The sequence below is a fragment of the Saimiri boliviensis genome, chromosome 15 (genome assembly GCF_048565385.1).
Source record: "Saimiri boliviensis isolate mSaiBol1 chromosome 15, mSaiBol1.pri, whole genome shotgun sequence".
NCBI lineage: Eukaryota > Metazoa > Chordata > Mammalia > Primates > Cebidae > Saimiri > Saimiri boliviensis.
In genome coordinates this window covers 67,908,544-68,052,722 of record NC_133463.1, presented here as the reverse complement: position 1 = coordinate 68,052,722, position 144,179 = coordinate 67,908,544, and the positions used below count along the sequence as shown (strand labels likewise).

At 36.8% G+C, this 144,179-nt stretch overlaps 1 protein-coding gene across 1 annotated transcript; it reads right to left on the bottom strand.

Annotated features, from left to right (window-relative positions):
- Positions 1-47,843: 47,843 nt before the first annotated feature.
- On the bottom strand, positions 47,844-104,821 carry COLEC10 (collectin subfamily member 10). Its single transcript, XM_003933107.3, has 6 exons — positions 103,662-104,821; positions 84,338-84,409; positions 82,886-82,957; positions 71,913-71,966; positions 70,213-70,308; positions 47,844-68,356 (listed from the first exon to the last, which is right to left on the bottom strand). Exons 1-6 carry the CDS (start codon positions 103,807-103,809, stop codon positions 67,965-67,967), a joined length of 834 nt encoding a protein of 277 aa, XP_003933156.1. The 5' UTR covers positions 103,810-104,821; the 3' UTR covers positions 47,844-67,964.
- Positions 104,822-144,179: the final 39,358 nt, after the last annotated feature.

Below are 144,179 nucleotides of genomic sequence, written 5' to 3'. Positions count from 1 at the left end.
CACTGGGTCTGTACTCTGAATTCATTTCCATCAGTTTTAAATAACAGCCTCTTTAACAGTCTTCTGTTGCTTAAAAAAGTCATATGCTAATATAGGCATTGTATTATTTTATGTTAATGTAGAAAACCTACACATTTATGTTGTTTAGAGGGAGGAGGTTTATCTTGACAAATAAAGGAAAGATTTTGAAGTGACTGGCAAAAAGTGGGAGCACTTTGTATATTGGGGCTAAAGCTACACCATCAGTATTTCAAAGTCACAGCTCCTTGATTGGAAAACTGGTGTGGCTGGATTGAGAAATCAGTGAGGAGTTCCAGGGAGGGAAGATGAGTTGCATAGCGTGTGTGCATTGTGGTTCTCTTAATCCTTCTCTCTTTCTTGCTTTCTTTCTCTCTCTCTCTGCCTCTCTGTCAACAAATGCAAGGGGACTCTGTTCTTTGGCATTAATTACTTTGTAGCCTGAAGCATGAGATTTGATCATTCATATCTTACCTTGGATCAGGAAATACATTCTTATTAGTTAAAATTTATCGAAATTAAAAGAAATGGTAAAATATCATTATGATCTGTAGTTTTGGCCATTACATACTGAATTTTACCAATTGGGTAACTGCCACTGGAAAATCTCTCCTTCCTTATAAAACTTATTCAATCCCTGTTTTCTGTCTAGCTAAGACTCTTTCATAAATAAGGCAATCTGCAGTACGAATGACCCTAAGTGATGGATAACTTAGACAGTTCATCTCCTAAAGTTTTTGTTTTTTCTTTTTAACGTAATGGAAGCTCTCTTCTCTCTTTTAGTAGACGTTAGTCATGCTCCTGCCTGGAGGTAAAAGGTAGGCTAAATGGCCATTCAGAAATCTCATAGTTTTGTAATTTTCTGACAATAAGTTTAAACCAAATTTACCCATAAACATATTTTTTACTGTCTGTATTCAATTTGTCAAAAAAACTAACTAGATCTAATTTGATCTTGTCTTTAATTTAAAAAACAGCATGAGTACTTTATCATGTACCTCTTTATGACTTAATTTAGAAAAATAAGTCAATATTTTAAAAATGGTAGAGGAAACAGAGCAGCTTCTAAAGATTTCTCTCACTGAAGGGTATGATAAAAATGACAGGCAGGCTTTGGACTGGGGAGCGTGACAGGTGCTTGCAAACTGAGAAGAGACTGGGTCCTACTTGGGCTATATTTGGCAAATAGGAGTTTGGAGGACAAAATGGAGCTTAGACACTAGAGCCAGGTGAACAGTTCTCAGCTGGCCCCAGATGGAAGAGGAAGTGTATCCAGGTGGGTAGTCAGGAATCAGGAGGCTACAGACACCCAAGGGCAAAGTAACATGAGGACTCCAAGGTTGAGAGGCAGCCATAAACTGAGAATGCCACTGGGAGGGAAAGGCAGAGCTAGCCAGCCAACCAGAAACTCGGCAAGCTGTGTGAACACGGGTGCCAGTAACAAAAGACCTCGATAACAGGGACCCAACCCTGTTCATGATGCAGTCGTAAAGGCATGAGCTGAAGAATCTGACCTCAATTCCCTCCCCCATCCTGCTCTGTGACCCAGAGCAGGTTTCTATGGCTCAGCTTCTAGCCCAGGCCCTAGTGCCTGGCACAGAGAAAAAAAATAAATGAATCACCATGAAGCTCATTTTCTTACATGCAGAGTAGGGATTTTACCCACCTCACAGGGTTTCCGTAAGGATCACAATGAATGTAGCAAAGTTATCTGGAAATACCTAACATGCCTTGTAACAAGTGCTCCATAAATAATACTTTCCTTTTCTCCTTATTCACTTTCAGCTGGGGCAGGGAATGAAGAGAACAGGTGAAAGGGTGTGGCTCATGTACTTTGAAAGGGAAGTGAGAAGCAGGAAAGAGGGTTCACGCTAACCCAGGGATTCGGCAATCACCAGGGGGATGTGACCTATTTAAATTTTAGGGATCTCTTAGAAGCAGCTTCGAGCTAGAAATTCCTGTTGGGATCAGGATTGTGCCATATTTTTGATTTTGAAATAAAATAACTTACTGTTTTGAAAAATGCTTGTCAGTTTCTATTTGTGATCTCTTGACCTTCTTTTCATTGTTGATAGAGTTTCTCCTAGGAGGAGATGGAACACTGGTGGGAAGTCTATACACATGTGTGATAGCAAGTATGGAGAGAGAGAAGAATCATCTTAAAGCTGTGTTGGCAAACCAGGAATACTGTTTTTACCTAAATAATGTGTTATTTGGGGCGGGATGTCAAGGGTGAGGGTGGGTGCTTGATGAAAATAACTTTCCTCTACAAAAATTAAATTATGGGATGGGTGCCATGGCACCTGTAATCCCAGCACTTTGGGAGGCTGAGGTGGGTGAATCACGAGGTTGGGAGTTCGAGACCAGCCTGGCCAACATGGTTAAACCCCATCTGTACTAAAAATACAAAAAATTATTGGGGTATGGTGGCACACGCCTATAATTCCAGCTTCTCAGGAGGCTGAGGCAGGAGAATCGCTTGAACCTGGAAGACAGAGGTGGCTGTGAGCCAAGATCATGCCACTGCACTCGAGCCTGGGCAACAGGAGTGAAACTCCATTTCAAAAAAAAAAAAATTGACGCATACATTCCTGTGGTTTTAAGCTTCAGTGATTGCACATCCCCTCCTTGTCACACCAGTGATCTAAGAATAAAATCTAAACTCCTTAATATGACAGAAAAACTTTCCATATCTAACCCGTGACTTCTGCTTTGGGTTAGATATGGAAAGCTTTATCAGGTCTTCTCCATTCTTCACACACTAGACTGGAGCCAAAGTAAATGGGGGTTCTAATTGTGTCCCACATTCTCTCAACCTTTGTAAACGGCATGCACCCTGTCTGTCATGTTTTTCTCCATGCACCTTATTTACCCTCAAACTCCTACTTATATTTTACATCCAAGTTTGGAAGTCACTTCTTCCAGGAAGTCTCCCCTGAGTCTGCTATGACTGACTCAAGTGCCCTCCTTGCCATGTACTTCTGTAGTACCCTGTGCTTATTTATAAATATGCAGCAAGAAATTACATTTTGCATTAGTTACCTATGTACTCATTTTTATTTCACAGAAAATTCTGGATGTGTGAGAGACAAGAGCTTTCTAGTCAACCTTGTATCCCAAGCACTTAAAAGATAATAGCTATTTAATAAATAGTTGTTAAGTAAATGAAAGAACAAACTGACTTTAGATGGGATAAAACATGCCCAGACAAATCAACAAAAAAATGATTGAAAGCAATTTTGGTGCTAACAAAGCAATAAAGCATATACCGGAGCAACAGTAACTTCCAAATAAAAATGATTTGAATTTGCACAGAATGTTAAGGAAAGCCTTTGTTCAGTAGCAGTGTATCATTATAAAATCAGACTTCTGTGGCATGTACTTATATGTGTGTATGCTTCCATATGCACCTATTGGAATTAGGAAAAAATGACTAAAATTATTCAGAATGAGAGAAGTCTTCATGAAGCTTAAATGCAATAATATAATGAAACATCAGCATTGTTACTGGGATACAATAAGCAGTCAATAGATGGTAGGTAATTATATCATTGCTGTTATGATTTATTTCAGTAGAAAGCTCAGTTTCCTGACTCCTGTACTGCCCATCCATTTCATTTATATTCTGCTGTTGTGTATATGAAGTGACAACATGACCAAAGAAAATGTCAGAACTCTTCTGTCCAAATTTATCTCCATTCATTCATGACCCATTTGGAAGCTAAGAGCGTGGAATTCTGTTGGGCTATTGAAAAACCGTTTTCCATTGTTACCGGAAGAAGCTGCACACCTGACACTGTGATTGCTTGAGAAAGCAAAAGAATAGATCTGCCACATGGATGGTACCGTGCATTGCATTTGAAACCCTCACAACTTTTCTCAGGCTTTAAACTGCTACCCTCCCACTTTTTTTTTTCTAACATATTTCTGTATCTACCCTGCCTCCCATCCCAGTGCTTGAGACTTTCTTCCTGAAGGCCCCTTATTTCATGCAAGCTCTGTATTTCACCCCAGGCCAACTTCCCAGACATAACACTTTCTCAGAAAATCTCTTCCTTTGCACCTCGGATTTCACCCTTTCCTAGTTATTTTTCCATCAGGGTCTAAATTTGCCTAAGTCTCTCCTGTCTTCGAAAATAAAAGCAGGCAGGGCACAGTGGCTCATGCCTGCAATCCCAGTACTTTGGGAGGCTGAGGTGAGCAGATTGCTTGAGCCCAGAAGTTTGAGACCAGTCTGGGAAATAGGACGAGACCCTGTCTCCATAAAAAAGGTGGGGTGCACCTATTGTCTCAGCTACTTGGGAGGCTGAGGTGGGAGAATCACCTGAGCCCTGGGGAGGTCAAGGCTGCAGTGAGCCATGATTGCACCACTGCTCTCCAGCCTAGGCAACAGAGAGAGACCCTGTCTAAAAAACAAAATAAAGCAAAAATAAGCAAACAAAAAACACCAATCTCTCTCTCGTCATGCTGTCTCTTTCTAGCTATTAACATTTTTTCTTTAAATTGCTGCAAACTTCCAGAAAAAGAGCTTTGTATTTCCGGTTGTCATCTATTTCAGTCTGCCTTCCTGTCCTGCTATTCCACTCCACAGCTCCTTTTAAGGTTTATAATCACTAAATCTAACCATTAAAAAAAAGGATGAATCTGGAAACCATCATTCTCAGCAAACTGACACAAGAACAGAAAGCCAAACACCGTATGTTCTCACTCATAGGTGGGTGTTGAACAACGAGAACATGTGGACTCAGGGAGAGAAGCATCACACAGTGGGGGCAGTTGTGGCGGGTAGGGGAGAGACAGCGGGGGTTGGGGAGGGAAGGGAGAGTGGGGAGGGATAACATGAGGAGAAATGCCAGATACGGTATGCACCTAAAGTCAAATAAATAAATTAAAGAAAATAAAAAATAATTTAAAAAAAGAATAATTATAAATCAATGGACTTAGGGTAATCACGTTACCCTCCTTAGCACAGATGGGCCTAAAAAAAAAAAAGTTCACTATATTCTACCTCTGCATCATTTAATTTATTTCCATGACTCCCTACTCTCCTATCTTTTTGGCTGCTCCTTTTTAGCATTCCTTGAATTTTGGTGTTCCATGGTTTTATTCTTAAGCCTCAACTTTTTTTTCAGTCTATATACTCTTTAGGAGAGCTCATTTGCACAATTCTGACATCCTCTGCCATGCATGCAGATAGTTTCCCAATTTATATTTCCAGCTGAGCCTGTTTCCTGAACGCCTATATCCCTACTAAATGTATCTGTTTGGATGGTCATGGACATCTCAAACTCAAAATATCCAAAATCAACTTCATGTTTTCTCATAATTTACTCCTTTCCCTGTATTAGGTAGCTTGGTGGATGACACAATGATGGACTCAGTAGATCAAGTTAGAAACCCGGCTCTTTTAATGGAAACTGTATTCACTAAGACTCTATAATATGTCAGTTGTAGATTTTAGAATTATAAAGGAATAGTCGTTTCTCAGAAGCTGGAATTCCAGCTGGGGAGACGTGCTGATTAGCCCCATCTAATCCGTGTTAGGATATGACTGAATTTGTCTCTTTACCATGTCTCAGTTAGTTATCTCCTCTGCAATCCTATTCGGTGACCTAGTTTTAGATAAGCTCTTCACCATCTGCCATCTTTACCCTATAGAAAAACTTAATCACTGTTTTTTCCCTTCTATCAATATTTATCCTTCTGATGTATTACTCTTTCTGCTCTTAGTGGGAAGTATGTAGTACTCTCTTCCCTTGATATACCCCCTTACTCTTTCTCAGACTCTGAGATCTTAATGATTTCAGATCCTCATTTACATAGGAAACTCATACCCTGTTCACTGAACCTTGCTCAGAAAGGATTTGAGTCTGCTGTAATCTCCTGTGGTTTGATTCATATTGGTGACATCCTCCATAGTCAGTGTTTTCCCTTCAACTCAATTGGTTGTTGGTCCCATCTTGGACCCATCTTTTCATTTTATTCTTTTCTGAGGGATATATCCCATGATCTGGATAATGAAATTTACTTCTGTTGACCCCATTTCCAAGGAACCACATTATCCTTTGCTGTCATCATGTCCAGATTTCAGGACCAAGTTTTGAGGGGAAAATAATCCTATGAGAGTCAAATCTAGATAAATTGTGTTGTGAAATTATGATAAAGTTCATATACCTGCAGAAACTTTATGATTCCAGGATAGACTCTTCACTGTGGCAGATGCCTTTGATACCCACATCACTGTGCTTTGGTTTATTTCTATACCAGCAACAGTTGCTGGGAGAAGCTCTCTGCCAGTTCAGACTCCCTACCTTGTTCTGATATCCTTTGACATCTTGTCCCAGGGCCTTCTGCTAACCCTGAGAGGTGTTCTCAGCCTGCATAAACTCCTCCCCATAAACATGAAGGAGGGAATTCTCATGGACTCAACCCTCAACCATCAAGATCTTGCTTCTGATCCAGAAACAAGGTAAATTCTCCAGCCTCCTGTCTTGCAGGTTCTTAAGGGGACAGAGCAAAAACTAGCCTATTCATCCACAGCGGTAATTTCGAAATACACTTACGTTGATTTTTTTCTTCTTCACCATCTCATTTTCCCTCCTCCTTCCCTTCTGCTTCTCGAGATTACTACCAAATAAAACAATGCTTTGATACCTTTGTTCAAGGCTCTTTACTTGCGGGAAATTGAAATGAAGACATTTATACATTTAAGATCAGTAATGGATCTGCATGATTAACAATGCTATACATCTAAGCAACATTTTGTTTAGTTATCTGTTTTTGGACTTAGGAACCTCTTAGGCTCCAGATGTATAATAACAATAATGGTGACTAATAATTTTATATCTGAAAGATCAGAGTAGTATGGATTCAAATCATAAGCAGTTTTAGTACCTTATTTTAGTCATTTACCAAGAGATTTCCATGAGTCTTTTGCTTAGTGGGTTTTTTTAACTGAAATATTTAACCTGAAAAAGCCACTTTTTGAGGTTAGAGTTAATGTATACTATTAAATTGACCTGATAGTATTGTTGCCCACTAAATAACTACCACAAAAAATTAAATGCAGAAACACTAGTACAAGTGGAAATCATCTTACCAATACTACATTTAATTAGAGTTTTAAATATATTTCAAAAGGATTTTTTGGAAGTGAAATGAATATACCCAGGGACCAAGGACCAGGGACCAGACTGCACAGTATTCAGGACCCTATCAGTTCTAGGAAAAATAATGGCAATTGGCCTGAAGCCAGTTTTCGTACCCTGTCTTGTCCTCACGTAATCCTTTTTTTCAACATGGCAAAGAGGGAGAGCTTTCTGAAACACAGAACCAATCAAATCACTCTGCTGCTTTTAGACTTGCAATGGCTGGCTTCTCATTCCCATAGGATGAAGTCTACTTAACATAACTTGCGATATTCTTTATAGCTATTCCATGTACACCCCAACAGCCTCCTCTTTTACCTAATCCCCACCATTATTTTTACTCTATCCTCAAACCAGGAAACACTTTCCTAAGTCTTTAGATATGCCATGCTCTCCTGTTCTTAAGCCTTCGTTCGTATCAGCTCTACCATCTGCCTTGCTAATAGTCTTCCTTTTTCTTCATTTGGTTTATCTTAGCTAAGGTTGTTATATTCTCTTAAATTACTTTGCTCAGCCCCAAAGACTGGATCTTCATTTGCCTTCTAACAACACCCATTAGCTTCTTTCTTGCAATTAATTAGCTTTTACCCTTTGTGTAATAGGCTGAATAATGGCCCCCAAAGATATCCAGGCATTAACTTCTGGGACCTGTGAATGTTACCCTTGTATGGCAAAAGAGACTTTGCAGATATAAGTAAATTAAGGACCTTGAGGTGAGAAGATTAAACTGGATTATCCAAGTGGGTCCTAAATGCAATCATAAGCATTCATATACAAGAAAGACAGGGGAGGTTTGACACATAAAGAAGGCAAGGTGACCACTGAAATGCAATCCAACACGCTGACTCTGAAGACAAGGTTTATAAGCCAAGCAATGCAAGCTTTGCAGCTCTAGAAGCTGGGAAAGTCAAGGAAACATGCCCCACTAGATCCTACAGAGGGAGCTTGACCCTGCCTATATATTGATTTTGCTCAGTGAAACTTATCTTGGTCTTCTGACTTCCAGAACTGTGAGAAAAGTAATGAGTGTGTTGTAAACCACTAAGTTTGTGATGATTTATTACAGTAACCAAAGGAAACTAGTTACTGTAACCAAATCATCACTCAAACCACTTATGACCCAGTCATTTGGGTTCCACAAGAGATTTTTCTTGAACACTCCTGGCCTCTTGCCCCATACTTATTACTTTGAGTTTGGTGCATGGGTAGATGCTATTTCCTCCCATAACACCCTTCACTTACCCCTATCCCTAAGCACATCCCTGCCTCATTACCTGGGTCATCAGTTTTGTAGGGACTGGGTCCACCTTTGTCTTATTCATTTTGGCATCCTTAACATTTTGCCTAGGGAATGATATTATAATGAATTGTGTGAAATTACATTTACTAAGCTACTATGACTTGAATGTGTCCTCCAAAGTTTATATGTTGAAAACTTAATTCCAAATACAAAAGTGTTGTTGAGAGATGTGTGATGGTTAATACTGAGTGTAAACATGACTGAAGGATGTAATATTGATCCTAAGGGTGTTGCCAAAGGAGATTAACATTTGAGTCAGTGGGCTGGGGAAGGCAGACTCACTCTTAATCAGGTGGGAACCATTGAATCAGCTGCCAGGGAATATAAAGAGGGCAGGAAAAGCTTGAAGTGATGAGATGGGTCTAGCCTCCCAGCCTGCGTCTTTCTCCCATGCTGGCTAGATGCTTCCTGCTCTCTAACATCAGACTCCAAATTCTTCAGTTTTGGGACTTGGACTGGCTCTTCTTGCTCGTCAGCTTGCAGACAGCCTATTGTGGGACCTTGTGATCATATAAGTTAATCCTCTAGGAGAATCTTGGCTAATACAAGGTTTGACCTTTAAGAGGTACTTAGGCCATGAGAGTTCTGCCTGCATGAATGAATTGATGCCATTTCTCTGAGAATGGGTTAGTTTTTGAGAGAGTGGGTTCCAGATAAAAGGATGAGTTTGGACCTCTTCCCTCCTCCTCTCTCTCACTAGCAATATGATGCCTTTTGCCAAGCCTGACACAGCAAGAAGACTTTCTTCGGGCAGACCCTTGGATCTTGGATTTCCCAGCCTCCAGAACCATGAGCCAAATAAAAATCTATTGTTTATAAATTATCCAGTCTCAGGTATTGAATTTTAGCAGCACAAAAGGGACCAAGACATAAATCATCAGTCATTTTATAATGTTAAACCTAACAGTTCTCAATAAAGGTGCATAGAGTATACACATCTAAGGAGAATAGTATTTTATATGTCAGGGATTTGTCTTGAACCCAATTTTCACTTTTTGCAGTTCCCTAATCAGGAACAGATCATATGTATGAGGAGGTTCCACTGCTAGAAGCCATTTTTCCTGCAACTTCTTGCCCTGTGAACAAAATAGCCACACCTGGAATGTGAACCAAAAGGAAGTAGGAGTATGGATCACATCCTATAGAGTATTTTTCTAGAATTATTTCAATCCTCCCAATGGCCTTGCAAGTAGATACTATTTTTATTCTCATTTTATAGATCAGGGAATCGAGACACAGAGGTTTAAGTAGCTTGCTCAGGGTTGAGTTTCTGGCTAGCGGTAGTGATGAGATTCAAGCTCATTATGACTCCAAACCCCATCCTCCATTACCTTTGAAAAGCACCAGTCTTGGTAGATGCATTAGTAGCACGACGTAACATGAAAAACTAGTGTGTGTGTGTGTGTGTGTGTGTGTGTCTGTGTGTCTATGTCATGATGGAAGTCTCTGAGGTATAGCATGTTAGCTAGGGAGGGTCAGGGTTTGAAATCCATGAAAGAATTTCCTAGAGCAGCTGAACACAGAGAGCCTCACTTTTTATGAAAAGGACATGGTTCTGCTGGTAACTATTTATCCTGCAAAGTAGTAAGTTATGTTTTCTGGAAGCATAAGAGCTGAAACATACTGTGAGAACACTGACATTTTACAAGAACTGTACGTTTAAGCAGTTCATGAAGGTCATGCAAAACAAGAAGCAGAGTGAGTCTGTTTTAAAATAAAATAACTGTATACCAAGCCTGTTTGGGTTACTGATACATTATTAAGATAGAACTAACACAGTTAAATTATTATTCTGTCATTGTAAATAATATTTTAGATCTTGTTTGTATTGCAATTTCCTAAAATCCATTACTTGGACAAATCAAACACATTTTAGTGAAAATATGATAGGTGAGTTTTGAATAATAAAGTTAGCAACTGTTATCTCTCCCTTCCTTGAAACTTAAATGCACTAATTGAAAACTCAGGGTTTTTGTTATAATTAGTGCTATTGACATAGTCTTTTGAGATAGCATGCGTGATGCTGATACATTTCTTATTGTAAACATTTTAAGATATAAATTTCTAAGATATTTTATTCTGTTGTATTTAGTTGAGCTTGAAAATACCGAGAGACCAAGTTTACATAGTAAATGAAAGATGCCAAAGGTAAGGGAATAGGCTGTATCTTATCTCACATGGCATGCTTTATCATGGAGTAGTATCCCTTTGATTATTGAGGGAAGCACTAATATTCGGGCTTTCATTGCAATGCTCACTTGCAATTTCCTTTCTTATCGTTCCAAAAATGAGACAGATGGTGAGGGGCACTTAGGATCCACCTTTCCCATAACACTGTGCAAGTTAAGTGGAACTTTTGATTCAATTTAGTCAAAAGTGGTACTTATCGTAAGCCAGCTATTTACAGGGCACATTGATAATCACTGCAAATAACTAAAGCTGCTGATAGATTACTACAATTTAACCTGTTCTTCTAGAGTGCATCAAAAGTAGAAAGGGTGAACATTTATACCTGGTGGTTGGGATTGCAAGTGGAGCTTAGTCAGAGGAGTCCATGCTCATGGAATCATTAGAATGAGTGAATTGGCAAACATTTATTGCATAGCCATTCTGTGTCTTTCTCTAAACACAAGCTCCAGATAATTAATTCAGTGGAATTCAACATATAATTATAGAGCTCCTGTCACGGACCAGGAATAAAGCCTCAGGTCATCTCAATTTCCAGTGTTGGATATTTTTTCTTTTACACTCTCTTCTCTCTTTTCTCCACCTTCCTCTGTGCCTAGGAAGTTGGTCTGTAAGTGCCACATAAAAGACTCCTTTCCTTTCTGGCTTTGTGTGTGATTGTTGATCCCCAGCAGGAGACTGAAATGGGGAATACACTGAGGTCAGGATATTTATTACTGACTTCTTCCCTGGGAGGTTGCTGCAAGCTGTCTGATCCCCCTGAGCAAATTTTACTGCTTCTTTTAGGTAGCCCTCTCTATACTGTTTCCAAATTCCAGTATCTTCTCCCTCCTTTATCCACTTTAGGCATTAGGGTTGACCTATTACGGTTAGCCCTGAGATACTGCAGTTTTCTTTGTGGTTTCTCTTACCCTGCCAACACCTTGTAAATGGTGCCTTTGTTAATCTGTCCTTAAATGTTGCCACGTGTGTGCCATCTGACATCCTACTGACATCCTACTGACATCCAAATTGTACAATTCCTAAACTACGAGGTGAAGTGGAGCTTTCTGCTTACCCACAATAAACATTTGCTTAGTTAAGCCTTGTTAAATAAGTTTAGCCCAAAGCTGCCTCATTTCATATTTTAAGTTTAGCCTGATGTTTTCTCCGTACATAGTAAATTGAAACCTAACTGGATGTATAAATGAACTATCTACTCTGGTGCCAGTCACCAAATTTTGGGAAATTAAAGGTGGTCAACTTTTAAAATTGTGTTCAAAAAAGTCAACTGCCAGGCTGTAACCGATCTGGTACCTCACTTCCATTTTCTGTACATCACTTTCTCTTTTTTGTTCATATATCTTCTTCCACCATGTGGCTACATACACTGAAGTCTCTGTGAGCCTACTCCAGCCCAGGAGGCTGCCTGATTCGTGTATTGTTCTTTGCTCAATTAAGCTCTATTAAATTTAATTTCTTTGAGATTTTCTTTTAACAGCCTCTGTAGTTTGGAGGTTAATTTGCAGTGTAGCTGTACTTAATATAGCCATAACCCAGTTGAAACAGTGTATAAAGATTTTAAAAATACAAATCTAAAGGATTAGAAGAAGCCACACCAAGCTGTACAGATTTCTCTAAAGTAAAATAATACATTTTGGAAGAGTGAAGTCTATAAATAGGCTACTTGAAGAATGATCAGAATTTGATATACTTGGATGCAGAAGAAAGAATCTACAACAGAGATGACCTTCCTCAATAGGTCTTTGAAGAGTTAGGACTTAGACACTAGGTATTAGGAGATGTTCCTCCTGACCCCTCTAAAGGGGTTCTGCTCTATATGCTGAAGGGTCCCCCACACATATGCCTTGATAAACATCCAGGAAACATTTTTTTTGTCTTCAGTCGCTATTGTTTACCTTTAAAGGAAGAATTGAAGTTTATTAGAATATAAAGCAGACAAAAAAAATGGAGAAATTAAACATTTGCCAGAAGTTTGATCTAAGTCCGTTTAATTCAGATGGAGGTTTGCACAACTTACAAACCTCTAAAGCAAAAATACTGGCTTTTGAATTACCTTAGACATAGTTTATTATTATTATTTTTTTGCTTTGTTTGAAACATGCAGTTCAGACATTTAGGTGAAGTGAAGGCTCAGTAAACATTTAATGAATGAATAAGCAAGTTAACAAAGTATAAAAACACAGATTTTTATTTGACTACAGGTTTAATTTTTAGGTAAATGTACTAGAATTTATTCAAATAAATTAGAGATGTCCATAAAGTAATCACCTTGTGGTAAGCATGGGAAATAAACCAAGACAATGCTGCCAGTGTTCAAACTGTCTTTCATATACCTCTTTCAGAGCCAGCCACGTATTCCTTAGAGAATGGCACAACTTAATCCTCTAAAAAAAGATTTAATTTCATTGATACTGTTAAATATCATACAGTGTCATTTTTGTATGTATGGTGAGTGATCAAACTATATATATATATATATATATATATATATATATATAGACACACACATATAATGTGTATGTATACTATGTATATATATATATATATAGACACACACATGTAATGTGTATGTATACTATGTACTATATATATATATATAGACACACACATATAATGTGTATGTATACTATGTACAATATATATGTATAACATACAGATTTTAAACAAATGTACAAATGTAAGTTTAAAGTAATGATAGCTGTTTTTCCTGATAAGACTTAAATATACTTGGAAGTAGTCAAATTCCAAATATATAAATTCTAGAAATTTTCTGAGCAACGCCAACCTTGAAAAAAATTAGTATATAGCTTCCCCAGGTGATTACTCTAAAGGATAACAATCTTTCAGATTTTTAATTTCTAGTATGTTTGTTGAATAAGTGATACTGTGGCACTTGGTAAGCATTCAGTACCAATGAGTTGAATGAAATGAAAGAAATTTGTCCACAGGCTAGAGCTTAAAATCCATGAGAGAGGAATTTTGGTCTTGTTAACCTCTAGTTTCAATACTGCCTGGCATGGCACCTTTCCAAAAATAGGTGTTCAGGTAAGAACAGCTTGTAAACCAAAAATAAACTTCTAAGCCCCACAACTAACTGAATGGACCTCCCTCTCAGCCAAGAGAATTCCAAAGAAACCTGAAGAACTAGTTCAGTCCACGGCAGGAAGAGCGGGTCGGACGTTCTTCATTATACCCCCCCCTTTTGGAGTTTAGACACAACCGGCCACCACTGACATTAAAATAGAGATCTTAAGCCTGACAACATAGACTATTTGGAGCAATAACATATCAAATTTCAATATGACCCTAGTATAGCATCACATGACAGATAGCGGGCCTTGAAGGAAATTGAAGTATTTTGCCCCAAAATGTATTCCTCTGACATATTTTGAAATGCCCTGCAAAGCTGTGTCTTACGGGGGAAATTTATATTCTGTTGAGAATCTCTTCCCTTTCCAGGTCTTTTTCTGAAGAGGGAAGTGGAGACTCTAGCACCAGTTAAAGGTCTGAGTAAGAAACATTTGCCGTCTACTGCCTCTAAGCGTGACCACTTATGAGACTTCATCTATGTAATAAGAATCTTGGTCTCCACAACTTCTTATCTTAACCCAGACACTCCACTGATTCTATGTTTTTACATAATAACTCAAGTCTTTCAACCAATTTCCAATCAGAAAATCTTTCAATCTGCCTATGACCTGGACCCCCATCTCCACCCCACCCCCTCTTTGGGTTGTTCTGTCTTTCTGGTATACATTGGACTGTACCAATGTATACCACACATGTATTAGTTAATGTCTCCCTAAAACATATAAAACCAAGCCATAACCCAATAATCATGGGCACATGTTCCTGAGAAGGACCTCCTGAGACTGTGTTACAGGTCATAATCCTTAACCTTGGCAAAATAAATCTCTAAATTGATTGAGCCTTGTCTCAGATACTTTTATATAATCAATCAAAAATTGCCACATTTTGGATTAAATAAGAAAATTTATACCAAAGAGTTTTGCAGAATGTCTATGAACTCATTGTATATTAGTTAGGGTATTTTATTAGGGTCTTTATATGGGCATTAACTTTAATTAAAGATGGCAGTTTGCCTGGCTAAATGTTAGGCAGAGATCAGAAATATGTAATAAAAGTATTGGGAAGGTAAAATGAAAATTTCATCAATATAAAACTGGTCAATATAATTTGAGAAGTTCTCTGTTAAAACAGAATAGACCTGAGTTCAAGAATAAAATCAATATTGTCCTTACATCAGAATCATTTCATTTGCATGTTACTGTTTACATGAGCCACGTTTTTTCAGCTAAGAATACTTTTAATAACCAAGTTAACTCCTTAACTTGATTGGAAATCTAGGCTTGGAAATTAGATAGAAAAAACCTTCCTAGTTTCATCTCAGTTTTCTAGACCATGACCTTTACAACTTTATTTAAATATTGAACAAACATGAAATATGGTATCAAAAACAAATTAATTTGATTGGATGTCTGTGCTTAAATCGTTCAGCACATTTCCAGCTCTCAGCCAAATGCGTACAGGGAGAAGAGGAACAGAAAAGAAAAGACATCTTCTCCAGCTTGAAGTTTTAGCATGGGAGCAAGGAGGAATGAGACTAGTGTGTGTGCTCTTGAGCCTGTAGATGGACTCAAACCCTGCCTTGGCCAGTTCTTCACTTTCAGGCTAGTTCCATCATCAATAGGAGAGTGATGTTAGCCACTTTATCAACCTGTTATCAGAATTGGCCTGCAATCTATGCCAAGAACTCGCTACACTTGGTAGTCATATCACAAAATTATAGTGAAATCAATTTAAAGTTTTAAACTCAGGAATGCATCAAAGTACATCCATTATACTGTTTGAGGGAAGGAACACATCTTTATACACCCAGAGCCAGGTACAAGACTATACATATTGGATGTGTGTTAAATGTAGTAAGATAAAAAGAAAGACTTCAACTGTTTTCTGTGAATACAAAGTAAGTATCCTACCACTTTTCATGTACTGTATGTGTAGCCATCTCTTAGCAATTCTTACTTGGAATGTAATGGCATTTGACATGGACCCAAGATCCAGGAATCCTCCCATAGCTGGCTGTTACTTCCATGGGTTTAAGAAAGGGATATTCTTGGAAAAAAAATCATTCTGTTTATTTTTAAAAGACTTACTGCCAAATCCCAGTAGAGTCTTCTTACCATACCATGCCGTGAGAAAGCGTTTAACATGGACTCTAGTCAGCAGGACAGCTGTTCTTCTTGGCCCCATTTCTCCAGGTCTACACCCTAAACTCAACTTCCCATTTTAACACTATGTGGTGAGTAAAACAGATTCCCTCCAAAAAGAAAGGAGAACATTTATGTATTTATACTTCTTGTACTAATAATCCAATAATACGGCCTGAATTGTTCTTGGACTTGATCCCTGCAAAGCAATAAATCTCTTTAGTGGAGTAGAAGGGTATAGATGAGCCCTGGAAACCACTCTTTCCTCACAATTGTCCCCATGAATCCTACCTGCACCAGTCCCACTGCGGTTTTCACTTTCATTTAAATACATACGGGTTTATCAGTTCCAACTCGGTTCTTGCTAACATCATCATCTTAAAACAGTTATTCATTATCTCTGAATATGAATTTGTTTATCTGAGAATGGAGATCTCTCTCTTACTTCAAGATTGTTCTGGGGGCAGGAAAGAAAAGATGATAGAAGAAATTTCTGAAAATTGGCCAGTACTCAAAAAGTGTTAATTCTCCTAATAAAGCTTTTTTCAGATTCATTTGCTTTTACTCTCTATCGGTCACCTAAATCTTAAGAAAACTTTGACATAAACAAAATCCAGGGGGTAATGGAGAAATATAGGAAAAACAAAAGACAAAAGAAGATAATATGCGAAATGAGTATCTATCCCAGTGAAGGAGTATTGCCAGCCTGTCCAGCAATTCTCATCTTCTTCTAGAAAATGATCTTTCTCCCACAGTTAATGGTCTAAAGATGAGTAAAGAAATCCAAAGTGTCACCAATTACTGTTTGATGTTTGTTGATTGGTCTAGGTATAAGCCCTTCAGTTAAACTGACCAAATTAGAAAGCTTATCCTTGATTTTTTAATTTGGAAAAAGAGATGTCAGGGTAGTCATTTTCTTGTGATTACTCTAAAAGACTGAAGATGGAGTTGATACATTCTATGTTTCCTGTTGGTTAGAAAATCTTTCCTAAGAAAATGAAGACAACATGTAGGAGAAGAACTGTAGTATGTTCTGGAGACAATGGAGTTTGAATTCCAAATTGAACCCTGGGGAGTGTTTGCTATTTTTGTGGTTACAAATCTTCAAATTAAATATCTATTTTTCAGCTTAACCAATTTCTCATTGACTTGCTGTAGTTTTCAATTCGAAATAAACTTGACTTAGGAAAGCCTTAAAAAATTAAGAATCCATAAGCCCTCACTCCGGGGACAACAGAAGACCCTAGGATCCTGAAGTTGGGGCTGACTGAAGAGTGGCTGTTGTCCTTATCTGGCTCTAAGTGGAACTAAATTGGAGGGATTGAAGTCAGGGGCAAAGGAGAAGTTGGGAACTAAGAGGTCATACAAAGGAAGCTTCTAACCCTTATAAGCCAGTCCTAGAGTAAGCAACAAAAATACACACACACACACACACACACACACACACACAGGACTCAAAAGCCACAGACTTCAACTACATATAACCAAATGGAGCAAACACGGTAGGAAGGGCAGTTAAGAGTCAGTATCTATCATCCCAGTGCTGATGTTCGGGTACTGATACCCAGATGAAAGTGCCCAAAGGATGGCTGTGAGTCCACTTGCAGAAGGGAACGATGCTGTCCAATGGGTGGTATGAAGTGGTTAGAATGTTTTGCCACCCAGGATAAGTTCAATACGAGAGTATTCAAATGACAGTGTTTTAATTCTCTGTTTACATCATCTCTTGGTCCAATGTAGACACTTTCCGTTTATGGATAAGGCTCCCAAATAATAATAAAAAAAAAGTCTAGTGAAGTTATATTCCGACTTTTAGAACACTAGGCACATAAAAATCCAAATTTATGAGACCATGTTGTTTCAACACTGAAGGATTCCTTGTTCTATAAAAGATTTACCACAGTGTTTCTTTAATCTAAATGGTAACCGTCTTTCAATATAACTAAATATGAGTCAATCTGTAAGATTTCAAGACACATCTGTACATGAAGAAAGACAAACCAATAGGCACAAATAAAATGTCCAAATATTTAATATCACAAAGTTTAGCTTGTTATAGATGATATATAAAAGTTCAAAGGTTGCACATAAACCCATCTCATTTCAAATGTGTCATATTTACTTTATTTAATGGTTCTCAGATGTTCTCTATATGTTTATTTATTCATGCCTACAATCAAGCCTTCCTTTGTAGGCTTTTTGTTAGAGGGTCTTTACAACTCAACATCCAAGGTCATAAATTCACTAATACCATATCAAGAGCTAGTATATGGAAAATAATAACCATCATCTCTTAGATGAGTCTTTTATAATACAAAGCACTTTACCATATTTTATATTATATGAGCCTTATAGCAATTCTTTGAAGCAGGTATTATTACAGACTTTGTAAGGATGATAAAATTGTGGCTGGGGCATTAAATGACTTGCCGAAGATTATACATGGCAATAGAACATGGGAGAGCCAAGCTCCATATCCTATTCTTGTGAATATTTTGCTTTCCAGTACAATACAGCTGCTTCAGAGAAAAACACCTTATCTGTCCTTGAATGAGCTGTCTATCTTATAAATGACAGCAACAAATTTCTCTAAGGCAGTTTCCTGTTTTCCAAGCATGATACTGCATAATTGGCCCAGGATTGAACTTAAAAATTGTTCAGAAATCAAAGCCCAAAATGCATTTAGGCAGTTTCTCAATTACTTGGCACCAAACTTTTTTTGGGTCTGATACTGCTGTCAGATAACTGACAGACATATCCCAATTTCTATCTGGTAAATTAACTACTGCTATTTGTCTGTGTTAAACAGATTTAGAAAAATATGTTTATTCTAAAACCAGCTAAAGCATATACTAAAGTGGAGTAAAACTTTCAGCTGTTAATTTTGCATAAGTCAGGGAAGAATTTTTAAAAATTGAAGCTGTATTTAAAAACTCGGATATTTTAATGAATATATAATTTTGTGAGTCTGAAAAATATATAATCATTATTTTTATAGTGGTATGTTTGCTTTATTGATCAAATCCCAGGCTAAAAGTCCATTAGAGACTAAGGATAATCACATAGCATAATGAGATTTTTTTCCATTTATGGATAGATTTTGGAGAACAAAATATATGCAGTCTTGTTAGAAATAAAACATTTTTTTCTAGATTAATAAAAAATATTATGGAAAGATAGATGTGCTTATAATGTCAAGCAAAAAAAATTGGGAGGTAGAAAAATAATTGACTAGCTAGGTTGTTTAATAAATAATGCATTCAAAAAAGTATCTCTAATCAACCAATTCCATCACATCACTCTTCTTGCCCAACTAGGAAGTTTTATTATGTATTAAAACACAGTCATATCATGGAATAAGTATTATTCCACTTAACATTTTCTCTTTAAAAGGAAGCACTCAGTTAGTTCACACTGGAATATTTTAAGGGGATAGAGCATTCAGCTGTCATTATCCATCTCTAAAATTTATTATAACTCAATCCTATTAATGTTGGTGACATCCAGAGAGTCCCTAAGTGGTATGTCCAAGCTTCAGCTAATTTGAATCTATGGAAAGCTAAAGGTTTGTCTGAATTATCTTGTTGCAGTAGCTGTTTTCATCTTAAAATCATTATCTTGAGTCAAATTATATATGCAGAAGACATTTGATTCATTACTTCATTTAAAATGTATTTACAGGACCATATTATAGAAAAAAATGTAATGTATCAAAAAGCCCTCTTGAAATGACTGCTTGTTTTGCTTAATTTATAGTGTTGCAATATGCAGCCAGTTTTTTAAATAAATGCCACATTAGCAGGATAATTATTTACATCTTCATTTTATAGTAGGAAACTCTAAGCCTTTCACGTATTGTGGCAGGCACTATGTCACATAATTAAGTAAATTAAACATTATAACTGTGCATATTGAAAGTATAGGTAGTTGTAACAATTTCTTCACAGACATTTGGCTCATCTATATGGCCTTAGGGAGGGTGTCTCTGAAATGTAACCAACCAACTTTGGCACTTGATCTGGACTTGGCATGAAATTTGTGTGGGTTGGTTCCAAATGTTATCAAAGTTGCCTAGCTACTGCATTTCAGTAGAGGAGAAACTGAGAATTTTGACAGCATTTGGCCACACAGCAAATTACCAAGGGCTCTCTTGATAGCACAGAGGGTAGGGGTAGAAGTTTTCCATTTTCAACTAACATATCTCTTTTGACTAAGACTGACTCTGGGACAAATGCTAAGGCAAATAGTTCTCCTCCATTACTCCCAATTCACATCAGTATTTAGTAGCATTCAGGCTAAAGTATGGACCAGGAGTGAATTAAAAAAAATCAGTGAACATGGGTAGATCACTTGAGGTCAGAAGTTTGAGGCCAGTTGACTAACATGGTAAAACCCAGTTTCTCTAAAAATGCAAAATTAGTGGGGTGTGGTGGTGCAGGCCTGTAATCGCAGCTACTTGGGAGGCTGAGGCAGGATGATCGCTTGAACTCAGGAAGCAGAGGTTGCAGTGAGCCGAGATCACACCATTGCACTCTGCCTGAGTGACAGAGCACAGAGGACTATGATAAAGGGTATGGAAAGCCTGACCTGAGGAAACGGTGATGGTGAGGAAAACTTCCTCAAGGAGGAGGTTATTGACCTGAACAGAAAGAGTGTGTTGGCACAGTAAAGAGAAAGAGCTTTGTAGGCAGGAGCCACTGCCTGTATGAGAATTCAAGAAAAGGAGCATATTATCCTCAGGGCCTCCAGAAACCTTAATAGGGCTGAAAAGAAAATGTATTAGTCTGTTCTTACACTGCTAATAAAGACACACCCGAGGCTGGGTAATTTATAAAGGAAAGAGGTTTAATGTACTCACAGTTTCACATGGCTGGGGAGGCCTCACAATCACAGTGGAAGGCAAAGCAGCAGCAAAGCCATGCCTTACTTGGTGGCTGGCAAGGAAGTATGTGCAGGGGAACTCCCATTTATAAAACCTTCGGATCTCGTGAGACTTATTCACTACCATGAGAACAGTATGGGGGAAACCACCCCCATGATTCAAGTATCTCCACCTGGCCCTGGCCTTGACACGTGGGGATTATTACAATTGAAGGTGAGATGTGGTGGAGACACAGCTTAACCATATCAGAAGACAATTGTAGAAAAGGAGCAAACAGTAATGTCAATTAAATCAAAATCTTAAAAGAAATACTAGGAATTTTTGACTTTATCCTAAAGATAAGAGGATGTTTTTAAAGCTATTTAGTAGAGAGCCTTTATAATCACAATGGTGGTTTTAAAGAGGTCCTATGGACAATTATCAGGAGAATGAATCACTGTTCACCTGAGAGAGGCAACATTAGATGCAGGAGGCCAGTTAGAAGGATATTTTCATTATATTGTGACAGACAGAGGATGATGGATACATGTATTTGGGTGTTGCCACTAGAAATGGAGAGAAGAAGATGGGTTCGAAGGAGATTTTAGAGGTAGAGTTGGCAGACTGAGTAACTGACTATGAGGTTTTAAAAGAAAGTAATAATATGAATGCATATACAGTCTCATGAATGTCCATGAGAAATGAATAAGGAGCAAGAATTCTTCCTTGGGAAAGCAAAATTTTAGGTGCTTGTGAGAAATTCCAATGAAAAGGCAGTCAGATCTATAGCTCTAGGGACTCAAACATGGGTTTGGACTGAAGACACTTACGGTAATAAAAAGTATGAGAATGTTAGTGATTACCTAGGAGGCGAATGAACAGAGAGTACTATACCAAGCTCCAAGGAACTCCTACATCCAATTGATATTTGGATGAGTGCCACCAGCAACAGAAACTAGTTTGATCAGAGAGAAAGAAGAAAAACATTAAAAAGCAGAGACATCAGGTAAGCCAGATGAAATGACTGGATCAAGAAAAAAAAATCTTGTCGGATGAGATAAAATAAAACAAGGACTTAAGAGTACACTTTAGTAATATTTACTTTTAAAATTATACTATTTAGTAATGTTTACATTGTTAGTCACTTGACAAGAACCATATTAGTAAATAATAGGAGTAGGTTAGGACAGGCAGGAGAGAAGTGAGGAATCACAGAGTGAAATTTTACCATAAAAAGGGAAAGAGTTGAGGTGGTAACTGAAAGAAGAGTTAGACTTGAAGGAAAATACATAAATATACATATATGCATAACATGTAAACAACAGATGCACATAACTGATGATGGGGAGGAGAGATAACTATTAATAAACATGATAGGTTCTTTAAAAGGTCATCAACATGATGGGAAAAATTTGGAGTTGATTTCAGGATTTTTGTTCTCAAGACGGAGACTTGAGGCTCTGTTCATTGATAGCATCTGTGTTTCTCTGAATTTGGGGAATTTCTTCAGGTCATCTGCTGAGAAGGAGGGAGGATAAAGAAAAATTAGAGGTTTGAAAATTGTAGAGGAAGAATTATTGTAAGGAGGATGTCTTAGTCCATTTGTGCTATTATACTCAAGACTAGCTAATTGCTAAAGAACAAAAATTCACTTTCTTGCAGTTCTGGAAGTTAAAAAGTCTAGTATAAGACCCTGCCATTTGGTGTCTGGTGAGAGCATTTTTGCTGCGTACTCATATGATGGAAGGGACAAACGTTCTGTCCTTCCATGGTGGAGGAGTGGGTTGGCAAAAAAGGACTAGACAGCTCGCTAAAGCTCCTTTTCTAAAGGCATTAATCCCATGCCTGAGAGCTCTGCTCCATGACCTAATTACCTCCTAAAGGCTCCACCTCTTCATACTATCACACTTATGATTAAGTTTCTACATATGATTTTGGGGGACACATTCAGACCATAGCAAAGGGGTAATGCACAATGACTGGGATTGTACTAGGGTAACATTAACTTCAGATCCATGCTTAGGGCTCAGTTGAGAGTGTTGAACATAAATTCAGAGTGGTATCAAATTGTCCAATAACAGGACTTTTCCTGGCAATACTCAACAACCCAGTGCCATTACAGAGGAGGTGGATAGCTGGATTCGTGACTGTTGGTTGGCCATTTGCCATGGAGGAACAACAAAAGGGAAACAGCAAGGGAGTTTTGGATACTGACCAAAATTCTTGGTGGAACTGTAGGGCTGGAACCTTAAGTGTGACAAAGCTTCACTGAGTCTTTTGTAGTCTTTAATGGGCCAGATCCACTCTGTGTTTCATGGTGAGAAGACTTCCTCTGTAGAGAGATACCAAGTAGCTCTTACTGGCTTGTACCCAGTATCTTAGCTGACTCCTCTTTCCTTTTGTAATGGCTTTCCTTGCTAAGGTGATAGCATAGACTCCAGTAGTGGACTTTGTAGAAAGAAGAGGTACCATACCTTTATATCTTTTTCTGTTCTTTCTTCATTTAGCCTTGAGCTTCTTGTGTGGCTCAATATTAACTTGTTTCTTAAGATAACATGTTTCCTAGAAGGTTGTTCCATATACAGACGAATTGCTATACTGTAGACTTACGGGTGCATCAGGTCTTTCTGATAAAAATTCTGTAAGCAAAATCTGATTTCCTACATATGACTTCCTGTGTACTCACCAACCAGGAGAATCAGCACTTCCCTCATGTGGCCAGCTTTTCCCAACCAAATCTAAACAGTCACTAGAAGCAGACACCAATCCCAAGCAAATGTGATGGTGGAAGCCATTATTATATACTTATTTTTTAAAACTTGAGCTTTTTCTGTTTTCAAGACTTGTGTTCTTTACCTTAAGTGAGCTCTGGTTTGCATAGGCTCTTGCTGATTTATGGCTTGAGGCTGATTGGCTCATCCAGATCTGTGGTGGTATTACACTTGTGTTTAGAGCTGTTGCTTAGTTGACTTTACTGGTTCATTTATGGGTGAAATAATAGAATATAAGTGGGGAAGGAATCGCTCCCCTTCTTTCTCCCTCCAAAATAATGCCTTCAAATCTCTTTTTAAGATCATTTATAAAGAGGATACAGAGAGGGGAATGTTGCATAGGTAAGTGAGTAAATGAATCACTTTTGGTGTTTGAAGAAATTTTAGCTTATGATGATTCTACCAATACTTGCTAAACTCATGGCTTAAACAAGAAAACTTTAAACCTATTACTTTCGAGACTTAAACAAGAAAATGCATGATATTTCAATGTACTATCTCTGTAGGGAGATTTACTTACTGTTCTAATAAGTATAATTTATTCTAATAGAAAATGCACAATTTCTCATTACTAAGCTCATAAGAAGCTCATGAGCTTTTTCTATTGTCTAGATAAGAGGAAGAGTCTTGACCAAGAATGGCAGAGAGGAAAAATAGCCAATATTTTTCCTCTCTTACTCTCAGAATATTTTTTAGCTCTTTACTCTAAGAATATTTTTTTTTGTCTATTCAAAGTCTCTGTCTCAGTTTCATAATCCATGTTATTTAGCAATTTTAATTACCCACATTACGAAGCATATGAAACGTATGCAGCATAAAACTCCTTTCTAATGGAAGAATTCCAGCTAAGAAATGTAGAAAGAATGGTCAAATTAGAGAAATCAGAATTTTATAATTTCTAATCAGGTAGAAGAGGGGTCTTTAAGGCTCACGTTTGATTTTTCCAGCTCCCCAGAGTCTGTGCTTCTTGCAGAATCTTAGAACCAGTAAGAATTTCGGCTCTGTAGCAGGTACTAATTTAACACTTTAGACATGGCTCTAGTAACTACAAACAGGCATGTGTGCAGGGCACTCGGCCTCTGCCTTCATAGAACTTATGTTCTTTTGGTGGAACATACCACAAATAGTACAGACACAATAAGCAAATGCTTATAAGTTGTAAAAATGACAGAGTGATCAGGGTAGAGTGATCAGGAAAGGCATCTCTGAGGTGACATTTAAACCATGTAATAACAGGGAGAAAGTTTGGTAGGAGAGAGAAGGTATTTCTATGGAGCTCTGGGAAGAGCCTTGCCTTGTTCACAGAATTTATGTGAATAAAGCCAGCAGCACATCAATAGAGAGACGGAAAATGAACCTGAAATGACAGGCAAAGAAACGCATGAAGGATATTACAGGCCCAAGTTGGAATAAATTTGAATTCTGTTCCAAAGGCAATAGAAAATCATTGCCAGGTATTGAAACAGGTGACACCCAATGTATATTTTAAGTATACAGACAGTCCTTAACTTACAATAGTTAGATTTACCATGGTTCAACTTACTAGTTTCAAGTTTACAATGGTGAAAAAGCAATAAACATCCAGAAGAAACTATACATTGAATACAATCATTCTTTTCTCACTTCCAGTAGAGTCTTCAATAAATAACATGAGATATTTAACACTTTATTATATAATTAGCTTTGTGATAGATGATTTTGTCCAACTGTAGGCTAACCTAAGTATTTTGAGGATGTTTATAGTAGACTAGGCTAAACTACAATGTTTGGTGGGCCAGGTGTGTTAAATTGACTTTTAACTTACATTTTCAACTTATGATGGGTTTATCAGAATATAACCCCATTGTAAGTTGAGGAACATTTGTACTTTTAACACTATGTGGATTTAAAATGGGCAAGAATGGAGGGTACATGGTTAGGAGGCTACTGATTTAGAAAAGGAACAATGGTCATTGTTCAAAGGTGATATGAGTGGGGACGGAGAGAAGGACACGAATTCCAGATTTATCCAAGATAAAATTAAGAGGTTCTTCATGGCAATTAGCACAAGGGAATGGAGAGGCGAAAGTGGGACTTTTGGCCTGGGCAGATGGAATGGCCATGCCATTTGCAGAGAAGCGAAGAGGACAGGAGGAGAAAGGAGGACTGGTTTGAGAAAAAAGAAAATTACTAGTTATTTTTGGACATGCTAAATTTGAGATGTCTGTGAGATAATCAAGTGTAGATATTCTATCCCAGTGAATGAATGTTATTTATTATTTATAGAAATCTTAATAACATTAGCAAATAAAATTCTTTTGCTTGGAGTATTTCCTTAGCAATTCTTCATTAAAGACCTAAGATAATCATTAGTGACTATAATTAGTGACTATTCAAAGATTTGCTTCTTCTATTTTGGGTATTTTATCACAAATGCAGATATTAAATAATATCAAAATTTATTAACTGGAAAAACCACAAAAATAGAAGAATATGAATATGAAACTCTTGAGTGGCCCAATTGAAATGAAGAGCTGACTTCCTTCAGTCAATAAAACAGTGCAAATTTGGGCTGGGTGCCGTGGCTCATGCCTGTAATTCCAGCACTTTGGGAGGCTGAGGCGGGAGGATCACTGAGGTCAGGAGTTTGAGACCAGCCTAGCCAACATAACAAACCCCATCTCTACTAAAAATAAAAAAAAAAATAGTGGGGCATGGTGACTCACTCCTGTAATTCCAGCCACTCAGGAGGCTGAGACATGAGAATTGCTTGAACCCAGGAGGCAGAGGTTGCAGTGAGCTGAGATCGTGCCACTGCACTGCAGCCTGGACAACAGAGTGTGACCTTGTCTCAAAAATAAATAAATAAATAAATAAATAAATAAATAAAAAGTGCAATTTTGAAAGCCAATGGTAAGCCACAGCTCACCAGTTTTTAATCTTAGTTACATAAAAGGGAAATATAACACACTTGGATTGAGTTTATGTGTTTCTTTAGGTTCCAGATTACTTTAGTAGCAACATTTTTGCAGAAGCAAATGGTAGCATAACTTTCCCTCATGTCCCGAAACATTTACTATAAATTAATATGAAAACAGATATTAATTCACACTGTGGCTTAAAAATATAGATACAAAGCCCCAAGGTGAACTAATTCAAAACTAGTGTTTCCTCAGTAACTATAAATTGCTTGTGCTCAACTGACATTTCTAGCATGACGAGGATAGAATGTGGTACTACAAGACTGAAATGACTACCGTAGGGATTGCCCCTGAGAACCGGATGATTTGAAGGATTACTTTTTTTTTTTTTTAATTGTTTAAGTAGTATAAGGCACTGAATTTTCTTGTTGCTTTTTCAAATAAAGAGGTAAGTAAAACTAAAACACAGTATTTAACTATATGTGTTACCTTGTAAGATCAAGCTTTTAGTTTGAGATATGGGTTAGTTCACATAATATATTCCCTGCCATTCCTAGCAGAGTGCTAAGCATATCTGAGGAACTCCTTATGTATTTTTTAGTTTGAACTTTCCTGGATCTGGTCATGTGTAAGTAAGTTGACCACCTGTTCCAACTTGTGCAGGATTGAGGTAGTTTTCAGGATATGAGATCTCATCATCTTTAAAACTGGTACATTCTTGGGTAAACCGGAATGAGCTGTTCACCCTATAGGTAAATTTGGTTTAATTATAGTCCTTTAGTAGGGGAAAGTATTGTCTTGACATATGGGTATTGCTGAAATTTTTAAGTTTCTCTAAACATCATATAATAAGTGAATCTATTAATTTTCAGATTAAAAAACTAATATTTAAAAATGTCTAATAGATTTTTGTGTCCTTTTTGAAGTATGTTTCAAGCCAGACTGTGTCTTTTCCTTTTTATATACTTGGTATCTCAGAATAATGTGCATAGTAGGTACTTTACACATATTGGTTTAACAGGATGGTGATTTGTCAAGAAAATACCAAAGAGCCATACTCATAATATAAGAGCTTCCTTTTCTTCTTATCAGGACTTTCATTCTTAAATTTACATGAAAATAAAAAATTTCTATAATATATGTTTTATAAAAGTATTTTGGGGAGAAAAATACGTGAGATATGTTTAGTTCCAAGACTGATACAGAAAGTCACAAAAGCCAAATGAAATAGCTTAGTAATAAAAGTATTTTCTTAATCAGAGTAGAGTGTGTATTGATATAATACAGGCTTATTTTAAGCTATTGTTTTCCTTTTTTATCTTTAATGAAATAGCTATTCATTAATATGTTTTTCAATGTTCAGCAGATGTTAACGTTACACATGTAGGTTTTTGTGAAACTAAAACTAAACATTTGGTTTCTGTTCCTTTTCATTAATTTATTTTTAAATAAACAAAACTAATCAGACCAGTTAGTCTACATTCTTGGTAAGGCATTACTTGTTTCTTGACACAAGGAAGTAAAAATACATAACATATATATAAAGAGTGTTGGACCAAGGCCATGTACTTTTCTGTTTGCATTGTCATTTGAGACCAAAGATTAGAAAACTCCCTCTCTCAGCTGGGCGCAGTGGCTCACACCTGTAATCTCAGCACTTTGGGAGGCCAAAGTGGGCAGATCACAAGGTCAGGAGATCGAGATCATCCTGGCTAACACAGTGAAACTCTGTCTACTAAAAGTATCCCCTCCTCCACAAAAAATTAGCTGGCATGAGTGGCATGTGTCTGTAGTCCCAGCTACTTGAGAGGCTGAGGCAGGAGAATCACTTGACTCCGGGAAGCAGAGGTTGTAGTGAGCAGAGATCGCACCACTGCACTCTGGCCTGGGCAACAGAGTGAGACTCCATCTCAGGAAAAAAAACACAAAAAAACAAAACAAAACACAACTCCCTCTTTCATTCTACAAATTCTTTTTCAGCCATGCTATTGATTCAATGAAGTAGATGCTAGTAACAAATCACAGGTAAATATTTAGTATACATTGGAAAGAGGAGCAATGCAGAAATGTTAGTGAGTCAACCTTTACATCATTTAAAGTTAGACTAGATTAAAGTAAGGCCGGGAGTGGTGGCTCATGCCTGTAATCCCAGCACTTTGGGAGTCCGAGGTGGAGAGATCATGAGGTCAGGAGTTCAAGACCAGCTTGACAAACATGGTGAAACCCCATCTTTACTAAAAAAAAAAAATACGAAAAGCAGGCATGGTGATGCCTGCCTGTAATCCCAGCTGCTCAGGAGGCTGAGGCAGGAGAATTGCTTGAACCTGGGAGTGGGAGGCATAGGTTTCAGTGAGTTGAGATGGGGCGATTGCACTCTAGCCTGAGCTACAGAGCAAGATTCCATTAAAAAAAAAAAAAGAATAAAATATGGAACACTAAGAGAAGATGCAAAAAAGAATTAAATATGAAACACTAAGAGAAGAGGCACATTATGCTGTGTGTGGGTAGAAAGGAAAGCTTTTGGTGCTGCTTAGACTTGTCTGAATAGTAGCTGGACCAACAAGGCAACTTTCTTACCATATCAATTACATCCTAAGTTTTAAGAAATTGAATAAGTTTAATATTAGCTGATATCCTCAGATTAATGGAAATATCTGTACCAATTATAAGTGCTTATTTAAAAACAAATGTATACTTTACAGTAATTGTTTATGCCTACATCCTGACATACACGCAAGTATACATCCTGTTTGCTTCCCCCTTTTAAAATTCATTTTATTTTATTTTTTAACTTTTAGTTTCAGAGATACATGTGCAGCTTTGTTAAACAGGAGAATTGCATGTTGCAGGGGTTTGGTGTACAGCTTATTTTGTCAGGCAGGTAATCAGAATAGTACTGGATAGGTAATTCTTCAATCCTCACCCTCTTCTCACCCTCCACCCTCAAGTTGGCCCTTGTGTCGATTGTTCCCTTCTTTATGTCCATGTGTACTCAATGTTTAGCTCTCACTTAAATTAAGTGACAACATGCAGTATTTGATTTTGTGTTCCTGTGTTAGTTCACTTAGGACAATGGTATCCGGCTCCATTCATATTGCTGCAAAAGACTTGATCTCATCCTTTTTTATGGCTGCATAGTGTTCCATGATGTATATGTATCATATTTTCTTTATCTAGGCTACCGTTGATGGAATTCCATGACTTTGATATAGTAAATAGTGCTGCTGTAATAAACATACATGTGCATGTGCCTTTATGGTAGGATGTTTTCTATTTCTTTGGATATATACCCAAAAATGGGATTGCTGGGTTGAAGGGAAATTCTATTTTATGCTATTTCAGAAATAGCCAAACTGCTTTCCACAGTTGCTCAACTAATTTATGTTCCCACTTTCAGTGTATAAGCATTCCCTTTTCTCTGCAACCCCACCAGCATCTGTTATTTTTGTATTTTTTAAAATAACAGCCATTCTGACTGGTGTGAGCTCATATTTCATTGTGGTTTTAATTTGCATTTCTCTAATGATTAGTGATGTTGAACATTTTCTCATATCCTTTTTGGCTACATATTATCTTCTTTTGAAAAGTATCTGTTCATGTCCTTGGCCCACTTTTTAATAGGGTTGTTTTTGCTTCTGAATTTGTTTAAGTTCCTTATAGATTTGGGATATTAGGCCTTTGTTAGATGCATAGTTTGCAAATATTTCTCCCATTCTGTAGATTATCTGTTTACTGTGTTGATAGTTTCTCTTGCTGGCAGAAACTCTTTAGTTTAATTAGGCCCCATTTGTCAATTTTTCTTTCTGTTGCAATAATTTTTGTATCTCTGTCAAGAAACCTTTCCCTGGTACTAAGTCCAGAATGGTATTCCCTATACTATCTTCAGAGTTCGTATAGTTTTAGGTTTTTAATTTAAGTCTTTAATCCATCTTGAATTGATTTTTATATGTGGCATAAAGAAGGGGTTCTATTTCAACCTTTTGCATATGGCTAGCCAGTTATTCCAGCACCATTTATTGAATAGGGAATTCTTTCCCCATTGCTTGTTTCTGTCAACTTTGTCAAATATAAGATGGTTGTAGTTGTGCAGCATTATTTTTGGGCTCTCTATTCTGTTCCAATAGTCTATGTTTCTGTTTTTGTACCAGTACCATGCAGTTCTGGTTACTGTAGCCTTGTAGTATAGTTTGAAGTAAGGTAGCATGATGCCTCCAGCTCTGTTCTTTTTGCTTCGGATTCCTTTGGCTATTCAGGCTTTTTTTTTTTTCCACATAAATTTTAAATTAGATTTTCTAATTCTGTGAAGAATCTCATTGGTAGTTTGACAGCAATTGCATTGAAACTACAAATTGCTTTGGGAAATGTGTCCATTTTAACAATACTGATACTTCATATTCATGAGAATGGAATGTTTTTCCACTTGCTTATATAATCTTTGATTTCTTTGAGAAGTGTTTTGTAATTCTTGTTGTAGCGATCTTTCGCTATGCTGTTTAGTTATATTCCTGATTTCTGATCTTTCACCACCTTATTTAGCTATACTCCTGATTTTTGTACATTCATTTTGTAATACTGAAACTTTGCTGAAGTTATTTATCAGATCGTGAAGATTTTGGGCAGAGACTATGGAGCTTTCTAGGTTTCTAATCATATTATTTGCAAACGAGGTAGTTTGACTTCCTTTCTTCCTATTTAAATGTCTTTAATTTCTTTCTCTTGCCTGATTGCCCTGGCCAGGAATTCCATTACTATATTGAAAAGGGATGGTGAATTCCTATTTAACATAGCATTGGAAGTGCTGGCCAGGGCACTTAGGCAAGAGAAAGAAATAAAGGGTATTAAAATAAGAAGAGGGGACGTCAAATTATTTTAATTTGCAGATAACATAATCCTATGTTTATAAAACCCTATGATCTCAGCCCAGAAGTTTGTTAAGCTGATAAGCAACTTCAGCAAAGTCTCAAGATTCAAAATCAGTGTGAAAAAATCACTATCATTTTTATACATCAACAACAGGCAAACAGAGAACCAAATCATGAATGAACTTCCATTCACAATTGCTACAAAGAGGATAAAATTCCTAAAAATAGAGTTAGCAAGGGAAGTGAAGGACCTTTTCAAGGACAGCTACAAACCACTACTCAAGGAAATCAGAGAGAACACAAACAAATGGAAAAACATTTCATGTTCATGGATAGGAAGAATCAATATTGTGAAAATGATAATACTGCCCAAAGTAATTTATAGATTGTTATTCCCATTAAACTATCATTGACATTCTTCACAGAATTTTTTTTAAACGACTTTGCACTTCATATGGAACAACAACAAAAAAAGAGCCTGTATAGCTAAGACAATCTTAAGCAAAAAGAACAAAGTTTGAGGTGGAGGTATCACACTACCTGCCTTCAAACTGTACTACAAGGCTACAGTATCCCAAACAGCATGGTACTGGCATGAAAACAGGCACATAGCCCAATGGAACAGAATAGAGAACTCAGAAATAAGACTGCACAGCTACAATCTGATCTTCAACAAATCTGACAAAAATAAGTGATGGGGGAAGGATTCCCTATTTAAAAAATGATGCTGGGAGAACAGGCTAGCCATATGCAGACAATTGAAACTGGACCCTTTCCTAACAGATTATATACAGATTAACTCAAAATGGGTTAAAAGACTTAAATGAAAACCCCAAAACATAAAAACCCTAGAAGAAAATCTAGGCAATACCATTCAGGACATAGGCATGGGCAATGATTTAATGATGAAAGTGCCAAAAGCAAAAATTGACAAATGGGACCTAATTTAACAAAAGGGTTTCTGCACAGCCAAAAACAAAACAAAACCTATCAATAATAAAAGTGAACAACCTACAGAATAAGGGAAAATTTTTGCAATGTATTTATCTGACAAAAGTCTATGATCCAGAGTCTACAGGGAAGTTAAGCAGATTTGCAAGAAAAAAAAATCAAACAGCCTCCTTAAAAAGTGGGCAAAGAGGAACCAATACTTCTCAAAAGAACACATTTGTGTTGCCAAGAAACATGAAAAGAAGCTCAACATCATTAATAATTAGAGATATGCAAATATGCAAATCAAAATCATAATGAGATACCATCTCACACCAGTCAGAATGGCTACTAAACAGTAAAAAAAAAACATGTTGGCGAGGTTATGTAGAAAATGGAACACCTATGCATTGCTGCTGAGAATGTAAATTAGTTCAATGATTGTAGAAAGCAGTATGGTAATTTCTAAAAGAACTCAAAACAGAGCTACCATTTGACCCAGCAATTCCATTATTGAGTATATACCCAAAGGAATATGATTCATTCTACCATAAAGACACATGCACACATATGTTCATCACAGCACAATTAACAATAGCAAAGACATGGAATCAACCTAAATGCCCGTTAATGGTAGACTGGATAAAGAAAATATAGTACAGATACACCACTGAATATTATACAACCATAAAAAGGAACAAGATCAAGTCCTCTGCAGGGACATGGATGGAGCTTGAAGCCATTATTTTTAGCAAACTAATGCAGGAAAAGGAAACCAAACACCACATATTCTCACTTATAAGTGGGAGCTGAATGATGAGAACACATGGACACATGGTGGGGGGACAACACACACTGGGGCCTGTGGCTGGGTGAGGGAGAACATCAGGAAGAATAGCTAATGGATGCTGGGCTTAATACCTAGGTGATGTGTTGATCTGTGCAGCAAACCACCATGGCATATGTTTATCTATGTAACAAACCTCTGCTTCCTGCATGTGTACCCCAGAACTTAAAATAAAAGTAGAAAAAAAAAAGAAAAGAAAAGGAGTGGTGAGAGGGCACATCTTTGTCTTGTTCCAGTTTTCAAGGGGAATGTTCTAGCTTTTGCCTTTCAGTATGATGCCCACATGGCTGTGGGTTTGTCACAGACGGCTTTTATTATTTTGAAGTCCATTCCTTAAATGACTGGTTTGTTGAGAGTTTTTATCATGAGGGGATGTTAACTTTTACTGAAAGCCCATACTGTGCCTGTTGAGATAATCATGTAGTTTTTGTTTTTAGTTCTGTTTATGTGATAAATCACATTTATTGATTTGCATATATTGAACCAACCTTGCATCCCAGAGATAGAGCCAACTTGATTGTGGTAAATTAGCTTTTTGATGTGCTGCTGGATTCAGTTTGCTGGTATTTTATTGAGGATTTTTGATCTACGTTCATCAAGGATTTTGGCCTTAAGTTTTTTGTTGTTGTTGTGTCTCTGCCAGGTTTTGGTATCAGGATGATGATGGTCTGACAGAATAAATTAAGGAGGAGTCCTTCCACCTCAATTTTTTGGAATACTTTCAATAGCAGTGGTACCAGCTCTTCTTTGTGTATCTGGGATAATTTACCTGTGAATTCTTTCTGGCCCCAGGCTTTTTATTGTTGACAGGGTTTGTCTTACTGATTCAATTTCAGAACTCATCATTGGTCTTCTGAGGAATTCAGTTCTTCCTTTTTCAGTCTTGGAAGGTTATATGTGTCCAGAAATCTATCTAGGAATCTAGAAGAAAATCTATTTATTCTAGATTTTTCTAACTTGTGGGCATAGAAGAATTTGTAGTTAGTCTCTGAGGGATTTTTGTATTTCTGTGGGGTCAGTGGTAGCATTTCCTTTGTCATTTTGGATTGTGTTTATTTGGATATTCTTCTTTTTTCATAACTAGTCTAGCTAGCAGTCTACTTTATTAATTTTTTCAAAACACCAATTCCTAGATTCATTGATTTTTAAAAATATTTTATTTTATTTAAATTCCAAGACACATGTGCAGAATGTGCAGGTTTGTTACCTAGGTATACATGTGCCATGGTGGTTTGCTGCACCTACCAACCTGTCATCTAGGTTTAAGCCTCATATGCAACCATTGTGGAAGACAGTGTGGCAATTCCTCAAGGATCTAGAACCAGAAATCACTTGACCCAGCAATCCCATTACTGGGTATATACCCAAAGGATTTTAAATCATTCTACTATAAAGACACATGCACACGTATGTTTACTGCAGCACTATTTATAATAGCAAAGACTTGGAACCAACCCAAATGCCCATGAATGATAGAATGGATAAAGAAAATGTGGCATATATACACCATGGAATACTATGTAGCCATAAAAAAGGATGAGTTCCTGTCCTTTGAGGGACAGGGACGAAGCTGGAAACCATAATTTTCATTGATGTTTTGTATGGTTTTTTGCATCTCAATTTCCTTCATTTCAGCTTCAGTTTTATTTCTTGTCTTTTGCTAGCTTTGGTTGTCCTCCTTTTAAAAGAACTCTGCATCTGGAGGACATTTATGCCTTAAGGTGTCTTGGGAATTATAATTAAATCAATAGAAATTTCTGTGGCAATCTGGATTGAGTTTAGAGAGGTTTTGATATATTGTGTCTGCTAAGGTAGTATTAGAAGAAGTCAATTCTGATAATGCTAAAAGAAAATGTATTAGTTTCTTATTGCTGCTGTCACATATTACAAAAAATTCAATGACATGAAACAACCCACATTTATTATTCTCTAGTTCTAAAGGTCATAAGTGGGTTTCTCTGGGCTAAAGCCAAGGTTTTGGCTGGATGGCACTCTTTCTGGAGGCTCTATCTAGGTGAAACTCCACAGTCTTGTCTCTTCTAGCCTCTAGAGCTCATGCATTTCCTGGCTAATGGCTCATTTCTCTATTTTTAAAGCCAGCAGCATAGTAACTCCTTCTAAATTCTGACCCTCTTATCTCTGTTTTATAAAGGCCTTTGTGATTACACTGTGCCCATTAGTATAATCCTGGATAGTCTCCTCATCTCAAGCTTCTAAACATAATCACATCTGCAGAGTCCTTTTTGCCATGTAAGCTAATATATTCCTATTCAAGGTTCTGGGGATTAGCACATGGATATCTTTGGAGCTATTACTTTGCCTACCAAAGAAAATATTGTCATTAAACAAAGTTAACATACAAACACTGAAACTGACAAATACAGGAAAAAGAAAACAGTGGATCATTTTCACTTCTAAATATAGATGTAAAAATCCTAAATAAAGCATATAATTAAACACATGCATATTTTAAAAATAATTTTACAAACTTGAAAAATTTTTACTATAAGGGAGCTTATTTATTAATCTTATTAAAATAAAACAAGGAATAAAAATCTATAGTTATCCTGCAGATCCTGGAAAGACATTTAATAATATTTATACATATTTATAAATCAGCTTGATTAAAGAGCATTAGTAAAATGGAAATATAGAAATAATCCCTGACTTTGATAAAAATGTATATATTAAACCAATGGCCACCATTCTAACATTGAACTACTAAAGGCAGTCTCATGGAAATTAATGGCAAAGACTGTCAATTTTCTCTCCTATTATTTAATACTTGTGGTAGACATTGTAATATGATGTAGATTTCCTTAGGGAATAAAAAACTTACTACCGTAGCTGCTGGGAGAGTTGCCAGTGCACAGTCTTCAGCTGTCAGTTGACTCCAGGGATCACCTGAGTTGAAGAGATTTGCCTTGCCACAAAAGAGAGCCATCTTTCATGATGATATCCGGTATCCAATTACTTTGAATAAATAAAATTACCATTTTTCTTAATTCTTTTAAAAGACAATTAGCTTTAAAGTAATAACATCAATATATCATGGGGTCTATAATATATGTAGGTATAAAATTTATGACATAATAGCACAAAGTATATGAGTCTGTGAAGTGAAATTATACTGTAAGGTTTTTACATTAGACGTGATGAGGTAAAATTTAAAGGAGAAAATTATGTTAAGGAAGTATATGACATTGCCCTTAGCAACTGCTAAAATGCAGCACAAAAAGGCAGAGCTAAAAGGGCTATAGAAGAGAAAGAATGGGATTCTTTCTATAAAACTACTGGGCTAAATAAAAAAAGGAAGGTAGAAGAGGAGAAAAAGTAATGTTAATAGGCAGTCTTATCAATAATTATATTTTAACTGAAAGTCAGAAATTGTCAGACTAGATAAAAAGAAAAGACCACTTTAATTATAACATCAGACAGACTGAAATAAAATGATGCCTAAAAATATACTATGTAAACGGTAAGCTTAGAAAGCTAATCTGTATAATAATACAAGACAAACTAGACTTTATAAGACAAGAGGTTACCAGTTCATTATTAAGCTGAAAGGGTTAATTCATGAAGAAGATAGAATAATTTTATATGTACGTACCTAGTAACAGAGTTCCAAAATCCATGAAGCATAAATTGACAAAAATAAAGGGAGAAATATGTAAAGTTACAGTCATAGAGAGATTTTCAATACTCTTTTCCCATGAATGATATAACAAATAGGCAAAAATCAATAAAGACATGGAAGACGTGAAAAGCCTTCTCTAACAACCTGACCTAATTGACACTTATGGGACACCAAACCCAACATTGCACATGGGAGATTTACCAAAATAGATATTATTCTTGGCCATGCAACAAGTCTCGTTAGATTTCAAATAATTGAAATATCACAGAATATGTTCTAGGAACATAACAGAATATGCTTTATAAATTCAACAGAATTAAATTAGAAGTCAATAAAAATAAGATGTTTAGAAAATTTCTACATTTTTGGATAAACTTTCAAGTAACACATGGATCAAGGAAGAAAACAAAGGGAAAAATATAAAGTATTTTGATTTATGACATACAATTTGTGGACTTTAACTAAATTAGTGCTTATTGTGAAATTTTTCACTTTAAATTCTTAATACTAGAAAATAAGAAAAAGCTAAATGTCTTAAACTTCAACTCCAAGAACTAAAAGAGACAAATTCAAATTAAATCAAAGAAGAAGAAAGGAAATAATATGAAAGCAGAAAGCAATGAATGAAAAACAGATGAGCAACGGAAAGAATCAATAAAGTTGGAAGCTGGTTCTTCAGAAAGCACTGATAAACCACTAGAAAGACTAATGAAAAACAAGAGAGATGAAATGTAAATGCCAGTATTAGGAAAGATGGACAGTGACTGCATATCCTCCAGATTAAGAAATAATAAAAAAGGGAATGCATTGCAAAATGTTTGGCATTAAATTTCAAAATTTAGATAAAATAAACATTTTTTGAAAAATATTACCTCAAAATTAATGCAAAAATAAACAGATAAGTTGAAGACTTATCCATAATAAAGATATTTAATAATAAATTTATCAGTAAAAACCCGCCTACAGAGAATGTTTTGGCCTATTTGATGGGAGAATTTGGTAAACCTGATGAAATCTCTATGGAAGAAGCAGAACTAATATTACAAAAATTCTTCCAGATAATAGAGGAGGAAGGGACACTGCCTAACTTGTTTTCTGAGGTCAGTAAAACCTTGACATGTAAACTTGACATGCAACATTGAAAGGAAGGAATTTCCTCAATCTGATGACAGATGATATTATACTAAATCATGAAATACTAAGTGCTTTCCCCTTAAAATGAGGATCAATTAAAGGATGTCTACTCTTGCCACTACGATTCAGCATTACTTTGGATCCCTAGCAAGACCGCTAAGGGGAGAAATAGGAATTAAAGATGTACAGATCAGAAAAGAAGGAATAAAACTTTTTATTCACAGATGATGCTTTGAACATAGAAAATCCTAAGGGATATTTACGATCTAAAAGGGACATATATCTCTACTACTACTAACTAAATTTAGCGAGGACACAAGACATAAAATCAAGATAAAATTAAAAGGTAAAGAGATGAATGTGGCCAAAGTTTTACACAACTGAAAATAAAGTAAAACAGACGGCATGTGTTTAAACCTGAGTTTATCAGGCATGGCAGGAAGTTGCAGGAGAGAGAGGCAGTGACCCAAGCCAGTGCACTTGATGTTCATGGACATATATTTTTTTTAAATAATAAATTAACATTTTTAAATAGAAGCATAAATTGAGTTGGATATTTGTTGGCGCTGCGATACTGCCCACTGTGAAACAAAGCTTTGACTAGTTTTTTTGTTTGTTTGTTTATTTTCTTCAGGGGGGAGGGGGGGCAAGTTTGGGTAGGAAAGAAAGCATAAATGAACGTGACCCTGAGGTGAAGAGGTATATGAACAGCCTTTACAATGTATAAAAAGAAAAAAAAAAAAAATAGAGCAAGTGAAACCAAAAATGATGTTCTTGGTGTTTTTCTATGATGTAGTCTTGTTAGCTTTTTTGTTACTGTAACAATGCTGATCTCGAACTGTACCAAAATACATGGAGACTAACAAACAGAACCACATGGAACTTTCAAACTGAAAAAAAAATTTGTCACAAAAACTTTGTTGTCATAGTTAAGTTGATTGTAGATGGTAATTGAATATACTCCTTTGAAAATATTTCATCAAGTATGTTTCCTGCTCATTGTGATACATTAAAAAAAATGAGCAAAAAAAAAATCAAGATAAAATCATTTTATATTTTTATATATCAATAATGAACAATTGTAAACTGTAACTTATAAAATTTATGTTTTACTATAAAATTTAAAAATTCAAAATATTTGCAGATAAATCTAAGAAATATGCCCGACTGTTATAATGTAAACTATGAAACACCATCAAAAAGTGAAAGTGTAAATAAACATATTAAGATGTCAATTCTTTTCAAAATGACTAATAAATGGATTCAATATAATCCCAGTCAAAATTCCAGCAAAGTTTTTTGTTGTTGTTGTTGTTGTTAAAACGACAATCTAATTTTAAATACATATGGAAATTAAAAGGACTTAAAATTGTTAAACTTTATAAAGAAAAATATAGTTGGAAGACATACACTAGCTGATTTTAAGACTTACTATGAAGCTACAGTAATTAAGATAGTGTGATAATGCTTTAAGGATGGACAAAGTGATAATGGAACAAAACAGAAAATCCAGAAATAGATCCACATACACATTTTATCTTCAACCAAAGTGCAAATGCAAATAATAAGGAAAAGCTTTTATAGAAGTAAGTGATGTTTGGAAAATTAGACACCCCATTAGGTAAAATGACTCCTAACTTCTACCTAACATCATTTTGAGATCGATCATAGTTCTAGATTTAAAGCGAAAACTATAAAGCTTTAAGGAGAAGACAGAAGAGACTATTATTACTGCCTTGTGATAGGCAGAAATTCCTTAGAACATCTAAAGCACTAATAATTCAAAAGATGATAAATCACATTTCATCAAAATTTTAAATTTTGGCTCTTCAAAGGCACTACTAAGAAAATTTAAGGAAAGTAAGGCATTGGGAGGAAATATTTGCATAACATATATCTGACAAGTGACGCATGCAGAATATGTAAAGAATTCCTAAAAATTAATAATAAAAATTTCAATTTCAAAACATGTGCTAAAGTTTTAAATGCTAATTTCACAAAAGACACAAAAATGGCCAAAAAGCACATGAAAAGATGTTTAACATTATCAGCCATTGAGGAAATGCAAATTAAAATGAAAAAAATAAATAACTCATATGCGTTAGAATGACTTAATTAAAATTATTGACAACCTTGAATATTAGCAAGGATGAACAGCAAGCTGGAACTCACATACATTACTGGTGGAAGTTTAAAATGGAACAAAGCACTTTAAACAATGTTTAGGATGTTTCTTATAAAGTAAAATATACTTTACAGATGTACTGCTCATGGCTTAGCAATCATGTGCTTAAGTATTTACCCAAGAGAAATGAAAACCTGTGTCTGTGAAACCTGTAAAAATGATCAGAGAAGGTTTTCTCATAACAGCCTCAAACTGAAAACAACCCAATTATCTATCAGAAGGTGAACGGATAAACAAACTGTGATACTACTTAGCATTGTAAACTATTGATACACATAACTAAATGGATGACTCTTCAAAAAATAATGCTGATCAAAAGAAGCAGGACAGAAGAATACATTCTGTGTGGTTTCATTTACATAAAGTACTAGAGCAGGCAAAACCAATCCATGGAGCTAGAACTCAAAACAAGGTTTTCCATGGGTTAGAGATATTGACTGGGGCATGAGGAAAGTTGCTGGATAAATAAAACTATATCTTGAAAAACATGGTAGATCCACAGATCGTACACTGGCCAAAGATCGTTGAACTGCATTCCTAAAATGCATATATTTTGATGTATATTAATTTAACCTCCATAAAAAAATAAAAATTGTAACACAAACTACACAGTATTATTCTAGTTTTATTTTAACAAAGTCACTTAATAAATAAGGCAATCACATAAGTGTCAAGTATTTAACAAGTTCTGGCTAGGAATTTGTTTTCCTCCTTCCTTTTCTCCCTTTCTTCCTTTTCTGTAGTCATATGAGGAGCTGTTAAAACTGTAAAAGTCATATTGCTTTTCATTTATTTTATGGTACCTATAGAATCAGGCTGTTTCTAGCTAGGTATGGTGGCTCACACCTGTAAAGTCAGCACTTTGGGAAGTCGAAGTGGCTGAATCATTTGAGGTCAGGAGATCAAGACTAGCCTGGCCAACATAACAAAACCCTGACTAATAATACAAAAATTAGCCAGCTGTGGTGATGCATGCCTGTAATACCAACTATTCGGGAGGCTGAGATAGAAGAATCGCTTGAACCTTGGAGGCGGAGGTTGCAGTAAATGAGATTGCCCCACTGCTCTCCAGCCTGAGTCACAGAGTGAAACTGTGTCTCAAAAAAAAAAAAAAAAAAAAAAAAAAGAAAGAAAGAAAGAAAGAAAGAAAGAAAGAAAAGAACTAGGCTGTTCACTTCTCTGTAAAATGTGAAAAAAATTGTATTTACCTAGTAGGGCATCTGTGAATATTAAATAAATTAACGAATGTAAAGCACATAGTTCCTGACACATATTTAGGACTCAATACATTTTTATCTGTATTATTATTGCCACTATTATTATTACATCCTCAGCACTCAAACTCTATGACAATGTAGATATTGCATCAAAATGAGTACATGTACACATATATTTATGTCCATATCTATGCACACATAACACACATAAAGATTTTAGTTAATATCTTTTGATACAGTTTTGATTTTCCTTTCATATAGTAGTTTCTTATATTTTTAACAAATAAAGAGACTTCACTGCTTCACCTATTCAGTTTTATTCCATTCAACTAATATTTGTTGTGTTGACTGTTATGCATTGGATACTTTTGTGTTTGTTGAGCATAAAGTGTCAAACGGTATTAATACTCCCTGCTCTTGTGGGGTTTCCAGCCTGCTAGAGAACACAGATATTAAACTAGAGATAACAAGTTAGATTAATGTTATGTTTGGGAAAACATTTGTTACTACAGGAAAGGTAACTGTCATCTATTAACTTAGGTTCTAGGCAATAATAAAGTTAATTATTTAATAATTCATTCTGATAATGGTTTCTCAGAGTATATAGCCTAACCACGTAAACTTTTGCACTTCTTGCCTTAGTTGTTTTAAAAATAGAGCCATTTGATCATTGGACTTTTTGTGATAATAAGATACCTAGTAGCTTGGAATAAAAGAATGAAGATTTTGAAACCCGTTATTCACAAAATCCGAATGTACGGAGTTAATGAAGAAAACACAGGCATAAATTTGCCATCATTTAAAAATGCACTGGAGTTATCAGTGCACTTAGTGAATGAATATATGAATCTAATGAGCAGAATAGAAGTTTAATTCTGAATGTAAAATACTGAAATATATTTAATTTTAGATTGATCAAAGATTGACTTTACAACCTTTGTCATATTTTATTTCTTTTATAAGGATTTTGCTCTTTGAAAGCAGAAAATAAAAAGGAGAAGTGAAACTTTATTTTAAAGTTTACAAACTACATCAGCTATTCTGAGTGAAAGGAAGTGATAAATATCGAAAATATTGTTACAAAATTTTATACATTTCAGTTTTATTTGACATTTTAAGTAGCTGTACTAACAAATATTACAGAAATAAACAAGCCTTAGGTATCATAATGTATATTGCATTCTTCAAAGGAACGATAATCTTCTTTAGAGCATAGACTTTCCTAGTAATCTATTTATTTTAATGACTCTATAAATATCTTTGGAAGGAATGAAGGGTTTTTGTTTACAATTGATTGAATAGCTAACATATTTTTAAATATATACATGCATATATTCATCTATTTAGCCAGGCAGCCAGCTATGAGTTTTGAGTTTGTCCAAGGCTGATAGTCATTCTTTCAAAAGCCTTTTTTGAGTGTCTTCTATGTGCAATGCTAGGTCAGATGTGGCAAAAGAGATGAAGATGAACAATGCTGGTTCCTGGCTTCAAGTGAGTCATGATTATTATCTAAAGGAAATTTCTCTAAATATCATAAATTGTGTTAGCCATTTGTTTGTTTCAAGACATTAAATCTTTATGACTGAAACATCCTAGTCCATGTAATTTGGAAGTACTATAGAATACAAAATGGGCCAAATTTTTTAAAGATAATTTTAAATCTTTACATTGAAATTCTTTTACAGTTGAAATTTCAGATTTAAATTTTAGTGTTGCATTCATCTAAAATTTCTATATTGAAGTCTTTTTCTTATTCTCATTCTCGTTCTCCTTGCTATGTCTTCAAGTATATAAATGTAGGCATAACTTTCTCTTATTACATCATAAATTAACAACTCTTTTTCTTCTCCACACTATAGACTTTGTACCTTACACTGTATATATGTATGTGTGTAACATGTGTGCATATGTATTATATATACACACACATGCAATAGCATACACTTTAACATCAAACATGAGGCTGCCTCTGTTTGCAGGGCAAAGTGTGATACACAAAAATGAGTAAAAGCGAATGAGAGAGAGAAAATTAGATTTTCTGAGGATCTAAGATAGCTGGCAAATAGCACTGCTTAGAAAGTCAATTTACCACAGGTGGCTTTAACTTTTTACTCATTGACTCCAGCTTATACACAATGCCTCTTAGCAAATAAGGGCACAAAAGCGTTGTGACCAATAATTGAAGCACTCAAGCAGTAACAGGAAGAGATAAATGGCAACTCGAAAGGAAGAAAGAAGAAAGAAAAAAAGAATATTAAAATTCAGATATCAAAATTCTGAAAGCGTAGACATCTGGGAACAGTGAAAAACTCCAAAACTTTATAAGTACTGAGGACTTTCTTATTTTATAATATGATACAATGATTCATATTCATAATAATCATGTCAACAAACAAAAATGTTTTTCTATTTAACATGATTTTGAAGAAGTGGGTGCAGTGTAATTCAGTTTATTAAATTTTCCTCCAAAATCATTTAAGAATTTGGTCATTGAATAGGGAAATTTCCATCAATCTAGATACCTTTCTGTGAAATGCTTTATTCTCTAATAACTTTGGGTATGTAAGGCAGGCACTCACTTTTCCTGGCATCTAACCCTATGCATTTATTTCTTTCTGGATCTTCTCTGTTTAACTTTCCTTCTCTTGGTAATGAAATTTCCTTAAATGCAGTGTGGTTGAATATAGAAAAAGATTTGTCTTTACTATGTAGTGGGGTATCACATTAACGTTGCCATACTTTGTCATCTTTAGTGATAACGTTCTTAGAAATTCTTACTATAAATGTATTTTCAAAGTTACTCCACAGCTAAGAATATGAGTGTATAATAAAATTGACTCCTTTCAGTGCACAATTCCGTTTACTCACTTAAGATTGTTTTTGTTGATGCATACAGTTTCCCGGAATGACCCTTTATAACATTTCTTGGCTGTTGATATCATCAGTCCTTTTGGAATCCTGAAATTTAAAAGCGTTAAGTCTTTATAAGTCTTTAAAAAATTACTAATTTTCATATATTTTAATTACTGAAGCAATCATGAAGACTGATCGCAATTTGGTTTTCAATCTAGATTTAGAGGCTATGGCTTATGGCTTTTAGTTTTCTTTGTATCTTTCTAATTCTTTTTTGTTTTCTTCTCTGTAATTTACATTAATTCCTTCTTCTTTCATTCATCTGTTTTTCTTCTCCACAGAATGCAGTCTTGGAGGAACGTCTATCAGGGTTTCCTGGCCTTCTTAAGCTAAGAGATGTCTAAATCCCCAAAGGCTGAAGTCTAAACTAGCATAAAAGAGTCATATAGGAATGCAGAAAGAGTCTAGATTTTATACTATCCACCAGAGAAAGGAATGGTGTCATTTTTTTCTCTATGCACTAGAAGTCATTTTTTTTCTCTATGCATTAAATTATGAGCCTATCTTTCTGAGTTATTCCTATGCTCTCCTACTGCAGATGGCTTCCACTGTGAATGAAGGAAGAATGTCTCTGACAGCTCCAGTTTCCATCACCTTTATTGTTTGTAATCTCAGAGGAAGAAAGATACATAGTCTTTCCTGTCATCTATTTATTAAACCTTCCAAGAAAATGATCCATCGGGTACTTGAGTAGCATGTTTATTCTGAACCAATCACAGTGGTTGGTGAAAAATGTTTATTTGATGGGCCAGCCTAGAGCATGACCTCACCCATGAAAAAGAGAGGCAGAACAATGGGTTTGCACCCTCATCACAGCCACATGGAAGAACACGTGTTGAACAAGAAAAATCAATGTCCATTATAAGGAATAAGTCAGGACACTATTTGAGTGTAGACCTGGATTTAAATATTAAAACCAGAAATTTTACTTTTAAAATGTGTGTACTTGTGTCAAATGCCCATTGTCTAGACATGTAACTTTGTACTAAATGTTTTTCTTTTCTAAAGGCAACATGATAAATTGTCACCCTGAATGTAGATTGACATTTTAAAAAATGTAAGTCTTTTGATAGTGACTAACAATGACAACTAACAACATATAAACAAGGTACATGAAAATGAAGACCTCGTAAGAGCAGTCATGTTAACAGTAGTGAAATCTATTTTAAAATTCATTAGAAAAGCTTCAGTAGGTACCAGTAATGAGTTTTAAAGCACCTAGGTCAGAAACATTAAACAAGCTGCTAGTTCACTCCACAAGATCCATTCATCATTGATGTTGGCTGCAAAACCGGTCTTTTAAAATGGACCGAGCATGCAGAAGAGGAGGTGCTGATCTGTGAAATGTTCAGACACGAGGATCACACAGATATCAACTACCAGTGACAGCTTCGATAAGAAACTGAAGGCTGTTGATACTAGAGGAAGAAAAAAATTAGGAAAAATTACTGAATATTCTGTCCAGATAAATGTTCCTCTACTTAAATGTTTTTGTTTTTTACCAAGGAGAAACAGCCAGGTGCTCCACACAAAATGCCACTGCAAACACTCTTCCCAGCCCTTTAAAGCCGATTTGCTGGTTTCACCAATACGCTTCACCATTTGGTAAACCACCATGACCCATCGCAGTGGACGCTGAATTCTTACTGCGAAGAGACATCTGTGGTATGCCTGCAGGCTTCAGCTATCGCTTGTTGATGCATGTACTGAGTCAGTACATGCTTAGTTCAGTGTCTGGCATATACTGAGTGCTTATTAAATTTTGGTGAATGAATAAATTAACGTGTGAATGAATGACAGTATTTTCTTATACAGAAAATGTGTGTTTCCTAACCTCTTTATACCAGTTCACTTATGACTATAATAAAATAATTAACTGTTAATAAAGCAAAGCTATATTTATCATAAAAGGATTTTTTTCTGTAAAAATTAAGTTGGATCTATTGTAAAATCTTGACAAATATCATTTTCCAAAAAATGCTGTGGAATTAGGTAAGTTTACCACTTACTTAAAGTGGTCACGCTAGCTCTCTTCCTTACCACCTCAGAGACTTTTCACTCCACATTTTACCTTGTATATCTTCTGATGTTCCCCTCAATTTCACCTTTCTCCTTTTTCTGTTTTCTTCTGTTATTCAGGAGGCTGAACTATAAAAATTAATTCATCAATACACTCCTTTGCTAGCTGGCTTTGACTTGTTTTGGCCAATGAGGAACAATGGCAGGAGACTTAAAGGAAGAGACGTCTTGAATGTTTATTGCTCAACTCCCTCCCAGTGGGGTCACGTGGGGCTGGCTTTACCCTTCACCAAAATTCTTATTTTCCATCAGCATTCTTTCTTTGGCTTCTAGTAATTGCTCCCTCTCTTCTCTTTTCAGTCCTATAAGTGTTAATGGTGCTTAATTTTTACCACTTCTAGTGCACTACATTATCTGTGTATTTCTCTATACTTTGTCCATTTTTTTTTGTTTCTACTCACTATTATTATTATTATTATTATTATTTTTGAGACAGCATCTTGCTCTGTTGCCCAGGCTGGTGTGCAGTAGAGCAATCTTGGCTCACTGCAACCTCTGCCTCTTGGGTTCAAGTAATTCTCCTGCCTCAGCCTCCCAAGGAGCTGGGATTACAGGCACCCGTCACCATGCCCAGCTAATTTTTGTATTTTTAGTAGAGATGGGGTTTCACCATGTTGGCTAGTCTGGTCTCAAACTCCTGACCTCAGGTGATCCACCCACCTCAGCCCCCCAAAGTGCTGGGATTACAGGAATGAGCCAACGTGCTCAGCCTAGTCCCTCTTTTAAACTTGCCTCGACTCACTCATTTTAGGTCTATCAGCTGCTCCTACTAGTACCCTGACTCACTTAGCGAGGGAGTTGAAAGTGTAGCAGCTGTCATGAGACAGCCCTGGATGCCTATACTGACTGTATCATTTCCTATTCTAACTGGAGGATGTACAGCATCTAAGGTAACTTATCAAACTCTAATTTTTATTCATAAAAATATGGATAATAATAAATTTGACTCCACAAGCATACAATCTGTTTCTACTTCTATAGGAAGAATGAATTATTTACAGCTTTTTTTGCTTAGTTCAGTGTCTGGCACATACTGAGTGCTTATTAAATTTTGGTGAATGAATAAATTAACATGCGAATGAATGACAGTATTTTCTTATACAGATGCACCTTCTGGCAAATGTGTCAGTCAGTGATCTGATAATTGCTCTATGGCATTTAGAAAAAAATTTCCTTAGGTGAGAACCAGATTTGCCCCACATTGAGAAGTTTCATTAATGTCTCTTCCCATTGGGCAAGCTCAAACTCTAAAATAAATCATGTAAAATTTAAATGAGCTAAAATAAAATGGTGCATAATGAGTCATGAAGATACGCATTACTTTGACTTTACAGCCATGTGGGCTAGAATTTACATCTATATATATCTATGGATATAGAAATATATATTAAAAATTTACTTCCTAGTCAAGATTAATACAAATATTTGTGTATATACATACACACAAATATGTATGCATATATATATACATTTATAAAATATATATATACATATATAAAAATATTTATCTCATAAATATATCAGAAATTTTATATACGTACATATATAAATAAGAAATATATAATATATACATATATCTCTTCTCTGATATGTATATAAATCAGAGAAGAATTAGCCAGTGTACAAGTGTCTCATTCAGTCCCGGATGGAAATGGACCCTCAGTAGGGGAGATTCCCCAGAGTGAACTCATCTTGTATTTGTCTGCTTGCAAATTCCTGGACACGGCGCTGTCTTTTCCACCTGACAAGATGCCATTATTTCAAATCTATAGGTGGGCATTTGTTCCAGAAGTAGACACAGAGGGCCCTGCCTTCCTGTCGGATGTAGAGGAGAATCACCAAGAATGCAAACCTCACACTGTCAGGATTCTAGAACTTCTAAAATTAAAATTTGGGGAGGTCAGCAGCTCTGATGAGATCGTCATGAAGAATGAATTCCCGCTTCTGCGCCAACATTCTGTTTCCAGCATCAGGCAATTGATGCCATTCTTCAGGGCCCTAAACTGTGCATTTAAAACCCAAAGACAGCTGCCTGCTGATACCCCAGGAGCTCCATTCTTGGAGTTTCCTGTCACAGATAGCCCGAAGGTCTTAAAACAACTGGAAGAATGCATCGAATATGATTTTCTGGAACATCCAGAATGTTAACTGTGTGAGAAAGAATGTGTTTAATCCATGTATTGGTACTTTAATGAAAACCAGGTTATATTCTAAAGAAGAAAGAAGACAGAATAGCATTTTTAAACAAGCCTATTTCCATTTTGAAAATAGATTTCAGGGTGAGCACGGCGGCTCATGCCTGTAATCCCAGCACTTTGGGAGGCCAAGGCAGGTAGATCACTTGAGATCAGGAGTTGGAGACCAGCCTGGCCAACATGGTGAGACCCTGTCTCTACTAAAAATACAAAAATAAGCCGAGCATGGTGGTGGTGCCTGTAATCCCAGCTACTCAGGAGGCTGAGGCATGAGAATCACTTGAACCCAGGAGGTGGAGGCTTAGTGAGCTGAGGTCATGCCACTGCACTCCAACCTGGGTGACAGAATGACACCCTATTTAAAAAAAAAAAAAAAAAAGGTAGATTTCAGATAATTTTCTGCTCAGCAACAGGACATACCCCCTAAATGCCTTGTAATATATTTGAATCTGATTCTGCATTTCTTCCTCAATTTATGTAATGAAAATAAAATTAATATATCATCTAATAGTAGCACAAAATTTGTAACATGAAATAAAGTACGGCGAGAATGAAGAAGTTTTCTTTGTTGAAGCAGATATATGGGTCTCAGTATATTTCTCTAAAAGTTTAAACTTATTAAAAGAATATTATTTTTAACCTTTCAAAAAAAAAAGAGTTAAAAGGGTATAGAGAAAGCACAGAAACTGGAGTTAGTTTTACTCCAATAGAAGATGGCAAATAGTTAAAAATGAGATGTTACAAGACACTGAAGAAAAGGCCTAATAAAACCTCTCAGTTGAATAAAGTGATTTGGGGCAAAGAATAGATGAAGAATGTAGACTTCTCATTTATAGTTTCAGAGAGTCTCAAAGAAACAGCCACTGACTTGGGAAAGAGGGGTGAAAGTGGGGTGGGGCCGGAGGCACTGAGCATGCAAGTGACACATCGGTTCTGAGAACTCTTCCAATTCAAGAACTTTGTGAATTGTTGCTGGTACATAGTACAAAAGTTAGGGTCTGAAGCCTACTAATTTTTTTTTTTTTTTAAATGGAGTCTCTCGCTGTGTCGCCCAGGCTGGAGTACGGTAGCACAATCTCGGCTCACTGCAATCTCCGCCTCCCAGGCTCAAGCAATCTTCCTGTCTTAGCCTCTCAAGTAGCTGGGATTAAAAGGGCCACCATGCCTGGCTAATTTCTGTAGTTTCAGTAGAGACCAGGTTTCACCATGTTGGCCAGGGTGGTCTCAGACTCCTGACTTCAGATGATCCACCAGCCTTGGCCTCCCAAAGTGCTGGGATTACAAGCGTGAGCCAACTTGTCCTGCCCGAAGCCTACTAATTTTTGAAGGGATTACATTGCTAAAGAAACCACTACTCTGGTTTAAAAAATCCCTTGATTTGATGAGATCTAAACCAATTCTCGGGTCCCAAACTTTTGAAGAAAGAAAGCTAAGCTTCAAAGGCTCCTACACCTACAGAAGAAGACATGGTCTCTAACACCTGCACCAGCTGTGACCAAGGAGAATAAAGGACAAGGAGGAGCTTCCATGCAAGCAGAACCAGGAGTGGTAGAGAACGCTGGTCAAAGGCATTCCTCCCAGGCAGCATAGTGATGATGGGGAGACAGCAGCGTACAAGAGCACACACGCACTGATACTGGCAGCCTGAACAACCTTACGTTTTCAAATTGGCTAATGGCACTGCACTGTCAAATTGCCCTGTATAGTGTCTCACTTCAACAGAAATATCTTGCTTTAAATAATAAACACAAGCCTTTTGCATCTCAAAAATATCAACTTGTTAAAAAATAAATAGGCAATAAGATCACTATAGACATTGTAACAATTTTAAATACCTCATGGAAGTGGCTTCTTGGAAAACTGTAATTGCTAGTATCTCATTTGGGAAATTTCTGATAATTGTCAAGACACTCAGGGAAACTGAAATTTCAGTGAATATGAAAATGATCATGACTCAGTAGGATTGATTTTTAGCTGACAGTTATATCTTCATGGTCTTACCTGTGTTTGGTTTCTGTGTGAATCACTAAATAGAGCCTTGTTTATTGAATTGAGATATTCAGACCAGTGTGCCTGGGAGGTTCAACGTGAAAAAAGGCATGGCCTGTCTTTCTCTACTATCAGTTTTACTTAAGGGCCAGATGGATACATTATTTTATATTAAACACACTATAATGTGGAATAGATGGAAACATTTAGATAATTTTTTAGATGAGATATGAAACTGCAAATACATTTATTTTTGCAGCATTGACATACTTCAACTTCCCTGGGCTGAATCACTTGGCAAGAACAAGTCTGCATGCCTAAGTTAACTGTGAAACTGGGAGGTGAGAGAGAACAGAAGGAAAAAAGAAGTGTAGGAGGAATTTTACAATTTAACAAGATGGATATTGGCGCCTTAAGATATTTATATCCAAGATCCCACTGATCCTAGGCCACTGGGTAGAAGAACAAGATTGAGGCCTAAGACTTCTAAGGTTGAATGCTCCAAGTAATTGTGATATATAATCTTATCTGAGCAGGATGAAGGTAGAGTAAAGGCATACTTTACCCTTTGTCTCTTTTCATTTCTTTACTTTTCTTCCATTCAGCCATTTAGTTCAAGTCAAAGTCAACATGATTCAGAATGCTAGTATTCCATTCAAAGACATATCAATGTTTAGCTAGATGAACAGGTAGGTGGGTAGATAGATAAGAGAGAAAAAGAGACACAGAGAAAGAAGGCAATTCCATGAGTTAATGGAATCTTTACTCACCCTCATCTTACCCCTACTCCTGCCACAAAAGACCAAGACTGAGCAAAGACCAAGTGTAAGCGCAAGACCAAGACGGAGCAACTTTGGGACAATCACAGGAAATTTTGTCACAGCCAGCAAGGCGCACTGTATTTATACCTGGAGCTGTTAAAGTGGAAGGATGAGCATTTGGGATTGCAGGTGATCGTCATTCTCATTATGGGATGAGGGACTACAGAGAAGAGCCAAAGACTGCAAGAACCTAGAGAAGGCAGAGCTTTTCAGGCTCTGCATCAAGATGCACTCCAAACTGCAGCTCTGTGTTTCCCAGTTTCCTTTCCTGCTTCTATTAGTCTGAGTTGGGTTTCTGTCTCCTCCCATTAAAAAATTCTGAAGCAGCAGTATTAAGGGAAAACAACAAGCCTAGATATGGTGGTGAAAAGGGAAAAGGGAAAACTTGTGTCTAGAGTAAACATTACCCGGCAAATGACCTATTCCTTGATTGAGCTGACAGTAACTAAAAATAAAATGCTGAGTCACGCCCTATGTGTAGGGATTTGATTAAAACTTAAATAAATCTACAATAACCAACTTACTGGTAGTTTTTTTTTTTGATAGCATAAAATAAATTGCATAAATATCTACTTTACAAGCATGATGCCTGTGGTGCCAAAGAGTATCAGGGTATTGTTACTGGAAATGTTTCAAAAATGTTTTTCAGAGATAAGGATTGGCAATCACAGGAGCATCCTCAGAGACCTGAGATGCTAAGATGTGCTGGGAGTGGACTGCACTCCTGAATTACATCTGGCACAGTTTGCCTTACCAATTTAAAGAGCTCCTAAAGTTAGAAATCATATCTTAGACCTTATCGTAGCTGTCAAATCCAGCTCTGCAGACTTAGCAACTCTTTTTTCATCTGTAAATAAACCTGTTTACTTGCAGATACTTTCTAAAAAGTCCCTAAAACCCACTCTGTTGTCTTAGACAACTTCTCTTGGCTCTACCCTCTATTTTTTTATTAAAAATTGCCTATTCAATGCCGGGTCCATGTTGCATTGCATAACATCTGGTTTGTACCATTATTCTCAGCTTTTTACTCTGACACTTTATTAGAACTGTCTGTATTAATTCTGCTTGCTGGGTTTTTGAGACAGTCTCATTTGATCACCCAAGCTAGAGTCCAATGGCGCCATCTTGGCTTACTGCAATCTCTGCTTTCAGGGTTCAAGCAATTCTTGTGCCTCAGCCTCCCGAGCAGCTGGGATTATAGGAACTTCTCACCATGTCTGGCTTTTTCATTTGTTTGTTTGTTATTTCAGTAGAGGTGGGATTTCTCCATGTTGGCCAAGCTGGTCTCACACTCCTGACTTTAAGTGATCTGCCCACCTCAGCCTCCCAAAGTGCTGGGATTACAGGTGTGAGCCACCGTGCCTGGTCTACTTGCTGCTTTTGAACTTTTCCCACCTTATCTTATCCTGGTCTCCAGAATCCCTAATAGGCCACCATCACCTTCATTTGCTGAAGAAGTGAGTTCGGTCCCTTTCTTTGTACTGTATATATTCATTTGCTTCTCTAACTCCATGTCTATCTGGCTTCACCATGTTCAGAGTCTCAAGAGTGAATTTTATAGACAACAACAACTGGATGCTTTACCCTCTGGCTTCCTGCTGGGATTGAACACTGGGAAGCACCTGTAGAACAAAGCAACAGTAGGAGTACAAGTGAGCTGATGACCTCTTGGCTTCCCTCTGTGACTGGCATCAGGTTGTTTTCTCACCTCCAAGGCCACAGTTTCTCTCAGGGAGCTTTTGCGTGTGGCTTTCTGCAGACTTGGCAAATGGTCCTCACATCAGCCCTACAGGTTCTGCTGTAACTGCTTTTTTATCACCCCTTGATGATTTCCCTTAACCTTGGCTACACCTTTATAAAAAATTATCTTTGCTACCCTTCTCAATTACTCTATTTACATGTACCATTTTTTCCCATCTGGATGCTGACTAAAGTACCTCTATTCCTCAGTACATTGCACATAATAGGTCCAGCAGACACCAAGAAACCTTGAGTTCTATTCCTGGGTTCATCATTTATAAGCTCGTTATAGGGCAAATATGTATCCATGACTTATTACATCCTGGACACTTTGCCCTGGACTTCATGCTACAAAAATGAATGTGGCACAATTCCATCCTTAACAGAAAATACTATGAAAGAAACATATAGAGTTTACTGAGAGAGATGCTCGAGGGCCTTTGGGAAGCTGAGATGTGTGAACTGTATTTTGTCAAATGAACAAAATGTTGGTCAGCAGATGCTATAGTCTGAACATTTGTGTCTGCTCAAAATCCACATTTTGAAATCCTAACCTTCAATGTGAAGGCATTAGAAGGTGAGGCCCTTGAGATGTGATTAGGTTACCAGGGAAGAACCTACATGAATGGAATTAGTACCCTTATAAAAGAGACCTCAAAGAGCTCCTTTTTTTTTCTTCCCTCTCTTGCTGTGTGTAGACAGTTAGAAGCCAGCTCTCTTTAAAACAGCAAGTGGGCCCTCACCAGACACTGAATCTTCTGCCTCCTGCATTTTGAAATTCTCACCCTCCAGAACCATGAGAACTAAATTTCTGTTGTTTGCAAGCCATACAGTCTCAGCTACTCTGTTATAGAAGTCTGAATGGACTAAGACAGCAAACAATGGGGAACAATACATAAAGAAGGCAACACACACAAATCCGAGAGATGAATATGTCATAGAAACTGCTAGTATATGTGTCTATTTGGAGGTATGTACCTAGGAAGAAAGTGGCAAATGGCAGGAGGTGAAAATGTAAGCAACAGCCACATTACAAAGAATGCATATTCATTCATCAAACATCTAGGTTTCATAGCATGTCATATTGTGAATTTGTGACTTTAATCTGCAGGACTGCAAGACTAAGAGGTAGGATTGGAACTGCAAAAGTTAGAAAAATGATTGGCATCAGGAATTAAATCTTATTCTATTCTAAATATTAAATAAAAGCAGCACATCCTGTTACTTGCAAGTAGCAAGGATGTGCTAAAGTAGTAGCAAGAGAGGAAGATAGCAGTCATTTAAAACTGATGTGGAGTAACTTCTACAGCAGAGGGACATGAATGCTTTTAGAATCCCAGAAAAAGGACTTGAGGTCCTCACCACTGATGCTTCCCTCCAGCAACACTCTCAATGTCCTTTAAGAGGACCCTGTACTCTCCATCTTCCCATCATACTCCCTCTTGGGATAACATCACTCCAGCCCATGGGACCCTAATATTTCATCTTCCCCTTCCTGTCAGAGAAGTTGTTTCTCATGGTTCTTTTCAGGAGCTTTATCATGTTTGACTTTAAGGGTTTCCAATAAGATCTCCATGGAACACTCTATCTCTATTAGAATCATTTCTCTTTGTGAGGCTATATTTTTCCTTGCCTTCCAAGGACAGAAAAAAGAATGGTCTTCAAATTCTTGAAATATCTATTTGTTTCTCTTGAAGAATGGGTGAAATGTTTCTAAGTTGCAAACATATTCATAACCAATGGAGGTGTTGTATAACAGTAATGTTTTTATAGTCTTTTTCTTCCCCACACATCCAGGAATAGATGTGTTGTACATGCAGATGACAAGCTCATAAAAGTTGAGTTTTGAGAAGTCACACAGAAGACATGTAGAAAAGCCATAGCAGAGACTGGACCATCCAAATATGCCCATTATCATAGGGTGAAACAGAGAAGTGCAGTGATTAGCAATACAAGCACTGGACTGGACGGCTTACTGAAATCTCAGCAGGGTGGCCTGAGGGATGTCACTCAATCTCTGTGCCTCAATTTCCTTATAAGTAAATTGAAGATAATTATAGCATGTGCCACATGGGTCGTGACTTGAGGATTAGACTAAAAACATGTGAAATGCTTAGCACAATGCTCAAATTACATCATTATAATTCATAACAATAATAGTTATGACTATCTTCGGACTAACATGCCCAGCCACCATTCTTAGTCTTGCTGCTTTAACTCTTCTTTACGAGCAAGCCTTGAAAATCTTTTCTATATACACTATCTCTACTTCTTTCAGCCCACTTACTCTCGAGGCCCATTTTTCTTTGGTTTTGTTTTCCATCCTGGCACTGACAATACAATAGATACTTTATTTTTTTGAGACAGAGTCTCGCTGTGTCACTTGGACTGGAGTGTAGTAGCACAATCTCAGCTCACTGCCAACCTCTGTCTCCTGGGGTCAAGCGATTCTCCTGCTTCAGCCTTCTGAGTAGCTGGATTACAGGCATGTGCCACCATGCCCGGCTACTCTTTGTATTTTTAGTAGATGAGATTTCACCATGTGGACAGGCTGGTCTTGAACTCCTGACCTCATGTGATCCGCCCACCTCCACCTCCCAAAGTGCTGGAATTATAGGTATGAGCCACCACACTGGCTCCCAATAGGTAATTTTTAATTGCTGTTTTTACTTGAACCTTCAGAGACATTCAATATAGTTGTCACTTTTTCTTTCTTTCTTTTTTCCTTTATTATACTTTCCGTTCTGGGATAAATGTGCAGAACGTGTAGGTTTGTTGCACAGGATCAGAGAATACTATTAACACCTCTATGCAAATAAATTAGAAATTGTAGAAGAAATAGATACATTCCTGGACACATACACCCTCCCAAGACTAAACCAGGAAGAAATCGAATCCCTGAATAGACCAATAACAAGTTCTGAAATTCAGGCAGCAATTACTACCAACCAAAAAAAGTTCAGGGCCAGACAGATTCATGGCCAAATTCTACCAGAGGCACAAAGAAGAGTTGGTACCATTCCTTCTGAAACTATTCCAAACAATAGAAAGACAGGCAATCCTACCTAACTCATGTTATGAGGCCAGCATCATTCTGATACCAAAACTTGGCAAAGACACAATAAAAAAAGAAAATTTCAGGCCAATATCCCTGATGAACATTGATGTGAAAATCATCAATAAGCTATTGGCAAACTGAATCCAACAGCTCATCGAAAACCTTGTCCACCACGATCAAGTCAGCTTCATCCCTAGGATGCAAGGCTGGTTCAACATACACAAATCAATAAACATAATACATCACATAAGCAGAACCAATGAAAAAACCACATTTATCTCAATAGATGCAGGAAAGGCCTTTGACAAGATTTAACAGCCCTAATACTAAAAACTCTCAATAAACTAGGTATTGATGGAACGTATCTGAAAACAATAAGAGCTATTTATGACAAACCGATAGCCAATACCATACTGAATGGGCAAAAACTGGAGGAATTCCCTTTGAAAACCAGCACTAGACAAGGATGCCCTCTCTCACCACTCCTATTCAGCATAGTATTGGAAGTTCTGGCCAGGGAAAGAAAGAAAGGATATTCAAATAGGAAAAGAGGAAGTCAAATGGTCTCTGTTTGCAGATGACATGATTGTATATTTAGAAAACCCCATCATCTCAGCCCCAAATCTCCTTAAGCTGATAAGCAACTTCAGCAAAGTCTTAAGATACAAAATTGATATGCAAAAATCACAAGCATTCCTATGCAACAATAACAGACAGAGAGCCAAATCATGAGTGAACTCCCATTCACACCTGCTTCAAAGAGAATAAAATACTTACCAATACAACTTACAAGGGATGAAGGACCTCTTCAAGGAGAACTACAAACCACTGTTCAAGGAAATAAAAGTTGTATGTTTCTTTTTTTTTCAAACATTTCTGATTCTATTACTACTTCTCTGAACACTGTTTATCAGTCTTCCTTAAAAGACTCTCCTTGTTCTTTCTCCCCAATCTTCAAATATTAGGACAACTTTTATCTAAGTCCTGGGATATCTGTTTTCCTTACTCAATGCAACTTCACCCATTTCTGTAGTGCGAAATCCCATCTACAAGCCCATCATTGCTATGGTACTCTGTGACCAGGACTGCCCAAGAGAAGAGCTTAAAAGAACATAAATGGGAAATGTCTAGGTTTTACGACAAGAGACTCAAATAAACTGAGATTGCAAAATTGCTGGCACAGAATAATTTCAAGTCCTTGGACCTGGTCTTTGGGCACATATTATATGCCTCTGTTGAGTTGTGGAATTACTGCCTTATTTAGTAGCATACGTTGTTTCTGACAAGGCCTTTTAAAAAGGAGAAGATTTGATTGTTTGGGGCTTTTCAGATATAATATACTTCTCACCCCATCTGAGGTTGCTGAGTATTACCACTGTCTTGAGTGAATTCTAGTGAAGAATAGCAGGGAAACTCACTCAGATGTGTAATTTGGTAGATATCACTGCTGAGTAATTAATAAAATACCTGTGAGTTTTGTGTGTTTGAATTTGTCTCCAATTTCTTTGATCTAGGTCTAAGACATTTTTTGCATGTGAGTTGGATAAGTAAAAATGATCTAATAGCTTGTGTGGGAGGAGAGAAAACGAGGCTAACACAGCACTCCTCTCATGTCAGAATGCACTAATATTAAGCCTGGTACATGATGGTAAAAGAATCAAAGATTTATTAGGCACATTCCGTTGTTGAGAAGAAAAGTGGAATTTATCCTGATGGATCCTAAAGGAAGCATATTAGAGACTAACCCTTTCTAATTGCCCCAGAATGGTTGGAGGGAACAAGTTTAGCAGAAAGGCAGACACTAGGAAGAAAAAGCAGAAGCCGACAGCAGTAGCCCAAAGGGGTGGTAGTACATTAAACTGCTGATCACCAGGGCAATGGAGCCATGAGCAAAAAATGCAATGCTGTCCACCGTCTTTAAGAAAGATGTTGCTGAATAAACATAATATTTCTGAGGAAAGCCCTGGAAGATCTTGGATACAGAATATGATCAAATATGTCAACAGCTGAAAGATTTGATCTCCTGAGACTTCTAAAGTTAGTGGGTGCCCCAAATTCTTCTTCTGTCAATGAATAGAATATGTTTCACATTGTCCTTCACCACAACCAGTGGTTTCAGTTTAGGTCTTCTAGTAGGGGAATAATGGGAAATGTCTGAAACTGAAGTTGACAGTATACCTATTTCTTTCAGGAAAAATATCTCCAGCAGTTGAGTGATATGGTTTCGCTCTGTGTCTCCACCCAAATCTCATGTTGAGCTGTAATCCGTAATGTTGCAGTGTTGGGGATTGATATCTGATGGGGATTGATCATGGGGGCAAATTTCCTGTTCTCGTAACCGTGAGTTCTCATGAGATCTCGTTGTTTAAAATTGCATAGCACTTCCCCTCTCACTCTCTCTCTTCCACTCCACCATATGAAGAAGGTGCTTGCTTGCCCTTCACCCTTCTGCTATGATTGCAAAGTTTCTGAGCCCCCCCTCAACCATCTTTCCTGTACAGCTTGTGGACCTGCTGTACAGGAAAATTAAACATCTTTTCTTCAAAAATTACCCAGTCTCAGATAGTTTTTTATTGCAGTGTCAGAATGTACTAATACAGAAAATTGGTACAAGACAAATGGGGCTTTGCTACAAAGATACTTGAAAATATGGATATGACTTTGGAACTGTATAATGGGCAGAGATTGGGACAGTTTGGAGGGATCAGAATATGACAGGAAATGAGGGAAAGTTTGGAACTTCCTAGAGACTTGTTGAACGGTTGTGATCAAAATGCTGATAGTGATGTGGACAGTGAAGTCACAGCTGAGGAGGTCTCAGATGGAGATGAGGAACTTATTGGGAACTGGAGCAAAGGTCATTTTTGCTATGCTTTAGCAAAGAGACTGGTGACATTCTTCCTCTGCTCTAGAGATCTGTGGAACTTTGAACTTTATGGAATGATTTAGTGTAGCTGGTGGAAGAATATGCCTAGGCTAAAACAGGCCAAGGTATAACTCAGGCCATTGCTTCAAAGGGTGCAAGCCCCAAGCCTTGGCAGCTTCCAAATGGTGTTGGGCCTTTGAGTGTGCAGAAGGCAAGAATTGAGTTTTGAGGGACCTATGTCTAGATTTCAGTTGATTTATATAAATGCCCAGATGTCCAGGCAGATGTCTGCTGCAGGGGTGGAGCCCTCACGGAGAACTTCTACTAGGGCAGTGCGGAGAGAAAATGTTGGGTTGGAGCCCCCACACAGAGTCCTCACTAGGGCACCACCTAGTGGAGCTGTGAGAAGAGGGCCACTATCCTCCAGACTCCAGAATGTTAGATTCACTGATAGCTTGTACCATGTTCCTGGAAAAGTCACAGGCACTTAATACCAGCATGTGAAAGTAGCTGCAGGGCCTATACCCTGAAGAGACACAGAGTGATGCCTTGCATCAGTGTGACCTGACTGTGAGACGTGGAGTCACAGGAGATTATTTTGGAGCTTTAAGATTTAATGATTGCCCTGCTGGGTTTTGGACTCATGTGGGGCCTACAATCCCTTTGTTTTGGTTAAGTTCTACTTTTTGGAATGGTAGCATTTACACAATAACTATACCCCTATTGTGTCTTGGAAGTAACTAACTTGATTTCGATTTTAAAGGCTCATAGGCAGAAGGGAGTTTCCCTATCTCAGATAAGACTTTAGACTTGGACTTTTGAGTTAATACTGGAATGAGTTGAGACTCTGGCAGACTGTTGGGAAACATGATTGGTTTTGAAATGCTGAGAAGGACATGACATTTGGGAGGGGCCAGGGGCAGAATAATATGGCATGGCTCTGTGTCCATACCAAAACCTCATGTTTAACTGTAATCCCTAATGTTGGGAAAGAGACCTAGTGGGAGGTGATTGGATCATGGGGACAGATTTCCTCCTTGCTGTTCCCATGATAGTGAGTTCTCAGGAGATCTGGTCATTTAAAAGTATGTGCCATTTCCTGTTTTTCTTACTCTCTCCTGCTGCACCATGTGAAGAAGGTGCTTGCTTCCCCTTTACTCTTCTGCTATGATTGTAAGTTTCCCAAGGCTCCCCCAACCATGCTTCCTGTAAAGCCTATAAAACAATGGGTCAATTAAACCTCTTTACTTCATAAATCACCCAGTTTCAAGTAGTTCTTTATAGCTATGTGAGAATGGGCTGATACACTGGGATACCAGTTCAAAAAGCACTTTGTCCAGTTTTGGTGAATTGAGGTAGGACTTATTGAGCTTCATGGGAAAGAGATTCTCTAGATCAAAGTTTCCCCCAAAGATCCCTTAGAATAAGGAATGATTGAGCACATAAACCTAAACGAGAGTGAGTTTACTTTCCGTGGTCTAAGCACAAAACAGATGAAACTGCCTTTTACCCTGGATTACTGGGTGTGAAAGGAAGAACTGATGTTAAGAATAAAGAAACTATGAATCTATAATCCAAGTGTGTATGTGTTAATTACACTTCTGCAAAAGGTGAGGATATTCTTCAACAACTATGGTTGGTAATTATCAGGAATTTATGGGCCAGAAAGATTATGTGAAATGCAAGTATGTTTCAGAATCCCAGCATGCAAATTTAGGAGTGATTTAGGACTGATTGCAAACTATTTGACCATAAAAATTTCCAGTGAAAAAATTTTTTGCATACCAGGGCCCACATATTAAGTATATTTCTGTTCATTTGTAACAAAGAGTTTATGGTAATAAAAAAGACACATCCTTTGCCTCATAGGTAATTTCACATTGCAAATATCTAGATAATACATAAGGCACGAAAAGGTGAGGCCAGGACATTAGTGCACATTGAGCTACTGAATTTTCTGAAATATAATGATAGGGGAAACTTATAACAAGAAATTTTTAAAGAGAAGCAGTTGTATAATGCCCGATACCACCCCGATGAGATAGATGATCTAAGAAAAGAAGTGCTCAAGTATTTGCTCTTCCACACTTTCAAATGTGAAGACAAAACCATTTATCTACTCTCTGACTTCCTTTACTTATTCTTTTTATAAAATGTCTCTATGCTGAAGTGTTTAGGGTTAGGAAACCCACAATAAATATTTTTCAGCCTTATTCAAAAACTGTCATTTTTTGATGTTTGATTTTAGTGTCTCAAATACATTTTAAAAATAGCTTATCTCTTTTTTTTTTTTGTCAAATACAGAGACTAAAATTGGGACTAGCTTCTTGTGTTTGTTAATTCTGTTCTTTAGGTCTTAAGGTCCTTCAGGTATTTTGCCCTAAAATTTAAGGAAAACACAATGTACCTCTTCTGTGAATGGGAGAACTATAGTATCTGTAAGTTGCATACAATAATCCTTCATCAATTGTAGAGTTTAAGTCCTTGAAAAGGGACTGAACAAGGTCAGCAAAGTCACAGATCAGATCTTATAAAACATGGAATTTGAGGAAAACTATTTTAAACATAAATATTTTCAGAAAGCATCCACTTCTAAAACACTTCTGTTTCTCCTGGTAACCTTTTCTAGAATCATCTTCTCTGAGTTTATTCAGGAAATAACCATGGGAAGTTGTCATCTACTAGGGAAGGGTCACCAACAATTTTATAGTATATAGACAACACTTCTTAGTAAAAATATTCACCTAGACCTTGTTGGATTTAAATGGAATGTATTTTGAAGTTATTTCTCACCTTATTTTATTTGATCAAGACTTCAAAAATGCTTCTGTGCCTTCCTGGATTTTTCTTTTAACGGAGTTTCACTCTTGTTGCTCAGGCTAGAGTGCAATGGCGTGATCATGGCTCACTGCAATCTTCACTCCCCGGGTTGAAGCGATTCTCCTGCCTCAGCCTCTCTAGTAGCTGGGATTACAGGCATGCGCCACCACGCCCAGCTAATTTTGTATTTTTAGTAGAGATAGGGTTTCTCCACGTTGATCAAGCTGGTCTTGAACTCCTGACCTCAGGCGATTCACCTGCCTCGGCCTCCCAAGGTGCTGGAATTACAGGTATGAGCCATCACGCCCGGCCCCTGGAGTTTTTACAAATCATAACAAGGGTTATGAGTATGCTTCCTGAGCCTAGCCTTCTATCAGCACATCAAGACATGGAGTGCAGACAGTTAGCATCTTTAACACCTCTCCCAAAGGGCTATCAACCATATTTATACAAAGAGAAAGGATTAACATTGATAAATTCATCAGTTTAATGGTTCTAAAGCAAAAAATGTATGTTAAAGGGCTATACAGCTTTAAAATTGTGTAACACCGATTTGTCTGCATTATCTCCCAACTGCAGTCATCAACATGGTGATTCATCTGGAATTGCTGTGCTCACATTTTAATACATTACACAATGACAGACTCACTTCTCCCTTTCTCCCTACCCCCCCTTATTTCATTATGAAAGTGACAATCTATAGCAAATGTGAGTTTCACTGAATGTCAGGTGTAGGTCACCATGGAAAACTAAGGCAAAAGAACATTTGCCAATTGCCAAAGCTCATTCATGCACAACCACAAGGATGCATTCTATCTTGTGAGGAGATGGAGTGGGTGAGTATTTACATTAACATGGGAACATCTTGTTCATATCATAATGAGCAAGCCAAAATGGGCATGTTAATGTATTTGAGCAGATGTGTAAACGTTATACTTCAGGAAAGGGTGATGCAGTTCTTCTACAAAAATTCTTTTGCCTAATTTATTTCAGTATATTTCTGGAGAGCTATTACACTGCAACATAACATAGATATAAAAATAGGATAGATTTATGTAATCCTGACAATGAGTAGAATCTTGAGCCTCAGTGCTGCAAGGCTTGATGTTCAGTGAGTCTGAAGGCTAAAGATCCAATCGGTCCTTCTCTCTACTGTGCCTCCACCCCACATCAGGGTGCTGCCTAAAACATCTTAGATATTCCATAAACATTTTTTGATGAATGAATGAGTTAACAAACTCTACTCTTCATCTAAGCTAAAGCCTTTCTAATTGTTTACCATGTAGGTGTCATGCATTTGAGCTCTGATTTTGACTTCATTCTCCCACTGGCACTGGGCATCTGCTCTGAACCCTCTTTATGGGGCCTTACCAACCATCTCCCTTTTAAAGGCTTTCTCCTCTGGGGGTTAAACCCTGTCTACCATGTACTACCTCCTAAGAGATTAGTTACATTTGAGATATTGCAGTTGGCTTTGAATACAATTTATTCTCCATATTTGTGTCTCTTGTGCTTCACCAACAAAATTTAAATTTATTGAGTATGGAGCATATGACCTAGGTCTTGAGGTTTGTGTAGTCCTATTTATCTACTTTTGCGTATCTAGTGAGGACAGTTATTCCCTTTCCTACTTGTCTTTTCTTTAAGAGTCTGCTCTTGGTGCTCCAGCTTGTGCCAGGGTCAAACTTCCCAGAGTTATAAACAGCAGAAGGAAGGACAGGGACAATGGGTAGAAATTAGAGAAAAGTGTATTTTAGGTCACTATAAGAAAAAACTGGCCAGGCATGGTGGCTCATGCCTATAATCCTAAAACTTTGGGAGGCTGAAGCAGGAGGATTATGAGGTCAGGAGATCAAGACCATCCTGGCTAAATTGGTGAAACCCCATCTCTACTAAAAATACAAAAAATTAGCCGGGTGTGGTGGCACATGCCTGTAGTCCCAGCTACTCAGGAGGCTGAGGCAAGAGAATTGCTTGAACCCAGTAGGCGTAGTGCAGTGAGCTGAGATCGCATCACTGCATTCCACCCTGGGCGAGAGTGCGAGACTCCACTTCAATAATAACAATAATAATAATAATAGTCTTACCAGATTATCAAAAATGTTCAATACAAACTGCATGACCATGTGTTAGGGGAACAGTAAAATAAAGTCTTATGTTCATAAAAAGGTCCATATACACCTTTACATCTGTGGTCAGTGGCTCCTTTCCTTCAATCCCATGTGAAAGGATAGGTCAGATTTTCCCCATGAATTTTAGAGAATTTGTCTATATTATGAAGACCTTATAACCTCAAGGAGATATAAATTACTGACTTGAAGTTAAAAAATAGTTAATGTGATCACCATAGGTTACAATAAACTGGATCCTATTTTAAAAAGTACAGCTTTAGAATCAATCATATCCAGTGATAGACCTTAGCTCTGATTCCAACAAGCAGTACAAACTTTTAGCAAATTTATTTACCTTCCCAGAAAAAAAAATCTGTTGAATAAGTATAAAAAATTTACCTTGTTGTACATGTGCACACACACACATTTAGTAGATACATACAGCATATATATGCTGTGTGTATAGTATACATATGATAGACATATATTCACATAGGTAATTTTTAATACATGTTAAAATACGTTTTGTTTCTCTCCAACATGCATCTGGTAGTAGATGCAGTTGGTAGTAATGACTAAGTGTCTTTGTATTCATATAACTTATTTTACTGGTACTCTGCTGGATACCTCATTGTATTGCTGCTTTTATTTGTCACGACATTATGAGAGGAAGAACCATATAGATTAGAAAAGCGAGGTTTAGATACTCTCCTAATATGGCTAGTAAGAAGCACAGCTGCTGTGGCCTTTGGGCAGTTGTGATATCAGATCTAGACTTTTAATTTCTAAGTGATGCTGTCAAACCAGTGCTACCCCGGATGGAATCACACTGTCATTTTCCTAACATTGATAATAACTGAGAAAATTTAGTCTCAGTATGTTGATGCTGTGAGTGATGCTGTATAGCTTACTTTTCCTATTCCACAAGTATCGTGTTACCTCAAAGTATGCAATCCAGAGAGCTGGAAATTGTTCGATTAATGACAATTAGAGCTGCTCATATTTGAGTAACACAGATCTAAACAGATGAAATGCATTTTTAAAATGCCGGCAGTGTTTGCGGGTGAGTTGTCCAAAGTGCAATCAACACTTGCTATGTCTTTCTATAATAAGGGTGTACACTTTTCTACTGTGTTTGAGCTGTGACTCACTTCTCTAGTGAATTCTTTTATGGGGACAATAATTATTTGCTCATTCTTATTTGGGGCAAGTCTTGATTTTTATGTATCTGATTTGATTGCCCTATATCTGTAGTTATCTGCAGAATTGTACTACTGCTGCCGTAATTTACCTCCTCAACACTAATGGCTTATGTGGACATTTGTGAATTAAAAAACAAACCAGTGAAAACTAAATTTGTAAGGCAACTTTCTGGTTCCCCATCATCTCTGTGAATTAATCATCACCTTTAACTTTGGAATGTAGTGCAGATAAGTCATTTGAGCCCCTGCTATCACAAGATCATTGTGGATGAAATTCCATTCCATACATGAGTAATGCACAGAGATTGGAGAAGACACTGCATTGGCAGTTTGAAGCAGCAGGCTAAAGGCATTGATTTCTTTTATATGTGAGCTGATTTTGGTAAAGTGCTTAGCTTCCTTGGGTCTCAGTATTATCATTGGGAAGTGGCAGTAAAATTGATTGTTTTTCATCCTTCACAGAGTTTATCAGAATCAAATAAAAAATGATATGTGAAGGCATTTTATTAAGCACAAAGTGGTTCAAAAATTTGAGTTTTCATAATAATTTTAATTAATGGTGTGGTGCCTTCAAAATTTCATTCAGGAAAGGTTGCAGGATACACCTTATTGGCTGAAGTTCTGTTAATATTTTTTTTTTTGAAGCATCACAGCAAAGATGAGTCATTGAGAGAACTATTAATACTATAACATTCATAGTAATAATAGTGACTACAGTATACACAACAAATGTTCACACTTTGGGGGCTTACAGAAAATCAGAACATGGATCTTTAACATGAAGCTGCCCATCAGCAACATTTGCCGCATGTCTCTCCTTCCTATCTTCTTACATATGAGCTTTATTTTCCTACAGGTGTTTCTGGGTTTTTATTGCTCGGATCTGGGATGGCTTTCTATCCAAGGATACTGGCTTTGATATGATGGTCCTTCTTTGTAATTTTTATTCAACTTTTCTGCCTTTAAAATATCATGTGCTATCATCTCCAAAGCGTTTACCTAGTAACCTGATAAATGTCCAAACATATAACAAATTCCTATTATTAAGCTCAATGGAATAAGGTATTAATGGGACATCTTGACTTTGATGTCATCATGTCCTAGTGGCATTCCATTTGGTTAGAAAATTCTAAACCTTACTCCAGAATTAAGAAATAAAATAATCATAATTTTGGCTAGAAGACTTTTGACCTCTAATCTGTAATTTTAATTAAATGTTAACCCATATGACTTAAAGTTTAGGTTAAAAATTAATTCACTGCCAGCATTTTAAAATATGAGGATATGTTACAAAGTCCCAGCTTTCTGACTTCTCTTGGAATATCGGCACATGTAGCAAGATTGGGTCCTCCCTAGAACCAGTAACAGCCGCTGAGGAGCAGCCGGTTCCTTTGGAAGGGGAAGCTGTGCTCAGTGCACTAGGGTCCCCATCTATTCCACTTCATTTACATACATCATCTGCCTGGCCCCTGTAGGATCTGAGTTTATGGCCTTCGTTGAACCCACAGAAATAACCTAATTAAATCCTATCTCATAACCAGTTAGTCATGAGTGAAATCATGAACAGATGGTTTAAGGTGAACATATGTTGTTGATCTGTTTCTCTTATTTCATTAACCATTTTGCCAGCATTTAAAACAGTCTAATCCTATGCCACAAACCATAACTGGAGCAGCAGTTTATAGGGTGATAATCTAGAGTATCTCTGAACTGTTTATTTTTAAATTCCAAGTGAAAGCTGCTTTGAGGTTTGATCTGCAGTTCAAGGTAGAATTTTATCAGCACAGTAAATGCGAGTTCTAGGCATGTTCCAAATTCTGTACCTCACACATTTCTGTGATGTCAGAGTATTAGAAAGGACATCTGTGGTAGGATATTTACCACATACATTTATGAAGAATAAAAGACCTCCCATGAAATGTCACCATGAGTGATAGGTTAGAGGCAAGGAGAAGGAGGCCTGGAGATGATGTTGGTAGTACTTTGAAGCTTCCGGAATTTTCTTAAGGCATCGCAAACTCCTTCCCTCATTTCCCATGCCTAAGGTGAATAAAACTCATGCAGGTAAACCTAAGATAAATCAAAATGAGGTTATGTTAATAGCAGTGGGCAATTTAGCAAGAGAACTATAAATAATTGTTGTGAACAATTCCCCCATTTTTTCTATTTGATATTAAGAGTTCCATTTTTCTTGAATCAGGTTGTGAATATGTAGAGACCTGAAATTAAGGCGAAGGCCTAGGCTAAGGGCTCCAAAGCACATACTTGGTATATGTTACTGAAGTCTGTAGATCAAAAGCACAAAAAGAGTATTCATCATTCCCATGGTCTGAAACAAGATACAAGGCTAGAAGTCACACATATAAAGGTTTGGGGTTAAAGCATTTCTATGTCTGTGCCAACATGGAGAACTTTCAAGTATGGCCATGGCCATAGGGTGTGACTGGTAAAAGATCTGGGCATCCTGGATTCAAAGATCTTATCATTACTCACAGAAAGCCCTTCTACAAGCCTGGCTTTGGGCCAGGCAGGTTAGCCTGGCCATCAACAACCTTCCTAATCATCACCAACAAACTGGACAATTATCCACTGGGCTAGACACAGAGTTCTCTAGGGAGAGATGGTAGAGCAAATAGCAAGAGCACAACTCATTTGACATGTAGACGACCAACCATGTCCTATACAATTAGGAATTAAAATGCTCTCTTAAGGCTCATGTAACCTAGTGAGCTGCAGAGTCAATAACATACCATGTGTGAAAACATGAAAATCATCACAAAAAAAGCATGATAATGGAGGTTCCACCCCTCAGTTTAGCATTTCCTAGTTGTGTTGAGTCAGATCAAATGTACTATAATTAGGGAAAAAAAAGGATGGATAAAAATAACTGTAATGATGGTCACAGGAAAATGGCAAATATATAGCATAAGTAAGAGAAGTTACTTTTTCTTCTTGATGAACTCACAGACAAAGTACATGGTAAGATGGCACTCTGTGTCATTCCATCTGCCAGAGCTGAGCATCTCCACACAGTCCTCATGACCAGAGGGGTCGCTGGGCTCCCCTTCATTCCAATTGCTATAGTTCTGCAGTGGAGAGTTGTCTGAGAACACGTACTGTCCCTCCCTTTCAAGGTCATTCACGCCAATGAACACCCGAAAGAAGCCACTCTTGGCAACATAGTCAGCGATGAGTGTGTTGGCAGCTTCATCCTTGGGCATGGCTAGCATTCCACCCCGAATCCTGCAGTGGGTTAGGGATTCCCTGTAGTTCTTCTCTTCCTGCACGATGTAGTAGAATTTCTCTTCAGTTTCTCTAATCCCTGCTATGACTGCAGGGAGGGAAATGAAGAGTATCATTATGTATCTCTAAAAGATAAAAGGCAATAAAATTGCCAGATTTGCATTTATTTATTCAATGTTCAAGAATTATTTTTCAAATTACTATTATGAGGTAGTCACTGGTTTAATCATCCCTACCTCCAGTTATCAAATAGAGAACAAATATCTGCCATTTGCTCTCCCTTCCTTTTCTCCTATACCTCTCACACAGCTGTCCAACACAAAGTTGACAAAGACGTGCTACGTGCTACAGCCAGCCCATGTCATACTATATTTCCCAACATAGTTTATGTTTAAGTTACACTTGTGGCCACAGGAGTATGCCCTTCTCTCTTGTACTTCCAGGCCTAGAAAGCCTTTTCTACCTGGCAAGCTTCTACTTACCCTTTAGGTCTCAGTGGAAATGTTTTCCCCTGGAAGAAGTCTTTCCAATGCCCTCAGATAGACATGGCAGTCGCTCTTCCCTGTGTTTCTATTGCCCCTTTCACTTCCTCCTTCTAGCATTCAACACGTTTTAGTCTCATTGTTTGCCTGCATTTCTCTCCTACTCAACTGTGAATGTCTTCAGGAGATGACCATGTCTCTGACACTCTTTAGCCTCCATGCCTGGAATGCTTATGGGAATGGTAAATGCTTATTGAAACAATGTAGGGATAACACATATGTTTATCCACATTGGGTTGAATTCCTGGGCTGTGAACATGTACATGAATTGAGACTGTTCATATTTCATCCCAGGTACAAGAGGAAGACTGAGCTATTGAGTTAGCTTCAGAACGGAAGTGGAGACTGAGAATCACCCTTTACTCATAATATGGCATGTATGTTTTGGGTATCAGGGGCCTCCACATATGCATTTTAGGATCCATAAACTTAATTCACGGAGAAATATATGACCACTAAAATGTTCAGAACTATTGTTTTATGTTCTCCCTGTATGGTCTGGCTTATTCATGGCAGTCTAAGTCAAATCAGAGACAGAATCTTTAGTCCTGATTACAACTAGAGTTATAATCAGTATAGTTAGTTAATATCAAGTATTTCCTTTGCTTCTAGTGTTACAAGAAAACATCTACATAATTCCAACAATGTACAACAAATACAGCTGAGTTACAATAAATAGAAGTATAAGAAAAAGGAACCAATTGTAACTAATTATAATAGTTACCTTATTATTACTGTCTCAGAAGAAAATATATAAGCCCTTTCCACTTCAAGGGCTTTTCTGATAACTATTTTGAAAAAATGGATAAGGGATAACAAAAATGACCAGTATTGGATGTTGAAACACAGAGAAACACATAATGTTTGTATTGTGAGTAGAGGAGTCAGAGATGCCTCTAGTACATTCCTGCTCTACTGCTCATTAGGTCTATATCTATGGGCAAGGTACTTCCTCTAAGTTTTAGTTCAATCATGGTATCTACATTATAAAAACTATGAAAACTCAGTGAGATAATGCTAGTAGTTGTGTACTATTCCATGTACTCAAGAAAGCAGCTATTGTTATTATCACCTCTATATTGAGATGCTAGTTCTGTCTGTCTATTCTTATTCTTACAGCATAGCTTGCCACACTCTGCTCTTTTCTCCATTCTCCTCACCCAAGAAAGTCTATTTCTCTTCCCATAAGCAATGCACATACATATAAATATATGTAGTGGACTTGAAGTGTCCTGGAATCTTAGTGGGTAATTAGCAATTTGGGAGAGCTTTAAACTGGTGACACTATCTCAATAGCCCTTTGCCCAACCCAAGATATTTCCTGCTAAGAGTGTTGGAATTATAGTGCTGATAGGGATTTATCAATAGATACATAACACAAAACAAAAGAGAACATGTTCACCATTCTTGACAAACTTCATAGATGTCTTGAGCCGAGCGATACTAATATCCAGTTGTCCAACAAATGTCCGGTATCTTCCGCAATCACAGACAGTACCTTTGAAATGATGAAAACTGTAAACTCGTTGAAGTACATGCAGACCAGCGGAAAGGAACATTTGCCCTCTTTCCAATACTCACTATCTTTTTCCAGTTTGGTTCTATATATCTGTGAATGGCTATACTTTAAACCTTTTATTTAAAACAGGGTTTCCAATTTCCATTATTTATAGAATTTCAGAAAATATCTTTGTAAATGTTTTGAATAAGCTATAAGATAATTCTAAACCAGATTTTTAAAAGAAGAATACGTATGACAAACCACTGCATGCACATTTTGGACCATTTGGCATCTTTGTTGAACACAGAATCTGTGTCTGCTCAATCTCAGAATAAAATTTATACAGCTTCCTTAAAATGTATTTCCTGCCAGTGCTCTCTTGTGTTATTGCATTATTTACTAGATCACACAGGTTTACCAAGACAGAAGAAACTTTTCACAATTACATCACATATTAATTCTAATTATCCATTTAAAATACAGCTGCAAGGACAAAGTTTAAATCATATAAATAGATCCAACTGACATTTTAAAAAGCTAGTTGCCCAGTTTGTAGATTAACTATGGTTTTATTTTATTACTTTTTTATTTTTGAGATGGAGTCTTGCTCTGTCACCCAGGCTGGAGTGCAGTGGCACAATCTCGGCTCACTGCAATCTCTGCCTCCTGGGTTCAAGTGATTCTCCTGCCTCAGCCTCCTGAGTACCTGAGACTACAGGTACACATCACCACACCCAGCTAATTTTTGTATTTTTAGTAGGGATGGGATTTCAACCTATTGGCCAGGTGATTAACTATGCTTTTAATGCGTCTTTTATTCTTCTTTGCAAACCTACGTTTTCAACAACCTGCAAATATTGCTGTGACACAGAGGGAATTACAAGGAAACACATGTAAAATTCAAACGATTCCTTTTTTCCGTTTAATAGCTGTTATACATAAACATTTCAATTTTTTTTCTTCATTGCTTGAAAAGTACAAATAATTTTATTAGCCAAAGCAAAATGTCTACGGCCTTATTTATCCATATTCATATGAAATATAAAGAATGTCAAACAGTTCTTAGAATTGTCTTCACCATAACCCTGTGGATAGAAACAATTGAAATTTACCAGAGAATGATCTACTTTCTTTCCCTGCATAAAGCACTGGGAATAAAGCTCCAGGAGAATACCCCCAGATAATAAAAGCATGTTCTGTAACCAGGGGCCTGTCTATATCAGATGAGGTTGCTGCTGCACTCTGATGGCCAGTATTTGGTTGAGATACAAGTGAAAGGCAAGGCATGGCAGGCTTATGCAAGGCCTACTGTCAGAGTTTCCTCTTGGCCCAGAAGAATTAGGCTACCTCCTGATACACTGGGCTTCCTTCTCATAGTAAGCATGGCAGAGATGAAAGTGCCATCATCCCCTTCCCCAGGGCTTGGAAAGTCCCCAGCAGGGAGAGAGGAAAGCCCCCTTCTTCCTTTCCTTCCAGCCCAAGCTAAATAAGGTTAAGCATCCTCAAAGGACTCTTGCTTTTCATTTAAAATACATTTATTTTTGAGATGAATAAATTTGGAATGATGTTAGAAATCAAAGAGAACATTGAGCATATTGTACCTGCTTTGCCTTTTTTTCCAGGTTTTCCAAGCAAACCTTTTTCTCCTTTGTCACCTGAATAAAAACAATAACAACCAGAATAAAATAAAATTAAAGGAAGGAAGGAAGGGAGGGAGGGAGGGAGGGAGGGAGGGAGGGAGGAAAAGAGGGGGGAAGGAAGGGAGGGAGAGAGAGAGGGAGGAAGGAAATAGAGAAAGGAGGGAGAGAGGAAACATGGGAGAGAGGGAAGGAGAGAGGGATGCAGGCAGGGAGGGAGGGAGGGAGGGAGGAAGCAAAGAAGAAAGGAAGGGAGGAAGGGAAAAAGGAGGGAGGGAGGGAAGGAGGAAGGAAGGAAGGAGTGAATTATTTCACATCTAGAGTGAAAGTAGTTTTAAATTTTATTTGCCATATCTATAACTAATATCTCTAATATCTCTTGTTTGTTTTTTTTTTTTTACAAATAATAAAATTTTCAATTGGCTACACAGGCACAACTAATTAAATGAGTCATAATTTATTTAGATTGAAAGTAGAATTCCAGCAGAGTTTGTGAGGAGCATTTGAATTTGTGCAACCTAACCTACTAACATTTTTAAAATATAATGTGGCCTTCTGAACAAGGCTAATACAATTCTCAGCATGTTTTCAATTTTAAAAATACCATTGTTTTGTGAATCTTGATCAATTTGCTAGCACACTGCAGTATTTTTGTACTTATTATGCCCCCAAGTTATTCCAAGTGACTTTGCCCTTGGATTTATTTTAAAAAAACAGAGGTATTGTGCTTTTTCAATTTAATTAGACAAATATTTACTATTTACTTACTCTATGAAAGATGAAACGCTGGGTCCTTTTAAAGGATAAACAGAGACACAAGATTCAATCTATGACTTGAAGGAGTTTACAAGTTTTAGAAGTGAAGTCATGTATGCAAATACTAATAATATAAAGTCATGTCAAATATATTATACTGAAATAATAATCTTGGTACTTTCCCTCTCTGCACTTCTTTATATGTAACCATTTTCTCACTCACAGGCATCCACAAAATAATTCTCAGAGAAGCAGGATTTTTAAGGCAGAGAGAAAGAATAAAACACGTTAACTTTTTTTCAACTTCAGAATAAGCTCTTGAAGCCCACATCAGACACAATAATTGAAAGCAAAAGCTTTTGATTTTCAGGAAGAAATGTTTGGCTGAGGTTCTTGAGAATCAAAAGGGAGGACCCAGACAGAAGTAAAATAGAGTTTATGCTTCAATGGTGATCTGGAAAAAAGAATAAGAAAGAACTCATGAGGGATGGATACAGGATGAAGGTCACCTAGGCTAGGTGTATGGGGCTTACCCTCACAGGAACCTGGTATGGTCAGGGAATTGATTATATGGCTGAAGGGGACAATGTGAAAGGGAATGGAGTTGGCATTAAGGTTCTGCCAAGCCTCATCCTTCATCAGCAGCAGAGAAAAAGTGAAAGCCACTGTAAAATCTACAGGGGGTCCCATGTTGCCTGCACTGGGGACACCTACTGGCTTTTCTCATCATTGTCTGATGTGTACTTTTCTTTAAAATTCCCTTACATAGTTACTTTTGATCATTCAGAAAAGGCATGCCTGCTGGGCCCCCAAGGATTTGCTGAGCCTTTCTAAACTGAGCCATGTGGACACTTTTCTTTAGAGTTCATGCCAGACATTCATGTGCTCCCCAAACAAAAGTTGGGGGTCCTAGAAGACCAGAATACAGTTTATATGTGCAGGAGGAAGGCTTGGGACTTGTACTTGCATAAAAGGAGACAATGGTGAAATCCATAACAATAGAACCTGATACATACTGTGAGAGAGACAGAGACATTGAACAGAGAGATAACATACTCAGAGAGGAAGGCAGAAGAAATGGCACTTCAATGGAAGGGTAAAGGGAGGCTTAGCATTTGAGCCTGGCTACGAAAAGCTTCAGCAACTGAATGAAGGTGCGTGCGAGGTCAGGCTCAAGGCACAGCAGAGAATATAATTGGGAAAAAGACATGACTATGTGTCGAGCACCCTGCTCAGTATTATCAATCTGCTCACATCTTAGTTACCCCCTGCAAACTCCTTATTTCTCTTATACATAAGTTGGAAAAATAAGAATAGATTTTGAGAATATAGTAATGGAAGAAAGGGAACATATATTTTACTAAGTACCAATCAATCACCAAGTATTATTCTGGATACTTTACACATATTATCACATTAAATCCTATGAACTAAGTGTTATCATTATCTTTATTCTACAACTTGAAGAAGTTGAGGATCAGAGAAGCAAAATAACTTTCTCAAGGACATCTAGCCATTAAATGGCAGTGCTGGTGTTCCGACCCAACCCTTTCTGACTCCCCTTTCATGGTGCTTCCGAATGAGTAAACCAATGGTTTAATGAAGAAAAGCAAAGTGTTTGAAAAATATTATCAAAAGTTGCAAAGAACAGCAGTCGTCATCACCATTAAAAGTATTATGCACTTAAAAGATTGTATGACTATGGGTTTAATGTTCTGGTTTTTAAAAATATATTTCCTTTGCATATGAATCTCTTTTAATTCAACATAGATGGAACATTGATTCCAATTATGCTACAATCCAAGTTCTGGGATAAGCTTTATAACAGAGATAAAAGAAGTATAAACATACAAAAGAGAACAAAGAGATGAGACACTATCATACACTAACAGAGCGAAGTAAATAAAAAGCCTAGTAGGAATCCAGAAAAAAACTGATGGTGTGGATCAGAGCAGAGAAGGCTTCACTGAAGCAGTAGGCCTTATATAGAACTTAATAATATAGGAAACAGTTTCTTGAATTGGCATGTGGCCTTTTTTTCTGAGAAGATGTAAACCCTGTAACTATTTTCCAGTATTTTGGCATGAATACTTTTCATTTCATGACAAATGGGAACAGCAAAGCAGTGTGGTTCAATAAAAGATCACGAAAGCTCTCCCCAAACCAGGGTTTGAATCCTGGCTTTGCCACTTCCTGGCAACACACAGAGAGGTTAATGAATTTCTCCAAGCCTCCTTTTCTTTATTTTAAAAGTAGAAACAATTACTACCTAAAATTATGAGCTCATTAAGGAGAATATAATTAGGTATGGTAATATTTTCTTATGATGGGATTAGCATTTGGCTTGACTCACAGAGAATGCTCAACCGACGTTAGCTTCTGTTTTCTGAATCTGAGTTATGGTAAAGGAATGCATGCCAAGCACTTAGCCAGCTTATGGAGGATTTGAGCCTAGAATATCTATTTCCCCAAAGCAAATTATGATTTAAAGTCATCCACAAAAACTGATTTTGACCCATGAGTGGGAACATGTCTGTACTGACTGTCTGAAAGTTAAAGAATTAGAGGTCACGTCCAAACAAACAAACAAACAAAATCATAATGCTTTCAGTGTAAATGGATTATTGACCTTAAATAAAAATGTTTATTTTGCTATGAGATGAAATTTACCTATACTAAATCTTTATTATTTCTTACTCCTAAAATGAAATATTGACATCCAGAAAGCTACCCTATCCATGCAAGTGACAACATTAAGGTCAGCCTAGAAAGTTGAGATTAATCTGAGTCAGAAAAAAATTTAGAAAAGCAATCACCAAAATGAGGACAATAAATTTCAAAGTACAGATTAAAAATGAAATTAATCCAAGTAAGCCAGAACATTGCATCTCTATTTTTTAAAAAATTCCAGGACATGCTCATAAATTTGATGGTGTATCTCTGGAGGAGAAGAAAATCTTGGTAGCCAATGGAAGAAATTGATATTAAGGAAAAGTGGTATTTATAGGAATAAGGAGCAGGAAAGCGAGACATATAAGAAATAATGTTTCATTATGTAGTTTTTCATGCTTAATGCAATAAACATCCAGAAAGTGTCTACAATAAACAATAGGCATCAAGATAAAATGATTAAACACTAGGGTCCTGACAGAGCTTTCATTTATTTAAACAAAGGAACCCAGTGGACCTTTCTTTCATTTGTTCTCCCAAGAAGTTCATAGTCTATAAGGGGAAACAGATAAGCTAATCAGCTATGACAGTGAGTATAGTGATAAAGGTATGCATTAGGTGCTATGTACCGAGTCTTGAAGGAGGAATAGGTAGGAAGGAAATAGGTTAGCTAACCCTATCATTTCCAGACTGTTACTTTTTCAACATTTCTGGAAGTTCATCCACTTTGGGGCTCAGCTAATCATACTAAAAACTCTTGAGCCTTTGTCTTTGTCATGTACTATGCTCCCAAGTTACTTAGTCTTCTTTTATTCAAGGGTTAAGACTGTGCACAAGATCATCCAGACTGGACACATCTAAACCTAGGGAAGTGCAAAATCTAGAACGACCATTGAAAAACAAAGTTCTTCAATTCTGAACTTATTTATGGCAGTGACTTACCTTCTCCCACCACTTCTGCTATCTTCACAGAGCAATACGAGCAGTACATGAGATCTTAATCACATTTAACATGGCTGCATCTCAGAAATGGTGAAGTCCAACATCCCACTTTCCGGCTATACCTTTCTGTCTCTTTAACCAGTGGTTTAATGAAGTTGATACAGATAGGGACAGATCCATGACGCATTTTATCTGAAGCTATACAATTTGAAGGGCCTTCTTTAAAAAATACAAAATTAAAAATGGGAAAGTAGTTGTAAAGATGAATTACTATCATAAGAAATTTTAAAAATCACTAAATTTTAAAAGTGTACAGATGGAACATTAGAAAATTCACTAAAAATTATAACAGCTTAATCAATGAATGAATTATTATGCCTTGAAAATTATTTTTTAATAATTATTAGCTGTGTATGTTTGGCTGCATTCTTATTGCTGCTTTATCTGTCCACAAATTTCTAATATTTTTAAGAGATGACAGAGGGATAATGTAGTCATATTATAATATTTTCCTTAGCACAGTTAACAAAAACTTATTTTTATTAAACTTTGCTTACTGAAAAAAAAAAAAACACGAAGAAAAGTTTAACAACACAAAGATTCAGCTTGATGACTTTTTACAGAATAAAATACCTGTGCAAACAACACTGAGATTAAGCCCTCAAGAAGCTACTCTTGTGTCAACTACAGATTTTTACATTCCTCCTTTCTAAAGATCACCATACTGACTTAGGACTGTGTTATAAGTTTTCACAGTATAAGTTTTTCATATTATGAACTTTCTATAAATAAAACCATTTGGCATATAGATTTTTTTCTGTATGGAATATTTTTCCCAATACTATGTCCATATATTCATTCATGTTTTGCATATTAAAGTAGTATATTTATTTCATGGTATATTGAAGCAGTGTATGGGAGTTTCAGTTGTTCGACATCCTTGCCAACCACTAGATTTTGTCAATCATTTTTATTTTAGCCATTTTGGTTAGTATGCAGTGCTATCAAAGTTTAGTCAAATTTGCATCACCCTGATGAGGTTGACACTTTTTAATACATTTCTTGGTAATTTGAATGTCTTCTTTTTTAAAATAACTATTCTTTTGACCTTTTAAATTCTTTTGCGTTTATCAGTTATTTTTCTTACTGATTTGTATAATCTCCTTATATGTTTTACATATAAGTCCTTTATTGGCTGCAAAGGTATCACATAAACAATTCTGTGGCTTCCTTTTTTGTTCTCTGAGAAGTATCTTTTAATGAATAGAAGTTATTTTTTTTTACTTTATTATTGTTTTTTGAGATGGAGTCTCACTCTGTCACCCAGGCTGGAGTGCAGTGGTGTGATCTTAACTTACTGCAACTTCCACCTCCCTGGTTCAAGCAATTTTCTCACCTCAGCCTCCCAAGTAGCTGGGATTATAGGTACATGCCACCACACCCAGATAATTTTTGTATTTTTAGTAGAGATAGGATTTTGCCTTGCTGGCTAGACTGGTTTTGAACTCTTGACCTCAGGTGATCTGTCTGCTTCAGCTTCCCAAAATGCTGGGATAACAGGCATAAGCCACTGTTCCCGTCCAGAAGTTCTTTATTTTGATAGACTCCAATTTGTTAGTTTTTATTACATGGTTAGTCCTTTTCATGTGTTTAAAAAGTTGTTGCCTATCCTAGGATCAAAAATATAGAGTTCTATATTAACTTCCAGAGGCATTATTGCCTTACCTTTCAAATTTAGGTCTACCAGATTTGGTTTACCACCAAATTTAGATCTATAAGCCATTGATTTTAGGTACAGTGTTAAGTATGGGATCGAGCTTATTATTTTTATACATGAATAGCCAATAACTCAGTGCTGTATATTGATTAGGTTGTGACTTCCATTAAAAACTAGTGTCACTTTATATAAATCACGTTTGTTAGTCTGTTTCTGAACGCTTACTTTCTACTAATTAATATGTCTCTGCATGGAATTATACTATTCTAATGGTTTAGTTTCCTAATAAATGTATAAATTCAGTAATTTAAGTCTTTCACCTTTGTTTTTGTTTTTCATTTTTTCAAGATTGTCTTGGGTATTCTTGGTCATTTTTGTTTACACATATATTTTGAATTGGTTTATCAATTTCTAAAAGAACACTTCTGGGGCTTTTTGATGGCATCTCACTCTGTTGCCAAGGGTGTAATGCAGTAGCAGGATCTCGGCTTACTGCAACCTCTGCCTCCCAGGTTCAAGCGATTTTTTTCACCTCAGCCTCCTGAGTAGCTGGGATTACAGGCACATGTCAACACACCTGGCTAATTTTCGTATTTTTAGTAGAGATGGGGTTTTACCATGTTGGCCAGGCTGGTCTGAAAATCCTGCCCTCAGATGATCCATCCACCTCGGCTTCCCAAAGTGCTAGAATTATAGGCATAAGTCACCGTGCCTGGCCCACTTCTGGGATTTTGATTGAGGTAGCATTGAGTCTATAGACCAATTTGAGAGAGAACTGGCATATTAACAATAACAATATTGAGTCTTGTAACCTATTAATATAGTTTTACCTTCATTTTTAAGATATTCTTTAACTTCTTTCATTGTTATTATGTGGAGTTTATTGTGGAGGGCTTGTAACTCTTATTTATTTTTACATATTTATTTTTAACACTATTATAAATGGTCTTTTATTTTCATTTTTGAATTGTTTCTATGAAGAAACAAAATTAGTTTTTGAGTGTCAAGCCATCTAAAAAACTTATCAATACTAATAGATTATCTGTAGATTCTTTTGTACTTTCTGAGTCTGCAATCATGTTTTCCACAAATAATGATGCTCATATTCCTTTATTTTCAATTATTATGATTTTTATTTTTTTTCCATTTTTGCTCTGGCTAGGACCTCACGCATAATGTTGATTGGAATTGCTGGTAGAGGGCTGCACTAATTTCATTCCCAGTCTCAGGAGGTAAGTGTTCAGTATTTCATTATGGAGTATAATTTTTAAGTAGATTTTTGTTGTTGTTGATATTCCTTTTCAGATTATGTTTCCTTCTATTTCTAATTTGCTAACAGTTTTTAAAAACATGAATAGGTATAGGTTTAAATTGCATGTTTTCTGGAGTAGTTTCTGGAGTTCTAACTGGGAATATGCAGGCATTTTCCTGGGCCACTCCTCTTTGGCAGGCCTTAAATATCAATCCAGTTTGAGCAACTTTGTGCTCAAGCCTCTTAGCCTCTTAGGGCTGCCCCACTTATGAACTGGTGAATGCTTGGGAAGACGGTATTACAGAATGCATAGCTGACCTTAGTACGATTCCCTCCTCCTCCAGATCAAGGCACCTCAAGTTCTGTTCATTTTGGTTGCACTGTCATACTTTCAAATATGAATTTAAAGTTTTTTTTTTTTAATTTGGACCCAGCTAGTCATACTTAGCAGAAGGATTAACATAAGGTAGGCAAATCCCTCATGACCTGTAGCAGAAGTCTGAATTTTGTCTTTATTATTAGTAGTGTCAGATTTTTCTTTCACCTTTATAACTTGTTATTGGTAATATACTTAAATTAATAATATTGTCAATTTTGGGACTATACCTCTATAAAGTAATTCTCATATAAGCTGTTAGATTTTTGGAAACATTTTTTTCCACAGGCTAGCTCTGGCCCTGTATATTTCGAACATTGCTTCTTTTCCACAACCCACACATTTCGTGTGCTGGATGCCCCAGGACACACTGACATGATCATCTGACCTCTGGCTCAGCACTTTTGCATCCTGGCCTTGGACAGAGCTGCACAGTAAGTGGTAGGAGTATTCTTGGAAGCTATTTCCACATGGAATTGCTGGCAATGAGTATACATGGGAGTCAGGTCAAACTACATAAAGATATCTCATTAACTCCAAGCTAAATGTTTCTTCCTCAAGCTCCTCTTAGCTAGCTCCAAAGATTCTTGTATCCATTTCAAAGCTGCCTAGTACAAAAAAGACGATGAGGAGAACAAGAGCAGAAAGAGAAAGAGGTCTTAATATGTGCTTTCTCAATGGGGTGGTATCACTCAGGACGTACAGTTTTTAGGGGGTGGAATTGTACTCATTAAAAAATATATAAAGCACAAACATATAGAGAATACATAAACAAATACAACGCCCATGGGTGGTATTAAAAATTCATGGGGAGGGCAGTTAGAAAAGAAATATGTCTAAAAAGCTTTTTTGGGGAGTAGTAACTTTTACAAATGTGAAGAAGCACTATTTTAATCATTTGAGGTGAATCTGTCTTACTTTATAAATTTTTTTTGAGGTATATAGTCATGTGAACCCATTGCCCAGGCTTTTATCAGCATCTTTGGAAGGATTGAAGCAAATGAGGACTCCTCATGGTAAACCCATCACAAACACAAACTGCGGCAGGACTTCTGAACCATGAGAAGCTCACGTTGCTATTCCCCAGCTTGAGGATTTCAATCACAGGGAAAAAAAACAATATAACCCACCAGATAAAAACACCCATAGCAATTTTTCTTCAGTGGCACTACTCTTCACCCCTGTCTCCAAATGCAGGCTGAAGGGAATTTCTCAAATGAGTGAGCTGGAGAGTGCAGAAAGAGGGAGGACTGAGTCACTGGATGAGAAGAGAGGGGCTACAGCCTAAGCTCAGACTGCAGTCTGTCAACCTGCCAGCAAAGACGTACCGCTGGACAAGTGAGGCACATGCTTAATTACACAGCTGCTCAAGCATTTACGACAAGATGGAGGGTACATCAAGGCTGCAGAAATTTTGTTACCCATGGCACTGAGCTTCCCCTAATCTTTCTTATACAAGCATCTCTTGCATCTCTCTGTAGTGCCTTTTGCCTATTTCCATGTTACTATTCTTCAAGACCTAGGTCTGTTCTTTCACATATTATTCTTGCCTTACTCTCCAATATGTGTCCTGGAGTAGTCAAGCTATTAGATATTATAATTCTTTTTTTTTCCTTTGAGATAGAGTCCCACTCTATCTCCCAGGCTGGAGTGCAGTGGCATGATCTTGGCTACTGCAACCTCCGCCTTCCAGGTTCAAGCGATCCTTGTACCTTAGCCTACTGAGTACCTGAAATTACAGGTGTGTACCACCACAGTCAGTTAATTTTGTATTTTTAGTAGAGATGGGGTTTTGCCATGTTGGCCAGGCTGGTTTCAAACTCCTGAGCTCAGGTTATCCACCCGTCTTGGCCTCCCAAAGTGCTGGGATTACAGGGATGAGCTACCATGCCCAACCTCTAATAATTTTTTTTTTTTTTTTGAGACAGAGTCTTGCTCTGTCTCCAGGCTGGAGTGCAGTGGCATGACCTTGGCTGTAACCTCTGCCTCCTGGGTTCGAGCAGTTCTCCTGCCTCAGCCTCCTGAATAGCTGGGACTACAGGAATGCACCACCACAGCCTGCTAACTTTTACATTTTTAGGAGAGATCAGGTTTCACCATGTTGACCAGGATGGTCTCGATCTCTTGACCTGGTGATCTACCACCTTAGCCTTCCAAAGTGCTAGGATTATAGGTATGAGCCAGCCCTCTAATTCTTTTTGAGAAAGTTCTATCTTCCTGAATAGTCTTTGGATTTCTTGCAATAAAATTTTATTTTCATTCAGTTTTATATCTCTGAACTAAGAAAAACAATGCTTGCTTAAATTACTGAATATCAGAAGCAATTAGAACCTGCCACCACATTGTGGGGCTTTGTGAGAGGAGGATAAGGAAGGAATGCTTAGGCAATCCAGAGGAGACTATCTTTGTTTTCTAATACTCAGGCTTTAGTGATGTATAAGATCAGGACATGATTGAAGTCAAATGGGTATCCACATACATGCTTCAAGTTTCTATCCTGTTAATATACCATAGTCACAGAATTTTTGGTTACTCCACTCAGATTAAAAAATAAAATTTTACAGTCTTCTGCCTATTTTGTATTTTATGAATAATCACGTATCAATAATTTGTAGCCAACCAGTAGATACCAGGAGATAATTCAATATAAAGACTGTCAGACCTTGATGCTTGATTGTGTTTCTGAAATCTTGTTTCATTTTGTTCTAAATACTTTTCTTTTTTTTTTTTTGAGCTGTGAGATACATTGCTTATATATGAAAGAAAGAGCCAAACTATAAAGACAAAGAGAATTCATATTTTAAAAGAAGAAAAAGGAGATATTTTCATGATATAAAATCTTAAAATGATTAAGGATAGCCTTAATTTGCTTTATTTATTATTTATTTTAGAGACAGGGTCTTATTCTGTCACCCAGGCTGGAGTGCAGTGCTGTGATCACGGCTCACTGCAGACCCCAACTTCTGGGCTCAGACGATCCTCACACCTCAGCTTCCTATGTAGCTGGGACTATAGGTGTGTGCCACCATGCCCAGCTAATTAAAAAAGAATTTTTGTTTTTTTAGGTACTGGGCCTTGCTGTGCTCTCCAGGTTGGTTTTGAATTCCTGGCTTCAAGGTATTCTCCCACCTTGGTCTTTCAGTGTTGGAATTATGGGTGTGAGCCACTGCACCGGCCTCAATTTGCTTTGAATTGCTACTGGAGAAGAGTAAGATGCAACTTACCCTTCTTGCCGATGGGTCCAGTCTTGCCAATGTTGCCCTGATCTCCTATATCACCCAGTTCTCCTTTAATTCCTGAAAAGCAAGCGTGTCATCTTTTTATCGTGAGGTTTTATCTTCCCTTCAAACGTGGCTAACGTGATATTCACGTGAAAGAAATATGAAAAAGTGTATTCTGTGATATATAATTTGTAGCCCATGCTATATTATCTATTTTAAGAGCTATAACGTATGTATTAAAATTAAAATATGAGAGTATGAATATACTCTATGGACATGATGATATTAAAATACTTGCTGATGTAGTATTTCTAGAATGACTATGGCAGAGGATGTTTAAAATAAAGGTTAGAGAAGGGCCGGGTGAAAGTATTCTTGACCCGATTCTGGTTTTGTTCTCCTCAAGCTCCATTTTGTTTACCTTCTGGAATTCTATTTCTTCTCTCTTTTAAAACAAGAGTTGACAATCATGCCACTTAAAATCAGGTCAGGGAATGTGCAGTCATAAAACCTAATGATCAAAGAAGCGTCAGACATGGTCCGGCTAAATTTTCTTCCAAAAAACTGTGGTCGGGAATCACTGAGTTCTTCTAACATTATTTCGTTTTATAAAAATCTAAAAAATATTTGCCAGTTGAAAATCTTTATTTTATAAGAACGTTTTTGTAATTGACATACATGTTTATAGATAGGGTTAAGTCAGCATTTTCCAAATTGAGGTCTCACAGGTCTGTGAGTCTCTCTTCCTTTTAAATTATTCCAGATTTTAAAATAAGTGGTCTAGGGCAGCCCTCTTGCAGCAGCGGGTGAGAAATATTTCAAGTGTTCAGAAGGTGCGCACATACCCATCACAAACCAGAAGCTATATTTTGGTGAGGCTGATGCCCGGCTTTGTGAGTGAAGACACTTCCTAATCACCTCTGTGTTACTCTCTTCATCTTTGATCCCCCTCCTCCCATACCCCCACCATTTTTCCACTGTGTTATTCTTTTGTGTTAAAAAAGGAGAGAATTAAAGAAATAAAGAGATCTTGGGGAGAGGTGAATAGATCAATGAATCAGGTAGCTCTTTTTGTTTCTTTTTATCTTCCTCCTTAAGCTCTATGCCAGCTAAAAAAAATACTATTTAGCATTGGCTTCAGAAGGAAGACACAACTGTGAACATAGCTCTATAACTCATCATTTCTTAAATATTCTCAAAGACTGCTTTTCCCTAGGGCTCCCAGTGTACCACCCCAGCCAGCCCTAAGAACACAACTTGAGAAACTTGTCAGTCTTGTTAACAGGTAATTTCAGAGGGGTACTCAGATGGCGACTTAATTCTTGTGTGAAATATATTTTAGGCATCATTGGGGCAGAGGGCATTGTGAAAGCTGTTGATTTCCAGGGCAAGTGCCAGGAGAGAGAGAAGAGCAACTATGATATTAACATGTCAGTTTCATATCATTTTAGTTACCTTTTGGCCCCATGGGTCCCACTTTTCCATGCGTTCCCTCTTCTCCTGGGTCTCCTTTTTCACCATCATCTCCTTTGAAACAGAAAATGAGAGTGAAGCATATCAAATAGCAATATGAGCACATTCTCCCAGGGTAAGGTGGACATGGTTACAATCCTTCCATCAGCTCAGTACTTGCCTCACAGCCTGGCTGGGAGTGTGGACGTGTATGTTCACATGGACTTGACACTCAGGTGAAAGGAAGAAACTTCCAGTATATTTTATGTTTTACTTTTCTCCACATTCAACTGTATGTGTGAAGAAGTATTTTTATTGCTGAATTGAGATGTTTGGCCTGGCAAATCTTTATTCTTGCTGTAGAATCTAGCAAAGTCTGGATGGACAATGGACATAAAATGTATATATACACATACACACACATGCATAACTTATTACTCTCTGATTACATGCTCGGGAACCCCAAAATTGTAGGCATGACCTAGGAAGCTAGGAATAGGGAAGCTGCAAAGCAGTTTTCTGTGAGTAGCAACTCTCTTAATCATAGGCAAGTGTAGCTCAGGAACCTTGGAGAATTAAGGATTGAATGAATGGTTTAATGAACACTGCCTAGACTGAAAATCAGGAGTCTTGGATTTCAATACCATGTTAGTCCCTGATGGGTTGAACAAATCTTCAATAGGCCAGTGATTGAGTTTATCGACTTTGGACTAGGGCAGATTTGACTGAAGCCTCAGTTCCACCTCAGTTCCATCTGTGTTCAGACCACTCACTATCCGGAGAAATCTGAGTGCAAAACTTCCCTCTCTGTCTTGCTTTTCTCTCCAGCAAATTGATCAAATAACACCTACTGGAGTGGGCTTTTCAGAAGTTCAAATGAGACAAGAGACACAGAACACCCGAGATACAATCAGTGCTCAGCAATGATGGTTACTTTTCTTCTTTCCTTTATGCTTCCTTTCCTAAACGTGGGGATAGAATCTGCTCTCCACACCTCACTCGGATGATTTAGGATCAACAAGGTGAGCATGTAAATGTGCTTTGATAACAAAGTGCACAACACACACGATATTCTGACCAGATAGCTGCATTATCACTCCAGCGATCTCAGGGCGTGAGAGAGCCCTGTCCATCAGCAGAGGGAAGGAGGAGAAACAAAACCGTCTAAAGACACAAATGAGGTTCTTGGGATTAGACGATTTGAGTGAGAAAGTTGTGATGTTAATTAACTTAAACACTACCAGAAATTGTTTCTTTTTCTTTTTTCTGAGTGCAGAATGTTGAAATTTTAAATGAAAGCAGGCATAATATTGGAAGAGTTGGATTTCCAGGTTGTGAGATTGATCAGACATTGGAATACTTTACAAGGGAAGCTATAGAAGCGTCCTAGGATGGCAAAAACTAGGGTGGCAAAAAAGAATGCACAGGTGATACCTGTGTTCAGACCAGAGAGGAGAACTGGGTGAACTAGATGATGACTTCCTGCCTGCCTGCCTTTCCTTCCCTCCTTCCCGTCCTTCCTTCCTTCCATTTCTCTCCTCCCTCCCTCCCTTTCTTCCTTCCTTTCCTTCCTTCCCCTCCCTCCCTCCCACCCTCCTCCCTGCCTTCCTGCTTCTCCCACCCTCCCTCCCTCCCTCCCTCCCTCCCTCCCTTCACTCCCTTCCTTCTTTCCTTCTTTCATTCTTTCCCTCCTTCCTTCCTTCCCTCCTTCCTTCGTTTCCTTCCTTCCTTTCCTCACCCCTTCCTTCTTTCCTTCCCTCCTTCCTTCGTTTCCTTCCTTCCTTTCTTCCCTCACTCCTTCCTTCCTTTCCTTCCTTCCTTACCTCCCTCCTTCCTTCCTTCCCTCCCTTCCTCTCTTCCTTCCCTTCCTCTCTTCCTTTTCTTCTCTCTTTCTCTCTGTCTCTCTTTCTCTCAGTGTCTTTCTCTGTCATCTAGACTGGAGTGCAGTGATGTGAACACAGCTTATTGCAGCCTCAACCTGCTGGACTCAAGTGATCCTCCTGCAGATGGCATTTTTCTAGCTAAAGTTAATGGCGAGTGTTTATTGAGCAATTATGTCTGCCAAGCACAAGCTAAGAACTTGATATGTAGTCATTGTATCAATTCTAGGAGATGGAAACTTATTGCTCCATTAATGAGACTATGTGGTTGTTTGCCTGTTGCCATAGAGCTTGTTAGGAGTCAAATGAGGATTCAACAACATATATGTTTCTATCCCTCTAGATTCCTTGTGGTATACAGCTGTCCCTTTTGGCCTAGGTTCCGTGACTCTTAGCAGATGGTGAATTTTACAGAACTTGGCACTCTGCCAAATTTTTCGTGGAGAAAAGGGGAGCTGCAGAAAAAATGATAGTTTCTTTTTCCTTTTAAACAAGAAAGATAGTGAGAGAAAATTAAAAAAAAAATCCCAGCTTATTACTTGATGACTTTATTCCAAGGAAATGTATCATTGGGGATAGGGTAGCATAACTGAGGCACCACTTTGCCGTTTACAGAGGGACTTTGGGAAGTCTTTTAACTTTTCTGAGCTTTTTTTCATGTATTCATAGAACAGAAAAAAATCACACTTTTTTTTTTCCATAGGATTTTTAGCCAGGGTAAAGCTAGAAAAGTATTTTCCTTCAGGAAGCCCTTTCTAACACTCCCAGACTGGGCTAAATTCTCCTTCTAATTATCTTTGTTGTCTAAAAATATCATACCAAATGTATCAGTATATCTCCACTATTTCTTACATCTCCCTGTGACCGAAAGCATTGTGGGATCATAAGTGATTTATTCTAGCAGCTCCAGAATTTAGCACAGTGCCTGGCTCTGGCATTTAATAAATGTAGTTGAACTGAGTATACTTTGTGTGAACCATAAGACACTCTACAAATATAATAATAGTGTTTATCGAATACTCTGTGCCAAAAATGTTCTTAGCCCTTGACATGCAATCTATCATTTGATCCCCACAGCAAACTTTGAGATGGATACTATCCTTCGCTCCATTTTACAGAAGAGGAAATGAGGTCACAGAGAGGTTAAGTGACATCCAGGGTCTCATAGCTCATAAGTGGTAAACTCGGGTTTCAAACCAGGGGCATTTGTCTTCCAAGCTCATGTTCCGAACAAGCTGGATGATTTAGAACAAAATTCCTGCCTTAGCATTTCTGGGTCTTGGATTGCTTTTCTGTACAATGGGACTAATGATGCATGCCCTGCTTGTGAAAAGGCAAAATCAAAAACAAGCATGTATGTGAAGGCCTTTGAGAATCAGAAAGCCACGCAGATATGAATTATTGGTGACATGATTCTTTCCCCTTCCTTCTTCCCCTCCATAAGCTTTCCCATTCGTTTTCAAGCAAGTGTCTAACTGGAGGCAGCTCGGTGGGTGACTTAGTCATCTACTGCTCCCTGGTGGTTCTGATGGAGATCCTGAGGGTGAAATAATATTATTTGTTATTCTTTGATCCATGTGACTGCATCCCAGCCTGGTGGTCAAGAAGGCTGCTGGCAGAAATGAAATAAACAAGTTGTGCCCTTGCCTTCAGTGTGGGTCCTGGGTTGTTTGCTCTTGGGAACTTGCTTTAGTGAAAACTGAAGGAACATACAAAATCAAGCTTGTGATAGGGCTCACCTCCTGAATTTACTATATAACAGATCTTTAATCTTATACTAAATAATTTATTCTTACATCTTAATGTAATAGATAATTTAATTTAATTTAATTTTAATAATTTTATTAAGTAATTTGTCAAATTATTTGATAAATTATTTAAACTTACATTAAATCTTATATTAAATAATTAATCTTCCTGCTCTAGTTTCCTACCCTGGAAAGTGGGGATGATGACCCTTTTCTCATGGAGTTACCTAAAGATTAAGTAAGATTATGGATGGTAAAATTCCTCAAAGAGCCACTAGCATGGAATGTGCTCTCATTGGTCCATAAATATTGCATGCATGGTGAACATTTTTTGCTTTCATTTTCTTCGTATCCACTCCCTTTGCTTCAGGTAACAGCTCCACAGTTTTCTGTAGGAAATCATACTTACTCATTCTCAATCCATATGGTTTAGACCGTATCCATAGGAATTCATTCAGCAATTCACATGTGACCCTGTAAGAGCCCACAGTCTCATTTGAAAGCTTTTATTTAGAACTTTCAAAAATGGAGACTTGCTCTTTCTGCAGGAGTCTCAGAAAGGATAGACTATCATTGAAGAATTCAAATCTATTTTGACATCATGAAGAGAGAATCCACTTTACAGTCAGTACAGGGAAAAGCAGAACAGTGTGAAGACTCAGCCCAGAACACCTGACTCAAGCAGCTGGACCTAACTTGGCTGGAATCCATTCCTGTTACATGAGTCTATGTTTTCCCCTTCTCTTCTCCGTGTGTTTGGTTGACCAGCGTCAAGTTTGGTTTGTGTTGACTTCTTTCACTTGCAAACACAAGTTTCTTTACTAATACAAATACTTGATAATGATTAGGAGAATAAGTTTCCTTCCAGGAAGAGGTCAAAGCCTCAGGAGAAGATAAACAAAAAAGCAGATAATTACTATGATTAATGCTGAGAGTCACTGCTAAGGGAGCACAAAGGAGGAAACACCTAACTCTATCTGCCCACACTTAAAACTCTCCACTATTCTTTGTCAGAAAGAAGTAAATAGGATTCTTTAGAATGATCTCAACCAGAATAAACTTACATCGTAAGGTAAGTGCAAAGAAAATAAACTAGAATACAAATTTGTCCTTATATGAGGGCAGGCTGGTGCTAAAATGTCTTTGCCCATGGGATTTTTGTCTTCTGTTGAACTCTACGTACCTTGTCAGTTCAGCTCACGTGTTACCTCCTCTCCCAGGGAGTCTTCTCAATACAGACTTTCCTGCCTCCATCTCCCTTTCAACAGTCAGAACTAAATTAACTCCCTTAATCCCTTCTCACTTTATAGGATCCCATCGCATTGTGTCATAGGTGATGAGACAGGTCAGGGATGATAGACTGTTAACTTTATATTCTTAGCACTTGGCACAGAGTCTGAGAAGCAGTAAATAGGTGATTGCTCAATAATTGTTTTCAAAATGAAAGGAGTAACATTCTTAAAGACAAGGTAGATAAATGTGAGCTTAATGACAATACAGTCAAAAGAGTTTGTAATTGATTGAAATGTCTTTCTCAATAATGGCTGATTAATGAATTGACTCCAGTCTGCTGGGAGGCCTGTGCTGATGGCCTATAATCTCATAAGGCAGCCCAGGAGGCAAATACACACACCACTGCTTCTACTGCTTCTGTCCACCCCATATTCTTGTTTCTCCTTCTGATTTATCTTTGTCTTTCAATATTACAGTCATGCTCTAATTTCCAAGGCTCAGTACCCAAATCAGCTTCCTTACTCTCATCTTGATTCTTAATCATTATGTTCACTCTCTCCTTTTCCCCCCATCCCTACTGCCATTATTTTATGTCTTCCAGTCTTTGTGCTGTAACCCTGTTCCTTACAAGTGATCCCTAAAGATTTTCATTGATGTATCTCAAGTGCCTAGAATAGTGTCTGTTCAATAAATAGTTGTTGAAATATTGGTTTCCTGGAATCTGAACTTCACTTTTCCCAACTATCTTGCAAATTAATCTTTATTAAATCATATTTTCATCGTATTACTGCCCAATTCAAAATGTTTCAATAATTCTTCTGTGTTTATAGGCCACTTCAAACTAATTAGTATGTGAACTGTCACAGGCTGGCATCAATGGAACTTTCCCACATTATTTTCTGACATTCTGATAAATGGCTCATTTAATTAATGTGCCCAGGAGTTTCTCTGCTGTATAACCTTCTATTCCTGTCCAACCTGTTTATTCATTGTTCATCAAAATGTTTTAGTTCCTACCTCTATTGAAAAATAATTATTTTTTTCATTTGCAGTTAGTCTGTTTAGAGAAGAACCTAAAAGTCATAAAAGGAAAGATAGACATATATAACATATGAGAAATGCAAAGTTTTTATATGGTAAAATATTTCACATAAATATGCAAGGTTTGTAAACATGATAAACAAGGCAAACAATCAAACACTAAGATAAGAAATTATTAAAATTCTTAATATGCAAAGAGCTTTTGAAAATTGCTTTGCAAAAAAGAAAATAAATGAAATAAAAAGATCTAAAAATTTAAGCAATAAATAGATGAAAATGTCCAGCCCATTAGAGAATATATGTGTATATGTACGTGTATCAATCTATATCATATTTCCTCATCAGATTCACATCCAAAGATGCTTTAAATGCAGAGAACTAAATGTTATCATTTATTGTTCTTGGCTATGTAAATTGCTACAACATTTCTGGAAAATAATTCTCAATAATAATTAAAATAAAGAACACACATACCCTAATTTGCCTTAGGGAGCCTATTTCATAAGAGTAACTGTAAGAGCAAATGGATACACAAGAATGCTTGGAGTGGCAAAAACAAAAACTAAACAAACAAAGTGTATCATCATGGGACTGATTAAAAGTAAAAGGATTACAGTAACTTTACAATGATTAAAATTATATTCAAAATACATTATACTGATACTAAAAATAATAAGTTAGCAAAAGCTCTTGGATCTGATTGAGCTCCATGTTACAGAAGGTCCTTTAGAGAGTAGTATATCTGTATATGTATGACATCATTTAGAGAAAGAAGGGATAAATAGAATTTAGAGAAAAGTATTACTACCAATCTATTAATGATGGCTACAGGTTAGGAGAGGGTCCAGAGAGGGAAGGGTGATAGTAAAAAGAGACACCATTAGCTTTTTCTTTACATCTTCATTTTATGCATCCTTACACATGCTACATGTTACAATAAGCACAAAACACTCTTGCAACACAAAATATAAATAATATCAATGGAACTATGGCTCTTTCTCTCTTTATAAATCCTACTCACGAGTCCTGTATCAAGTTAAATTCTTATTTCTCTAAATTTACTGACGGAATTATGTCCTTCACTATCTGGTTCCTTGTTACTACTTTCTAATTGTTGCCTTGGAGTATTACTTAAATAATGCAATATTATTTAACTGTTTGTATTAACGTCAAAAATTTAATTGAAGTGTAAGTTCCTTGTGATAAGAGCAGATATTCTACACTTTGCTCTTGAATGTTGTTCAGAAACTCAATTTTCATACTTGTTTGTTCATTGGCCAATTTTTATTTGCATTTCTACCAGCTACCAAGTTGTGTTGTGTCCTAGGGATACAGGACTACCTTGAACAAAGTATGATCTATGCCCAACAGTTTGGTGGGGTGGGATGAAACACTAGATACAGTCTTACAAATGAGTAGGTTACTAAAAGGAAATTGCAGTGTATTTTCTTGCCATCCAACAAAGCAAGACTTTGGAAAGATCAGTGACACAGGAGTCAGGAGACTTGGCTTTTAACTCATCTGTATTGCTTTCTCCCAAAATGACAAGGTAAAGTATCCAACAAGAAAACAAAATGAATATTTTTTCTATATTAACACACTAAACAAGGAAACACAACATGTGAGGAAATTAATTTACCTAATAACAACATCCATGTCAATATGGATAATCACTAATATTTATGGGGAGCTTACTAGGATCCAAGCCAGGTCATTGATGGTCATGAATATTATCTCAGCCCACCTCTTAATTGTGCCCCATCAATTCCAGGGGCCCATGGACTTCATTTCCCCTTCAGCTAGTTCCTGTACAACCTAGCAAAGAAGACAATTGAGGATTTCAAGAATCCTACAGTCTCTCCTATTTGAATTACAAAGCATCTTCTTTCTGTTTTCAGACTTATTTGGCTTAAAAAGAATTATTACTTGGAAGCTGCAATTATTTTGCAGTCATTGCATGTCTCAGTAAGTAGGTTGGTGGGGTAGGAACTAACATTGTACTTAATGAAAAATGCAACATTAAGGTTTGTTAAGCAGGTTTCCTTCTGCCTTCCACATATCATTCATTATTAAAATGCATTCTCAGCCAGGCCCATAGAAGCAAAAACAAAGAGAAATCCGATCAATCCAGGACTAAGTGGCATGTTTCTGCATTGCAATGCAGTTGTTAAGAGCATAGGATCTGGGATCAAAGTGCTTGGTTCAAGTCCAGGCTTTATCACTGACAGGGTAGGGGACTTTAGCAACCAATTTAAATTCTGTAAGCCTCAGTTTGCTCACCAGTAAGTCAGAATAATGAAGTGCCTCCCTCACAGGGTTGTTGTGAGGAGTAAATGTGCTTCATGAACATGAAGATCTTAGATGGGTTCTTAGAAAGCAGTGAGGGCTCCAGAATATTACACTATTACATTATGCCAGGAGCATTTAAGGGGCCATGTGGAATTTCTAGTCACTAGATATTAAAGAGGTACAAGGGCGCCTCTTTGAGACCTTACCCTATCGTGCAGATTTGTAACACTATGGTGTGTGTGTGTGTGTGTGTGTGTGTGTGTGTGTGTTTTCCCAGAGCAGATTTCTGCTTTTGGCATCTAAACATTCACAACACTCTGTATATGTAACGTACACTATTCTTTGTAAAATTCATTTAAGTACAAAGTGAGTTAGAAACAAATTTAAGGAAAAAGCATAGTATTGTTACTAGATGTAAGTTATTAGGTAGGTGCTAAATTAATTGCAGTTTTTGCCAGTACTTTGCATACAATCTATGAACATCTCAAGTATCTATAAAAATGGCAGAACCCTCTTTAATAATCATCAATCACTACACGAGACAAAATATAAAACCTGTAAGTCAAGATGATAGGTTATATGATTAGGTCTTCTAGAAAAATAATGCCTAAGAAATATTTATGATATCCGTTTCCAACTGCCTGCTGGAATTTTCAGTTGATGTTCACAAGCAACTCAAACACAATTAGGAAATCATAATCTCCCAATTTTACTTCTGAAATGCCTCTCTAATGCACCCCATTCTCTCTATTCCAACAGTTCTAATTCAACTCTTGTCTCCAGCCCTAGTAAGACTTGGCCTATCTTCAACCCTGCTAAGAGATTTATCTGTCTAAAAAGCAAATCTAAAGTTGTTCTACTCGAAGACTTCATTGGCTCCTCAGGTTTAAACTATCATTTGGTTGACTGGATCAGATACAAACAATCTCACAACTTCTGCAAAACAACTATGAAAATTATATGGGGAAGAAAAAGAAACTAAATCTCATGTTGGAATGTAATCCCCATTGTTGGAGGTGGGACCTGATCGGGTGTGTTTGAGTCGCGTAGGAGGATCTCTTATGAATGGCTTGGTGCTATCCTTGTGGTAATGAGTGAGTTTGCGCTCTCAGTTCACACAGGATCTGGTTGTTTGAAAGAGTGTGACACTGTCCTCCTTTATTTTGCTCTTCTGCCATGACTGTACATTTCCTGAGACCCTCACCAGAAGCAGATGGTGGTACCACACTTTTTATAGAGTCTGCAGAAGCATGAACAAAATAAACCTCTTTTCTATATAAGCTATCCAGTTTAAGGTATTCCTTTATATTATAGCAAGACAAAATGGATTAATGCAGCAGATAAATATAATGAGTTTTTATTTATGTTGAAGCCATTGCAGCTTAAAACAAACAAATAAGAAAGTAATTCTGTGTTCTACCCTATGAAAATGTTAATCCTATCCACTTCAAAGGGGGCAGGATAACACTTAGTTCCTCCTCCCTTGGACATCCTTTGCTCCAAGACTCAGAGTCTCTACTAACCGGAAAATTGAGTCAATAACTTTGCTGCACTGGTGGTGCTTTTTGATACTATAGAATACCGTGCTCTAACTTCTCATACCCCAATCATTTTTCTATATTCCTAAAATTACGACAAGAAAGGATATAGAAGAGGCAGTGATATGATGTACTTTAGGAGATTATCTTCTTATTAATAAGGCCCTGTGGACAGATGCTGGGACACCTTGGCAGTTGAGAAATCTTGCATACACTTACCCGTTCGGAGTTAAAATATTAGAGAATCAGAAAGAGGGAGGAAAAAAAAAACCTTATATTGGTGACGTTAGGCCACAGTAGAATAATACCAACATGGTATTGTCTCCCAAATCATGGGGAGACAAAATCATTCTCTACCCAGGTTAATCAAAATTTTGAGCTCATTTTAATTTGAAAAATGAAATGTCATCTTAAGTGTGCTCCAATTGAGGAAAGCAGGTCATATCTCTTGGCTTTGCACATTCAGTGTGAGCTTTATTTCAGAGTATTTGGTCTGTGTCTGTGGTCTAGCACTGGCTTTGCCCCAAAATCGTTGGTGACATTGTCCAGCTCTACTCTTTAAGTGAAACATGGTGCGAGGGTGACAGTGATAGGTTCCAGAGACTTTCCTTTGTGGTGTGTCAAAGTACCCCCCGACCCACGCACATTTCTTTGGGGCTGTCATTTTTGTCTGAAGTATATTGTCACACTTGCTGCCACACTGCATCCCTCAACTTCCCATTGGACATATGGACCTCCTTCTTTCGGTTGTCCTGTCATTTGGTTACCCAGCATGTGGTCTGATGCAAGAAAGATGACTTTTGGCTCTGACTGGCAAAATCTTTTTCTAAATCCTGGTTCATCTCAGGCCAGGCAGAACAACACTACCAAAACTATTTTTGCCCGGGTGCAGTGGCTCAGGCCTATAATCTCAGCACTTCGGGAGGCTGAGGCAAGTGGATCATGAGGTGAAGAGATCAAGATCATCCTGGCCAACATGGAGAAACTCCATCTCTACTAAAATTACAAAAATTAGCTGGGTGTGTTGGTGGGCGCCTGTAGTTCTAGCTACTTGGAAGGCTGAGACAGGAGAATTTCTTGTATCCAGGAGGCGGAGGGTACAGTGAGCCGAGATCGCACCACTACACTCCAGCCTGGCGACAGAGTGAGACTCCATCTCAAAACAAAACAAAAGCGATTTTGACTATACTCAATGTTATGTCTTGCACATACATATCCCTGGGTAGTATCAAATAAATGACCTCAAAATCTAAAAGCTCTTGAATGCAGGTAACAATGAGTTACCTGTTTAAAGAATTTTGTGTCCTCAGCAAATCTAGTCTGTCTTATTAAGATATAGCTGATTGTTCCTGAGATGACATTATCTAGGGTTCCTCTCTCATAGTTAGGGAAGTAGAATGCACACAGGGTTTCTCCTCAGAAAACCTTCTCACAGCTGTGTGGTCAAATCACATGTAAGAGCAGTATGATTTAGTTTCCTTCTCCTTAAAATAAGGGTGATGATCCTTATAGGTATCAGTTGAGCCAAAGCAGAATAATGGATGAAACTTTGTGAATTCTAAAGAAAGACTTCTGTTCATATAATTTGTTTAACAAATACAAGTATCTCCACGTGACCACAAAATACCTAAACTGAAAAAAAAACACGTTATTTAGATGCTACTTTACTTGAATCTGTCAGATTTTTACTGTGTATATGTACAATTCTTTTCTAAAAGAGCAGAGAAAGCCATAAAATATAATTTAAAGAATCGTATAAAATTATTGCAAATCCAATAGGCAATGCAAAAAAAAAAGACAAATTGGTTATGGGTTGAAATATTATGAAGAAATATGAAGAGTCTAATCAAACCATGCTAACAGAGTTACCAAATTTCTACAAGTAGAATTCTATAAATATAAACAAGAGGCGTAAGAGAGAAAGAGAGAATTTGTGCCTGGCCTATATATCATCAATGACCCAAGGCCAATAGAATAGCCTGCCTATATGGCATAGACAGTAGCTAAAGGAAGTATTTCCTAAAGGAAGAAGAAAGAACAATAAACAGGAAACAATCTCATTCTCCCTTGGGTTTTGCTCTCCCATGGTTTGCTCTGATTTACAGAGTCCCTGAGGCTACTTCAAGTGCTGCACCAAGAGCTTTACGTGGCCTAACTCATTTTTCCTCACCACAACCCTTTGAAGAAGTCACACTGTTATCATCCTCATGTTACTAATGAGAAATCTGAGGCTCAGTTTTCACTCATGTAATCCCCATGATAACCGTAGGGGTATTTTGCACTGTTATTTCCTTTGTATTAATAAGAAACACCAGATCTGTAGTTCTTTACTTGGAGAACTACAGAAAGGAAGCAATATCAGGGAAGAGAAGAGGTGGTCTCAAGTTTGTGAGCTCTTGACAAATAAAAATTGACTTTGCAGTAAGACAAAAACAGGCAGAAAACTGAGATAAGCAGCAGAAAGGAGAAGTCTTACCCTGGTATATTTCTATTTGGGGAGCCGACTTTACAGTCTATGAGACTTTCTTTAGGAATGGGGGAGAGAGACAGCTTTTGGTAACAAACAGTAGTGGAGACTAATGAAAGAAATGATAGCTAAGCTATATACTAAACATGTTTTGATTTCCAAAATAACATTTGACATGCGCAATATGATCTCCATTGTATTTTTAAATTTTTAAATGTTTAATTTTTGTGGGTACATGGTAGGTGTATATATTTGTTAGAGATATTTTGGTATAAACATACAATGTGTAACAATGACATCAGGGAAAATTGGCTATACTCAAGCTACAAATTACATTTGTGCTACAATGTAATTACACTCTTTTAGTTATTTACAAATGTACAGTTAAATAGTTCCCCTGCTCTACTATCAAATACTAGGTCTTATTCATTCTTTCTATTATTTTTGTTTCCATTAATTGTCCCCATGTCTCCTCACTCCCCTTTCCAGCCTCTGTTTATCATCTTTCTATTCTCTAGCTCCACAAGTTCAATGTTTTGGCCGTTTTATAGATGAAGACATTGAACCTTAAGGTCATATAGCTAGGTAAATGGCAGAGCTCAGATTAAAACTATACATATATAAAAGTCCATGATATATAAATATAAAAGCCCATGAGCTCCAAGTTCATGCAAGTGAACTTATTCAAATTATTATGTAAGAGAGTTGGAGAGAATCATGGCTTATTAAGTTCATATTTAAAAGAAACAAATTATTTTTTATCATTACCATTTAGTACTACTTCCTGACTCATCTTTACCAACACTTTCATTGACTAAAATTTTATTCTTCCCTTCCTGACCTAAACTTGAAATGTCTTCTTGATATCTACCTAAGGGAAAAAAGAGATTTAAAATTGTTCTAAATATTGATATACTGAAATATAAAAGTTTAAAAAATTCATTAAAAATATTGGTCTGTTCTTATCCATAAAATACACATTACAACACATAATGAAAGAATCTAGTGAACTGATTCAATTAATAAAAAGCTTTGGGAAAATGCTTACCCTTTCTGATAATCACCAGAAAAGAATCAGCAACTTAACTTGTATTAAGGTAACTGAGCTAGAATAGTTCTGTGTCATGTTTATTTTTTTTATTATTTATTTATTTATTTATTTTTGAGACGGAGTTTCGCTCTTGTTACCCAGGCTGGAGTACAATGGTGCGATCTCGGCTCACTGCAACCTCCACCTCCTGGGTTCAGGCAATTCTCCTGCCTCAGCCTCCTGAGTAGCTGGGATTACAGGCATGCACCACCATGCCCAGCTGATTTTTTGTATTTTTAGTAGAGACGGGGTTTCACTATGTTGACCAGGATGGTCTCGATCTGTTGAACTCGTGATCCACGTGCCTCGGCCTCCCAAAGTGCTGGGATTACAGGCGTGAGCAACCGCGCCCGGCTGTCATGTTTATATATTGATCTCATGGATCTCCTTTTCTACTGTTAATTTGTAAAACCAACTAACCATTTTATGCTTAATGAGAATGATATAAGGTGAGGAAAGTGATGTAATATGGTAGAATGGAACAATGGCTGCTCCAAAAATCTGGAATCTGAGTTCTAGTTCTAGCCCTGCTACCAATTAGCAGCTGTGTGACCTAGAACAAGTTATTTTACCTCTCTGGGTCTCAGTTTTCACAAAAGTAAAAAGAACTGGAGTTAAACCAAAGTATCTCTGAGAGCAATCTTACAAGGTAGTAAGACTTCCAGTTTGAGAATGAAAAAGATCCAAACTTTCCTGGGTATATCTGCTTATCCATCTGGGGAAGTCACAAAATGTCCTATTTGTGTCGGGGGCTGAGAGGTATCTTGGGAAGTAAAGTTGTGTCAACTGCTGGGATTCAGAGCCATGTCCAGTAGAATAGCGGATGGCCGAACAGAAGTCTGTTTTTCTGTTTTCTGAGAAAGAAATTATTCTAGAGGATGGGGTGAGTGCCATAAGGCTTTACTCACGGCATAGCCTCTCTCATCAAAGAGGAGCAGCAACCGTGCAGAGCTTGTATTGTCTGACACTCAGGTGTGTGCCCTGGAGTTCCATAGGGACCAATGGGGCTTTAAGTAAAGACTAAAGTAGCCATTTCTTCTGGCCCCATAAAATACTGAGGTGCCATCAACACTGTGTAGGGGCCTCTCTGGCTTGTTAGTGGATTTATCAGGTTGATTGGAACAGAGGACCCAACTAGACCTGAACTAAGTGTTAATTGTGAGCTAGTGACTTGATAATTTTTACCTCAATTTCTTTACCTGTCCAATGGGAATGATAAAGTCTTTTTTCTCAAAAGTCCGTTGAGATAATAAAGTCATTTTTCTCAAAGTCCACTGAGATAATAAAGACCTTTTGCTCAAAGTCCATTGAAATAATTAAATTTAAACATGGTTGTAAAGCACTCACACAGTGCTGGGTGAATTGTAGCTACTCAATGTGTGCTAACAATCTTGCTTCAGCCACCCCGTTGGATGCAACATGCTGAAAGGGAAAGAGCTTTGCTCTGCCTTGTGTTTGCATCACAGGCTACACATGTGGAGGAGTCATGATGGTTACCCACGGAAATCAGTGTCCTTAGAAGCATCAGAAATGCTTCCTTAGTGAAGGAGGCAGCAGTGTGTTAGTGGCTAGGCAGAGACAGGGGCACCTGGGAAGCAGAGACACTGTGGTAAATAGGGGAAAAGCAGTGGCCCCTACCAGGGAGGTTCTTAGGTTGTTGGAGAATTGGCACAATGGTCATGGACCCCAGGAGCAGCCCTTTTATGGGAGCACGTGCAATAGTTTTTAGGAACTTCAGGGCATACTTATATGATATTTTGAGAGAGTTGTGTTAATAGCTCAAGACCTCAAATTAAAATTTGGGGGTCTTTCATGGAAAATTTGGGTAAATTCGTTTAATCGAAAATATGTATTGAGCAACCACTTTGTGTTGGGAGCTCTCTAGGTTTAGAAAACCATGCTCAGCAAGGAGGACTGGTATCCTCATCCATTTGGGAAGCTTGTACTCCGGGACTGACTATACATGCATCAATGCACAAGAGATTTTCCCTTAGTAGTGAGCCTGTGAAAATACAATACTTTGAGGACTATGACAAAGATTACAGGTGGTAGGCAGGGCCTTGCTGCACAGAAGGCATTTGAGCTAAGACCTCCATGAGGAGAAGAAACTATCTTTGGGAACATCTGGGTAAGAGCAGGGCAGGCAGAGGAGTCATCATGAGCCAAGGTCTCAAGTCAGGACGGAGAGCCAAGACCAGCATGCCCACTAAAGAGCAGAAGTGAGAGACAAGTTTGAAATGATGTAGGAGAAGCTGAGAGAAGCCAGCAGGAAAAAGACTCACAAAAAAAATTTCATTGAAAAAGCCCTACTAAAAATCTAGCAAACATCAAAATAAGCAATAGGGTAAAATAACATTATTAACAAACAAATTAATGAAGTCATGTAGTTGATTATCGAGGTGGAGACACACCATCACTTTCAGCATATTTTAGTACCTAAGACAGTGCTGGGTTGTGAGGTTGCATGATGCCATGTTCTTAGACCTTAGACCTTGTACATTGTTTTAATCAACAAAATGTGACTGGTGGACTGTATTTTCAATCCTGATAAAGAATTAGTATAAACTAGTGGATATCATGAAATGACACTGAACTTGGAGCCAGAAGGTCCAGGGTCAAGTTCAAGTTGCAAGATTTGACCTGCTGAAAGACCCTGGGCACTCCCCTTGGCCCTACTGAAATTGTTTCCTTAGGTTTAAGTTTAAACAAATTGCTACCACAGAAGGAAATTACGGGAATTAAGCAAGACAATGATTTTAAAGGTCCTTGAAAATTGTAAAGCATCATCCACATTTATCGTTTAAAAATAATTTTTTAACAATTTTTGTTTAAAATTTTTCTCTCTCTTGCTTCCTTTGCATCTATTTCTTCTTTTTCTTTTATTTTATACATATTGTCTCACTGTTGTTTTCAAAGAAAACCACTAGAGGTCAGAATTTCACATAAATTGTTTAAAGAAACTACCAAAATGTGGGAGGAGGGAAGGGGATGGGAGGAGGGAGAAAGCGGGGAGGGGAGGAGAGGGGAGTGGAAGGGAGAAAGAGAGAGAGAGCATTTCATTTTCCTACTAGGTAACAAACAATATGTTTAAGGCATAAAAAGAAAAATAATAATGGCTTGCAACAAAGAAGTTTTGATCTTATTCTCAAAAGCGTTACTTAACAGACTTAGGGAGGGAAGGAAAAGATAAAATAGAATTTGTTAAAATTTTTATTGATGATATCTACACAGCTTAAAGTGCACAGTGATTAACCAATAATTCTTAAAACAGGTCTGAGATGAATGCTTATTTTGCAAATGAAGACACTGAAGTGTAGCAGATGTTAACAGCATGCTGAAGACAACAAGATTAACTCCAGTGTCTATCTTTCCACTAAACTATGCCTGGGGAAATAAGACTTTAAAGATAATATCTGTATATTGGTCAATATATTCTATGATTGGTTAGCATTCCTGGGTTTTCACAAATGGCATTCTGCAATTCTAAATAATGTATTTAGTTTTCACTCTACCAAATGAATTTAGGGAAAATTCCTTTCATGTTCTGTTTCCCAGAGTATCTAGAAATTTCTGAGCACTGTGCTGCTGCAGTGCTAGTGAATACAGTAATGAGATGATTAGCCAAGGAGAAAAGTATTAAGTCTAGCTTGATCTTAGGGAAAAATATAGAAAAATGTAATAATCCAGTCCTTTAAAACATTTACTTAGCCATCATACTATATATTTTTTTAATTTTGTAAAGCTAATATATATATATATATATATATATATATATATATATATATATATAGCTTGTTTAGGAGTATGGAGGGATTGTCATAGTATTCATGAAGGAACAAGGTGGAGAAGATGACAGCACATATATATATATATATATATATTTTTTTTTTTTTTCAGAAAAAAAAAATATATAATTTTGTGTGTGTGTGATTGGGTCTCTGTTGCCCAGGCTGAAGTGGCATGATCATGGCCCATGTAGGTCGAACCATCTGTACTCAAGCAATTAATTCTCCTGCCTCAGCCTCCCAAGTAGCTGGAAGTACAGGTGTGTACCACCACACCTAGCTATTTTTTAAAAATTATTTTAATTTTTTGTAAAGATGGGGTATCCTTATTTCACCCAGACTGGTCTCAAACACCTGGGATCAAGTGATCCACCTGCCTTGGCCTCCCTAAGTGCTGAGATTACAGGCATGAGCCAACACACCTGATCAACTGCTCTTATCTTGAGAGAAGGTACCATGTCTTGGCTTTTGCTGCAGCCCTATCATCTAGCATAGTGCCTACAGCAGAGGAAAAGCAGTGATGAATATGCTTATATTGCTTTAGGTGCATTTAGGTATGTAGGGAATTTGCAAAGAAAAAGGATAAATTAACTGGTGCTGACCTCAAGAATTTGTAATCTAATACAAAGCTTGATATGTAGATGCAAGAGCTAGGAGAGGTTACTTATCTTAGATTCCAACCCCTAGCATCTAACATGGTATCTGAAACTTAGTAGGTACTCAGTACATTCCAGAATCATGGATTTCTTTTATTAAGAATAAAATTTAGAGTCCATTTGACACAGTTTCCAGGCTCCTGATGAAGAAGAAGAAATCATATCCAAGAACATAACAGACTTAGTTCTAGAACCCAGAGTTCTAGAACTCTGCTTCCCAAGTATCTCTCCGCAGGAGCACTCACTCCATTTTGTCACACTCTGGCTTGTAATTATCTCATAATGTCTACGCATGCTCAGGAGGAAGGTTAATGAGATTTCCATTGTTTGAAATCTTAACAGGGTTTCTAATGGGAAAGTGGGAAGGGAGAAGTTTTCTATTAGGTAAAAAAATAGTGCTATTCTCAAATGGAGTCTCCCATTTGCAGGGACAAGAAAAACTTTAATTTTCAACATCTTCCATGACACCCCAGGAATAATCTAAAGTTTCCTACACTCTAAGAAAAGTTCAGTAATGGTTTTAAGTAAATACTTTATTTCTAATCAAAACTTGTTTTCTGAACATTTGCCCTCACATTATTCATTTATTCACTCAAGAAATTATTTGGAAGCTCTAAGGTCTCATTGTTCCCCACAGCATTTATTTTATCGTATCAAAGGTTAAAACTTGGATTGCAATCTTAGAGGAAAATTAATTCAGTAATTAAGAAAACCGCACTTTAAGCAATACACATTTAAATAAGTGACAAGCATAGGGCAACGTATTTCTGAATTTTTTTTTTTTTTTGAAAAACCTTTTCTACTTAAAATTTTAAGCAGCTGCAATTCTTCCACCCTATAGCCTAGAGAAACAGCACAAATTACTAATAACGGAGCACCAATCTGCACTACAGTGACCAGTTTCAGAACCAAAGGGTAAAAGCTATAACCAGAAAAAAAAATAGATTTTGTATCTACTAGTTGCTTCAAGCATATCTGGACCTTGGCTCTACTTGAGAACATTTTGCAATATTCTACCATTCTTCTGCAGAAGGTATTTGGCCCCAAAGACTATACTTCCAAATAAAGAAATGTTCTTATATATACTACCTTCAATACTCGACGAAATGTTTCCATCCTCTAGGTTGGAACTCAGGATCCCATTAACTTATGAAACATATATTTAAGATTTAAGTTTTCTTTTACTGACCTTTTGCCTAAACAGTTTTACCAGCAACAGTATTAGAAAGGAGGAGAATAAAAATAGCCAAAGAATAGAGATGCTTCTAAGGGAGGAAAAGATTTCTGAAGGCTGATGGCTGGATTGTGCATCTGCTCCTGGAACAGAATGTAACAGGGAATTTCCCCCTGCCCTGGGTAAGTTCCCTCAGATCCCTGTCCTGGGTTTCCCCCTCCCAACATCCTCTTACCTAACATCAAGGGAGAGTTTTAAAGAAGTAACAGACCAGATATAGAAAATCTCGGTTTTCCAAAATAGAAGGAAAGTGGGAGGAAACTAGGGAGGAAAGAAGAGAAAGTCATTGAAATCTAGGAAGGGGTTCAGAGCTGAGGGAAGAGATCATATTTGTTATACACGAAAATTGTGGTTTTCTTTCCTCACCTTTGGGTCCTGGTGAAATTGTGTGTGTTGCACAGACTTCAGCGGTAGGACGGCTATTGATATCCAGACCCAGACTCTGAATTTGCAAAAGAAATAGTACCAGGAGGATAAACTGTTTTCTTCCAAGAAAAGATGCAAAGCCATTCATTGCTGTGGTTCCTCAGAAAAGGGTCTTCCAGAAATGCCAAATAAACAGCTTTATTTTAAATAAAACCTCCTGCTTCTGGGAAGAAAGGGAAGTATTTGGAACACACATTCCAAAAAGGCCTACAAAGACAGGAAGGAAGCATACCCTAGATTGTTTATTTTTTCAGTGTTCCAAATGGACCATACATTGTCCAGACTGTTTATTTTCAAGTGACAATAGTTTATTAAAAATTATCTCTGAACTCCAGTGTGAAGGTCAGCAGAAACATCCCCAAGAGCAAAGAAGAGACAGATGCCTTCTGCTGAGTACTTGAGCTGACAATTTAATAGACTATATTGCATTTAAACACTGAGTTTCAGAAAGGTTGTGAACCAGAGAGGTCTTTAGTTAGCAACATGTTATGCAAACACTATGCATGGCTTTGAGCTTTTCATAAGGGGGTATTTATTGCCTGCTTGTGCCTGTTGGACACAAATGCTTCCAATGCCCTCCATGACCTTATTTCTTTCTCTTGCTACCAAGATCAGTCTTTTGTGATTAAATTTTAAAGGAAAGAACAACCAGCATTTCTGTGAAGCAATTTGGTAGTAAGTATTAGGAATATTAAAATGTTTATAACCTTTGGCCCAGTTTACAGCTTTTAGCCTTTCTGGTACACTATCTCAAGGAGATATTTTGAAATGTGGACAAAGCTTCATTTGAAGAGATGTGGCAGAAAGGGGAAAGGCCACCAATTGCCTAACAACCTGTTAACACTGGCCAAATTATGGTAAATCCAAATGTACGAGAGGGTATGACATGACAATTTTATTAAAACGGTGTTTTCAGCAAGTTTTTGATAACATAAGGGGGGAAGCTTATGGTATTGTGTTTCATAAAAAGCTCAATAGATTTAGAGTAGAGTATGTACATCAGATATAGACATAGATACAGATATCAGGATGTCTATCTATTCCACCAACATATAACCTGTACGAATAGTCTATGCAGAGTAAGATACTGGAAGATTGGAACCAGAATCACGTACATTGGAGAGGCCCCTTACCTTCTCCATTCTTGAACAGGCATGTCAACTAAGAGTTAGGTGAAAGGGATTTTGGACCTGCTTTCCCAGAAATTGGAAAAGAAGGACCTTTCAGATCCCGATGCAGACTGACTGCTGAAAAATTATCCCTAAGGGATGTTGCAAGTAACCATCAATCCAAAAAATACGGATGCACTAGTTTCCTCAGGCTGCTGTACCAAAGCACTATAAACTGAGTGGCTTAAACCAATGGCCAGTTGGCTAGAATCAATGCCAAGATTTTTGAGATGGAGTCTCGCTGTCTCCCAGTCTGGGGTACAGTTGCATGATTTTGGCTCACTACAGCCTCCACCTCCTGGGTTCAAGTGATTCTCGTGCCTCAGACTACTGAGTAGCTGAGATTACAGGTGTGGACCTACTACACCTGGCTAATTTTTTGCACTTTTAGTAGAGTTGGAGTTTCACCATGTTGGCCAGGCTGGTCTGCATCTCCTGACCTCAAGTGATCCACCCACCTCGGCCTCCCTAAATGCTGGGATTACAGATGTGAGCCACCGTACCTGGCTTCAAGCACATTACATTTATTGTACACCTTATCTCTATTATTTGCATTGTAATATATAATGAAATAATTACACAACTCACTATAATGTTGAATCGGTGGGAGCCCTGAGCTTGTTTTACTGCAACTAGATGGTCCCATCTGGGGGTGACGGGAGACAGTGATAGATCATCAGGCATTATATTATCCTAAAGATCTAGCAAACTAAATCCCTGCATGTGCAATTCACAATAGGGTTCCCACTCCTGTGAGAATCTAATGCTGCTGCTGATTCACAGGAGGTGGAACTCAGGCACTAAAGTGACTGATGGGGAGCAGCTGTAAATCGAGATGAAACTTCACAGGCTCACCCACCACTCACCTCCTGCTGTGCAGCCCGGTTCCTAACAGGCCACAAACCAATACCAGTCCATGGCATGGGGGTTGGGGATCCCAGGCTTAAACAGCAGAAGTTTTCTCTGAGGAATTGGGGATCAGAGTTTCAACACAGAATTTGAAATTCTGGGAGGGACAATTGAGTCCATCACAACAAAGCATATAGTGAAACTGACTGATCTTTTCGTAAGCAGTATAGGGAAGGAAACTGGCACTGATTGAATAGTCATTATGTGCAGGCTGAGAGCTAGTCTCAACTTGAGTTCATCTTATTTAGTCGAGTCCTGTGGATTAGACAGTAGTCCTTTTGTTTTGCAAACAAAGTAGCTGAGGCTCAAAAAAGTAAAGCAGTTTGAGTAAGGTCATCCATTGAAAAAGTGAGCAAAAAAAAATCAAATACAAATTATTGCCCCAAATCCTGCTTTTAAAATACTATTTGGTTTCCATAAAGATGAGTATTCTCAAGCATTGAGGATGCATTAATTTTCACAAACACTTAAAAGGTCCAAAGTGGATGCATTTGTCAGGTTAACAGCGATAGAAAAATAGTGAAAATAGAATGATGTTAGGAATCTCAAACTTTACATCTGTTCTCTAGATACGTGACATAGAGCAAACCATGCAATGTCAACTGCCACAAGACATGTAAAGTGAGTTTGGACTTGACATTTAATGTTCTTTCTAAATGCTATGATTCTAAGAAAATTGATACTCTTTAAATTGTTTAGACTACTCTAAGTCTATTTCACTTATTTGTTTCTTTTCAAACATGCCCTGGCACACAATGAGGATGGAATCATTGCATTTATATATAGAAATTAACTGGTAATCATTTCAAACAAGTAATAGTCCTTAAAATTTTTCTTGGCATATCCTGTCTCCTTCCTTTTTTACTCAGTAAGGCATATAAATATATTTCTATATAATATATAAAATATTACATCAAAATTTAAATCGCTACAGAGAACTCATCACATATTTTATTTATATTTTTTATATATATATATAAAACATTACTTAATTTTAAAATGGGAAAGATGACTGAATACATAAAAGTGGTTAAATATGTTAAGTATATTATCTCTAGTGTGCAAAAAAATAGAGCTCCCAATAAATATTTCTACCGACATTTTAACGAGTTCAGTCTTGTTTATTCAGAAAATGAAGTCACTGAGAACAATAAGTCAACACTGTTTTTGTCTTAAAACATTGTTTTAAAATAGACAACAAGCCAATCAAGTTTACAGATGGCATAAAATTGGAAGAGGTTAATGGTAAATCTAAAAAGAAAAGAATTAGTGGCTAGTTTATAAAATTGTCTTCATAATTCCACTTTTTTTTCTGACTGCTTTCATCTTTCATTTCCCAAGATATTGGAATTCCAGCCTTAGCTTTGTATTTGTCCAAATATGATATGTCATTAAAGTAAATAACAAGTGATATTTGCTGCTTGTTATTTTTCTACCTTTTTTTGTGAATTGAATTGTGGCCCCCCCAAAAAACCTATATACACACACATCTAACCTGGAAACTGTGAATGTGAACTTATGTGACAAAATGGCCTTTGCAAACATAATTAAGTGAGTCTCAAGATGAGATCATCTTAGATTATTTGAGTGGGCCCTAAATTCAACGACAAGGATTTTTAGAAGAGGCACCCAAAAGACGGAGACAGAGATGAAAGGAGAAGGCCATTTGAAGACTGAGGCAGAAATTAGAGTTATGCAACAGCAAATTGAAGAATGGGCTTGCAGCCACCATAAACTGTTAAAGGCAAGGAGGGCTTCTTCCCTACAGCCTGTAGAGTAGAGTTCTCTACTACATACACCTCGATTTTGTACTTGTGGCCTTGAGAAGTATGAGGTAATAAAGGTCTGTTGCATTAAGGCACCAAGTTTGGGGTAATTTGTTATGGCAGCCCTAAGAAACTAACACACCATTCCTGTGCTATTCCTCCACAGTTACTGGAAGAAATGACACACCGAAACGTTTTCTCAGTTCCTAACAGACCCCCAGCAACATCTGTTCTTGCGCATTTTAATTATGCATCCAGCTTCATGATATTTTCCTGGAAGGAAAATACATTCCAGGATATTAAAAAAAGCATATCCTAAGGCAGAAGCATTTTACTAGTTAAAACAGGATAGCAAAACAATGACAACCTCATCTCCAGAGGGGATTTCCTGACAAATTGATATAACTCAATTTTGGACGTGTCTTCAGCTTTGTCCATTCACTTAAGTACTTAGTAGATTAAAGATCTCTCTTGTGAGTTAATTTAACTTTATACAGTTTGTAAAAAATGAAAATTAGAATGGCTTTTAAAATAATAAATTTAGAAAGTAACATGCAAACACACCACAATTTTTTTGTTGTTGTTACACTTCAAAGTTCATATTTATAAAACCACATTAAAAAAAAATCAAGGCTGGGCGTGGTGGCTCACATCTATAGTCCCAACACTTTGGGAGGCTGAGGCAGGTAGACTGCTTGAAGTCAGGAGTTCAAGACCATTCTGGCCAACATGGTGAAATCTTGTCTCTACTGAAAATACAAAAATTAGCCTGGCATGGTGGCATGTGCCTACAGTGCCACAGGGGAGGCTGAGGCAGGAGAATTGTTTGAACCCACGAGGCGGAGGTTGCAGTGAGTGGAGATTGCACTACCGCACTCCAGCCTGGGCAACACAGTGAGAGTCTGCTGCCCAGAGTCTCAAAAAAAAAAAAAAAAAAAAAAAAAAAAAAAGAAAGAAAGAAAAGAAAAAAAAGAAAAGAAAAAAATCAAATATGCAACCTGGAAAGCTGATTTAAAAAACAAAAAAAAAGTCAAATGGTTTTAACAGGCTTATTTGGCAAAATCAGAAGTTTCTCACTGTTTGCTCTCCACTCCTGATTCTCACTCCTATAAGAATACAGTCGTAATTATGTCAGTGCTTCTTAATTTATCTCCTTTGTATTTTTAAGTAACAAACTGAACTTTGGTTTTTATTTCTTTCAGTTTAGATACACACTGACTTCTAAATATGGAAGATGGAGACGTCTCTCTCATTCCTAGGTCTGCATCTTCCACAAACATTTTCCTCTTTTAGTCATAGTAACTTAATATTATCGTCTTAATCCGGTATTTTATGTTTATATTATTATAATGGCTCTGTAACAATTATTCACAGCAGAGGCATATAGTACATCATGATTACACTATATTTCTTGTGCTAATTTTGTTTTCCCTAGGTTTAATAATTGTGCTGTTTTCTTTTGCATAGCTGTCTATGTACCAAACCCATCATAACTACCAATTCTTTGATATGTGTCACTTTTGCAGAAATGTAAAGTGTTGATTAGTTTCCATTACTTTTCTTAGAAATCTCTTCAGGAACCCTCAAACTTATTGCTCCATTAAGATTGGAAGCCTTGTTGCCCAGCTGTTATCCTGAGACTTACCTTCACTATTGTCTAGGAATTGCTATTATTATACAACTTCTTTTGTGATATCTGCAATCTTCTTTTCATTCTCAGTTTCATTCTCATTTTAATTTAGTATGTCCTCTGGTAGTTTCTCGAAAGAGAGCGGACTATGGATAAATTTTTGAAACGTTGCAGGTTTAAAAATATAGTAATTGTACCTTCTAATTATGTGATGTTTTGGCTGGGTATAGGATCCCAGTATGAAAATAATTTTTATCCTGAAGTATAAAGATACGGTTCTATTTTATTTTAGCGTTTAGTGTTTCTGATGAGAAATTTGGTGTTGTTCACATTTTCTACACTTTCTACAGAAAGTGTTTTTTCCTCTCTTTAGAAGTTTTTAAGAGTTTTAAAAATACTAGATTTTCTGAAATTTCAATGACATGGCATTAATGTGGATGTTTTTGCATTTACTGTATTGGCTATCTGTAGGCTCTTTAAGTCTGGAAATAATTTTCTGTCAGTATTATAAATTTTCTTGAGTTGGCTCCTGATAATGTCCTTACCTGTACCTCTCTGTCCCCATCTCTGTCTCTCAACATCATTTCTCAAGGATATACTGGATCTTTTGGATTAATCTTCTAATGTCTGGAATATTTCTCTACTCATGCCTTTCAACTCTTTTGCTGAATATGTGTTTTATATCAAACCATTATAAATTATTTATAAATACACACATCCTTTATAATCATAAAAATTCAATTCATTCAACAAATATTTATTGAGCACCTATTATATGTCAGTCTTGCTAATTTTTCCTCCTTTATAGTTTTTGTTTTATTTTTATTTTCTTAGCTCTCTAAATCTATCAATTACAGTTTTTTAAGAACCTCTTTTTTTCTTGGATTGCCACTATTTAGTCGAAATTCCTTTTACTTCTGTTTGTTTGATTTAATTTATGTATTTCTTGTTACTGAGTTTAATCAAATGTCTGAATATCCTACACTGACCCATTCATAATTAAGAGCCACTAAATTGATATCTGGAAGTTCGGTATATGCAAGTGGAGTTGACTAATGACAATATCTACTGTATTACAGGGCAAAGAGATAACGACTGCCTAATTTGTGGGAGCCTCTCATTCTCATTATCTGCATCTCTGTTTTTTGAACTTTAAGATTTATTTAGCATACTCCACTCCCTTGTTTAAGGGGATGTGTATATTGCTAGTAGCATTCTGATTAAGAAAGGGATTCAAGTGTCTCACTGTTCTTTCTCTCACTCTTCTGTAGCTCACTATCACCTCAGCTATCGCTGCTGATCCCTAGATGTTTATGGGTTAAAATTCAGTCCTCTACTCAGATACACCAGGTGTTGCCTCCTAGCAGCACATAATAGGTTTGGAAATCAATAGCCATAATTCCTCATTTTAACTATTTTCCCAATGTTCCTTTTCAGCCTAATTTTGTCAACATTCAAAACACAGTATATGGTATCTTAAATTCCTGAGACCTCTGAATTTCTGGTGTTTTGCCAACTTACATTTTTCTGTTGTTACCAATGATAGATAGTTTTCACATTTCTCTGTTCTGTTAAGATAGTGATCATTTGTCTAATACTTTTGCTAGCTTCCAAAACACTTTTTGGTTGCTTCTCTTGTTTCCTTATGGTCATTATGGGTTTACTTTTTATTTTTTTCTTTATACTTTAGGTTTTGGGATGCACGTATATCAAGCACAGGGTTGTTACACAGGTATACATGCACCTTGGTGGCTGGCTGCATCCATCCCCCCGTCATCTACATTAGGTATTTCTCCTAATGATATCCCTCCCCAATTCCTCCACCTACTATTATCCTTCCCTAATCCCCCCAACCCTCAATGGACCCCAGTGTGTGATGCTCCCCTCTCTGTGTCCATGTGTTCTCATTGTTTAACACCCACTTATGAGTGAGAACATGCGGTGTTTGGTTTTCTGTTCTTGTGTAAGTTTGCTGAGAATGATGGTTCCCAGCTTCATCCATGTCCCTGCAAAGGACATGAACTCATCCTTTTTTACGACTGCATAGTATTCCATGGTGTATATGTGCTACATTTTCCTTATCCAATCTATCTTGGATGGGCATTTGGGTTGGTTTCAAGTCTTTGCTATTGTAAACAGTGCCACAATAAACATACATATGCATGTGTCTTTATAATAGAATGTTTTATAGTCCTTTGGGTATATACCCAATAATGGGATTGCTGGGTCAAATGTTATTTCTACTTCTAGATCCCTGAGGAATTGCCACACTGTCTTCCACAATGGTTGAACTAATTTACACTCCCACCAACAGTGTAAAAGTGTTCCTATTTCTCCACATCCTCTCCAGCATCTGTTGTCTCCTTATTTTTTACTGACCGCCATTCTTACTGGTGTGAGATGGTATCTCAATGTGGTTTTGATTTGCATTTCTCTAATAACCAGTGATGATAAGCTTTTTTTCAGATGTTTGTTGGCTTCACAAATGTCTTCTTTTGAAAAGTGTCTGTCCATATCCTTCACCCACTTTTTGATTTTATTTTCTTATAAATTTGTCTAAGTTCTTTATAAAGTCTGGTTATTAGCCCTTTGTCAGATGGGTAGATTGCAAAAATTTTTTCCCATTCTGTTGGTTGCTGCTTCACTCTCAATGTGCAAAAATTGCAAGCATTCCTATACGTCAATAACAGACAAAGAGCCAAATCATGAGTGAATTCCCATTTAAAATTGCTACAAATAGAATAAAATACCTAGGAATACAACTAACAAGGGATGTGAAGGACCTCTTCAAGGAGAACTACAAATCACTGCTCAAGGAAATATGAGAGGACACAAACAGATGGAAATCATTCCATGCTCATTGTTAGGAAGAATGAATATTAAAATGGCCATACTGCCCAAAGTAATTTATAGATTCAATGCTATCCCTATCAAACTACCATTAACTTTCTTCACAGAATTGGAATAAAAACACCTTACACTTCATATGGAACCAAAAGAGAGCCTGCATAGTCAAGAAAATCCTAAGGAAAAAAAAAAAAAAAAAAAAACAACAACCAAGCTGGAGGAATCATGCTACCTGACTTCAAACTATACTACAAGGCTACAATAATCAACACAGCATGGTACTGTTATCAAAACAGAGATACAGACCAATGGAAAAGAACAGAGGCCTCAGAAGTAATGCCACACATCTGTAACCATCTGATATTTGACAAACCTGAGAAAAACAAGCAATGGGGAAAGGATTCCCTATTTAATAAATGGTGTTGGGAAAACTGGCTAACCATATGCAGAAAGCTGAAATTGAATTCGTTCCTTACACCTTATACAAAAATTAACTCCAGATGTATTAAAGATTTAAACATAAGACCTAACACCATAAAAACCCTAGAAGAAAACCTAGGCAATACCATTCAGGACACAGGCATAGGCAAGGACTTCATGACTAAAACACCAAAAGCAATGGCAGCAAAGCCAAAATGGACAAATGGGATCTAATTAAACTCATAGTGGGTTTTTTAAAATTTTGTTACTGTTATTTTGGTGACATTGTGGAGACAGCAGAGAATAAACATGTAGCTTTAATCTGCCATATGGATCCAGATGTTCCAAAAATTACTTTAAATATAATTTCAAGTAAATTCTGTGAGTAGGTATGCTGAGAGGAGGCTCAACAGCATTTTCTTTCCCTTAAAAATTAGTCCTGGAAAGGCAGTTTCAGCTGTGGCTATGTGAAGAAGTCAGAACACCCTTTTCATAAACATCTATGAAATTAGACAAGGTTATCAAAATAATCATTTCAGGGCTCTTTTTCTTTTGATTTGTTCAAAATTATGGGATACATTTGCAATTTTGTTACACGAATGGATTGGGTAGTGGTCAAGTAAAGACTTTCAGAGTATCCATCACCCATATAACATACATTGTACCCATTGACTAAGCATTTGTTCTTGAAAAGATGCCACAGTTTTGTGCAAGAACAGTAAAAGTATGAGGCCTTCATGTATGGAGAAAACATCTCTCTCCTCATTGCAGCTGGTGAGAATTGCAGTTTTATCAGCACAGAGATAGCCAGAAAATCCAGCAACTTTGCTTTCACAAAGACAGGCTCAATATGGAGGGAGATAAGCCAACGAAGAACTGATTAATGCAAATGACCAGTAAGTCCATAAATACATTCTCTCATTAATGGTTCATTGATTGTTAACAAAGGTACCAAGGCAACTAAGTGGTGGAAATAATAGTCTTTTCAAAAAATGATGCTGGAAAAATTAGATAGCTACAATGTGCAAATAAATGAAATTGGAACCTACCTCACAGTATACACAGAAATTCACTGAAATGTACCAAAGGCTTACATATCAAAGATAAAACTATAAAACTTCCTGAAAAAAACATAAGAGAAGACCTTTGCAACTTTGGGTTATGTAGAAGTTTCTTAGGTAGTATACTAAAAGCACAATTCATAAAAGATGGATGAATTATACATCAAAATTTAAAGCATTTGTGCTTCAAAAAATACCATTAAGAAAGTAAACAGAAAAGTCACAGGCTGGAAAAAATATTTACAAATCATATATCCAATAAAGAATTTGTGCTTGGCTAAATAATAATACAATCAAATTAAAAACGGGCATTCAACAAAGAATGCAAATAGGTAATGCATACATGAAAAGGTGTTTACAATTTTTATTCATTAAATTCCAAGGAGATATCACCATATACAGGTATGACTAGCCATAATGATAATAAATGTGACAATACTGAGTGCTTGCCGGAATGTGGTAAACTGAAGCTCTCTTTCATTCTTGTTATAGATGTAAAATGCACAGTCACTTTTGTAAATAGTTTGACAGCTTCTTAAAAAGTGAAATATAAACTTAAAGCATAATCCAGCAATTAAACTCCTAGATATCTGCTTGAGGGAAATCAAAACATGTATCCACATAAACATTTGTTCATAAATGTTCATTAGAGCATCGTTCATAATAGCCAATAGTTGGAAAAAATACAAACATCCCCAAGCAGTGAGTAGATACACAGAATGCTGTGTATCCATACAATGGAATGATGACATTCGACAATAAAAGTAACAAACTACTGATACCTGCAACACAGATGGCACTGTGTCTCCAAATTATACTAAATTAAAAAAATAAAAATCAGACACAAATGGGTACATATAATTCCTTTTATATAAAATTTCTAGAAAAGGCAACCCTCTACACATGGAAAGCAGATGTGTAGTTGCCTGGAGCTGAGAGTGGGAGCTGGGATTGTTTGAAAATGGACACAATGAGATTTTTGGAAGTGATGGCTGTGTTATAAATCTAGAGTAGACTGATGATTGCACAACTATATTAGTAAACTAAAAAATCCACTTCTTCACCTACAATTAGTTAATTGTATGACATATAATTTATGCCTCCATAAAATTGTAAAAAAGTAAACCCAAACCTATCATAAAAACTGCATTCCAAAAGTCTTGGAATAGTTATAATTCTCGAGTAGTGTTTTTAGGACTGGAAATAGTCAAGTAGACAAACCGTGTTTTGACTTTATTTTGAAGAGAAGTCTTTGTAGATTCAGGAAGTCACTAATCTTAAGATTGTTTCCAGCTCTATATGTCATGATTTAATGTCTCCAGATGAGGCATTTGCAGTCAAAGTAATTGAAAGAAAACAACCAGATAAAAGAAAAACATGAATATAGATATAACTAAATTTTTTATTTAAATATACCTAATTATAAAGTTAATTACAAAAATTCATTCCATTAAAGAGCTCCAGTACCCTATACCTTTTTTACTTATTAAGAAATCAATATCCTTTTCTGGTCATAATGGAGCTGGAGGCAAGTTCTTAATTTTCATTATTGTTGTTCTGTGATTAATTATATACCACAATGTCTTGAATAATATTGGATGAATTAGAATGAATAATTGTACAGGCACATAATGATGGGAGCTTGAGCTTGAATGATAGATATGTGTAATGAAAATGCATTTATTCATCTACTCATTCAACAACTACATAATCCTATTTATCAGCTATTGCGATAAACTAGGGAATTACAACAGTGAATAAGACAATTCTTTCCTTAAGAAATTTATTTTCATATAGTTGAGGGGACAGAATAGTATAATATTAGTTGTCATTAGTGTGGAAAATATTCTGAAGGAGATACATACTGGCATGTCGTTGTTATAGGGACCCAGAGGAAAGCCACCTGATCTAGGCTTGTTGGATCAGGAAAGATTTCTTTTAGGATGTGTTTCCTAAGCAGGTGTATTAGTCTGTTTTCACAGCACTATAAATAAACACCTGAGACTGGGTAATTTATAAAGGAAAGAGGCTTAATTGACTCACAGTTCCACATGGCTGGGGAGACCTCAGGAACCTACAGTCACAGTGGAAGGTGAAGGAGAAGCAAGTACTTTCTTCACAAGGAAGCACAAGAAAGAAGAGCAAGTGAAGGAAGAACTGTCAAACACTTAGAAAACCATCAGATCTCATGAGAACTCACTATCATGAGAACAGCATGGGGGAAACGCCCTTCATGATCCGATCACCTTCCTCCCACCACATGTGGGGATTACAATTTGAGATGAGATTTGGGTGGAAACACAGATCCAAACCATATCAACAGGATTTTAGAAAACCTATTAGCCACATAAAGTGGAAGAGGAATAAAAGAAGAATATTCCATATAGATGCAATAGCACATGTAAAGTCTTAGTTGAGAGAATGATGCATTTGAGGAACTGAAAGTATAGTTGATTGAGGATAAAGGATGGAACTTGTTGGGATAAATGAGGCTTAACCTAGAGGTAAGGACTAGATCCTGAAGGGTATTATACACACTACTGAGGAGTTTGGGAGCTATCATAAGGGCAATGGTGGCCTATGAAGATTTTTTCGAAAAAAGATGTCAATATTAGAAGTAAAACAGATGTTTTGAGAAATGTGACAGAGGTACAACTTCACTGGCTTCCTGTAACAGTGGGTTCAGAAACCCAGTAACAGTGGCTTATTGACGTAATGAAATGAAGTGTTTTGGTTTTTTTGTTTTGTTTTGTTTTGTTCGTGTGTTTGTTTTTTCAGAGAATGAGAAATATCGAGACAGAAAATCTTAACATAGTAGCACCATGCTACTGCCTGCAACCATAACGTCTCCTTTCTGGCTTCACTTTTTTTTTTTTTTTTTTTTTTTTTTTTTTTTTTTTTTTGCTTGGAGCTTTTCTCCTTGTACTCACAAAAGGGCTGCTACAATTCAGACATTGCATCTACACTAGGCATGAAGGGAAAGGCTGTAGATGAAGAGCTGATGAAAGAAGACAATCAATTTTTATAAGGAATTTTTCACAGAAACCTTTTCGTATCAAATCCACTTCCATCTCATTGACTGGAATTATGTCATATGCTAGCAGCAAGGGAAACTAAGAGATTAAACATTTTAATTAGGTAAATCAAGGCTTTAGAAGCAAAAATAGATATCGAGTAGGCAACCTGTAGTGTCTGACTTTTTAAGGGTGCCCTGGACATTATCAACGACAAGGGGGTTATAGAGAAGCAAATCAATTCGAGATATTAACACAAGTGGAAGTAACAAGACCTACTGATTCTTTGGAAATGAAGAGTAAGGAAGAGGAAGAAGTCAGAGCAACTCCCAGGTTCCTGCCTTAAACAATTGGATGTGGTGTCATTTACTGAAACAAGGCATGCAAATTGTGAGAAGTAGATGAATCGAATTTTGGATATGTGGAGTTGGTGTCTGTGGCTCAAAAGAAATTTCAGCCAGAGGTACAGTTTAGAAAGTCATCTACATATGAATTATAATTAAAGTCATCAGAGTGAATGAGAGCTAAAAAAATAGAAACTGAGAAGAAAAAACAGGCAAGGTATTTTAAAGACAGAATTAATAGGATTTGGTAAATTGTCAACTCTGTGAAGAGGAAGCATGTTCAGATTTTATAACTGGAAGATTCTTTGATGTTTTTGGCAGTGCAAAAAGGAAATTGATACTTAATAGCACTTTTTTCTCTTTTTGACAAGGCATTTTTATTCTTTGTAGTCAGCTCAAACACATGATCAATTTTAAATTGCTTTATGCTCTCTAAGACAAATAGCTGATTAAATTGAATATGTGTAATAGAAACTGTTAAACATTCGTTGTGACTTGACATTTGTGAGGCATGGAATCAGCTTTCAATTCCATCATGAATTTTGCTTCTGGGATGAGTATTTATTTATTCAATATCTTAGCTCACTATTTTGCAAATGTGGAGACTGTGGGCCCATGCTAATTTGTGGAGACAGGTCAAATAAATAGGGTCCTGAGAAATAGGAAAATAAAGGTTGAGTTACTGAAGAGCATACTTGTCTCTCTCCTTGCTATACACAGAGGTCAGAGATGAGTGTTCTTCAAGGTCATTGCCACTTCCCGTTCTTCCTTTACCCCTTGCTTCTGAGAAGCCTCAATCAGTAGGGTTTCCACAGACAGAACAGTGAGTGTTTGACCTGTTGTATTTGTTTGATATTCAACACAGAGAAGTTAAGAAAGGCTATCAGGCATTTGTTGAACTGATAAAACACAGAATACAATCAATTCCTGGGAAAATGTTTTCTGCTTTATGGAGATAAATATTTATTTCAACTCTTCTGGGAAGCATGTGCCTAATAAATAATATGTTCCTTTTCTAATGGTCTGCTTATGTTTTAGAGACTTCACATCACAGATTTGGGTCGCTTACATTATATATAATTCTCAAAATGTATTTTCATGAAATACTTTTGAGAAGATCTAAACTTAATCATCAAGAAACGGCCCTTCATTTTCGAAATGAAATGACTAAATGATGACATGACTATAAATGACTAAAATTTCTACTTTATAACATTCATAGATATTGAAGTCTTTAAACACATAATTACTTTTTATGTGAAAGGATTCAAAAGCTTATAAGGAAGGGCATGTCACAATTTATATAACATTGAGGAACACTTTTGTATAGAAACAATAATTTGGTTGCAAATTTTTTTTAACACGTTAATTCCAGAGGCATCCTTCCAGAAAACACCACAGAAAATGGAAGCAAGAATCTAGGGACTCCCAGCAAGAATAATGTGAGTGATTTCAGGTGCTATAAGAATACATAAGTAGGTTTATGTTTTAGGACTGTATAGCCGAGCTCAACTCAAAATTGGTTTTGTGTTCCATTCTTCTAACCAATCCCAGCTCAATGGCATCTCTACTAAGTGACTCTTAGTCTCTTACATGCTTCCTAAATGGATATTTTCATCACATATCTTTTAAAGTACAAATATCTTTATATGACCTGTCTGCAATCTAATTATTGCTATCTGAAGAATTCCCCTGGCAAATAATTACATTTACAAGTGGCATTCCTAAAATATACTAGTCTCCTCTAATCTGCAGTTTCACTTTCAATGGTTTCAGTTAAACCATAGTCTGAAAATATTAAATGGAAAATTCCAGAAATAAACAATTTTCTTTTTCTTTTTTTTTTAGTTTTTTTAATTGGGTGCCAAGTAGCATGATGAAATCTCACAGCATCCTGCACTGTTCTTCCTGGGGTGTGAATCCCTCCTTTGTCCAGCCTATCCACTCTGACTAGCTACCTGGTTATTAGTCAGTAATCATCTTGGGGATGAGACAGATTGTTGTAATATTGCAAACCTTGTGTCCCAGTAACTGTTATTGTACTTAATCATGACCCCAAAGTGCAAGAGTAATGATGCTATCATGTTGCTTTAATTGTTCCATTTAATTATTAGTCACTGCTAACCTCTTACTGCCTAATTTATAAATTAAATTTTATCATAGGTGAGTATGTATAGAAAAAAACTTAGTATACATAGGGTTCAATACTATCCATGGTTTCAAGTATCCACTTGGAATATATCCCCCATGGATAAAGAGAGGACTACTGTAAGTTATTCGAAGTCAACAGACTAAATCAAGAACTGAAGGAAAGAATGAAGGTCATTTTGTAAGTTTCACTGTGTGCAAGCTATCATATTAGAGATTTTTAGAAATAAGCCCTTTTTTAAAAATTGCCTACAATTCTGAGAGGCAGCTGTTATCATCGAGAGACATCAATGGAGAACGGACTTTAGAAGGGTTTAGTAACTGACTTGTTTCAGAGGACAGTAGTGAAGTCAGGATTTAAACCCTGATTGTTCACGGCACAGCACCTGCTAAGAACTATTGATCACTAACTCAGACGCAATCCTTCATACTGTGTATGTTTGGAAATGTGGAACCCAGGTGCCAGACACCTCAGGGTACTCAAGTGTTCCTGCTTTGAGGAGGAATAATGTTCTTTCATCCTTAAATAAAACAGCCCTGAGCTTCTGTCTTGCAAACTTTGCTAGCCTATTGCCCTCACTAAGATTGCTGAGAATTCCTGAAGACTCATTTCCTCAGTCCCTATTCACTCCACTTACCTATTGCTGCTCATCTCTTTTTAGCATCTTGACCCTCTCTTCCTGCAGCTCATTTCGCCTCTCCACCCCACTCTGAGCCACAGATAGAACACACTTCCCACTTTTATGGTTTCTCTGAAGCATCCCAATATAAGGCAGTCTTATGCAGCATTTTTCTACTGAAGTGTTGAAGATAACAGTTATTTTAGAGCACATCAAATCAAACCACTTAAAATTGAGTAGGAGACACTCTTCTTCATCAGAGTTCTCTTGCCAGTATCACACTAGGAACTTCCTTTTTGCCTTCTTCAATTAGGATTTTCCTTCTCTACATTTTTCTCTGGAATTTTATGCCTTCCCCTCTCTTCTTAGTTCCCAGATTCCCTCCCTCTCCCACTCTCCTTGGCTGCCAAAGAAGCTCCAAAATATTTTTGTTGTTTTATTTTCGTTTTGCAGAGATTTTAGCTCTCTTGATTATTTGCCTTCAACTAAATTTGTTAACTTCTAAAATAAAATTCTTTTTCCTTAAGATAAATATTGCCGCCAGCAACATGTCTTTCAGTTAGAATGTAATAATTCTTATTTTCCTCTCCTCTGAAGATAGAATGGCAGAAAGACAACATCACCAACTAGCCTTGGGAGAGAGGAGGCTTGCTTGACTGTTTGTAATTTATTCCACAAAAATTATTTTGATCTGAGAATCTCATTCCTCTATGAATAAATGGAGACACGGGAACTTTAAGAGGACATAATGAATCTGTATAACTAATAAATGGCACAACCGGAAATTGAATTCTGGTCTTAGAAATTAAGGCCAGTAATGATAGCTACAGTAGCTTTAAAAATTAAATGAGATAATGCCTTGGGTGATGGCAGGAGTTGTCATTTTTGTTCTAAAATGCTTAACTGGAAAAGAAGACTTGTAATTACTCTTCCCCAGAGACACTGTCTTGGTGGCATTAATGTGATCTTTGTGAGAGGTCAGTATATGCAAAGACTTTGTATTGCTACCATTTTTCATAATTTGGCTAGTGTCTGACCTCCTATAAAAATTGCATGTGCTTTGCAAACTCAAGCTAAAATTATGAGATGCTGCCAGAACCCTATTGGCTAAAATGCTTTGCAATCACCAAGTCAAATGAATTTTGCTTAACAATGAGAAACTTCAGTATTTTTAATAATATTATAGATGGGAATATTTATAGAAATTTTTCCATCCTGGTATATTTTCTATCACCAGGTGCTCAGGGGTTGATAAAGTTGCCCCAGAAAGGTCATTCATTTTACTACCTTGGCTATCTCTTTTGATGTTTGGTATATCCAACTGTTGGTGTTCTCATTTTCTTAATGTGAAAAAACTGAGACACAGAGTATTTAAGTGACTTGCCTCATATCACACAGCAATCAAGGTGCAGAGCTGGGATTCAAGACTCAAAGCTTGAACCTAAGCTGAGTCTGAGGATCTATCTCTGCCCTCTGTCACTGGATTCAGAATCTTTACCTTTATCACTTGCCACATTCCTTCAACATGTTAAAAACTGTGTATGTTACACATTTAAGAAAATGAGAATTTAAATAATGTCATCACCCTCCAAAATGAGTCACAGTCTCTGTTAATACAGAATGAGCTTTTCATTGTTTCTATTTTCTTTCCTCATGCTGTGGTTAAGTTTCACAATCTTTTATCTACTGCATATTCATTGATTCATTCATGCTTTAATGAGCATTCTGTGAACAGTGATTCAGCCCCATCTGTGTGCCAGGCGCTGTTGCTTGTGATCAAGTCTCAGACTTATGCCTTGGATCCCCAAGCAGGATATTCTTGTTGCTGTTTTAAAACATTGATAACATTTTCAATAGATAATTTATCTCCATCTTCCTCATTAAAGAAACTTTACTTTAAAAATACAGCAACTGAGGGTCAGGAAGGTTAAAAGGTTTTCCCTCAGCCAGGTTGTTGGGAAATTTAGATTTTCTAATTTGCTATTTTGGTGCTTTTATCACTAAAAAGGAAGCAAGTTGTAATCCAAGTGTCACGTAAAACAGTAATCTAGGAAAAGCAGTAAGTAGGTACATTATTTATAATCCATGCTTTTATTTATCCAATTCTGAAAATTGATTGTTTTTAAATTTTATTTTATTATACAAATTGTATGTTCATTTTTTTTCAGTCTTATACCTCTAACTTGGTAAACAGTTTTAGTCAATAGTTCTATAAGGTATTCCTGTTTCACTTAAATACTTAGCTTTAGAAAGAGGATGGGAGTAAGGATTAACTCATTTTTAAAAAGTCAACCAATTTTCTCTTTTGCTCTAGTTTATCCTTAGCTGGAGTATTAATAGTTTAGCCTTCTTGGTGGTGGTAGCACTTCAGAGAATTTTTTTAGTTGTATGAAAAATGAATTGGCTTAATTAAATAGGGAGCAGTGTTGGGGTGATGGGCATATCACAGCTGCTTAACCTGCACAGGCAATGAGCACATGAACTTGGCCTCCTCAGGCCCATTCTATAAACATGTCAGTAATCTTAAGACAAAATCACTTACATATCCTTCCACAGTGGCAGAATTCCTTTATATCAGCAACCAAGATGTAGACTGATTTATCTGCCTTTTTATCTCCAAAAATATACATTTTTCCACATGAGTTGTACTTAGAATGATATATTCATTCAATTTTGTGTTGTCTTAAAAGGTAACAGCTTTACTAAAGTAGAATAAATTACCAAGCCATAAAATATAGAACTTTTTTTCCGAGAAAAAATATCCGTCTGGATACTTAATCAAACCATAAGTATGTATATGCTGTTTCTCACAGTCTTTATCTGGTGATTTATAAGATTCTCTTGGGATAAAAAAGTCTCTTTACTGATCTACTTCTGAAGAAATCATATCACTTTAAGGCTGCCATAAGTTGACTGCAATAGGTAGCTGTGGGTTTAAAAGTAAGCCAAAATTTAGTAGGCCAAATGAACCTTATTTATTTTTTTCTTTGACATCCAGGAACATATTAAAGTAAAAAGTCAGTTATTTTCTGTTTAGTCACTGTGGATATTCTTAAAAATTATAAATTACGAGATCTTTTCGATTAAGTGCTTTATCTTTGAGAATCTCATACAAAATAAAATAGGTGAGATTTAAGAAGTGTTAGGGAACATTCATTTTCCAAGTACTTTACATATATGAACTAAATTCTCACATAAAGCCAAGTAGGTGGGCAATACTATTACCAGAAGACAGTTGCTTTGAAGTTAAGGGACTTGTCCAAGGTTCCGTGGCTAACAATGGTGTCCTGGAACATAAGCATAAGCAATCAACTTCAGAGTCTGAACTTCAGCCTAGAAGCCATATTGACTCTCCTCCCAATAGCTTGTTCAACCATAGCAGTACGGTATTTCCCCAAAAATGAGGAAAAATGAATTTTTAGGTAATTGAATTCCCTCATTATTAATGGACAGTAACGGTAGTGATAGAAGTTATAGTACGATTTATAGTATGATTCATTTCTAGGTGAAATGACAATGTTTTTCTTTCAGAACCAATAATGTAGACTCCTTTAAGTTTAAAAGAAAATACCTATGCTTCATCAGGAATTTAGGTGAACCTACTGTGTGTTATAAATGTACCTAATCCCTGGAGATAAATCAGTGAGTAAGACTTAATATTTGGGCTTGGTAATTTCTCTTTGTTAAAAACCAATGTAAAGGCAGCTAGAGAGAACATTCAAGTCATATACAGAGGGAACCCAGACCTCTCGGTAGAAGCCTTACAAGCCAGATAGACTGGGAGAACACTGAAATGAAAGAAATTTTTTAGAACACTGAAATGAAAGAAATTCCAACCAAGAATTTAATATTCTGGAAAACTAAGCTCCATAAGTGAAGGGGAAATAAAATCCTTCTCAGACAAACAAATGATGAGGGAATACATCTCAACAAGACCAGCCTTACAAGAGGTCCTTAAGGGAGTGCTAAACATGGAACCAAAAGAATGGTACCTGCTGCTATAAAAACACACTTAAACATAGAGGCCACAGACACTATAAAGCAATTACATAATCAATTCTGCATAACAACCAGCTGATGACATGGCAGGACCAAAATCACACATATCAATATTAATCCTGAATATAAACGGGCTAAATGCCCCATCTAAAAGAGTGGCAAGCTGGATAAAAAGACAAGACCCAACCATCTGCTGTCTTCAATGTAACAACATCTTACACGTAACAACATCTTACATGTAACAACATCTTACATGTAACAACATCCACAGGTTCAAAGTAAGGAGATGGAGTAAGAGCTATCATGAAAACTGAAAACAGAAAAGAGCAAGAGTCACTCTTCTTATCACAGGTAAAACAGATTTTAACCAATGAAAATTAAAAAGGACATTACATAATGATAAAAGGTAAACTCCAAAAAGAAAGCTTAACCATCCTAAATATACACACATAACATTAGCGCACCCAGATCCACAATACAAGTTCTTCACCTATAAAAAGACTTAGGCAACCATACAATAATAGTAGGAGGCATCAATGTCCTAATGACAATGTTAGATCATCAAGTTATAAAACTGACAAAGAAATTCTGGATTTAAACTTGACACTTGACCAACTGGAATTAATGGAAATCTATGGAACACTCCATAAAAAAGAATACAATTATTCCTGTGCAGCAACATGGATGGAGCTGTAGGTTATCATTCTAAGCAAATTAATGCAGGAACAGAAAACCAAATAACACAAGTTGCTATTTATAAGTGGGAGCTAAATGTTGATCAGCCACAGACATAAACATTGGAACTATAGACACTGCAGATTACTAGAGGGTGAAGGAAGAAGTGGGGACATGGGTTGAAAAATTACCTATCAATACCTGAGTGCAATATATCCAGGTAACAAATCTGCACAAGTACTTTTGGTATCTAAAAGTTGGAAAAAATTAATTTAAAAAAGGCAACTTTTCAGATACTCTTGCGCTATTCTTCTGATTTAGTAAATAAGTATGTTAAATAATAACGATTTTCTTTGATGACTGAGTACCCAAGGATTGGGGGTTCCCATGTAGACTGATGACTCTTATTCTATAGCAGCATACAAGGCTGTGTGTGTTTATACATACATATATTATACAGTTTATAGCTCACATGTTATATTTATGTATGTATGTGTATATATATATATATATATATATATAGAGAGAGAGAGAGAGAGAGAGAGAGAGAGAGAGAGAGAGGTGTAAGGGAGAGATTAAATTTTTTCAAACTCTAGAATTTATCTTAAAAATCAGATTTGTCTAACATCTTTGAGATAAGCCTGTTTTTCTCATAATTCTCTCAGGTTTTTTCTTTTTTTAATGAGAGGGCAATTCAGACTTTGCATTTATTCACTTTATTACTGAAAGCTGTGTTTTTACTAATCGGTTTTTACTGTAATTAGCATGACACCCTTGACATTAAACACTCACAGCCATTTGTTTTTTATCCTATTAGTTTTTAGGTTGTCTTTATAGCAAAATTTAGAAAACTGGAAAGTATAAGAATAGAAAATGAACCAGTACTTTTAGAGTTTATTATTAAAATAATAAATGTATTCTAGTTTTGCACATAAACATTTTTTTCAGAGAGGAAACTCTCTATAATTCCAACTAATAGGGAAAGTGTTTGGGAAACCTGCATTTACATATGAAATATATAGGTTAGTTCTAAAAGGAGACAATAATAAATAGATTACTATTACGAGCCTGAAGGTGAAAATTCTAAATTGGATTTTCATCTTTGGTCTTTGTGCTATTCTACTTCCTGACCCATGTAATATAATCAAAGCTTCCTTGCTGGTGCACCAAATGCAATAATAACCCTCCTAACATGGTCTGGACGGCTAATGGCTAGATTGACACAGCATATGTTGTAACATACTATTGGTTACTGAGTACACATAGAGGCTTGAGACAGTTGGCCATGGCCACACTTTTGGCTTGGAGTCGTGCCCTGAACTTCCACAGTTGAAATGAGTCCATGAGTTTCTGGCTGCTTGATCCATTACCCATGTGGCAAGAGAGCTAAAGTGGTAAACCAGTTTCACCAAAGCTCAGATGTACTCAAATTGTTTACCTTGTACAGAAACAAATATTCTTTTGTTTGAAGGTGCTGCTCATTAATAATAATGATGTATTATTTCTTTTGAGATGGTAACCTTTAACATCTGCTGGTTTATGTTCCAAAAAATACATTTTTGAACAGAGTTCAATGTAGAAGTGCGGAATTACTTAAGAGAGTTGTTAGCAAGAAGTACTGAATTACTTAAGAGAGTTATCAACATTTAGGGATTTTGCAAGGGTATGCTTTTCCTAAGGCCTCATCGCATTCTAAGCTGAGTTCTTGAAAATTCACACTAGTTACTTCACATTAAATCTAAAGGTGAGATAGAAAATTCAGTTGTCCAGTGTATATATGACAATCACTGACTAGCCTATGAGACAAGAGGAAGATAGTTTATAGCTCATGATCATGTTTAGATGAAATTTGATTCCTAAATAGGCTACAGCATGCTAGAATCCATTTTTTTGTTTTGTGTGCAAGCAAATACACAAAGTAAACATCACATAAAGATCATGAAAGACTAAAATAAAGATTATAGTCATTTGGAAAGCCAAAGCATCTTTTTTTTATCTTTGGAAGAATTCTGATGTCTCCAGCTTCAACTCAGAGATTAAATGTATGGGGTGAAACACTTGAACCTTCTATTGCTTCTTTAAGAGACACTGCTAAAAGGACGGGTTAGCTACTATAAAATATGGGCAGAGCGTCCGCTGAAATAAGATGCAGCCAATATTTATCTCGATGATAAATTCATGTCAAGAATTTCAATTTACTGTACATTTATAGACTTATGATACCTATCATTAATCATAGTCTTGCTGCAAGAGTCCATTATCATCTGTATAGAGCCACCAATGAAGCAAAAGCAAGGATAAAATAAAAAGAGGTTGCTAGGATAAAGGTTGCAGATTCTAAACAAAGATGAGTGACACATGTTGAGTAGGATAAATCTACAAATAGCCTGGAGCCAGACATCAGACATTATTTGAAATGACAAACTTCACATTAACTAAAAGGAAAGAAAAAAGATCACAGATGGAGACAGACAGTGGTGCTAAAAGTTATACAACTGCATGATTCATTTCCAGAAGAAATCAATGTTGAGATGACTTTTTCCCTCCTTCAGAACCAATAATGAGCCTCCTATAATTAGGTAAACTTTCTCTGTCCTATCAAAACAAACTGTTAAGCCACAGTGAAGCCACTGACACATCTACCCTTCAACTGAAGCTATAGTATTTTAATCTAAGTACAATGCAAAGATGCATGAGTCAATCTACCGTAAATTTTCAGCAAATAGTATGTGTCATTGGAAATAACTTCTGCTTTTCCAAAGACCGTAGATTTATTCTGTAGGAGTTTTTGAAACAACCAACAATAATTTTAGCTAAAGCAATTCCCCGCGTTCACTAAACCATAACTGTCTGAAACTAGTTATTTCTAGAATTACACAGAACCAAAATAGCAAACATGTAAACAGAGAGCTATGGGTTAGAATTCATCAAATGAGGGAGAAAAAAGTTCTGAATTTTAAGGTATAAAATATCACATCTGCTTACTATTTATAGAAGCCTAATTTTAATGCACAATTCAACACTAATTAAAAACATGCTCTATAAGTAGAAAATCAATTTGCTATGCATGCAGAAAGAATAAGACAATCAACCTTCCCTAGATATCAGTTTTCTCTCCATATAAGTGGTCAAAAAGTAATTGACCTTTGGACTTATTAAAATTCAGCAATCAACACTGGAAAAATGAAGCTAGGTCTATTCATGTCGTCAAGTCAAGTTATAGCATATCTAATCCCATTGTTTCAGCTTTCTCTGTATGAATTGCTGGGCTATGGTCTGAACGAGCTGGGGAGAAAGTCATGTTCAGCCAATTGGCCATGCCACATTTTTTTATTTTATCCATTCCATACCTATAGGCAGAGTCTTGGTTTGCCACTGAGCTGATAAAATAGAACATGAGACATACAAGTGACATTTGTCTGAGCCAGGACACTAGAATGAAGAGATGGACCCGCTTTGTTCCAAAATTATTTTGTTACATTGTATTAATGCCAGAGGTAAATTCCAGGAGGAGATACTCTTCATGTTACTTATTTATCTTCCCTTTGGAAATTTCTAAGGAAATACTTGTATCATCAAGAATTTGGGACTAATTAGTGGATGAATGAGTAACAGAAATTCTAAGAGAAGGAAAAAATTGTGGAAATTTATTAATAAATTTATGGGAATCTAAAATTAGAACTGGAAAGAAAGAGATAGTCTAATTCATTCTCTTTATTTCATAGAAGACAGAAACAATCAGGCCCAGAGAAATACAGCAAGTAGCCTCAAGACACATTTTGCTAAGAACTGCACTTGTGTCGTCTCAACCTTCAGGTTTCTTTCTTTTTTTTTTTTTTTAAATAGACGTTCTTGCTCTGTCTGTCACTCATGCTGATGCGATCTCAGCTCACTGCAACCTCTGCCTCCTGGGTTCAAGCAGCGATCTCAGCTCACTGCAACCTCTGCCTCCTGGGTTCAAGCAATTCTCCTGCCTCAATCCTCTGACTAGTTAGGATTACAGAGGTATGCCACCACATTTGGCTAATTTTCGTATTTTTAGTAGAGATAAGGTTTTGCCATGTTGGCCAGGCTGGATTCAAACTCCTGACCTCAAGTGATACGCTTGGCCTCTCAAAGTGCTGGGATTACAGGCATAAGCCACCATTCCTAGCCAGCTATGTTTTTTTCAATTACAGCATCACTGTACTACTCTTTCCTATATTTTCATTTTGTTTGTTAAAAACAAGCAAAAATAAAAACAGTCACAATTCTCATTGAATACACCTTGCAAAACTACACTTACATCTTGAGTCTTTTGGGCTAGGGCTGGCTCATCTTTGGTCCATTCCACATGGTCTTGCTCATTTTCAAGTACATAGTGCTACTTGCCTACTTTTTAAAATCTGAACTCTTGGGGCAGAGTTTGTATATTTTCTTATGGGAAGCCGAGTTTTAGAATACGTTTTCTGATTCTTTGCAAGTAAAATGTGGATCTTGGCATTCAACATGAAATGTGTTTTAATTAGGGTGACCGTATATAGATTATCCTCCAAACCAGCGCATTTTTGAAAGTAAATGAGGGCACCATTGATTATTACAAAAGCACAGCAGGTGCAAACCTGAAATACTCCTGACAAACTGGGACACGTGGTCTCTCTAGCTTTAGTGCTTCCAACAACCAAAATAGTAAACGTGTTCCCTGTACGTTCAGGCATTCTTGTCTGTTTTGTAGGTTTATTTTTCTTTTTGATAGTTTATTTTGTTTTGTGTTGTTTTACTGTGGTCTAAAAGGCAGCATGACATAGTGGAGAGGTAAAAAGAAAGAAAAAATACCTGGTGTCCATGTCCTACTTCTAACTGTAAGGCCTTCAGCAAGTCATTGTCCTCTCTTGGACTCAATATTTCCATCTATTAAAGGACAGGGTTGGACTAAAACATTAAGCTTTATTACATAATGGCCTTGGAATTCCATGCTGTCCACATACATAAATATGCGTGTATTTATATGCATTATAAAACATACATGCCAACTATAAGAAGAAAATAAAATTTTAATAAACATGAAATGAGAAAATAATCACATTTTAAGTCGGGAATGCACTGTTGGTGATGTTATCTTTAAAAAGAAAGCAAAATTGTTTATCTATATTGGAAGTCACACCAGAGACATAATATTATAGCAACTTGGTAGTTCAGTGACAGACAGGAAATGATTTTTCATGTGTGTTTTTCACGAAACTCTACAGTTTTGGATACTGGTGGCTTTGCTGTTATAACAGGGTCTCTCATGTGGCAAAGTCACAATAGATGCTGTCTGGTTGCTCTTGGTTACGGGGACTTTTCCTATTTGACTCAGCTTCAATTTTTAGGCAAATTCTCTGGCTTCCTGCTATTGTTTCTTATTGTCTGCAAATCCTTGCAGTGTTTTATGTGTCTTCTAAAAGGAAAGACTGGGCAATAAAAGAGTTACATAGCCCATGTAACTTTAGAGGTGTGAATTATTAAAAACATAAAAGTGTTTGGATAAGAAAGAGAAACAGAATTCATCATAAATTCTAGATCCTTATCTAGTTTAATAAATCCTCCCTTTTAAATTGTAAATGATAAGCCTTATCTGCTTTCTGCATGTGTTGCAGGCACAATTTGGGGCGGTGTTTTGTCTTTCCGTATTGCTTGTCTGAACTCTTAACATTTCCAAACTTCCTCAAGTCATCTGGCTGAGCCGGGGAGACAAACACAAACAGAGCTGGTTTTTTTTCCCTTTGTGGTGACTCTGTTGTAAATTTCAGAAGCAGAATTGCTTCTTCATTTGATTCCTGTGGTACATTCTTACCCAAGCTGCAATAAAGAAATAGGTAATAAAGAGAGCTAATTGAGTTATGAACTTGCTAATGTTCTAAGATTTTTATATACATAATCTCAATTAATCCTCAAAGCAGTCTTTAGAATATAGGTATAATTATTTCCATTACATAGATGAAGAAACTGAGGTTTCGAAAGATGAATCACTCAGCCAAGTTTGCAGAGCTAGTAAGTGGCAGAGTCAGAATTCAAACCCAAGTGTATCTGAACTCTAACTCTGACTGCACATCTATGTAGTGTGTTTTGTCCAGTCTGAATTTGTGACAATCCCAATAAATTAAGATGGCTAGTAGAAACCAAACCTCTATGGCTCTCTCTGTTTTATCATGCTCCACTCTAGATCGACATGCCTGTTTTTCTGATTAAATTATGGTGTTCCTTAATTACAGGAACTATTCCTTATAGATCTTTCCATAAAGTGGGTACTCACCAAAGGTTTGTTGAATTAAAGCAGAGGGTATTTTTACTAAGCCATGTAACAATAACATTTATTTAGTCTTTAATCTCTAAGATATGCCAGGTATTCTCTAAGTATATTAGGGATATTACATAATTTAATCCTAAAACCATTATTGTGGCATAAGTATTTACCCCAATTTCATAAGCACACAAAATGAGATGCAAGTGAGTCAAGTGGTGTATCACAGCCATATTTTAATGAGGGCAAAGACTAGAACTTGAATCCAGGAAGTACAGTTTAGAAAATGAAGATTTCAAACTTACTAGTGCTTAGCAATTCTGTTCAGTAATATTTTTTGCCCCAATCTACTTCGTGTAAACATTTTAAATGCATTCCAATAGCATTTTGCTACTAAATTGATACACTAGAGGAAATACTGTTTTTTGTTTGTTTTGTTTTTAAAAAGAATTTCAGGTGAAGTTTTTCTTCCAGAATCAAATAGTGCTGTTAGGGATCATGCCAGAAAAAAAAATATATTGCTTCAACAGATTCTCTGCTAAGCGTCTAACAACAAGAGTCAGCATTAGGCAGTACATACAGCACCAGCTTTGAAGGAAGGCGCAGCTAATTTTAAGGTCCAGCTCCACCACGTTTTAGGTCAAATTCCCCAGAAGTAGACCTTTAGACAAGGATTTGTGTGCACCTTTGGCATGTGCCAAAGTAAAAGTGAAGTTTCACCCAAATTATGTCCAGGCACATCAACTAAAATCCCCTGTGATTGGGACTCACTCTACATTCATTATTCTCCATGTGTCTCGTTCTGTTTTTCCTGAGGGACTGTCCTCCTTAGATCTCATCATACTCTCACTTGCTCTATGGCTTCTAGTTTGTTTGCCAAATGGAAGAACAGCACCAGATGGAGATGGGGTGGGGGAGAAGTCAAGGTTTCCCCACTACACTCACCTTGTGGGGCCACAATTTTGGAATGATTCCTTCACCTATCAATGGCTGCAGCTCTGATCCTTCTTTTCTGTTGATAGCTGGTGGTGCTTTACCATCTCGTGTTGGTTCCTTTAATCCTGCCCATATCTCTCTGTAAATGGTCCTTTCATTAAACTTTATTTGCTCAAAGCCTTGAATGTATGTCTTCCTGCAAAGGACCCAACTAATATATATTCCATATCTATATGGATAGTTTCATTACGGATTTCAACAGAGAGGAGAGCAAAGCATACCTATTTTACTGTAGGTTTCCCATTTACCATTTCCTCCTCTCCCTACATGCCACAAATCTAGACAGAATGGCTGTCCCACTTACCTTTATAATATGTATATATCTCTTGCATCATATCCTAATTTAGTTTCTTATGATTTAGAATAAGTTCAATTTTCAATCGTACACCTTAATGTACCAATGAGATACTAAATAATTGAGAAAATCCTTTTCTCTCTCAAGAATGTCTCCTCTTAAGACATAGCCTTGCTAGGTTATGAAAAATAAAAACAAGACAAAACTAATTTAAAAATCAAATTGAAGTCATAAGTCATTGTTGTGGTTGGTAAGTGCCTTCTTCTGCCCTGCACCTTGTGCCTCATAACTTCAAGTTACAGAGAAACATAATTTACCTGAGAGAAAGGAGAATATATCTGTTTAATAATTTAATATTACCTGTACTAATTGGGATAGAGATAGAAGATTCTTTATGGGGTCCACTAACCTCACCTCTTATTTTACAGATACAGATGTGAGTAAGAGTAACATTCTTGTGCTAAGCAGAGTAATAACCCCCAAAGATGTCCATGCCCTAATCTCCAGAAACTGTATGTTAGGTTACACACCAAAGGGAAATTAAGGGTTCAGATGGAATTGAAGTAGCAACTTGAATCTACTTACCTTAAAACGGGAGATTATCCTGGATTGTCTACAAGACCCAGTATAATCACACGAGTCCTTAAAAGTGGAAGAGAGGCAGATTAAAGAGTTACAGAGATGGCACAGTGTGAAGGGCTTGGCCAGATCTTGCTGACTTTGAGGATGAAGAAAATGGACACATAAGCCTTCTAGAAACTGGACAAGGCAAAGAAATGGAATGTCCCCCAGAACCTTCAGAACAGAGACTGACACCATGATTTTAGCCTAGTGATGCCCATGTTTGGATTTCTGATCTCCTAAATTGTAATTGTTGCCATTATGTGGTAATTTGTCATAGCAGCAAAAAGAAACTAATACCATTCTATACCAAATGACCTTATGTCTTTAGCTCAGAGTTTCAATCCATAATTATCTACTGAGCATCTTCTATGAGCCATGCACTATAGCCAACACTGGCATAGTGTTGCCAACAAGAAATCAGACAGATGTAGTTCCCCTCCTCTTGGGTCTTACAGTCTGGTGGAGGAAGTCAGAGTTAAACAAGCATTAACTTTAAAGTAGGGGAAGTGCTACCCAGATTAAGTGCAATTAACTATGAGTGACCTTGCAGGCTAGGACCTAACAGGGTGGGGTAGGAACAGTTTCTGGAGGAGCAGCTATTTCATATTGAAAACTGCAGGGTGAGCAGTAGTGAATCCACCCTGAGTTTGCGGGTGGGATTGGGAGTTGAAGCATGAGGGACTAAAGCAGAAGAAAGAGCATGTTCCAGAATAAAAAGGAAGGCTCTAGAGCACCCCCAAATGAATATTCTGCATGGCTGGAATGAAGGCTTAAAAGAGAACATGATGAGAGATGGGGCTGTTGAAAGTGAGCAGGGGGATACATGTTACAGGCTGTGAACCCTGATGTTGCAGGAACAGAACTTGGTGGTATCATTTAATGCTAATAGTAAGACAGTTACCAGTGTATATATTTAGTCATTCATCTTGTAATTCTGTGTATAGAAGTAATTAGGTGATCGTGGAAATTGGCAATACAAATTTTTAAAAAGGCTAATGTGACTAGATCCAAGTGGGAGACGAGAAGAGAGAGGCATTAGGTGGGTCTGCAAGACTAGGCACAGTCTGATGAAGGTGGGAAACTGCTCTGCAACCTAGGAGTGTCGAGTAAGCACTGAAAACAGGTTTGCTCATGAATGAAATACTGGGGATTGTTCCAAAGGATGGAACTTCACAAATGAAAAACAGCAAGAGATTTACAGGTGCTAGTTACATTACTACACCTATTGGTTTAAATACATTTCTAAAACAAGTTAAAATGCCAACTTATATAGAAGAATGGGAGCAGAGTGAATGCATATCAACTATTGTGTTTTGTTCAGTATTTTTAGTGTGTTTGAGAGAAACACCATGTAGTACTAAGATTAAATTTCCATATCCCATAATAAGAAAGTTTAAAGGAAGACCATTCCCACTATGGTCTGCCCCTTTTTCAAAAATTGCAATCAATTACTTAAACCATCCATTTAAATTCACCGTCTCATCCTTCGACTTTAACTGCAGTGCATTTGATATTCTTAAGGGGAATGTGATAAAGGAAGGAAAGTAAATATTTTATCAAGTGTCACTGAATTTACTGTGTATATAATCCCATTACATTCTCCCAGTAGCCTCAAGAAGTTGAATAATGCTCAAGGTTATCATGCTAGAAATGGCAAAGCTATAATGTGAGCCCAAGTTGGTCTCATATCAAAGCCCAAGTTTATTCTATCTTACTATGTTGATGTTCATGCTCTCTGTTCAGCAGCAGCAAATAGTGAGAATCAACTTTCTTGCTGCATCTCAAAAGTGTAGGAATGTATCAGGCACAGCCTAGAGAAGGGAAGAAGAATGTTGAACTCCTGAATAAATTTGGCCTCTATTTATTGAGCTTCTAGTATGTATCAAACTCCATGTTTGTGAATAGCATGATGCAAAAGATAGAGTCCAATCCCTTTAGGCAGGTAGACAACAACATTTTATATTTAATACAGTCATTCAAGAAAAAAGTACAGTTGAATGTAATTATTACTTTTATAGAATAAGTGTCAACCAGATCCAAAGAAAATTTCAATGAATAATAACCTAGATTTACATGAACAAGAGAAGGGAAGGCACCACAAAGTAAGTGGACAGGATGCTCAGGTGCTGGAGATGATCCACTTAGGGTTCAGAAAACTTTGAGGAGAGCAGAAATGGAAACCTCCCATAGACTAGAACATCATTTAAATATCTGGAATATCTCTCATCACTTATGCTCTTTGTGTGGGTAAAACTCACATATCTGAGACTCACCATACAGAAGAACCCACTAGAAAAGCAGAGCTCAGCATGACTTCAGTTCTAGGGCTGGGATCTCATGAAGACACAAGAGACCAGGTGTTCTGCAGAAGGAAATTTCCCATTTTTTTGTGTCATACTACCAGTGCTGAACAATTTGTTAATCATAAAGACATTGGCTTAAATAGCAATATAAAATATCAAATTTAGAGGTAAACTGTTCTGATGTATATTCATTCTTACATGTATTTAGCAAATATGAATGAAGTTCATGTGTGTCAGGCACTGTTCTGTGGTTAGTGAAAGTGTGATAAATAAGTCAGACATGGTCCTTCATCTCAGACAGCTTACAAAACAGAATTAGAAAATGGACAAAGTATTATTTTATCAAAAGAAAGTAAAGATTCTGCTCTTAAAGTTGTATGAAAATTGTATGGGTCCTTATCTGGTTTGGGATGCGTCATTCTTGAGGTCAGAGTAATGATAATCTCTGTGTTGGGATCCTTGGGCTGTTCTGCCCCTTTAGCTCTACTCTTCACATTTTTCATCATACTCTTTGTCTTGGGAAGCTAACCAATATGAAAATCATCAAAGGGCATGTTGTGCTCTGGCTTCTGCTTGGTTTTAGCCAATGAGAAACACCAACAACATTGATCTCTGGGCTCTCCACCTGCGGCTACTTCTACTCTCTAGGTGACCTTCTCACTTGGCTCCTTTTGATGTTCTGTGTTTGCTCCCTCCTGTCTCTATTATAGCTTAAGGTGGTAACAGTTCAGTTACTATTTATTAGCTCCAGGTTATTCCTCTATTCCATGGGTTTCCCCTGTGTCTACCTGTATCTTTTTTAATAGTCTCTTTGTAAATGACTCTTCCTTAAATGGTCTTAATTTGAGTGTGTCTTTTGTTCCCTATTTGGATCCCGACTAAAATAACACCTTTGTTGTATCCCAGGCTTCTCTCCTTAATTTACTTATTCTGCTAACATTGATAAATGCCATACCCTCAACCAGTTGTAAAGGAAGGTACACAGATAAATGTAATATAATATTAATATTTGCCTAATATAAACACTCTCACATACTCTTAGAACTTATATCTGTCAAAATGTTCAGTATACTTAGCATTTGATTCAGCAATTGCATGAAAAGAATTCACACTTACAACATATATTATAAATGAGATACAGAAATCACTGCTTAAATGTATTATTGCACATGTAAACAACTGAATGGCATGCAGATACCAGAAAGATATGTGCATAATCATACTGAAAAGTTGAAAAGTCTCCAGGATATATTAAGTGAAAAATCTCAACAGTACATTGTATATCTGTTTGTATAAAAGAAATAATATGCTTATAATTGAGTCTGTACATAAAATTTATTTTTTAATTGCTTCTTTTATAAACAGGAAAAGAAATTTGGAAATGGATTTTTTTGGGAGAGTTGCTAGAGAAAGAATATTGTTAGTTTTCATTCTTTTAACACTCTGTGCCTGTTTTGTTTGTTTGTTGAGATAGAGTCTTGCTCCGTCGCCCAGGCTGGAATGCAATGACATAATCTTGGCTCACTGCAACCTCCGCCTCCCAGGTTCAAGTGATTCTCCTGCCTCAGCCTCCTGAGTAGCCAGGATTATAGGCGCATGCCACCACACCTGGATAATTTTTGTATTTTTAGTAGAGATGGAGTTTCACCATGTTAGATTGGTCTCGAATTCCTGACCTTGTGATCTGCCCACCTCGGCTCCCAAAGTGCTGGGATTACAGGTGTGATCAACTGCACCTGGCTGTTTTGTTTTTCAAAACTGTGTGCTTGAATAAATTTTATTAAATATAAAAACATAAACAAATAGAGATGTAATCTCAAACCCTTATTTTGCTTAGCCTAATAGAGAAGGTCTGACTTCCAAAATAGTGGTCATTCAGAGGAAGTAAAAAAACTCCCTAAAACAAATGTAAGAAACAACACTAGTATATTAAACAGCATAACTTGAGAAACTTGAAATGGGAACATTTTATTCCACTTATTTTACATGAGAATTGATTGAAACTGACTTCAAAAGCTGAACCACACTTCCTTGAAAGCTACCAGGGGCCTGTTAACATAACCACTGCTTGTATCTTATTATTTTAAAAATACAATTATAACTGGAAGTCCCCAAACCATGTAATTGTCAACTAACTTTTGGAAAATGCAAATGGTTTACCCAGAGTTTAAAGGAAGGCGCCTCCTACCTTCTCTGAACTTTGTGGTGGTCTTTGAATGCAATATGACTTAGTTGAGGCAATCCTCAAAGATGAACTGAAGAAGAAAATAATTGTCTTTTCAGGAAGGGTTTTTCTGTGGCCATCAAAGGTCTCTGAGAAGGGATCTGTATAATACTATTTCTTTTTCCCAGAATTTACTGGCATTTTCCCAAGGTTTTTCACTGAAAATTAACATCTTCGTGTATCCAGATAAGATTGATATCTGAGCTCAGCAGGGTCAGTCATTTTTGTGCAAAGTATATTACAATGCTGTTCATACCTCAGGCATTATCTTATTAGGCCAACACAGTTTCATATCTCTCCTTCCTATGTCTGCTTTTCATAAAAAATCACAACCAACCATAGATAGCAGATATTCTTGAAGGTACATAAAAGAATGGCTGATGCACATATAAAGCCATTCTGAGCTCAGATTTCCTCCAGAAGAATTCAAATGCTAAGCTTTTTCTGAGAGAAAATTCAAAGTGCACATATTGTCTTAATTATTTTCCTTTTTTTTTTTTGCAAATTGATGCAGCATTTGTTGCTACTGTTACATATGTGTGCTTTAAAGACCCTAAACACTCAAGGTAGAAGAAAGTTTTGTATAGATGATCTTGCCCAATGAACAGGGAATATTATCCTATTAGTACTGCTGTTGCTAACTCAGAATACTAGTCTTTGCTGTTTTTGGACATGTGATTATTTGCCATTTACTAAACTTCAGGAAGGCACGAGACTAAATACTTTACATGTATTATTGCATTTAAACTTTGTGACAATCCTATGAAATAAAAATTTTGATTCCCATTTTGCAGATGAGAAATGGAGGTTCAGGAATATTATCTGGAATCACACAGCTAATGAGAGTCAGAGTCAGTATTCTGACTTCAACATTTATGTATTTTCTTCTAAATCCCAAAAGTAAGAAGACTAACATCATACATATATATGTATATGTATATATATATATATATATATATGTATATGTTTTCATTCTAACTTTATATTAAAGTTATATATATATATAATATGTACTTTATATATATAATATATACATGTTATATATAATATATATTATATGTTATATATATAATTATATATATATTTATATATAATTTATATATAATTATATATATAATATGTACTTTATATATATATTATATATATATATATATAATATAATATATACATGTCCATATACATATATCCTTTAAGTTCTGGGATACTTAAGTTCTGGTACAGAATGTGCAGGTTTGTTACATAGGTATACACATGCCATGGTGGTTTGCTGCACCCATCAACTTGTCATCTACATTAGGTATTTCTCTTAATGCTATCCCTACCCTACCCCCCTAGCCCCTGACAGGCCCCGGTTTGTGATATTCCTTTCCCTGTGTCCATGAGTTCTCATTGTTTAACTCACACTTATGGGTGAGAAAATGCAGTGCTTGATTTTCTGTTCCTGTGTTAGTTTGCTGAGAATGACCGTTTCCAGTTTCATCCCTGTCTCTGCAAAGGACATGAACTCATCCTTTTTTTTAATGGGTGTATAGTATTCCATGGCATATATCTGCCACATTTTCTTTATCCAGTCCATCACTGATGGGCATTTAGGTTGGTTCCAAGTCTTTGCTATTGTGAACAGTGCTCCAATAAACATACGTGAGCATTTGTCTTTATAGTATAATGATTTATAATCCTTTGGGTATATACTCAGTAATGGGATTGCTGGGTCAAATGGTATTTCTAGTTCTAGATCCTTATGGAATTGTCCCACTGTCTTCCACAATGGTTGAACTAATTTACACTCCCAGCAACAGTGTAAAAGCCTTCCTATTTCTCCACATCCTCTCCAGCATCTGTTGTTTCCTGACTTCTTAATAATTCACCATTCTAACTGGCATGACATGGTATCTCATTATGGATTTTTGATTTGCATTTCTCTAATGACCAGTGATGATGAGCTTTTTTTTTTTCATATGTTTGTTGTTTCATATATGTCCTTTGCCCACTTTTTGATGTTTTTTTTCCTTGCAAATTTAAGTTTCTTGTAGATTCCAGACATTAGCCCTTTGCCAGATGGATAGATTGCAAAAATTTTCTTCCATTCTGTAGGTTGCCTGTTCTCTCTGATGGCAGTTTCTTTTGCTGCTTGGAAGCTCTTTAGTTTAATGAAATCCCACTTGTCAATTTTGACTTGTGTTGCCGTTGCTTTTGGTATTTTAGTCATTAAGTTTTTGGCCATGCCTATGTCCTGAATGGTGTTGCCTAGGTTTTCTTCTAGGGTTTTTAGCACCAAAGTAGTCACTTAAAAAAAAAAATCTCTGAAGAAAGTGAATTACTAAAAAGTCCTAGTAACTTGCTTGTGACTGATATGAACCAGCAGTTACAAGCCCAATGTAAAAGACCAAAGCTAAAAAGTGCTGTTATGTTCAGCCCCTACGTCCTCCCTACCCACATCTGCAGCTTGAAGAGACCCTCTGTGGGTTTTTTTTTTTTTTTTTCTAAATCTTTACTTAGAAAGGCTTTCATTCTACCATATTTGGGCAAAAAAGAGATAGAAAAATTCAAGGGACCATTTCACAAAAAGCCCCTTTCTGAATTGTTTTAAAATGCAGACAATGGCCAGGAAGACCATTGTTTATGGGAGAACAAGATTTTCCTTCTCCACAGAAGTGGTTCTCATTCCCCCTCTTAAAAAAGGGTTGGGCAATAATCCAAACACGTTCTCAGGCTGAGTATGAATCTATGGCCTGTAGAACTTCCAGTGGGCCTTCAATGAATGAGTGAATCGAACCAATGACCATACTGAGTGGGTGATTGTCTGTCTTACTTTTGGTGATGTGCCTGTTCTCCTTTTGGTGTTGTGTCTCTCCTCTCAGTACACTGTGCGGATCAGTCACCATATCCCTTTGCACTCAGAGTCACTACCAGAATGAATGCTTCATAGTGCACAGTCAAAACCCAAAGAATAGCAAAGGTTTAAGTGGCTACACAGGGTTTTATTTTCAACTTCTCCAATTACTTCTGCATTAGAAACTTATCTCTCAACGTATAATGGTGATGTGACTATTGACTTGCCAATAAATAAGTTAGGACTCTAAATCAGATTCATGAATTTCCAACACTCTGCTCTTTGCACAAAATAAGATGACCTCAAATTGACTCCTGTCTAATCTTTTGACAGTGAGAGACCGAACTCTCTAATCCTAAATTTCCCCATCTGTATACTGGGTGAGAATAATGGTATTTACCTCACAGGTTTTTTGTGAGACTTAAATGAAATTATGCCTGTGAAGAGCTTAGTACAATGCTTGCCACGCAGTGCCAAAACATTTTAAATATTTTTATTAATGCACTATTTTCCTAATTAAGGTCTCATTCTCTAAGATATGACATTAAGTTTCATTTATTCCTACAAATGCTCAATTTTCATTGCAAGTTGAATTAAGGTCAAGTAAAACTTAATAGAAATCAATACATAATTATTCCTTCTATTTATCCTCCTTCTTAACTAATTATTAAATTTATTTAACACAATCAGAAAAGAATTATGGATAACCAGGATAGAGGTTTGCACTGAGATACAAGGCAATGGGAAAGTATTCTGGAAATGACCTTGTCCTTCACCCTACTTACTATGCTCTTTCAACTGCTAGTTTCTTGCCAATCATCAGCATCACAATTAGCTAATTGATTTACTTAAGTCAGAAACAAAATTCTCTCTTCATGACACTATCTTATTTGGTGATTAACTTCTACTCGTTCTTCAAGACTTAGCTCAGGTTCTACCACCTGCCAGGTGGCTTTCTCTGTGTCCAACATCACCCTATACTCATTCACCACCCTATTCTCATTTCTCTTATCTCATCACCTTGAATTCTACATACTTCTATGATCATGTTATTGTGAATATTTCACTTGTCTCTTTCCTCCTGTAATTGCCATTTTCTTGGCCAGAGGATCTTATTGGTACCTTCAAGTCTACCCCAATATCTGACAGATAGGGTGTACTCCACAGATTTGTTTTAACAAATGAAAACCTCCCTGACTCTTGTGACTGATTATCATTCACTGCCACACAATATTTCATTTGGTCTATGTGCTTCAGAGATGGAACTTTGTAGAAAGCTCCATGTGCCCTTAGTGGAAGAATAGGTTTTTATTACCATAAGGCAGGGTGTGTACAATCACAACTCCAGAGACGTTTAATCTGATTTGGAATGTGATGTAACACTGGCATCACTCTACATCTTTTATTTCTAAGACGATGTTAGTTTTAGATATGGTTTCCATTTGATACAATTAGAGTCCCCTAAGGTGTGATACTCTTCAATAATGTCTATTCCCTACATTACAAAGTCATCAATGGGATTTTGAAATCTTCATATAAAATTATAAAAGTATTTTTGCACATATCTCAGAATTTTAAGTGAGGGGAAAGATAGTAATTGTCTTTGATATAAGACATAGCTAATTCCACAGACATGCCTTCCCATGTTCATCATTTTATGGAAAGTTATTAATGGATGGGACATTTTCTTAAAAATTTTAAAAACAATATGTGTCAAGTACTATTATAAACTCATTGCATGCATTGACTCATTTAATCCTCCCAACAATGTCAGTGAGGTGACTGCTGTTATGACCTCCATCTTAGTGATGGAAACTGAGGCACGTGGAGGATAGGCAACCTGTTTATATTCACATGATGAGTCAGTAGTAGAAATAGGATTCAAACTTCAGAGCAAGCCACTGAAAAGTACTAACACACTTTTTGTAGAGACAGGGTTTCACCATATTGGCCAAGCTGGTCTTGAACTCCTGGCCTCTAGTGATCTGCCCACCTCAGGCTCCCAAAGTGCTGGGATTCCAGGCATGAGCCACCATGCCCAGCCACACTAACACACTTTTATAATGTGGACTATAGCCTATTTTTAATTTAAAAATATTTGTTATATTATAAATATTGAAATCTTAGTGATATACTATTAAATACTGAAAACTATGGCTTAAAAATACATTCTTATTGCAGTAAAACATAATGCCCTCAATCTATATACCTGATATTCCTATAGAAGTCTTACAATTGATGACCACAATTAAGATATTTTCGTAGTATCCAACCACATGGCTTTACTCTTTTACATCTTTAATAACCTATAGTCTGCCCTGTAACAAGGAGGGAGATATGTGGCTCCAGGCAACCAATCATCTGCAGGGGACTTGGGCTCTACAGGGAGATGCCAAGAGAAGATGAGTAGGGACATTGTCCTACTCCATTCCTATTCCTGCAAACTTCATATATAGTTAAGGGGGTAACTTTAGAATTTCTTCAAACATAATAACAGTAGGCTTCCTGGTCAACCCATGCTGCTAACTATGGTTTTATATAGGCTTGTTAAGCGCTAAAGGGACCACAAAGATTTCCCATCAATAAACAAGGGCATGGAGAATGCTTAAAGTAGTAGACACACAATTTGTCTTATACTGTATTTTTTATTCTTGACTTCAAGTCACTTTATGCAGAGCTATTTGTGTTCTTCAATGGAATTAAAAGTTCCTTAAAACTAGGGAACAAGTCCCTATTTCTTTTCCATTGCCCTCATGATGTTTATAACTCAAAGCACATGAATTGGACCTGATGAGAGAGACTGTATTAGGTGAGATACCCACCTTTGTGAGGCAAAACTGCTTCATCTAAATGTGAGCGTGATGGACCAGATGACTCCAATATGTTTATTTACACTTATTTTTTTGTGTGTATGTCTGTATGTAATCATATAGTCTTTATTATCATGATACCTGTGGTCCTGATTCCTATTACCAAAGAGCATAATACCTGTGCCTTGAAAGACAAAGAAATAGTGAATGGAGATCCAGATTCAGAGGCTTAAGACTTGATTGTTCAGATTGCTGATCATCTCCCAGATGATCATGTGGGATTTTGCCTTCTTATAATCTAATATCCACACAGAAGTCAGAGTGATCTTTGCAAAATGAAAATCTGATAATGTTACTCCTGCACTGATTATGCTCCATCTGCTTCACCCACACATTACCCTTGCATGAAGTCTAAAGGCTTACTACAGATTAGAAATCACTTTGGGAACTCTGTGCTCTGAACCACTATGGCGTGACTTCCCCAAACTAGTGAGTTGCCCGTTACATGTTGCACATTCCCTGTGAGAGGACTTACCCCACTGACTGTCATTGTTCTGTGCTGTAACAATCATCCCTCTAGTGACTAGATTTTGTATGAACTGGAGCCACATTTGTCTTTGTTCATCTTTGAATTACTTGCATCCAGCACCATTAACATGTAGTAGATGCTGAACACAAAATTGTTGTATGAAGTAATGAATAAACAAATACCACTAATGTCTAGTTACTACTGTTAACTAGCCATAGTGATTTTTACTTTTGGCAGCAAGGTTAAATAATGTTTACTTACCTAAGATGACATGACCACCAATTAATTAACCTTTGAAACAGCATTCACATAGATTACAGAGCATTTTCATTTTAGAATAGAGATAATAACTCCTTACAGGATACGATTTCACTATGTCCCCACCCAAGTCTCAACTTGAATTTTATCTCCCAGAATTCCCACGTGTTGTGGGAAGGACTCAGGGGCAGGTAATCGAATCACACCGACTGGTCTTTCCCATGCTATTCTCCTGATAGTGACTAAGACTCCAATGGGTTTATCAGGGGTTTCCACTTTGGCTTCTTCCTCATTTTCTCTTGCTGCCACCATGGAAGAAGTACCTTTCGCCTCCTGCCATGATTCTGAGGCCTTCACAGTCATGTGGAAGTATAAGTCCAATTAAACTCCCTTTTCTTCCCAGTCTTGAGCAGGTCTTTATCAGCAGCATGTAAATGGTCTAATACATTACATTTCTGTGTCTTTTACGCTTGACATTTCACTTTTTCCAAAAGTCTGTCCTTTATACTCTTGTGCAATTTCAATATGACATATGATACATATCAACTCTCTCCTAGCAGTTATTCATTTAATATGCCAGACACTCTTCTAAGATGCCAAGAAACAAAGATGTATAAGGCAAGGCTCTTTCTCCTGAGGAGCTTGTATTAAATGGGGGAGACAAGCAGATGAATACAATTACACTTATATCTGCTAAGAGCTGAGTACATGCTTTGTGCATT

Coding starts and splice junctions, on each gene's coding strand:
- COLEC10 (XM_003933107.3), bottom strand. CDS start 103,809: ATGAATGGCTTTGCATCTTTTCTTGGAAGAAAACAGTTTATCCTCCTG. Junction 82,958..84,337: donor GGGACCCATGGGGCCAAAAG/GTAACTAAAATG, acceptor CTTGCTTTTCAG/GAATTAAAGGAGAACTGGGT. Junction 71,967..82,885: donor TGGACCCATCGGCAAGAAGG/GTAAGTTGCATC, acceptor GTTTTTATTCAG/GTGACAAAGGAGAAAAAGGT.